At 40.0% G+C, this 128,218-nt stretch overlaps 2 protein-coding genes and 1 long non-coding RNA gene across 7 annotated transcripts in view; 1 reads left to right on the plus strand and 2 right to left on the minus strand.

The window, feature by feature from the left end:
* Positions 1-15,572: 15,572 nt before the first annotated feature.
* Positions 15,573-65,149, minus strand: LOC125327529. Of its 3 annotated transcripts, none has more exons than XR_007204302.1 (4): positions 61,723-65,149; positions 29,920-30,087; positions 29,325-29,452; positions 15,573-17,691 (listed from the first exon to the last, which is right to left on the minus strand). It is a non-coding gene; the product is annotated as an uncharacterized LOC125327529 (long non-coding RNA). The 3 variants fall into 3 exon arrangements; XR_007204301.1 differs by lacking the exon at positions 61,723-65,149 and adding an exon at positions 40,194-40,385 and having other exon boundaries at positions 29,334-29,452; XR_007204300.1 differs by lacking the exon at positions 61,723-65,149 and adding an exon at positions 40,194-40,385.
* A 3,597-nt stretch (positions 65,150-68,746) lies between these two features.
* USP47 (ubiquitin specific peptidase 47) lies at positions 68,747-120,394 on the plus strand. Of its 3 annotated transcripts, none has more exons than XM_048307111.1 (29): positions 68,747-68,948; positions 83,861-83,920; positions 86,994-87,197; positions 88,056-88,172; positions 89,296-89,434; positions 90,533-90,629; positions 91,122-91,267; positions 92,061-92,140; positions 92,953-93,102; positions 99,197-99,292; positions 99,383-99,535; positions 100,903-101,070; positions 102,818-102,949; positions 103,664-103,740; positions 104,057-104,112; positions 104,637-104,749; positions 105,635-105,739; positions 106,745-106,952; positions 107,360-107,475; positions 108,518-108,637; positions 109,858-110,641; positions 112,325-112,500; positions 112,660-112,740; positions 113,767-113,882; positions 114,592-114,710; positions 116,246-116,376; positions 117,716-117,763; positions 117,855-117,985; positions 118,966-120,394. In XM_048307111.1, exons 1-29 carry the CDS (start codon positions 68,910-68,912, stop codon positions 119,138-119,140), a joined length of 4,137 nt encoding a protein of 1,378 aa, XP_048163068.1. In that variant the 5' UTR covers positions 68,747-68,909; the 3' UTR covers positions 119,141-120,394. The 3 variants fall into 3 exon arrangements, with proteins under 3 accessions (XP_048163068.1, XP_048163069.1, XP_048163070.1); XM_048307112.1 differs by having other exon boundaries at positions 88,059-88,172; XM_048307113.1 differs by lacking the exon at positions 83,861-83,920 and having other exon boundaries at positions 68,748-68,948.
* A 1,544-nt stretch (positions 120,395-121,938) lies between these two features.
* Positions 121,939-128,218, minus strand: part of DKK3 (dickkopf WNT signaling pathway inhibitor 3) — a 23,245-nt gene continuing 16,965 nt past the window's right edge. Inside the window, exons 4-7 of the mRNA XM_048307114.1 lie at positions 127,387-127,479; positions 125,871-126,015; positions 123,632-123,788; positions 121,939-122,462 (exon numbers count right to left, since the gene is read on the minus strand). Coding sequence (XP_048163071.1) covers positions 122,222-122,462; positions 123,632-123,788; positions 125,871-126,015; positions 127,387-127,479 — 636 coding nt within the window. The 3' untranslated portion in view covers positions 121,939-122,221. The remainder of the gene's footprint in view (positions 122,463-123,631; positions 123,789-125,870; positions 126,016-127,386; positions 127,480-128,218) is intronic.

Genomic DNA, 128,218 nt, shown 5'->3' on the forward strand with positions numbered 1-128,218 from the left:
ATTTTTCTAGCTCAGAGCTTTGGCCATGTGCTTAGTGCACTCTCAATTATTTTAAGTCATTCAGCCACAGCAATGAAAATTTCTCCTCATTAATAAGAACTAGATGTTTATTTGCCAGTTTAGAGCGTTAGGAAGGACAGAATATCTCCAGTTTCTGACAGAAGAAAAACCTGGAATTGGGCCTTTACTCCTGCTCTGATCAAGATGATCTCATCAATACCCAGAGCTATGAGACTGAGACTTCCTCCAGTGCCTGGTGACCATCACTGTCGGCAGCACTAACACAGATGGTGAGCAGTTTACTAAGAACCTGGGCAAAAGCAGGAACCTCTCACAGGGCATCCTGGAATTTTGGTCATGCTTGGTGTTTTGTACCAGTGTTGGGTGGCTAAAAATCTGTAGATATCTGCATACTGCAGACCTTCCTGCTTCTTTCAACTCTGCAATTTTCTGCAATCTCTGTCTCTCTGTTTTGTGCCAGATTTCAAGTGACCAAATGCCAGTGGCAGCATGGGATTCCTTCTCTTCAAGTTTGGGCGCAACTTATTTGGCCAGTGGTTGTATAGCATCATAGAACAATTACGGCTGAAAAAGACCTCAAAGCTGATCAGGTCCAAATGTTAATCCAGCAGCACTGCCCATGTTTACCAGGTGCACATCCACATGTTTTTTGAGCACTTCCAGGGATGGTGATTCCACCACTTCCCCGGACAGCCCATTGCATTGCCTGACAACCCTTTTCTTGAAGAGATTTTCCCTAATATCCAATCTGAACTTTCCCTGGCACAACTTGAGGCCATTTCCTCTCATCCTGTCACTTGTCATGTGGGGGAAGAGACCAACCCCACGCGGCTACATCCTCCTGTAGAGCGTGATAAGGTCTCCCCTGAGCCTCCTTTCCTCCAGATTAAACAACCCCAGCTCCCTCAGCTGCTCCTCTGAATTGTAAAGCAGAGGGATACAAAATTAGCCACCTTCCAGAGAGGCTCTTAGGCTATTCCTAGGTGCAGTGCTTGCGTCTTGTGCCTCGTGACTTGAAGCCTATTGTCTTCTATTTCACAGGAGTGTTCAGTGATAGAAACATCCCCATCTTTTAAGGGGATGAAGCCAGCAAGGAATGAACAGGCCACAAGGTCTGTTTGCAGATTTCAGTGCTCAAGGAAAGGCAAAGCCAGGCAAGAATTTAAGCAAGAGAAGAATACAGTAACTCCAGGTTCTGAAGATTTACAAAGTTTTATGGTATGACTTAACTAAAACTAAGAACCACAACACTCACTGCATTTTCATAGCTATCATTAGCTGAAATACGTGAGAGGAAGAGTGGGTGCATTCTCCAGAAGGACTCACTAGCTGACACAAAGGTAAAACAAAACTGCAGCTGAAACTTCCACTTGAAAAAATAGCACTGGTTACATAAAACACCCAGGTACCTGTAAGGGTCTCCACTTAAAGAATGCTTGCTCTAATAGTGAATATTTCTATCCATGATGTTCTCCATGCTTTCAGACAACTGCAGTTTCCCTTAATGAATAAAAGCTTCCCTTCACCTCCTGCTAAAAAGATCCCCAAAGATATGTTAATTTTTCTTTAATGTATTATCTTTTCCATCACCCCAGCTGTCTTGTCTGCCTTTTTCTCAAGGACTGATGCAATTGCAAATACTTTCCTGCCTCCCATGATAGATTTTATTAATGACATCAAACGGTTTCATGCTTTGCCTCGTTATGAAGTTCTGTGCTGGTAGTGGATATTGCATTCCTTTGTGTAAGTTCTGTAATTTTTCTGAGTTTTGATTAGGTCATTAATCACAACACAACTATGCTAATCCAGACTATACTGGTGTCCAAACAACACTACAATAACCACTCTTTAATAACCATTCCCCTTTGCCTAACACCTGTACAGATTTTCTCTGCTTAGGTAGTAGTCTTTTCTAAAAATATGGGAGAAGATGAGGACTAAAGGAACATGATTGTGTTTCAGTAAAATTTCTTCAAATAATTTGGATAGGGCTGACCCTATGAGCTTAGCTCATTATGTGGGATTTGACCTCACATCCTTGTGACTTTACTGCTAGTTGAAAACATTCAACATCTGTCAATACTTGGCCTTAAACGATGCAAAGTACTTGAAAATTCATAGTTGAGAAGGAATATAAATAGCACTAAAATCTTTGCTCCTCAGTAGCCTGACACTGAAAACCTTCTGCTGACTGTAAGTATTAGGTCTCCTTGCATTTGCTAACCAAAATCCTGGCTCCTTTCAAAATAGCTGCTGACAGGTCAACACCTAAAGAGATCACCCTGCCAAAGAGCACAATTGAGCAGCATTTGGCAGCCTGCTATCCTCATTTCTCTCAAATTTCTTAGGTATTGCACCGTTCCATTTGGCTACTGAGAAGTATTGAGATGCACACTTCAAAATTATGTTTTATGTGACCCCACAGGGGTTACATACGTGCCTGTGCACATCCAGATGTAAAGCACAGGCACTGTGTTACATACGAATCTCAAAAAATGAGGAATGTAGTATTGGGGGGGAAAGGCACACACTGAATCCATTTCCTTCTTGTGGCCAAGGTTTGCTTCCTTTGTCACACCTACAGCCACCTGCTTTATCTGAGATGCCTGAAGCACAGAGGTTACTTATCCCAGGACAAAGCACACTCAGCACTTCAGAGGATGAAAGTCCAGCAGGTGTTAACTGCAGCACAGTACAAAAAGAACCCCTTGCATTATCCCTGCACACAGCCAGCCCACTGCAGGAGACTGTCTGAGCAGGGCAGAGGAGCTCCTGGGAGTCTGACTCCTTCCCTGAGCCCACTAAGTGTTTAACACACTGGGTCTGAACAAGCCTTTGTTTGACTTAGTACCTGTCCTCTGCAGCAGCCAACAGCAAATAACCCAGAGAGAGCATGTAATGGAGCACACCACAAAGGCATTCTTTCTCCAAAATATTCTTTCAGCCCCCAGAGATTTAGGGTAGGCAGAGTTCCCGAGTCAAAGGTGGTGCTCTGGTGTCCTACAGCCCTGACTGAATTTCCCAGAAATACAGGGAATTGTTAAAACAACCTGGAAGGTAGACAAGCCCCAAACCTTGACAAATGAGCTGAGGAACATACACAGAGTGGTTTTCCTCCTTAGTTCCATTTCTTTCTCCCAACCTTCCACCATTTGATGCCTCTGGCTCCATTAGAGGACAGTCAGAAGGCATCTCTGACTGACCACCTCAGTCACCTCTCTTCCATTTTAGTCTGATTATCCCTTGTTCAGAGAACAAGGTCTAGGGCAGACACACATGGCTGAATGAAGGAACTCCCTACTTCAGGCTGTGCATGCAGCTCTTTTCCTAGAGCTGGCACCTGTCTAACCCAACAAGGAGCCAGCTCAGGAGGGTTCCTGGCAGACAGTTCAGCTCTGAGTTGACCATGCACTGGAGCCAAGGCAGAGGAGAGGGTGAGACTGTTTGGTGATGAGCAGCAACAAAAGCCACAGCAGTGAAAAGCTCAGCTTCTGTGGAACTGTGCAGACGGGACTGCTCTGGAACATGGACACTTCCTCATGTACCTCCCATAAGGAAAACAAGCTCGCCCCATCCGTGGGTGGGTATAAATCACACAGCGATCTCAGGCGCTGCCTTACAAATAAAGCTAATGGTTGACCTTTTGGGGTATGAAAAGGTCTGGGTTTGCAGGTACAGAGTCAGCTATGGCTTTGCAGCAAGACAAGAAGTACCCTCCTCATGTACATCTATCACACAAGCCTGTAACAGTCAAGTGATTTCAGTGCTCTCTTATGGAATATTACAGTTTACTGTGCTTGGAAACAGGCAACATAATTTCCCAAGTTTCAATAAATTCTATTAGTTACCCCACATTTAATTTTTCTTCAAGAAACTTGCTAATACCGGCTCATTTCAGAAGTCTCCAGATAGCCAGCTTTGGTTTTGTGAAGGGGAGGAAGAAAACATGTTTGTTTTGCTTCGTTGTACAACAAAGTTTACTCTTAAGTTGCTTTTTAATTATTAATAGCCTTCCCATATAATGCACCTAGTGTTTAATAGTACAACAGCAGAAACACAGCTCCTTCCCTGGCTCTCTTATGGCTGTGATTCACTTCCCAGGCAGCCCAAAGTACATTAGGTGTGTGACTGGAAACAGGATTAGGTGTTCTGCCCATAAAAGAATAAAAGCATGTCCTTCATGCAGCATTTCACGAAGCTCTCTCTAGTAAAGTGCAAGTAACGCTGCGATAGAATTAAGTTACACTAGGAGTAGGTGATCCAAAAGACAGGAACAGGAGTCACCTGGACTCAGGTGCCAAAGGACCAGATAAAACACACCAGGGAAGAACTCTGATCCAAACATCCCTATTCTTTGTGCGAAACTTCAGTGCAACTATTAGAACGTAAGCCTACATATAATTGGATACAGTAACTGGAAAACAAACTTAAAAGATGGTATGTGCAAATGTCCCAGAAATACAGGAAATTATTACAGTAGCTTGGAATGCAGAGAAGGCCCAGCCCTTGACAACTGCTAGGTTAACCAGAATCAAGACATACCCTGTATTGTTATCCCTCTGGAATGTTAACCTTGCTAAGCCCTCACACATTTTGGAAATCTGCCCATCAGTTATGAAGTTCATGCTTTCATAACAACAACAACATCTAAAAAAAAAAGAAAAAAACCCCCATGCATATTTTTTATTTAGAGCAGTGTGTTACCGATAGCAGAGTACTCTTTCTGGAAGTCAAATCACCAAAAACTCCACCAAACCAAGCAGAGACTACAATCACTGATCCTCCTCTCACTTCCCTTTCAGAATAATAAAATATGTGTTATTTAGAACAATTTCGTAAATTTGAAAAAAGGGAAGGTTAAGAACAGATGTCAGAAACCTTTTCCGTTCTGAGACCCCATCCCCAGGTACCCACGCAACCCATGAATAAATCCAAGAGGATCATGCAGTGCCAGAACATGCAAGTCCTAGAACATACTTTTGTGAAAACGAGCCAAATTTATCTGAGCATAAGCTAGAATTAGAAAAATAGCAGATGGCAAATTGCAGCACCACTGAAATTCCAACAGCTTGTTTTGAAATGTTGAGTTAATTCTTAAAATAAGGCTTTGGAGTTGAAATAAGATTCTCTAGAGATCCAGGAAACTTGGTTCAGACACAGCAACTCAGATTATTTTCAAAAGTTGACTGGATATTATTAGCCAGCTGCAGTTTTGGACATTCTCCTCACATCAGAGGTCTGCTCTAGGTGTTCCTCTGACAGTCATAAGGGAGGACTTTTTTTTTTTTTTTTAAGCTACTCTCACTTTAGACCAGTTACTCCTGCCAGGCTTGAAAGAACTCCTCACACCCTCTTTCCCAGCCCTGAAGTTGGTTGTACTTCAGATGCAGTAACTTCATAACCCTGTTGCCACTCTGCTGTATGGGTCTCTACACTGGGGAGCAAGTTCCCTCACAAAGACTAAGGCATATTATTTTGCCTTTTAGGCCACAGCTACATTAATGAAGAGGAGAAGGACTAAAATCCTTGGGTTTAGTGCCCTTGGCAGGCTGAATGAAGCCAAATCCCCTGCAGGCTTCCTGCTTAGGCTGAACCACTGAGTCACACTGGGCACCGAGAGTTTCTTTGCTTTCTTGGGAGAAACAAACCAGTTTTGGGAGTGAGGGGAGGAACCTCCCCTTCCACACCTTTCTTCTCTCCTAAGCCTGTTCAAGAATTAGAAGTAAACAGGATGGTTCTTTTGTCCTCCAGGAAATGCTTTTTCCCCTGACTCTACCACCGGACAAATTTAGGATACTCCAAAAGCCACCCTGGGCACGCTGCTATTCCCACGTCCTTGTGGAAGGACAAACAACACAGGAAAGCCTTGCTTTGAAGCTGCGAGCCAGGGCTTTTCATCGCTCGGAGGAAATAAAGCACTTGCGTTGTCAATCCCTCCCAAAGCAGCTTGCTTACAGCTCCAGGGAAAAAAAATCCGGGAAATTAAAGGCAGGAGGCGGAGGCAGAAGCGCGGCCGCGGCTCCACCTCGCGGCCCCGGCCCGGTTTGGCAGGAGCACGGAGCCTCCCCCCGCTGCCCCTGCACACGGGACAGTCCCGGCTACAGACACAGGAACAGCATCCGAAAGCAGAACGCTCCCCTCTGGGAATTAGCGCTGATCTCCCCTCCCACATAATTTATCCTCATCACCTACCAGCAACTTCCCCGGGTGGCGCAGCTGCCTTCTCTCCTCTGAAATCAGTGTGGCTCCGTCGTTCTAAGTCAAAAACATCCCTCGAAGCAACACCTGCACCAGGCATCTTTCTCAGCACTACGCTTCCTTTTGGAGCAAAACCAAGAAGCAGCTGAGCGCAGCCTTTCCTCCATCCAGAAGGTTCTGGCCAGGTGGGCTCAGCGCTTGGCCCAGCTGCTGGTGCTCCGTGCACTTAGCTGGATGTCTCCAGTCAGGCACAGAGCCTGCAATTTAACGAGCTGCACGGGAAGGCAAAGCAAAAATAAAGTTGCTTAATAAGGTGGTGCTTTCTCAAGGGCAGCTGCTGAGGCCAGAGCTGTGAGCACCCCACAAGTGGTCGTGTAGAGACCACAGAGTCTGCCTGTATAGACTCAGTGTCAGTAATGTGGTAACATTGCCTCTGACTTCCAGGATCTGGCACAGGAGAGTTTTAAGGTTTTCTTCCTGAAGTTTCTTGCTGTTCTAGTCCCATACCAGACTCTATAAATAATTATTTGTATGTGTATTTTCTTTTTTTGTACATTTCACTGTAGAGGTGGTTTTATCACAGTCAGTATTTCTTAAGGCACAGCCGTTTCAGCAGACAGTGATCAAGCCTAACATTAAAGTCAGGTCACAATTTACATTACAAACATTGATTTCTGGAATCTTACTACCCTTGAATAAAAATGTCCTGCAAGCAGAAATAAAGCTCTGTGGATAAAAAAATTAGAAGAACTAAAAATATTAAAGAACTAAAACAGTGACACCGTTTTGCACCTACTACCACTGGTTTTATGAACTTATTTCTGCTATTCACCAGTCAGCAATCTGACCCTTTAAAAATTCTATTTTCTCTGTGGAAAACAAAGTGGACACATGCAGATGATGTCCAAGTGCCCATTAGAAGGGACTGGCAGCTGCAGCCAAAGCCTCGTGGCCACCAGGACAGGACAGTTTGTACTGCTTAAACAAACATGCTAATGAAGGTTTGCTTTAGAAAAAATGAGAAACATTTGAGCACCCTGAACATTAAATCCTCATTTACTGATGGGAAGTGTTGTATTTCTTTCCAACACCTAGGCACAGTGCCACTACTTCAACAAGCTGCTTAATTTTCTCTCTAATGCCTAAATCTATGTGATGGATATACGGTGCCATATCACCCTCAGCTGGGAATTGCCTGAACTTTGTTTTCTTTCACAGTCTGTATGCTCTTCCAACGTTTCGGTGATTGTGAAAGATCAGTAAAGAAGGACTACTTTGAAACTCTTTGAAAAGGGAAAAAAATCCACAAGGGAACTTCAAGCAACAGTAAACCCGAGACCTGTTGTGCAGCACAAAACATTTAATGAGAAGAAGCAGCCTTTCAACTGTAACAAATAATGAGACATGCCACTGCAGGACCACTGCTGGAAGACATTTAAGAGAGCATCAGAAGAGTGAGTGCTCCACTTTCGGGAAGCATTTTGTTCCCAGGGTCCCATCCTTGTGGATCAATACAGTATTTATTGTTGGCAGTGACTATGAGTTACCACTGATGCTGTTACATGGACATCTCAAAGACATTTTCATCAGTCTTTCCTTCTAAATTAGAATTGGTGTGCAAAGGCTGTCGTCCAAATTCAGCAGGAACATAAGCAGCACAGCACTTTCAACACATTAAAGATGAACAGGGATCTTTGGGGCAGTTTCATCCCATCCTTGAGGCCAGTGCTGGCCTGAGGGGCAGTGCCACTCTGCCTGCAAGACACTTCCATCCCTTCTCTGGTTCTAATATCAACATTTGTCAAGTGACCTGGCAGGAACTTTTTATCTGGTCAAGTTTCACCACAATGCAGTGTAAATGGTAGAAGTAGCTTACAGGAGACAAGGAGGATGGTAAATATTTCAGCTGGAGAATGCAGAAAACTTGAAACTGAATATTCTTGATCCTATTTGCTGATGCATTTTCCTGAGAGACTCAGGTTCTGCCTTCAAATTGGATGGACAAATGAATTAAGAGTGAAACAAGCTTGTGCTCCTCAGTGTTTATTTGGTTCTGCCTTGTGTTTCTGGAGGGCTGTGCCAGTGGGAGAGACAGGAAAATATATAACTTGTAAAACTTGCATCAGCTTTGATTTAGTAAAAGTTCCATGATGTTTAAGCTACAGCAGTTTTTTACACGAACAATGACTGAAAAGTCAGTGGATCCTGACCTTGACTGGGTTGGTAGCAGCTACAGTCTCACAGGAGAAAGCTCTCGTGAACAGCCTCTAAGTGCATGAACCTCTTCTCTCAGCTGCTGAATTTCTTCTGTTCTGTCTCTTGCTGTCCTCAAGGTTATTCAGCTCCTCTTTATCATACTGCTATTCTCTTGCACGGTAACAATGTTTCCCAGCTGTATTCCAACAGGGGGTTTCATTAGCAAACTCTTCATTATTTCAGAGAGGTCATTAATGAAAGCATCACATGTTTGGCCCCAGGCAGATTCCTTGAAGATCTCTAGTAGTCAAACCCCCTCTAGCCTCATAACTCCTCCTAAGGAGGTGCCAGCCTCAACTTACATCCTCAAATCCTGAAGCTTCCTCATAATATCCAGTGTGTGATTTATCTTAATCTGCTGAGCACTGAATTAACAATGCATTGTAACGTTATAATGAGCCAGACTTGCAGAAAGGTGTAGATTTCTTAAAATGCAGCATTTCTATCCTAATGCAAGCAGGAAGAAAATGATGGCCTAGGACAGTAACAACTTACGAGAGGACTAAAAGGAAAAACATTTGTACTATATCAGAAACAGACAAAACAGTATGAACTGACCTGAAATATAGTGGTCCCAGAGAAAGCCACACATAGAATGTGATCCCAGCAATATCAAAGAGGTAGCAAAATGCTCATTATTAATTTATCAGGAAATTGTAAAGAAAGGAAATAGTTGTTTTTTTCAAGAAGCAGAAACCTTTATGTATCACACACTTCTATTAAAATACAACAGTGATGAGCATTAATTAACTAGTAATCGGCATTAATCAAAGAGAAAGTTTCATTATTGTCCAAAATAAAACAAAGGGCCTCTTTAGACTTGAGATGCATGCTAAGTAATTAGCACAGCCACCCACTAACTTGGCCAGCTGAAGAAGAGAATATTCACCAGCCAGACCAACTGATGGAGAGAACATTTTTGGTCCAGTCACCTCCTGGTTCTTGCAGCATGGAAAGGAGTTGTCATAGCAGGGTCAACCACTAACCTGGCTTACCTGGAATGAGTAGGGCATCAGAACACTTAGTGAGTGACAATTATCAAAAGTGTAAGACACACCAATATAATTTTACAGCTCCAGGAGTTAGCAGGGACACTGAGTTCTTGTGCTGCTTCCTGATGCTGTCAGATCAGGATCTTCTTCCCTCCACTTTCTCCTCCACTCTCTCATCTTTGTTCACTCCCCCACAGTTCCCAGTTACAGTGCACAACCTGTTTCTTCTCTCCAGTCAAGAATTCTGTCATATCAAACTTGGCATCAAGCCTTATTTCTTTCTTCTTGTGCCATATGACCTGTTCCCATTCTCTGTTTTGTTTCATTTTTAAACACCTGGCAGATTTTTAAACTCCTTTATTCTACACTATACTTAACATTAGGTTATCTTAATAAAACACAGTCAACTTGTAAGTACAGAATTAGGTCTTCTTTCTAATCTGATATCTAAAAGGTATCTGGAAAGTTTGTTTGGGGCATATGATCCTGAAAAGCACTGTTTATGTTGGATCAAATAATAAGTAACCGAAGCCAAACATTGCTGTATGCAAAAACTACATTGGAAGCTTTAGTTTTTATTTCATTTATTATAAACACACATATGCACCTGAACACAAGAAAAAACATGCAGATTACCATTCAAAGATTTTTAAAAGGTTAAAATATTATGAAGAATACAGTACCATTAAGCTAAGATTTCTTTAATATGTTTATATATTACTTACAAGAACAATTTACAAGGCTATGAAAAATATAGCCAAGAATTAATGAATCAGGAGATACCAGGATTAAAACTGCACATATTCATTATGATCTACAACTTTACTGCATGCACAGGTACTATTTCTTCGATGTGAGCCATGCTTTATTCAGATTTAAGACAGATTGATTGCTCTCTTATTGACCCACTCTCCACTATTTGATTTTGTTCTTACTTGTTCACTGGGCAAAAGCCAGTCCTGTACTCAGCACACACTGTTCCATTACTGCTTTAGAGGAGCAGTATTGGACTTCAGAGGGTGTGAATCTTCCTCCCTGTCCTCCCACACAGAAATGATTTCACAGCAGAGAGGGCACGTCTGTCCCAGGCAATGGAGCAGGGTTAACCCGGCTGGTCAGTAACTCCCCAGCAAACACAGCCCATGCTGCCCCCAGCACAGGATGCTTCAGAGGGTACCAAAAGCAGGTTAGATGGGCACCATGCCTGTGCTAAACCCCTTGGCTCCCAGGACAGCTGATCTGAGCTGACATCCGTGCTGCCTGCAGGGCCAGAGAGGCTGAGAAATGACTGCTGGGCTGCACTGACACAGACAGGGCTGATGGGCTCTGCCTCAGGCCTGCCTATTATAAGGAGGATGAAACCTACAGAAGGTTTTATCCCTGAAACTCTCTGACTGAGTTAATACTGTTGATACCTACAGATAGAAATCTTCCAGAAAAAAAACCCCCAAACCATTATTTAAGGAAGGTATCAAAGTTAGTATGCTTTAATTAAAACGGCTTAGTGCACAAACATTTCTGGTGGAAGTGGTGAGACTTTCCAGGAAAGCTCTAGTACCAGACTGTTTTATTGGTGTAAAGCACATTAAAAATTACTGGGTAGACACTAGACAATAGCTAAGGCCCTTTGTCTGAATCAGGCCTTGAGTGACTGGCCGCAGATACCCTTGACCAGCAATTCCTCTTGATATTACCATCTATGGTATAGTACCAGACTGTTTTACTAGTAAATCTAAGAGATCCTTTTATTCATGCAGTTTCTTAAACCAGGAACTTCTTACTTCTAAATAAAAAAACATGCTTAAATGTCTGAAAGCCATCTTTGGTGACATGTGATGAAAAAATCAAATCAGGTTTTTCTCATCCTTGTCCCATAGCAGTGGTCACACCCCAGGATTTTTACCTCAGTAAGTCATGGAAAATAACTCTGACACTCAGCTCTGTCTTCATTGGCAATGTCTTTATGTCACAAAAGTGTACATACCCATTTGTTAAAATGATAATGATAATAATAATATTAATAATAATAATGTAGTGTTGTGTCCATGTTAAATATATTCATAAGGCCCTAAATAACAATTAGCATGTTTGTAGGTGTTGCACACTCCATTTTCTTCAAAAATCTATTTTTAATTTATAAGATACTGTTTGAAAGCAGGTTCTGTTTGCACAAAAGGCTGTGCTCAGTAGATCCCTGTGTACACTCAGAACTGAGGGTCAGCCTGGAGCATCCAGACGATCCTGTTTACTAATTCATGGAGTGTTTCACAGCGTGCCAGAAGGACACAACTGTAGTATTCTCACTTCTTGGTATTCTGCAGTGGTGGAGAGCTTATTGGATTTTCCTCAGTCCCCTGTCACGCCTTAAGCATTTCTAGATCATTAATGATCAATAGATCCGTTTAGATAAGAATAATAATGCAGACAATTGAAAAACATCCAGGCTTCCTGGAAGAGCTTCTGGTCACAGCCACAAATGAATTTGCTGTTCAGCCCTCCCCTGAGGAATAACTGTGCTGTTGGAAGAGCACATCTTGGAATACCAGAGATGCTAGCTTTGATGATTCCCTAATAACTGCAGTGTCACATCTGGGTTGTTTGTTCAAACACTGCACAATTATGTTGCCTTTAAATTTATCATCTTTACTGAGATTCTGAGCTCTCCTTAGACCCTATGACCACATTGTATATTTAGTTACCCCAGCAGCCTCCACAGTTGCAAAAGTAAAAATGTTCTTTCTTAAAGAGCTTCTTTCCCAGTTTTGGGAAATGTTATTTCTAAGTCCCAAGGAGGAAATACCCAAGATCCAAGAACACAGAGTTCTTACTGTCCATATATGTGAAGTCACCTTCAGTCTCTGCTTCAGGTTCACCATCCCTTTTGCCCATCCCCTGTGCTTCCTGTTACATGTGCAATAACAAAGGTTTGGAAAGAAGCAGGCAAGGGTCTGCACTTTAATATCCTGGGAGGTCGGGTGGACAACTGTGTGTAGGAAGGACAGTCCCACAGCCCCACAAAGGAATTGCTTTCCTTCCTGCATTACACACCCTCCCCACTCCTGCACACGCCACAGGCCTTTCATACACACCCACTTCTGTCTCCAGCCACCCTTCCAGCTGCTTTGCTGCCTCCTGCGTAGGGGACACGTGCACTAAAATTCCTCTGCTGTCTGTCTGTGACCACCCAGCCCTTGCTCACCACAGCAGGTGTGAGTCCCTGGTGTAGTAGCCACAGGCACCTTGGGCCAATTCAAGTGGCTGGTAAACTCAGATTTCTCTTATTTCTCATATTTCTCCAGTTCTGATGGAGATCTTTTTCTCCAACAATTTATCTACATGTTCAGTGATCTTAATCTTCATTGCCAGGTTTATCACCTCTTGAAGGATGCCAGTCAGACTCATGGTCCATCATTTCTAGCATCCTTTCTAGAGCCATTTCTATGGATGGGACAGACTTCAGCAATATTCTTGCTTTTCTCTTGTTGAAATAACTTTTACCTTTTTAAATTTTTTTTTCTTCCTCATCCTGTGCAAGGTGCTCCTCAAACTCTCTCTTAACCCTCCTAATGTCCTGGTTACATTTGGTCTGCCATATGGAGTTTCATGGTCTATTCTGAAGGACAAAATTCCCGTGACAAATGCCAGTCCTTCCTACATGGAAATCACCTTTAATTTTCTATTTAGTCCTGAAGGGCTTTTGCTGGACCACTCTAATTTCTTTTCAAATTTCAGCACAGTTTGTCTTGAATGCTAATACAGGATTTCTCAGAAGTGTCTAGGCTACCTCTACGCTTCTTGCTTTTTAGTCTGCTCCTTCCTTAATCCTTTTCCTTCCTTTTAACCACTTGCCATATTAGTATGCAGTTCCCTTTCTTTAAACTGAACACTTGTGTCCTGGATTTATTTGTTTCGTCTCTCCTGCTGCAGGGTTAAGCCTAATCATCCTGCAATTGCTATTAGATCATCTCTCCCACATGCTTCTTGAGCTGGTCCTGTGCACCACTCAGGACCAAAGCCAGGACAGAGCTTTTCTGGGATTGTAGACTACTTGTTCTGGAAAGCAGCTCCAAAAATTGTACTTCTATATCCTGTCATAGGTGATGAGGCATTTATTCTGTTGGTAGCTGATACATCCCAATATTAATACCTGTCCTGACTTTGCAGGTGCTCTAAACTCTATCCTCTATCTAAATCCTGGCTGAGAGTAGGGGTAATTATACAATCATTACATTTTTATTATTATAGTAGGATACTTCCAACCAGAGGGATTTCAGACTGGTTTTTTTTTTTTCCCAACAACAATAATTTGTTTTGGTTACACTGTATTTTAGACTCCAAAACCGCTGCCAGCCCTCTGCATGCACATCCTGTTCTGTCAATTTGTATAAAGTTGATAGGCTGGGAACATCACATCCACCAATTACTCCCTTCCTGCAAGGTCTCTGAGGTGCCTCTCTCATCGTATGAAGCCAAGCACCCTGGTTCTCCCCATTTCATTTTCCATGCTTCCAGCCCTGGCAAGGTTTGCCCTTGGTCTGTTGCCCCCCTCATTGGGCACATTGTCAGCTGACAGGGGAAGGAGCCTGATGTGCCTTCCCTACTCACTGCACTTGTGGTGCTTTCCTTGCAGCTCTTTAGACATGCCCTGAACATTATCCCTGGGCATTTTGGGGATCACAGCCCTCTGATATCTGTGCTCCTCTACATCTGTCAGCTTCCTCACAGTTTCTTATGTTTTCAGGGCCACCAGCCTGGCTCTCTTCTAGCCAAGGTTTCAACCCTTCCTTCCTGTTCCCCATCTTCTGAAATATTCCCCATTTCCTGATGTATGTCAATCTCTTATGCCAGTATATAAACTAAATAATTTCTAACTGAATATTATGTTAATTTCAGCTCATGAACAGCAACTGATCATCATCTTCTTAAGAACTTCGAATCTATTACAGATTAGACTGCTACCAGAGCACAGAATTTCTAAAATGTTGTTGTTTTATGAAAGGTTATTAACAGGCAGCTGCCAGATTATTAGGAGACATCTTAAGCATTATACTTATCCAGACAAGAACAGCATCAACACTGTAGTGCAATCTTCTCCCAGGCAGTTCTACTTGTTTATTGTCATCATGCCCAGGAGAAATTCCAATAGGGAAAAGGGACGGTAATGAGTTTCATGAAGCCTCATTCATGCCAAGCTGCTACAGATAATGATTCAGAGAGGGAGAAAAGGATAGGGGGCAGCATCCAGAAGCTGGGGATGTTAAACCACCAGTGCCTGTTTGCATAGTTCAGATAAAAAAGCATTCCCTAGCACTTCAGCTTCACCTTGCAGGGCACCAAACTCACTCCAGCACGTGTGTACAGGGGGGAGTTCAGCTCTGCTCTGCACTGGGGTGGCCTCACCTCGACTCCTGGGGGCAGTTTTGGGTGCCACAGTATAGAAAAGACATTAATGTATTAGAGAATGCCCGAAGGAGGCCATGAGGATGGTGAAGGGTCTGGAGGGGAAGTCTTGTGAGGAGAAGCTGAGGTCTCTGAGTTTGTTCAGCCTGGAGAAGAGAAGACTGAGGGGAGACCTCATTGTGGTCTTCAATATCCTCACAAAGGGAAGAGGAGGGACGGACACTGATCTCTTCACCAGTGACAGGACTTGAGGAAATGGTCTGAAGAGAAAAAAAGAGTATCCTATCCCAGAAATGGTTTGTTAAGAGCAGAGCAGATACATTTTAAGCTGATGTGCATGTGCATTCTCATTTGGACCCTAAATTCTGAACTCAGGCACGTTCAGCAGAGGGAAGCCTGTTAAGGTATAGCATCTACACAAAGGCAAGCAGTAATGACTGGTAGCCAGTAGCAAATTGACTTTAAAACAAAAATCCTATCCCTACATGTCTTGAAAGAATTACCCCTCCTATGGTGTACTAGTTTGAAAACAAACCAGTGGGAGGCACCACGTCTGAATAACAATTTAATGGGGAAATCAAAAAAATAAAGGCAGAAAACACTGGGTTAAACTGACAGAGTCAGGATACAACCTGACACCCTGTTAGTCAGGGTGGTGGTGGCAGTCCTCCTGAAGTGATGGATGTGGTTCTGTTGAAGCAGTGATCCTGTAGAAAGGGGTTGCTCTTCCTCAGAAGGTCCAGTGGTGGCTGTGTAGCTCCTGTCCTCTGGAAATCCAGTGAGAAGGTTGTTTCTAGTGTTTGGAATCTCAGATTATATCCAGGGTGGAATGCTTGGTTCCTCCCTCTGGGTGGAGCATCTCACAACGGGATGATGAGTCATTAAGCAAGGCGTTGATGGGCTCATTAACAGAAGATAGTCCGGAGGGAGGAGGCAAGGAAACACTGCCCCACCTGGTTTCAACAGCTCATGAGGATGGTAATAGAATACACTGCAACCCAGGACATATGGCTAGAACAGGCAAATTGTTTTGCCTCCTTTCCTTTTGTTTTGTGGAGTTTTTCACCAAACCATGTACAGTGGCATATTTATGGTGTGAAACATATCTGGCAAAAATCATCTTTTCAACAGAAAGTACCACATTCTAAAATGTCCAGGTACTTCCCAGAGCTGCTGTCACATGGTAACTGCCATGGGCTGGATGAACACTAGGAAAGAATAAATTCATGATCCAGATCTGTAACATTTGTGGTTTTGAGTATGTGTTGCAATATAAAAAGGGTTTTCATAGCAGTCAGAATCAATGAAAACAGGTAAGGCAGAGATGCAGAAAATGTTCTGAAAGAGGGGTCAGAGTTAATGGTCTCAGCTTCACGTCAGAGAAATGTCATAAAGCCTCCACCACACCTGCAGCTGGCACTGCTATAAACTGAGAACCAGAATGGGGAAAGGGTAAACAAAACATGGATTGTACTGTCTGGTGTGACAAGCACAATACTCCTCACAGGATTATGCCACAGATTCTATGACAACAATAAGAACTACGCTATTTATAACTTTGAAAACAAGCCTTTGTCTTAATGCCACAGTTTGCATTCATGGGCCAAGGACAAATTCAGAAAGATTTGCAAGTAGGTACCTCAGGTGTTTAAAGGATTAGGTGTGCTTTGTTTCATGTAGGAGCTGCAATGTGACAATGTCTGTGAAAAGTGGCCTTTTCCAGGATGGGAATGCCAGCAGTGCTGGGTGCACTGAGCAGTGGTGGATGTGAAGCCTGGAGCACAGGAAGAATGATCAGTTTTGAAGTGCTTGTTGTGCAGCAGGGAAACACTTACTGATCCAGAACATTAAAACAGTCATAGCCTGTGCCCCTTCCCTTCAAGCACCACACAAATTTAATAAAGAAGGAGCTTGGTGAGTCTGTCATTTCTCACTTTCTGTATGGCCTGCAGACAGCAGGTGCGCTTTGACATTAGCATCACACCCATCCATCAGAAAGGAAGGATTTCCTTGGATGTACACACATTGATTCAAAGAATGAAATTAATGTCTTAGACTTTAACAAGCTGGAAGTTTCAGTGCCATCTTCAGTCCTTCACAGTATCCATTTTATCCTCAATAAGCAACTCTCACTCTCTCAAAATTATGTCTGTCTACCCAGGTTTAGAGCTCTTGCATATCCCTCAAAATCCAAGCATGGTTTGCAAGCTGTCTGACCTGAAACTGTTAGTGGCATTAAGAACCACTGATATTCACTCCCCTGGGCATTTTCACATATTTCTTCCCGACATCTTTCTTTGCCCAGCCAAACACGATAGTTTTTTATCCACAGTGACACAATTTCCAGCAGCAAGACCCCATCACTTGCCCTTTGCCTTGGTCCCATCACCTTCTCTGTGTAAGCTCCCACATTCCCACAGCTGGGAGGTGAGCTTAAGCCAATTAAACATCCAAATATCTCAACTGATTTTTCAAATTTTTCATTACTCTGCACAGTATACATAGCACATAAGCTGAGGCCAGCACAAGGAAAGCAACAGAAATGAAGTAGTTGAGGCTATACTCTTTCAGCCCAGAGAAATTACAACAAAGACGTGGGACAGTGTGGCCTAAATATTTAATGACAGCAAATAATATATAAATTGAGGTCTTGTGATTGGACAATGTTAAGTTCTCACCTGTAGAAATGGTATCTCCAATAACATCAGGAAAGTAAAAGATCTTTGCTTTAGTAATAGAATAGATGGCAAAAGATGCAGCTCTTCACACACCGTGGTCTTCTGACAGTTTCACTGGTGATGTCTTTGCAAAGGCACAAGAGAATCTGGCAGATTTTTTAAATATAGTAGAATAGGGCTTCTTATGTTTGATATTCAGTGAAAAGGAACAATTATATTATTCACAGTGTACAGAGAGTCAGCTTAGGACAGACAGAGCAGTCGAGTGAAGAGGCAGAACAGAAGAGGGTTTAAAAACAACTCTCTCTAAAGATGCATTTTGATGTAGTGAAATGAGACACATTCAGAATTCATAATCATTGAATCACAGAATACTTTGTGCTGGAAGGGACCTTTAAAGCTCATCCAGCCTGACACCCTTGCAATGAGCAGGGACATCTTCAATTGGATCAGGTTGCTCAGAGCCCCATCCAACCTGGCCTTGAATGTTTCCAGGGATGGGGCATCCACCACCTCTCTGTGCCACCTGTGGCAGTGTTTCACCACCCTCCTTGTTCAAAACTTCCCTTGTTCTGTCACTACAGGCCCTAATTAAAAGTCTGTCCCCATTGTCCTTATAAGCCCCCTTTCAGTACTGAAAGCTGCAATAAGGTCTCCCAAGAGCCTTCTCTTCTCCAGGCTGAACAACCCCAACCCTCTCAGCCTTTCCTCACAGAAGGGGTGCTCCAGCCCTCTGATCATTTTTGTGGCCCTCCTCTGGACCTACTCCAACAGGTCCATGTCTTTCCCGTGCTGAGGAGCTTGTCCAGCTCCCTCTGGATGGCATCCTGTCCCTCAGGTGTTCCAACTTCAGCTTGGTGTTGTCTCCACACCTGCTGAGGGTGCACTGGATCCCACTGGCTGTGTCCTTGGCAAAGATAGCAAACATACTGGTGCCAAAACAGACCCCTATGGACACTTGTTGTCATCTATCTCCCTCTAGATGCACTCATCCAACCAATTCCTCCTCCCCTCAGCAGTCCATCCATCAAATCCCTATCTCTCCAATTGAGAGACAGAAGTCCAGAGGATCAATACTTCAGATATTATGACACAGTACATATTGTTGTATTGTTCACAGCTGGCTACTTTAAGTTAGACAAAATTTTATTTATGTTTTATGTATTTTCAAGAGCACAGGGAATTTAGGCTATCCCTGAGAGAGTTTCTCTAAGTAAGGACAAGACTGAACCGGATCTGAAAGGCAAGCAAGGCTTCTTAACAAGTGTAGCAGTACAAAACATCACTTTATTGCACCCAGACTTGAGTTTTCCTCCTTGAGGTGCTTTTCTTCTCTTCCATCTTCCTCATTCATCAGTGTATACATGCAGAATGCATCTTGAAACACCTAAATTTTTGTCAGAATCTGCTTTCATAATGCAAAGAGCAAACAGGCACCATCCCAGTGTCTTGAATGGCTCCCTAGACAAGGAAACTGCAGCTGCTAAGCTCAGTGCTCCAAGCAGCCTCACGTGCTTTACAACCCACAGTCCTGACACAGCCCAACCTGCCAGGAGGCCTGGAGATGGTCCTGCTTGCCCTCTGCAGTATCACAGCTGCACTGCTGAGAACAGCACTCACCTGAAGATGCAGGTTTGTCTAATGCTGAACACCAGGAGAATGGCACAGGGAAATATTAGGGAAGAGAATTATATGTCAAATGCAAACAAAAGACCAACAACTAAGTCTCTCACTGCAAAACAGGAAAATAATTATGCACATTATGTTCATTTGTTCCCTTCAGTGCTACTGCAGAAGTTACACAAAAGTTCTTACTAATTTTATTTAAATCCTATGTAGGCATGAAAGGATTCATCCTGGCATTATGATAAATGATGAAACATAAAATTAGCATAAACTTACTCGTATGAGAAACCCTGCTGACAGAGTACATGCTTCTTCATTTTATTTTTTCACATTCCCTCTTTCCAAGACACTCAGCCAGTTCTCCCATCAATTACACCCATACAAAAGAAGAATAACTTCAATAAAGCTTGTATAAATTCATCATCCTAACAAAGAGGCAATATGTATTAATAAGCTGATTTTGACAAAACCACTAGCTCAGAATAATAAAATTTAACCCCAAACTTATCTATATTGCCTAAGGAGAAGACTACCAGTCTTCAAACAGATAGCACAGTGTATATGATTCTTTCTACTTCACTGTGCAAAATCACTTGTGTTAACAGAAGGGATCTGGCTGTGGTTGTTCAGTTGAAGACAACAAAAAAGGATCTTTGTTCTGCTGTACCTGGGCAGTCCCCTGTTCGAAACCAAGCTCCAACAAGAACTCTGCTTTCCCACCCTCTTTCTCAGACCCTGGCACTGTTCTGCAGCTCATAACTAAAGGCTGGAACTCTCCTGCATGGTACAGTGAACTCTACCTACAGGATCCAGGTAACCTCACTACTGTCTGGTGTAGGAGGGAAAAAAAGGTCTACCACTGCTTAAACCAATGGTCACATAATAGAGCAACTTATGCACCACAGACAGAAGTCTCAAGACCATTCTGAAAATAATTGCCTTGACACTTTTGTTTCAGAAGTAAGCATGCACTCAAGGGAAGATGAGCAAATCCCAGAGTACAGCTGTCGGACAATTTAAACACTGGTAAAAATACTCTGTGTAGCTCCCCAAAACGTTTGTTTTCTGTTTTCTTTCCTTCTGGTAATTACAGTTTTAAAAGCCTAAGGTGGTCATTTTTTAGAAAAATGTCTTTTACATCTTGAACAATACTGCAGCTATTTTGTTATACAGCAATGTAAAAAAAAAACCAAGTTAAATATTGGATTAGCAAGTGACAGCTCTTCAAAAATATTCTCATTGAAGTTGCTCAGAGCACCAGAATCAGGTTTCATGCTTTAAAAATTAAGTTACAGGGAAAGCTTCCTCCCTCTTACCATATCCTTGAGGACCTTGTGAATGCTGTTGTGGGTGGCAGTGTGTTGGCAAAGCAAATGTCAGCAAACTGCCTCCCTTCACACAAGTGATTGATTTATCAGTTTAATAGAGCTGTAAATCGAGAAAAATGTTCCTCAAGCCTGAACAGTGAACCACAAGGAAATAATAGGCAACAAGCTGTGATGCAGAATTGAAAATATAAGTACTTGTGAAATACAGCATATGTTACATTTTCCTGTCAGCAGCCCATGGAAAATCTGACCACTGTGATTTCCAGCTGCAGTGACACTGCCCTTGGATGCTGGTGGCAGAGCCTTATAGCATTAATGTTGGATGCCCTTGCTGTCATCTGTAAAAACACCCACGTGGGTTTTATTACATTTTGGTCAATTTAAAACAGAAAGAAGCCAGTACAAAGGAGCTAAAAACAGCACTACAATCCACTAAACCAAGCAAGGAACCTCCAGCCATAAACCAAAACCAAAATTCTTTGCAATCACTTAGTGCTTCTATATTTACAAAGTTAAGGAAGTTTCTAATGTCTATAATTGTTTGTAGAAGATGTAAAGTGCTGGCAGTGTGTCTGATTCCCAAAAGATTCCTTAAGTACTTTTCTCACTCCATCTAGGTACAACACTGTCCTACCACCTGCCTTTTTTTTTTTTAATTTGCAAAACACTGTTTCTGGCACATCCTGCCATTTCTCTCTAGAATTTCTCCTTCCTTCTTCCCATTTTTACAAATTTAACAGGATGTTTGCTAGTCACCTCTTCTGTACTGTGAAATGGAGAAAGCAAGCTGTGTTGGGAGAGGAGAGATGTTATCCAGCAGCCTGCAGCAGGATAACTGCCAGCTGCACACAGCCCTGAGCCTGGAAACATCTGTAAGGCAGGAAAGGTTTCCTCACCAGAAATTCAGTTCTCACTCATGATTAATCATATGGTTGTAACACAAAAAGCAGTTTATAAGAAAAACCTCAAAACCTCAGCCATGACTTAAGTATCTGAGATTCTGTTTTTAAGAGGTATTAAAATTGGGTAATTCAAGCATTTTGAAGATAGAAGCTGAGGTGGGAAGAGTTCAATTTTAGACCAGCATTCTCTTCCAATTACCTGAAAACATTAATCTTGGTTTTGATGCATTTTTTTTCCTCCAGGTTTGCTTCAACACTGAGACAAATATGGGTTTTTTATTGCAAATAGCAGTAGGTTTTCATTCAAGAAGGTAGGGGCTGGATTTCAAGACAAAGACTGTTAAAAATAAGAACTTTTTTTTTTTTTTTTTTTGGGTTGAAACTATTTCTGTTGTGTAAAAAGCCTAGTCTTTATTTGAGAACAAAAAGCATTTAGCTGAAAAATCTCCCATTGTTTCTAAGTCTGACACAACTGGAACAGCAGACATCTATTCCATCGTTCACTAAATACTGGCAAATGCAGCCAGCAAAAGGCCAAATACTCTCAGAGATTCAGCAATGTCTCTGTAGGCCCTCAAATCCTTCCCAGGGAGCTGTGCCTTTGCAAACAACTCAGGCATTTCTGCAACCTTCTCTGCAGCCCAGGGGAAATAAAAAGACACCAATCACATGGGACTGGCCTCTAACATTGGTCTTTTGTTCTTCTGCCTGCTTATGTTTTAAAAGCAGTGGTTGTCCTCCCTGTACCTGTTGTGAGCGTCAGAGGCAGTGAGCCTCTGCCCCATCTCCTGCTGCAAGGCAGGACAAGGAGACAAAAAACCCTGGGGGAATGTTGTGAGGGGAAAGTGGCTTCCCCCTGCCAGCACATCCCATCCAACAGCTTGTTTGAATTCCGCAGTGCCTTTTCCATCTTGGCCTTCATTAGCTTTGGCGTGTCCCCTGAACCCCTTGGAGGTCTTTAATACACTCAGCTGTGCCACTCAGCTGTGGCAACCTTTTCACTGGGATTCCAACCCCCTGTCCCTCCTACCACAATCTGCAGATATTTTTAGACGATATTTAATTAGAAGTCTGAGCTCTGTGCTCACCAGAAATACAAGTCAAATAATACTGATCTGCTTCACAGGAACTTCTTTTCACTACTGAACAAAATCAAATGCGAGAGCTTCCCAAGTCCCTGTTACACCCATGGAAGTCAGCAGCCTTCTGTAGTTAAAAGCAATCCAACATATTTCAGGGGCGATAAAGTGCTTCTTTCTTTCTTGTTCTGATAGTCTAGGAGCATATCCATGTGAAATATCTGCCTATTGGATTAAATGTTTAACATGCATTAAATATTACTGAAGGAGCAAACACTGCACTCTGGCACTTGCTGACTTTTCCTCAGTGTTTTTCTTGCCTTGCCTTTCTTTGTTAGAGTTCAATCAGCAGGCTGTACCCCCAGCCTTTCTTTTCTAGAAAATAATCAGCCAAAAATTAGTTTTTACACAGTGGAGATAAACAGGATCAACCTCAGTGAGAAGACTACATCCCATGAAATTAAACTTGCTTCAGGCTTTTAAGGTATTGTAGCAGCAAATTTTTAAGTGCTGGTACAGCAAATGATCTGCCAAGCAGGGAGCTGCTGACACACAGGGCCACTTGGAAGCAGCATCTCAATGCAGCTTGTATTAAATTCCCTAGTTTCTCAGATTTTTGTCTCAGGAGCACATTTTAAAGTAATTAGTTAATGAACTTGAAAGGAAAGAGAAACCAGGTAATTCTAGAATCATATTTACCATTAAATTTAGCATTTCTTCAGAAAAATATACTTTTCCTGAATCGACTTACACCCTGGTTAGCTCATTACAGACTTAGAATCTCATTTTAGCTTGAAAAATCAAACTTACTGAGCCAAGCCAATAAATAATGCTGTTCCATACGGGCAATAAATAACCAATTTAGCTGCTTTCCAAATCCATTTACAAGTAATCATGCAGACATTAAGCAGCTTTATAACTGATACCTAATGGCTACATAATAATATATTTATTAGAGCTAATAATTCCTGTTCTGCTGGTAAATGGACGAGCATGGTTCATCACCATTGCTAATAGGCTCTTTATGAAGTGAGAGGGAGGCTGTCAGGGAGTGACTGGCACACCCCATGAACAAGGCTGCTTTCATGCACTCTGATTCCTGGAGAGTAATGCTCAGACACAGATGGCAGGTGCCTGTCATGTCATGTTGTGACAGATTCATTCTCCCAAGTTTTGTCTGAAGAGTGCAGTGACTGCAGCAGGCTGGAACATGGCGGAAACTGGAAAGCTTTAAAAAAAAAGTACAAAAATAAAGTATTTATCCATCCGTATTATCCATCTTGAAAACCCTTTATGCCACTAGAAATGTGCAAAATTAGCTTTCAGCTGTCAATTAAAGCAATTCAGCTTGCTGTTACTTTTGGCTAAGAAATTGTTTGTGTTCCAGCACTGACACCAAGCAGGAGAAAAGAGATTCTGAAACTCCCTTTGTGTTCCTCAGGCTGTGTTTCCCCCTAGACTCTGCAGAGGCTTAGTTAGCCCCAGCTCATACTTTGCTCCTCAGAACCCCTTTCCAAGCCCTGGGAAACAGCTGTAGCACAGTGCATTCCAGCTACAACCCTTAAACTATTATTTTTCCTACACTACCATATGTTCCTCATGTCAGGGCTAGAATTAGGGCTGGTGTGGGCCATCACATGAGTTATCCTCCTCAGTCTTTGAAAAACAGCCAAGGGCAAAGATACATCTTAAGCTGTTTCCTCTCTCTAAGGTCCCTTTCAAACTGCTAGAGCTGGGGATTTTGCATACAAGTCTTTCTGTTTAATTTCTAGAGAACGTTCCTTGGTATTGATTGTGTCAAGATCTCATTTTCCCCCTACTGCTTCCTAAAACTCCCTAAAAATGCTCAAAAACTGCCCCCACTTAAGCTTCTCTTCATTTATCACAAAGTGAAATAAGCATTTTTAAAACAAAATTCACAGGCTTGTGGGCATTTGACTAATACATTGAATGTAAAGAACAGAGATGGGAAGATGGATTTTTGCCTGCTATCCTCTGCTGTTTCAGCTGTGTGCACTCCAAGCAGAGCCTGTGACAGCCCTCCATGACACCAGTGCAGTACATGACTGATACCCTGGTCTCAGGCTTGCTGAGCCACCAGGCTGAGAGCAAGAAAAATGACTCAGCATCCTCTGATGCCTCATGGAACCACCTCTGGTGACTGTGAAGGGAATGATCACAGTTTCTACTGACAAGGCATAGAGAAGATATGAGAAAGAAACAATCCTGCATCAGTGCCAATAGCAATAGAGATGGCTTGCTTAATCTGCCAGTAGCCTGGGGTAGGGAATGTCACTGGAAGCTCACCTTAATAACATTGCATTTGGAGGCAAAGCCCTGTCATTCAGCAGCCTCATTTATGGTGTCATATCTCTAATCTAACGCTGAAGAAAAGCTTTATTAAAAGTAACTGACAATATCATTCCCCTCCTTGTCACCATCCTAGCCTGAGACCCTGCCTGTTACAAACACGCTGACATCATCTCACTTGGGACACCGTTTCCTAAGGAAGAAAACTGCACCAGTGCTGCCCACACCTCTCCTTCCCCTGACCGTCTCTGAGCAACGACTCATAAGAACAACAGCATCAAGCCAAAATGTAGAATTTAAGTCCTGTTTATCCATTGCTCAAATAACCCCCGGGGAGGGGCTATAGCTCAGGGGTTAGCTCGGCCTCATACCCTCCCTGCACCCAGGCTGGGCTCTCTGGCTGTTGCCCAGATGGATTTTGATATGGAGCTGACCTATGTCCTCCTGTCCTCATTGGCTTAGGGCACAAATCTAAGAAATTCAGTGAAGAAAGATATCCTCGATGTTCCTTCCTGCCTTGGGAAGGCAAGTAGGAGGAAATGTTCCCTGTCCCTTCTTTTTCCCAGATAAAAGAAAAGTAGGATTTTGGCTTCACAGTCTTTACTAGTCAATGCCATTATGGATCAGGAAAGCAGCTTTCCTAGGGCAGGACATGGGTTTGCCCTCACTGCTCAGGCTAACCTGATTTTGAGCTGAGCATGGCACAACTGAGCTGGTTTTGATGGGAGATCTGCCCAAGTGAAGAAGCTGTCTAAGCTAAAGTAGAATGAGGCCTTGGTTTACACATTCAATTTATTTGAAGCTACTTTTTAATTAACAGTGATTAAAAATTAACAGTGATTAAAATATCAGAAGCTTTTAAATAAAAAATACACTTACATTAGCACTAATAAATATAGCTGACAGATGAACAAGGAAGAATATGAGCTGCATGGCAGACAAGGACCTCTCCAAGTCCAAAATTTCTGTGATGTGATAGTAAGATGGTGGTTTGTGACTAGCTTGTATTTTAAATAAAAGACTCCCTTTTTGTTTTAAAGAACAGTGCTTCTTTAAAGGTGATTCCAGAGTCTCTCACCAGAAATGTGTTTCTTACGAGCTGAATTAATTTTTGCTGACCTTAACAAATAGCCATCAGTCACCCAAAACTTGTCCCCCAGAGAATCAAACAGCCAGCAAAACTTCACATAGCTCTAGAATTTATGTGTTTGAAGGATGCATTAAGTATTTCAAACAATTTCTAGGATGTTTTAGACCATAAACTCTGCTTTCAACTATCATAGATCATTGGCTCTGCTTTACAAGAAACATTGTTTTACAGGTTTATAACTTGCCTGTAACAATGTGCTCCAGGCTAAAGCTCAGTAGAAAAAGGTCTCAGCTAAAGGGTAATTTTTTTTCATTACAACTTTTTCCTACTTTGTTTAGCTTTTAAGATTAGAGCTTCCTCCAAAACTCCCCTTTCACTGTAGAATTATCACCAATACTGGGGGTTGATTTATACTCTAAACTGCAGGGAAGGGAAAGGTATTCCAAATTTAGAAAAAACACCACAAAACCATCAGCATATGAACATCCCAAAAATGCTGGAATTATGAGGTTTTACATGGTCAAGGTTTTAGGTTTTTAAGGTAATGTACTGGAACACATTCTTAAAAGAGCTGTGACTTAGTGTGCACATCAGAGCATACAAAAGGATGTAACATAATCAGTGTATTACCATTCCAGACTGTGACATCCATAACAGAGTGCTCCATCAATGCACCTCTGCATTGTTGACAGTTTGCAGTTCCTCAAGACGTGGAAAGCAACCAGCTAAAGCTGTTTGGTCTGTTCATTTCATCCAATGCAAAGTTTCGGGGTCATCCCAGTGAGCGCCGCTTGGGCAAGCTCAGAACTAATTTAACATTCTGAGAAGCAGGAGCCATTGAGCCTAATAATAATCAGTGACCAGGGCAAGCAAAGTTCAGCAACTTGAGCTCAGTTTCATATTCAATTATTTGGCTCATAAAAGCCAAACAGGTGTTAATGCCTAGGGAACTATAGCAATTATTAATATAAAATTATACGAAACTACCATAAAAAGACAGCATTGGGATTTGTTGGGTTTTTTCCCTAGCAACTGCAGAAGGGATATCGTTGGGAAAAGTAGACATAAGCTTTTTCCCCAGTCTTGTACAGAGTGAGTGAAATTGCTGTATTTTTGCTCAGTTTCTGGACAAGATGAAGCACCACTGTTGGTTAGAGGGTACTACAGGGGAAGAACACTCAGTGGAGAACATTTGTGTCAGGGACCCTGGGCAGCCCCAGCTCATACCCTGGTTATAACACCACATCCATATCCATTTACATGAGAGGCCTTTGGGGCTTACTGTTCTTTTACTGCCTGGTTGTTCTAGGCGTACAGGGTAGAGCTGCACTTCCTAGGAACATCAGAGATGTTGCTTCTACATTTAAGACACCCAAAGAAAACAATTCTGTTTCTAATGGTTATATAAATACTTCAAATACTGGAAGTACTTGGGCTTTCTACCCTAAAAGCCTTACAAGGTTATTTTATGCTTCTTTCAGAATCATGTGGTCACAGGTGCTACATGTACAAGCTGCTATTTATATCCCCTACAGTAGTATTTCCCTGATGTTTACTACTGGCCCTGAAAGGCTTGGCAGCCCGTCATACACCACCACCATGAGCTGGGGGTGTTCAGCCTGGAGAAGAACACACTCCAGGGAAACCTTGCAACACCTTCCAGTGCTAAAAGGGGCTACAAGGGAGCTGGAGGGGGACTTCTGAAAAGGGCAGGTAGTGGTAGAACTAGGAGGGATGGCTTCAAACTGAGAGGGCAGGGTTAGTTTGGATATTAGGAAGAAATTCTTCCCTGTGAGGGTGGTGAGGCACTGGCACAGGTTGTCCAGAGAAATTGTGGATGCCCCATTCCTGGAAGTATTCACGGCCAGGTTGGAGGGGGCTCTGAGCAATCTGGTCTAGTGAAAAGTGTCCCTGCCCACAGCAGTGTGTTGGAACTAGATGAGATTTAAGGTCCCTTCCAACCCAAACCATTCCATGAAACAATTCTGTGATCATTTAAGTATTAGCTAGAGATACAGAACAGCAATATGTTCCCATGCATCAGTGACAGAGTACTTATGCCTTGTCGGATCAGCAATATTATGGAGACCATTGTGTACATCTAATTTTGCCCAGTACAGTCCAAAAAACCCACAATCAAAACAGAATATGCCACAAAATCCTGTGGAAAGTGTGCAAATAAAAGACATAACTTTATTTAAAACTTTCTGCAGATCCATATGATATTAACCTGCAAAACAGCACTGGTGATGCTCCTTTTACTTTTTATATAGCCATCAAGCTTTAAGTTAATAATTATTAAAATGAACATATCAACTAAACCAATGTATTTATTGTCTATTAGTTGCTATCCACACATGAAGGGCAACAGTGATGATTTCACAAGCGGCATGTGCCACACCAGGCAGTACCTCAGGATTTACATGAAGAGGTCAACTTTGTCTTGAGGTGGTCAAGAATTATAGAAAAAATATTAGAAGTTGAAGACTACTGAAGTAAGGAAGAAGTTAGGATTTTCAGTGGCAATCCAACTTCACTCAGAAGAGTGAAATTCACTGGTGATTAAGCCTTGTTCTGCTTGGTGAGGAGGACATAATTCTAATCACTGGGATGAAGTCAAGCCAAAACAGCTCAGCCCCACCATGGGTGAGAAGCACTTATTTGATGGTCTGTCAGAGGGAGTTCTACAGAACCACTGCTCCCCCAACTGCAGGGCTGAGAGGATGAAGGTGCCCAGAGTGAAATACACCCTTTGTGCCTAATTCAATTTCTAAATCTCATCAGGAATGGGATACAAGCACAGGCTCTATTCGTACCACCGTGAGCTGAAACAGACGCTAAAAGAAATGACTCATAGCAGAGACTCAAGGACCTGGGAGAGGTTGTAATACCGTATCTAATTTTGGAAACACTTCATGATTTGTATCCTCTTTCAATGCCAATGGAAATAATGAAAGTTAATACCAGATGCACCAGTGAGTCCTGGCAGTTCTGACCTTTAGGAGAGCGAACTTGGATTTACAGATGACAAGATTCATTGCAAGCACATCACACCACACTGAGCTGCTGACTTTCAGGCTTGCTAAGATTTACAGTAATACCCCAGCCCATACACCAATATTTCAGCACCCACAGGAAGGGAAGTTATACTAGCAAATACCCTTGTCTGCAATGTTCACCAGTAATTTCTGAGACCTATCATGTTAACCAACTTGATGTAAACTTGTCATATTTTTCCTCATAGGACTCGTCAGCATTACCCATTGCAAATCTAATACTGAGGCTTTTTCATTGCACACAAACATAGAAGAAATATGAACATAAGGCAAAAGTGGACCACCTGATTATAAAGTCCAGTGCAATTAAAGACTTCTGGAAAGCAAAATTAATTTAAGCACTAATTGAGGAACTTGGTTTTTGGTGCTTCTTTTTGAAGGCACTTACCTAACTCACCTGTCCACATCTCTTGTAATTCTCCTTTCCTCATAAAAGTTAAAAATAAATCCTGGAGGCATCCCATTTGTGAGTTGAGACATCAGCTTTCACCACACACCTAAAGTGTATTTGTGTACCTGCAGGTGTACATAAAGCAAGCCTTCATTTAGGAATTAGTTATTATGTGCACATAGACATAGAGGATTCTGATTGACTTCTGCAATCAATATGAACAATAAATTAGCTCTAGGCTGGATAAGCAATGCAGCACATTGAACTAGACTTCTCTGAGGCAGTTTGAGAACTTTATCTCTCTCCATTCTATTTTAAAAGCTGTTGTTCTAGCTCTCCTAGCTTCATCTCTGGCCTTTCCGGGACCTGGAGATGGAGAGATGCTTCAATTTCTGGGATTTTGTTTTTTTTAGTCCCATAAAATACTGTGTTTTTCTTGACATGTGTGGACATGATGGAAAGAAGATAGATTACAAAAGAGAAATGACCCCTTTCTGCCTGCCCTCAAAACCCCTTTCTGGTTCCTGAAAACAAAACAGTTGGACAATTACACCCAAGTCAATACATTGTGCTGCTGTTCCTCTGTGTTTACCATGTATTTGATGCAGTAAATCCTGGCCACTGGCTCCTGACACCCACAGAGGTTAACTGAGAAGCCTTCCTTGCTTGCCTGTACACAGAATGTTTTTCCAGCATTCGGTATCCAGAGAATCCTTCACTGCCTGTACTCTGATCCAATGGGAAGTTCTTCACACATTTCCTGAGTAGAGAGAAAACCCATTTCAGTAAAAAAAAAAAAAAGACTGTTTAAGTTTCAGTAGTGCAGTGCCACAGCAAAAAGTTTTTCTGCCTTCATAATATATCACTGTAATGTTTTATTTACAACAGAATTTGTTCCAAAGACTACTGACTAAAATACGCTCTAGGCTAAGGTCATAAATTTTCAGATCTCACCCAATGAGTTTTAAGATGTTAAGTACATTAAATTTTTAATTGAAAAGTAACTCAACTGCAATGTCGTAACTTGAAAAGTCCAGAAACCTTATGGAGTCCAGCCTGCATTCATTTACACTAAAAACTGAGCACTACCTGTTTCTATACATGTCTGAATTTGCCTCCAGCTACTCTCACACTTCTCTTTTCTTCCAGTTAGGTAAATTCACTCTCAGATTAAACCTGAAAGAAGTCCCAGAACAGCATGTAGCCTCTGAACTCCCAGGGCCAGGGGCTTCCCACTGCCTTTAATACCCTTTGAATCAGATCCTGGAAGAGCCTGTGTTCACAGATAACTTCATTTGCCAGAGTGGCCCATAGGCCTCTAGAACCAAAGCTCTATTAAACAATCAAACCCCCCACCCCCAACTTAATTGTCACATTTATAAGGGATATATTTTTTCATATATTAAGACCTTTTAAAAATAATTCCTAAGTTTTTTTTTTAAAGCCAATTTATATCACTTCCAATACTAAGTCAATATACATGTAACAATAACATACACTGGCTTTTAATCAACGAAATATTTAATAAGCATGGTCCTAACTTTATCCAAGAAGCCTGAAACTGTTTTAATGAATCAAATCTAGAATTAATCTGAGCCAAACTTTATTCAAGGATTTACAATAATGATAGTGCTATGAACAATCTTTGGGTATATAAGATGCAGAAAAAGTTTTTGTTACCTTTAACTGATATTTGCCTGGTTTTGCACTGTAAAAATATTCTCACAATGCCATGGCCCCTCAGCTCTAGAACAGTGAGGAAACATTCCTGTAACAATACCTCCAGAAGGGAATGAATAATGCTCAGCATTTAATAACTTCCACCATTTAATAAATAATGGATAACACTTAATCCCGATTTGAATGCTTCACAGAAAAATCTCATGGGAGCCCCAGTTTGATTGTGTTCTTTAAGGAGCAGAACCTGCTCCTTGGAGATGAGTTTGTTCCTTGATATGTCTCTCTGACTACAGGTGGCCAGGAATAGTCTCTGTACTAACTGTACTGTGCTGTTTGCACTCAGGTACAAAAATAACACTGCTTAGTCTAGGCCAGCATACAGCTCGTTTGTATTTTACCTCAAATCAAGCCCGTGAAAACAAAAGAATGCTGTTCTCACAATCCACTTCACCTCCTTTTGTCTTGTTCCATGAGATCAGTTGGCAAGTAGAAGTTGCTACAAATATAGGCCACAGCACAACCTTATTTTCTCCCCTTCATAGTAACTTAGAGAAAAAAAAAGCAATGGCCCACAGAGGTCTTATTAATTTCCTTTATTGATTGAAACATAAGATACAAGGCGCCTCACAGAGGCCCCTGAGCCACACAACAAAGATGCAAGAACCAGCAATGAGAAACACTAAGTAATGAAACAAAAGAAATTATGAAAAGTAAACCTAAAGATCAATATGCTGTTTTTCTGAAAGACTGTGCTCAGCTTTAAAAACAGAGTCATTCTTGCTGAATGTTTAATTAGCTATAGATTGCTAAAGAAGGATTCCAGACCATCTGGAGTCTATTCTGTAAGTTGATCTGGAAACCTCTAGCTCAAAAATAGTCCCTGTGGGAAGGCACAAACATACATACCACAACCTCATCAGCAAGTTTCTGGAATATATTTTAGATAAAAATATGCCATCTTTATGTCCTGGGAAACCTGAGACGAAAAATAAAAGAACCCCAATACCAAAGTACTAGAAACAATTGGAGAAGCAAGGTATCATTTCTTAAAGGAGCAACAAGACAGAGGTTAATACCAAAAAGCCTGATGAGCAGCTTTAGGTTCTAAACATTAAAAGATGCAATTATTCAACAATGTTAGATAATCACCCAGATGATAAATATACACCTGCTTACAGGGAACTTAAAAATCTAGCAGAGGAGCAGGAGCCCCCATTGCACTGGGAGGATAGGGAAACTGGAGCATCACACAGAAACTGAACAAAAGTTGTCTTAAAATAGAACTTGGAATGATGCCATAGTTAATAGCTATAAATACAGAACATGCTGATGTTTTAAACATGGTTTTTAAATACAGCTTTAACCAGAATGGAAAGGCAAGCCTTGACAAAGACTTCAGTCACCATCAGCAGTACAAAGAAAACTGAAATAATTCTAGACAGTGCCTAGTGAAAGATTTTTATTTTGCTATTTAAATCAGGTTGGATCAGACCAAAAGGCTTCCTCCCTGTTTCTGTACCAAGAACAGAAAAATTAGCAGGTGTGTCTTGGAATGAGAAACCAGTCTATATACAGTACTTGAATTACAGTCCAATGGTGCAGCATCTCCAAGGGCAAACAGCAAATAATGTTCTGGAGATAGCGGGAGAGGTCCTTACTAAGCAGTTGACAATCAGCCTGCATAACAGATCTTTGCCCCTAAGAATCAGAGCAAACCTTTCCAGAGTGTATTTCCTGGTTTTTAACAAAGATGGTATCCTAGGAATCTAAAGAATGGGACTAGAATCAGAATTTGGTTCATTTTGACATCAGGAAGGGTTTCCACAACGAAAGTTCATGAAAAAGAAAAGCTATACAATATGAACTGCCTGAGTATTTAAAAAACAAGATGCAGTCTGGAAGTCATAAATGTATCTCCAAACTGGCCATGACTGAGCAATACAATCAGGGAGGAATTGCCAGAGGCAGTTCTAGGCAAACTTTCCATCCTCTCTTTCCCATCAAACACAGCCTGTGCTCACAGCATAAGATCCAGGTGTGGGGACATATTTTCCCATTCAGACAGGGACTCCATCTGGCTCTGCACATGGTGGCAAAGAGTATGTCAAGCATGAAAAACATTTCCTGATAACCCCAGGTATGTTGTGAAGTACAAATGTGATATTTGGAGCTCTTCAAGAACTAGGAGAACTGCTTCTAGTGAAACCTCAAAGAAAAATGTCAGGAAAACAAAAAAAAACCTACAAAAAAAAAAGGGTGCCTTAGGTCATTGGCTTCTTGACTCACTTTTGAATCTCGAGAGAAATGGTTTGATGATTTTAGAATTTATGCATCTCTCTATACATATTACCATTTTAGCAAGCTAAATTGATATAATCATATGGCTTAAAGCTAAAGTGGCACTAGCAAAATCTGCTAAGACAGTAAAATAGAAACCCCCAAACATTTATCTCAGAGTGTTCCCAGACATTTTCTCCAGCCATATAATTTTTTTCTCTAAACATTTTTTAATAGATTTCCTGTGCTTACAATGGATCTGCTTTTGAAAAACCTCAGACTCTGCAAATACATGTTCTTTTCCAAAAGAAAGAAAAATAGACACCAAAACTCATCACCCAAGTAACAGAATGTAAAATGTAGATGCAAAAGTATGAGATAAACAATACTATTTCACTTGTTTACCCTCATCTCTCTAGTTTGTTTTTTCATTATACAAATCACAAACAAGCAAAGACACTGTGACAAATTCAGCAACTGGGAACAACTTCCAAACACCCCGTGCTCGGAAACAGTCAATCACTTGACAGAGACCAAGCATAGGATATTTACTTTTTATTCCTACCAGATGAAACTGAGCTTCTACCTAAAACTGTGTCCGTGCTTAGGAAGCTGGGTGAAAATATCCCTGCTTTAAAAAGGTGAATGAAATTTACTGCTGCCACTTGTGAATTCAAACACTTAAAATTGTCCATTAAGGTGTATTTGAGCATACAAAAATGTCCTCAGCCTTCATTAGGTTCTATTAAATTTTATCTGTTTGCAAATGCATCTCTGTGGCTTCTGCAGCTCTGACATGCCCTGGAAGGGGTGGCAACACTCCCATGGTCCAAGCTCACCCTCCCTTTTGCTGTAATAAAAACAATGGACAGGCAGCCACAAAATGCAGATATCATCCTGCCATAGCTTCCAGTGATTTAGAGCACAAGAACAAAGCTCTGGGAGCATCCTTACAGCTCAGAGTATCTCGGTACTTCTGTGATAAACTCTGAGCTACATTGGCAATGCAAAACTGCCAGGGGTTTCAGCTTCCTCTGCAGGACAGGCTGGATGTAACTTCTTACACACCGTGGGAGCCTCAAATAAACCAAGCTGTTTGAATCTGACCATTAAGAAAGAACATACAGGTATTTCTAGGACATGGGCTTTGGAGGGAGAAGTTGCTCCTTTGGAGGGAGTGAGAAGCTGCTCCCTTCAACTGCAAGCATCCTGCAAACTAAGGTGCTTTTATAAAAAATGAAACGACAGTTGTTCTGTGCAATTATGTCCACACATGTCCTCAGCAGATGGCCAAGGCCTCTGTACTGGTTTAAACCTGCTACTGAATCCTCCCAGGTTCCCTTGATGGATGTGCATTCTTCCCTCTCCTTTGGCACGCTAATTTCATCACTCCCAGCAAAGGTTTTACTCAGCACTTACGGACGTGCCACAACTTGACAGCTATACAATTTACTCTCACTAACAGCAAAACAAAAGGCACTTACGTCCCATTATCCTTACCAAAGCCTGTCCTGGCCTAAGATTGTAGGAGCATTGAGATTTCTATTTTGCTGCAGAGGAGCAAACTCAAAACTGACCATTTTTCCTTCTTTTAAAAGGATCTTGGTGCTTGATTTAAGGACCACTTCTCTTTTGTAAGGCAGCTGATGCAAACCAGCATTAATGACTGGTGCAGGGCATTTCCTCACAGACATCTCACACTGGTTTCTGTATGGCAAACAGCCCAAATCCTGAGCGGGGCCTTTACAACTAAACAGAAGCAGCAGAGAAAACCAGACCAAGTTCTTTGCACAACATGATGATGTGGCTCAAAATGTCAGTGGAGCAGCTCTCATTTTCATCAGCAGAAAAGGTAATCCTGTGCTTTTAGCCAGAGGACAGCTACAGGATTGTGTATTCAATGGACTAAATAATCCCAACAGTACTTCTGGTTCATTCTGTACTGAGAAGGACATTTTTGCAGGAGACATCTTCCCAAATATTCTATTCACCTGGATCACTGAGGCAAAGGTGCATTTCCATTTACTGTATAACAGCAGGTAGTGAATAATCCCCCTCTTCACTCACTAGGCTCACTGTATTTTGAAATAAATTAAAATTGAACTGTGAGAACCTATCAGTCTTATAAACAGGCTTTTTCCTGTTTCAATGATAGGTAGATGAAAAGTGCATTTATCCTGGGAAAATTTACTTCTCTCACTTAATCTTAGCAGTCTCTCAATACACTTTTTTTCTTTAAGATATGATCCAAACTCTACTAAACTTAATAGAAGAGGTTTTCATTGACCTCAGCAAGCTTTGAATCAGACCTATAAATTAGAGCCTGACCCCTTTCATAGAATTTATGATCTTTACAGCCTATCCCTGCAAAATTAGGACATTGTGGACTCTGTGCTTTATGCATCTTAAAATAACTGCCAACAGATAGTGCAAACTGTGCAGTTCATTTAAGCATATCCTTGAACCCTGGTTATTTGTCTAATTTTACTCCAACTGACCCCTTGCCTCTGATTAAGCTTCCTTCATCACAGTCATTCTAGGCCACCTGTCTTGCTGTCAGGTTAGGAAGCTCAGGCATGAGAGAAAAGGAGGAACTGTTTGGCCATGTAATCTCATATTAATAATTTAAAATAGAGCTTTAGCAAGTTTTTCTTGTACCATATGAAAGGAAGTTTAAGATGAATGGTTATCAGCAGTCATCCTTGACTATTATAATATGGAGCATAGTTAATATTTAAAGAATATACACATCCATATGCAGAGAGAAAAAATGTTTGAAGTAGAACTGAATTTTTCCCTAACTCACTGCAGTTCATCCATAACCTCAATTTATGCCAGACTCAGTGATTCCATCCTCACTTCAAACTGAAGTGACCAGTCAAACATGACATACCAGCCCCTCAGCTTCACCATTCAAGTACTGGTTAAAGCAAATACCCCAACAGCAACTATTTTCTCAGAGTTAAAGTTCTTGCTTTATCATCAGTTTCCAAAGAACAGAAGTCTAAAGGAAAGAGACAGATCATTAGCCTGGAAGTTCAAACTCTCAGGAGAAGAATGCTGCAATCCCAGGCTAGGTCCACCTTGAGCAGGAGCAGATGGTTCAGTACTCTAACCCTAGAATCCTAGAATATCCTGTGTTGGAAGGGACCCACAAGGATCATCAAATTCCAACTCCTGGCCCTGCACAGGACACCTCAAAAATCACCGTATGTGCATGAGAGCATTGTCCAAAGGCTTCTTGAGCTGTGTCAGGCTGGTGCTGTGACCACTGCCCTGAGGAGCCTGTTCCAGTGCCCAGCCACCCTCGGGGTGAAAAGCTTTTTCCTGATATCCAACCTAAACCTCCCCTAACACAGATTTATGCCCTTCCCTCAGGTCCTGTCACTTGTCACTACAGTGAAAAGATCAATGCCGGCCCCTCCTCTTCCCCTTGTGAGGAAGCTGGAGGCAGCAATGAGGTCTCCCCTCAGTCTCCTCCAGGCTGAACAGAACAAGTGCCTGCAGCTGTTCCTCCTATGGATTCCCCTCCAGACCCTTCACCATCCTCATGACCCTCCTTTGGACACTCTCTAACGGCTTCATGTCTTTTTTTTCTTGTGGCACCCAAAACTGCCCCCAGCACTGGAGGTGAGGCCGCTCCAGCTCAGAGCAGAGCAGGACAATCACTCCCTTGCCTGGACAATGATGCTGTGCCTGATGCCCCCAGGACAGGGGACACCCCTGTGCCCTCACATGACCCTGGCAGCCCTTTAGGGGAAACAAGCTAACAAAACCAAAACAACCCCCCTGTGAATCACCTAGCTCAGCCTTTTCCCCTTTGCAGCTCCCTCTGGCAATAAGCAAATTCCTCTTCCACCTGCACCTCCCAGCTATAGGGTTCAGTGCCAAGAGAAAAGGTGCGTGGCTGAGGAAACATCATGTCCTGTTTACAGACAACCAGTCAGTGCCAGATGTCTGACTCCAAACTAGAAGAGAGAATGTTAAACCACATTCCAGTAACTCACAGGCAACTCTACAATGGAATATCCTTACTGAATAAAAGGATTACAGCCCATTGTCACAGCTGTAAAGACACTCAGAAAGAGGTGTTCTGATTTAGCAGCATTTTAAACACTCTGTATGGAGGCCTAAGTGAATCCACAAACATCGAGGTGGTGAGAAGTCAAAGGCAGCACACTCCTATCAGCATTTCTGCAGTTACAGAGACTGGTGCATTAGCAGGAAGCCTGTGTGGCACTCATACTATATCCTCAGACAGTTTGGTAGCACTGTCATCCAACCAAGCTTTGTACCATTAATATCATGTCATTCTTGGGGGAAAATATGGACAAAATTTTTCAAAAGTCACAGCTACTGAAAGAGACAAAGAATAGTTAAGTATTTCTTATTTAAGAAGCTGTTTGACTGGTATATTTAATCAGTCACCCTATAGGATAAATTTCTATTTGGAAAATAAAATGCTTTACTGGACCCCAGTTGACACAATAAGAGAATTCAGGTTTTATTTATAGTTACTTGCAAATTACTGACAAATCAGGGTGACTTTGTTGTTCTTTGATACTCTGCTTCACCACAACTGCAGAGGTTTTCACTGTTTTGAACCTCAAAGTTTCCAGAGGGTTGCAGAGAGTTTCTGTATTGGAGGCTCCCTTTTGGTGCCTCTAGGTTTTCCACAATGTTTCCTAACAAATAGATCTGATTTTAATTAAGGGAGGTAAAGAAACAGAGCAGATGCTCTATAGTTACACAGGTCCCTGGTCAAATCCTGTGTCAGAGGAAACGCAGTGGCAACAAAACATTGGTTTAACATTGAGCAGCGCACAAGCAGAATTATACAGAGGGGGCGAAACACTCCTGGTTCACAGGGGTTTGTGATGCATTTTGATTCTCCTACATCTCCTTCAGGTAAAAATACACATTTACTAAAACTCAGGGGATACCCTGAATGAATCTTCTTTCAAATATGGTTTATTATGCCTACTCTTTTGTAAGGCTCTAGTTAAGAAAGTCAAAAGTGACCTAGAAGCTGATGCACCTATTTAGCACCTGAATAACTTGTGGTTAATTACAAATATATATATGAATAACACAAGCATTCTGATAAACTGATGTACTGCTGGAATTTACACAAAAATAATTACTTAAAGCTTTCCTAGAAGTAGAACAAGAGCAGGAGAATGATCACATTGAACATAAACGTAGCCAAGTTTTCTAGGCAGTCTTGACAACTGTCTACTAGTGGGGATTTACTGCAATGTATGTATGAAATTAATCCATAATTTAACATTTATGCTAGTTACATCTGTTTACAAGTCCTACTTCCTATTTGATTGAGTAGCACAACCCTTTCCTCACATCAGCTGGGGACATCATTATTAACTGATAACAACCTCAATTTGCAAATTACTTAAATCTAATGGGGCTTTATTTCATTACCATACTGGCTGTAATTCCAGGTCAACATTCATTACTGACATAGTTCCATTTTAATGCAGACAACTATGCATTGCTGAGAAGTTATTTATAATATCCTAAATATTTTACTAGGAAAGACATGTGTCCTTTTGCCTAGGAAAAAAGTAAGAAAAAACCCAACACCATTTTGTATTATGTAAAGAGATGAAAACCTGAATCAGGACTTCCTTGCCTACAATCATGTAGAACATACAATTAAAGAGCTGTGTGTCCAGACAAGGTTCTATACAGCAAGGACGTATTACTTTACTTACATATCTGCTTCCTCAGATTATCAAGAGCATACTTAGCCAAAACCTGTTCTTTTCTTCCCACTTTCAAGCCCTAAAGAGCCAATTACTGCAGCACGTTGTTAATCCGTTCCCAAGCTGTGCCACACAAACATTTGAGTCAGAACTCATTTTTTCCACACTGCCATGGAGTGACCAGGCAAAAGGAGCACAGCACATCCTTCCACAGATCTGTCACAAATTCTGTGATTCACCAAGTCCAAGTGACACAATATCCTGTGTAAGGAGCAGAATGACATACAAATTGTTCCTGCATCTGGAAAGACAGCAGAAAATCCACCAACAATAAACCAAAACTGAACAGCTCCCTGAAGTTCACTACTATTTGCAACTCCAGTGCATTTACAGACTGGATAGCTGCCTTCAGGACAAACTTCTGTATTTCTCTTAGGGATTAAAGTCTGTGCCTTAACCGAGAATCTGAGATGTGTCCAGCTGTTTTCCAAATTGGATTTTTGTCTGTCAGCCTGCTTCCAGCCCTAGAACAGATCAACATTACAGTTCATTGCTTCCATTTTTTTTTTTCTTCCCTTGTATGGACAGCTCCTGTTTTCTACCTTTAATTGCATCTTTGTGGATTAAGGCTCTCCAGCTCAGATCTTGGTTCCTCTCTCCAAAAAGAGAAGCTCAAACCTTATCTGGTTAGTCTCTCCCACCCCAGTTATCTGAAAGCAAGAAGGCAGCAAATATAAATACAATGTGCATAAAAATCTGTTTCTAGCAGGCCCTTTTCCAAAAATTCTTTTAGGTAAGTAAAGCAAGTGGAGTCGCAGAAGTTTTTCTTATATGGGTCACTGCCCATGAACTATTAGGAAGTAACCCTTCCAAATTACTTTGAATGAGCCTTGGCAAACAGTCAGGAACACTCAAAAATCTCACGGAATGCCAGAGGCTCTTCTCCATTTCCTGTATTTGGTACATTTCACACCTTCCAGAGGATGCTTATTTAAGCATAAGACTTCACTTCAAACTGATTTATCAGGAGCCAGCCATTCAGAGACTGAGACTTTAGTCCCAGAATTCTGCAACCAACAAATTATAAGCCAGGAATACTGAACTAAATAATTCACTCAGTAACAGCGTTAACTTCAGCAAATGCACAAACCCACCAGAATCCAGAGAGGAATTGTTTGCAACTCACCATGGTAACAGTGCACCGAGGCCAGTTATCAAAATTCACCCTCCTCCACTAAATGACTTCTCCTGCAGGAATAAACAGAGTATCAACAACCCCTTCCCCAGCCCCCTTTTAATTCTAATACAGATGTCATTACCATACACTTTGGAAACAGTGTGTAGGTTGTTTGTGGTATTTTGTTGGGTTTTTGTTTAGTTGGGTTTGGCTTTTTTTTTTTTGGGGGGGAGGGGGTGTTGTTTGTTTGTTTGTTGGTTTGGTTTTGGTGGGGGGGATTGTTTGTTGGGGTTTTTTGTTTAGTTGGTTGATTGGGTTTTTTTGTTTTTTTTCCTTTTTTTAAAAATTTTTAAATTTTTATTTCTGTACTTAAAATCCTGAAGAGCTCCTTGTACAGCCCCTCTACAGATCATGAACAGGCCAAGCCTTCCCCCATTAATGCCAATAGAAGCCTTGCAATTGACTTTCAGGAGGAAGAGCAGTTTGTTGTTAAGTACAGTAATATTTGTTTCACCTTCACCCATCTTCACCTCTTAAGAGGTTTATATTTATGGGCAACAGTGTCTGCTCCTCTCACAGGGGTTTTGCAAATGCATAGCATTAACCTGTCATTTGATTTTCCACTTGAGCTGGTGTGCACAGTGAGGTAAAGAGCAGCACTGAGGTATGTTGATAATGACTCCCACAGATAAATCCATACATATTTTACATTGGAGTGTGACCCTTACAGGTCTGCCTCTTATTTTCTCACAAATGGTTGTTTGCACCTCGTTGGCTTCCTTCCAGAGGGTGACCAGGAAGTGCAAGGGAGGCTTACACAGGACACCCTCAACATTCTAATGGCCTCAGTATGGCTTCTGGATTTATGGCCAAACCATCCCATTAGTACACAGCTCCATTGTAATACAACTTTAAGTGTAATTATGTGAGACAAAGGCCATCCTTCAGCAAGGACAGCTGCACAGCATTAGCACTTTATTCTTACCTGATTCAGAGTATGATTTTTAGTTCATTTAGTTTGAAATAAGAAGCAAGAAAAGCATCTGTGTCCCATCATAGTATGCACTACACATCTGCTATGCATTTTTCTGATTCTTCTTGCTCTGAATCCTCATGTTATCTCCCAGCTTTACCTTATACTGTGGATGTAGTCATTTATTATAAAAGCATTTCTACACTACCCAATTTCTTTCTAATGTAACATCACAGATAAAAGCAATAAACAGGCTCAAGAATTGAATCCTTTTCTGCATCTCTACAGAGATTGCCACAAGCTGTACGTTCAAAATGTATTGCAGTGATGCAGTTGAAACATGTTTAAAGTAACACATCTATTCATTCTCAGGTATGGGGTTTTGGTACGTAAGTCAAATAATACCACTTCTCTGGTTCGCCAGGGAAATGGCTGAGAAATATCTGACTCCTTCCTGCCCATAATCCATCTCTTCTGATGGCACTGAAGGAAGCAACTTCTGTCTCCCTGTGCTCTCTCTCAGGTGGGCAACAGGTTTTCCACACTGATTTCTGTGTTCTCACACCCCACACCTGTGCACTCCCACAGGACGCAGGAATTTGGTCCCAAGCTTCTGTCAGTGCAGGTGTTAATTTATGCAACTGCTTCATGTATAAGTGGGCTCTTTCCTTTGGCTGCTCATCAGATCCTCAGGTCCTGAGGATCCCTAGTTCCTTTCTTCCCTGCTGGTGCCCACCAATGGATCTGACCCACCTAATAGATATGTGATGTAAGAGTTTTCTCTTGCAAATGCATCCCTGCTCTGAAGTGAGCAGTGTAGACACTGTGTAGCCATATTTCACATGAATATGGCCCCTCTGGGCCACCTCCGTGCTCGCCAGTGACAGCAGTTATCTCCACACTCTGCCATCAGTCACATTTTTAGTTCCCTCCTTATATCTGACAGTCCTTTAGGGAGGAGCTTGCTACTCCTCAGATTCCAGGCATCCCTTTCAACAGCAATTACTCTGACTTAATTACAGAGAAATCATCTGATTACACCTGATCTGCAACATAGGTTCTTCCTGCTCATTTTGTCCTGTGTCCTCAGCCTGGAAACATATCAGTGTTTATGCTTTTAGTGAACAAATCACTAAAGACCCCATTTTACTGAGCACCAGGTTCATATTCACTGGTGGTCAGCTGAGCCTCATCTTCTCACTTAGGTTTTGGAACTGAGACATTTTTGGTGCTGCACCACAGGTTCTCCTCAGCTCCAGGTCACACATGGTGGCTGCAGGAAGCCAGAGCAGCATTAGGATTTCATGTCATGCATGAATAAATCCACCCTTGTGTCCTGTTTCGAGCTGCATGACAGAGCTGGTCTCTCCTGCTCACACTCAGCACACTCCCTGTGTGAGCACAGCTGCACATTAGAAGTTTGTCAGATTATACCATTTATGACTTTTATAAAGAGAATGAAAGCAAAGTATAAAAACAGAAATAGAACTGATGAATGGAGAGCACAAAAAAATCATTGCTTTCCCCCATCTCTGCCTAAATTACACTGCACATGAAGGTAGCAACACTGGCAGAGCTGCTATTGCCCTATCAGTGTTCTGCCACCTCCTATCCAACACACAAATACCACCTTAAACCTCCCAAAGTAACTCTGTACTGACAGATATCATTGACAAATTAATATGACTTCAAGTCATTCATCAACAACCTCACAAACTCTGTTTTAACTAATGAGCCATTCTTATCAATTATGTAATGTTCACTGTCCTTAATGCTCAAACATCTCAATAGGAGCATATTTCAAAAGTAATTAATATTCAAGTAGCTCAAAGCTTTCACATTTGCATATTAATCTAAATCACATGGAAAGGTATTTGAAAGGCTGGGAGTGCTCTGATCTTGTTGAAAAATAAAAGTGTTAGAATTACTCGATTTTCAACACCTTTTGGGCAATGGTTCCAAGATCACAGATCCTCTTTATTTTTTTCCCCCCTGGAAACCCTAAATCATGGAGAGATCGGACTTTAAACAGTTTGATTCTACTACTGGTGCAGTCCTATGAACCAGATTGAGGGTGTACAGCCTACAGTGTTGCATAGCAAAGAAATAGTCTAAAATGATTGAGGTTTTCAAAGCAAAATTTTAAATACATTCAGGGTTAAAGCACAATATTGATTTTGCTGCTTGTGTGACTGTAGCAGAGACATTTCCTAGCAGAATTGGGGTGTAAATGATGGGATGGGACTACCCTGATCACCCTGAAGTCCTAAACTATGTAGTATTTGTTAAATTAAAACAGAAAATCACACCCATGCTATCCACACATACATACAAAGCAGCTGAAATACACTCATAGCCTGTAATGTATATCTTTAGTATAAAGGATAGAAAAACCCTCCAGACATCCCACAGAAATAAAGAGCAAATATATTTAGCAGCACTACAGGTCTCACACTGCCAGGGAACCACAGTGAAGCAGTTGAACTAAGCTCAGCAAGTGAACTTTACTCCATAAAACAGAAGAGCATGGAAAAATAAAGATCCCAACAGCCTCTGCCAGTGTAAACAAGGATGAGAGGGTGGGAGAGAATTCCTTACTCCCCTCAAATCTGGCCACTGCACGCCAGATGGCATTGCCAAGCATGGGTGGAAAACACGAACAGGATCATTAAGATTTCCCATAGGAATAACAGTATGGCATGTTCAGACTCCCATCTTTAGCTCCTAGCAAAGAAAAACAAATAAACAAACAAACCCCACAAAAATTGTAATGATGAAAAAAAAAGAACGCATGACAGAGAGACAGGGGAAAAAAATTCTTCGATCCTTCAGGTAATTAGTGGCAATCCTCAACTAAGATAATTGATTAAAACCAAAACTTTAACAACTCTTCCTAATCCACTTAAAACATGCAAGAACATCCTAGCCAGTCATATAACTCCTTCCGCGAATTTGTCAATATCCATTTTCAAATCCTGTGTTCTTTAGGCTTTTACTCTACTTCAAAGTTAATTTCATAACTTCAGTTGTCCTGTTTACAAATTCAGTAGCAGTGCTGAACTAGCCATGAAAACATTGCATAGAGCACAGAATCCCAGCTCTGTCATCCTTACTAATGGCTTAGTTCAAGAGCATTCAATAGCACAGAATAGTGGAAATCAGTAAACTTCATTATCACTGTTTTTCAAATTAACAGGAGGCATTTCATTACTATCAAAATTTCACACATGGCTTCCAAACACAAGATAACAGGACAAAAAATGTTATCTGGAAAAATGCTCTAAAAAGGGACCTCAGAAAGCACAAAATGTTATATAGGAAATATATGTAAGAGTTAAACAAAACTCCCCCCTTCCTCCTCAAGAACCTCACTGGTCACCTTTTTCAGACCTCAGTCCAACCCAAATAACCCTAAACTTGCTCATCATGTCTTCTTTACCACACCAGCCAGACACATCTATCAGCCTCTTCCCCTGAAGAGGTCAGTTTTATCTTAGTTTTTCATCCCCATTGTTTTATGCTAGCTTTATCCTCAGCTGTAATGTTGCTTCTCATTTCCTGTTCCCTAAATAAAAGAGAAAATTAGGTTCTCAGTGCACATCCCAAGTCCTATCTTCTTTCTTTCCTGCCAAAAATAACTCATTTCAGCGAGCCCGCTGGAATCATCACACTGCTCAGATTTAGCAAGGCTGTTTTTATAGCCTGCTTAAACAATGTATTTGATGGTGTCCCATCTGCAGCTGGTCTGAACCAAACCAGAAATACTCACACAATCTTTGCTAAGCTACTGTCTCCACAGCTAGAAACATAAACTCTGTAATATACAGGGCATTTCCTTCAAAGCACCTCCCTGCTCATTTCAAACACTTAACAAATACCATCCTACTCAACTGCAGTCAGACAACATTTGCAAAAGGCAAGGTTTGCCATGAAGGCAGAATGCAGTCTGCAAAGTCTTTGAAACAAGTTTCAAAGAACTAAGTTGAATTTTTGGTTCTACCACTGCATTTCTGGTTAGTTAGAAGGTGTATTTCTTCACCTGCAAAGGAACACATCAGAACATAGTTCAATGCCATTGAGCAGCATATTTCAGAACTGAACTAAGTAATATGGAAAACACATAGAAACTATCTCCAGAAGTGTTAAATTCTTAAAAAACTCCACTTTATATTCCATATAAATATCAAGTACCTTGTGTCAGGACCCTGCTAGTAACTCTTAACTCAGTATGTCAGCAATAAGACAGAATTTCACATTATTTTATGCAAATACTATTGCAAAAGGTATTGGGGATTTCCTCCAGCAATCACTGAGCTACTACCATCCAAACCTTTCACCACTGCATGTTACTCATGCAAGAGAAATCACAAATGTGTTACAGTCTTCTAATACCAATTCATTTCTTAGCAAGGGACTAGCACGTTACAAAGATGGTTACAAGCCTACATTGTGTCTTGCACCTAATGCTCTGCAGCAACGTCTCAGAACTGTGAAGTCAGTTTGTAAATGAGAGGTATCTGCTTACCCTGTGCTATTACACTGGAAGTTATTTCAGGTACTGGATGGTTTGGGGAGTTTTTAGTCTATCAGAAAAACACAGTTAAAGGCTTTAGGCTCACAGCAGCTGTTAGTGCTTGTTTTTAAAACACAGTCAAGGTTTCTGTTTCCCAGTTGATTGTTCTTCCAATCTTACCTCAAATATTCTCCACAAAACCTGCTGCCTTCTAACTTTTGCTGCTGGCAGTGCCATCAATACACATCGCTTGTACACGTCTCCCTTCCCCTCTGAGACTGGAATTACAAAAGCTCTTCCTGCATATGTAGCACAGCTCTGTGTCTTGCAGAGAAGTTTTCTGAGCCTACACCTCGTTTTAGTTTCAATAACTTTGAATAACATCTGACCACATAAGCTTGCTGTTGATAATGGTGGAAGCTAACACAGCCTTCCACACTCAGTGCAGGACACAAACATCCTTTTCTCTTCTGGCTGCTCCTTCTACTGCAAACACTCCAAGTCAGTTCTGCTTTTCAGTGCACAGGGCTTTGAAAAGGAAACAAAGAAACAACTGCCCCCAGAAGATTGTAATGCACATTCTTTTTTTAGCCTACTTACATGAAGTGTTAGGATACTGTCAGGTGTTTTATCTCAATTTTGTTACCTGTGAGAAAATTCATTGTAAGTATCTTTCCCTGACAGGTATATTTATAATCTTGGATTTCTGTAACAGGCCAGCTATAAACAACGAAACCATTGCATTCAAAAGTGCAGCTCCTATTCCTGCTCCGAGCCTGCTGAGAACCCTCCTGCAATTCCTTACTGTGTGGTTTGCACAGAGGCCTGCACACAATGGAACAAAATAATCTGCTCTTCCCCAGGACTGTATGGAGTCCTAAACAGCCTGTATGGATTAGGGGATGTTAAGACTTCTCCCAGTTAAGTTTACATTTTAAAGACTGAAAGCTTCTTAAATATCCAATCACATATTTTCATATATTCTGTCCGCTCCTTCCATTACTTGGGATTCATGCAGATTCTTCCCTTCACTCAGCCTTTCTCCTGGTTTCATTTTTATCTGCAAATCCTTTACAACTTTTAATTTACCTTCCTTTTTATTCTAAGACCCACCAGCTTCTTCTCCAATACCTCCCAATTTACTGTAATTCATAATCTTTTATTTTCTTCCCTACATCTTCTTCAACCATGCAGCTGAATGCGTGCACCTACAACCTTTCACCCGTCAAGCATGATGAACTCTAAATAAATATTTAATATATAATTTTGCATAAAATACATCACTTGTAACCCTAAATGATGTCTGTTCTTACAGCTCTGATACAGCAAGGCATGTCCCATAAAGAAGTTGGTCTGTTAGCAAGGCTTAGAGCTGCTGTATCAACTAACAGCTCACATTTCCTGAGAAGCTCTTCCACAGCCTACAAACCTCTGTTTTGCTTAATTTGTTATGAATTATTCCTGAATAAGCACCCCAAAGATCTGAGGACTTACAAAGAGAATTAACTTACATATTCTTCTCCATTAACAGCTGAGCATTTTACCTTAACACCCCTGCTTTTGGGCTTTATTTAATTCTCCCCCATCTGCAAAATGGTAGAATATTACCAAATTTCTTCTTTGCAGTACTGTGTAAAGAATGAAATTTATTTACTCTACTACTTTCCAGGCAATATAATAGACAATGCTTAGGACTCAGTAATATGTATTGTAGTTACCACATATATTACCACTTAAAAATTCACATACAGCAAATGGAACAGACACTAATCTCAAACATGCCAGTAGAAAATCTTTGCAAACAATAGGTTGTGTTTTTCTGGTATTTTTCAGCTTTACATTTATTCCACATCTGTTATAGCAGAAAGTGGAATCTGGCCCAAGGACTACTTCTAATAAAACCTTTGCTTTATTAGCACAAACAATGTTATTCACAATACAACATATGTTCCTCTAACTACATTTTTGAGCAAAAGTATTAATGACATTTTGACCATATGTCTACTTACCCTTCTCAGAGTAAGCCTGGGGTCTTTTTGACACATTTGCATTATATAATGGTCAGAAACTTTTAATGAAAGTTGGGGATTTCAATATCTCTTATTTGCAGTAAAACAGGAGCCAAATGCAGACCCATCCAACAATTTTGACCAGTACTCAGCTACTCAAAAGCATTTTAATGAACATTCCAACATTATGTATGCTTTTGAAGAATCTATTTTCCAATGGTGCACCTTTATCAGGATATGAACCAAATATGAAATTTAAATGTTCATCTCTGTCTGTCCTTGTAATGCCAATATAAATCCTTAAAGCATGGAGAAGTAAAATGGGATGGGAATTTGAAACAGAACATTTCATTGTTTCTGAGGGAGAAGTAAATTCTGTAATCTGGTCATTTTCAACAGTGTCTTTGCAAATTCTTTCATGACTGAAGGGAAGTATTGAAAAAGGAAATGTTCCCAATTATTTCTATGTTTCTTCTAATAATTTCTAGTCAATTATATGGTTTCAAGAGTCAAACAACTACCACGATATTCAATGGAAACTGCACACATGGATCATAATATGACCTTGGATTAGTATTATTCTAGCAATGAAAATAAATAGGCCATACTAAAAACAAGTATAAAGCCAAAATTCAGCATTTCCTTAAACCACCTGAGATCTGTATCATCCTTGCTACCTACTTTCCTATTCCATTCTCTGAGTAATCAGAGAGAGTAATGTTACGTCTCTTCTTTCTTTTAGTGCTTTGTATTTAGAATGTGAAGGTGCTGACTTTCGAGTCCTTAAAAATGAAATCTGTTTGTGGGTCAGGTAGGCACAAATGTTTCTGGAATTAACACATGTGATAAAAGCTGCATCATGAAAGTTTTGCTTTTGTCTTACAAGTGCTACTGTAATGGTTAGAAGTACCTCATTCCCCTCTGTCTTTCAAGTGTGCTTCCAACCAGCCCTGAAAAACACAGTAAAAGCCAAACCCATTTTAAATGCTTTCTGAAAAAATGCATGGCTTAAACATGAACATTAAACACTTCTAGATTAAAGGACCACGAATAGGATCACTGCTGATTAAACCAGTGAGACCCACTTATAACCAGACTTCTCATGCACTAGGAAGAGAAGAAATTAATTTCATGCAGCCTAGTAAAAAAAATAGCTTCTGACTTTTAACAGTGTGGGTTGGATTTGAATGTGATCAATAGCACATTTCATCACAAATAACCTCAATTATTCCATTTCCTTGAACAATCTCTCAATTTTCTGCTAGAGGCTAGCCCTTGAATTATCCTCCTCTTTAAAGCAGAATGCTTTTCAATTTTCTTTGAAAGCCAGACTTATCCTACTGGCAGGATGAGTGAGGGAAGAGGCTCATGGAGAATATCACAGGCTTTGTGTGACCAGGAGGTTATATTTGTGCTCTCTCTCTTTTTTAACCAAAGAGAGGTGGAATGATGGAGGTGTGCTGACCTGCAGCAGCCAAAACAACCTGCAGCGTTTGAACCTGCCTTTCTGAAGCTCTCACACACTGCTGTCTGTGTGTTCCAGTTCAGTTCTTACAACATCTCAGAATATATGTGGAAGTGGAGGCACCAGGCTCTACAAATGAAGATATCAGGTACATTTCTTCTGTTTCCTTAGAATCTACGCTGGATAGGAAGGCAAGAGCAGAATTCAGCAATCATTATCACCCAAGGACCTGACTTCATTCTCCCAATATCATTTATATCCATGGCTTTCTTCCTTCAGCAATTTTAGAAAATGTGTACAAAGCCACAAAAGTAAACAATGCAAATGTAAGTTTGTGTTTGGGAGGCTGTACTATGAATTGCTGAAGATGAGAACGGCACCAATAAAAATCCCTAGGTTACATTAAAGAAGAAATTAAATACTCAGTTCATGCATTCCAGTTTGGTAAAGTTTAAATATAAGAATTTTGAAATCTCTGAACATTAAGTCCCACACCTTGAGCTGTTAGTAGAAAGTTATGCTTGCAGACTAAACCTGCCTTAATCCTAGAAGTGCAAAAAGAGTGACCACTTGTCAGTAAAACCATATCTTAAGCATGTTGGATTTTGAAAAACTGAAAGAAAAAGAATTTTTTTTGTGCTCAGCATAAAAGTTTTCAAGAAAATGAAAATACAAGACTTTAAATATTTTCATGTTAAAATATTATTGCACACCAGCCAATAATTCCATTAAACAATAACAGCTGCTACCCAGGATAGCAAAGTACATCTCCTTCATTACTGTAAGTATAAAAGAGATATTTCTCCAGGCAGTCATGAAAAATGCTTTTCTGATTTAAAAATGAAAATGGTCATATTAGTGGAATATCTGAAGAAAGTTATAAAACAACCATATGAATTAGAAAGTATTATTCTTCAGCTCACAACTCATGCTGTAAAATCAAAATCACAGGCAAAATGGTAATAAAACAAAAAAAAATATGTGTCTATATTCTTGGGAAGCTCAACTTCATCCAACAACCACAGTGAGGATTCCATTATTTCCAAGCTTTTTATTCCTAATGGGTAAGGCCAAATTGGTAAGACCTGTTTTTAGAATCAGAAATAAACTTGATGTAATTCCTTTAGAAGTTGGTCAGTGCTGCCCTAAAATAAAATAAAGGTGTTGCCCAGAATTAACTGAAGGTTGATGCTTCCAATGGTTCAAACAGCAGCTCTTTCATCATTCCTGATTATTTATATAGGGGGCAAAAGACATTAAAAGCCCCATTAAAACCCCCACTTTAATGACCTTTCTTTTCTGCTGTTTCTATCTCCTTACAGGACTTACCCTAAAATTCTGACTCAGCCATTAACTTCAGGGAGAGTGGGATCAAGCCTTGAATGAATAAAAACACTCACTGGACATGGAGGGAAATGTGTGAATCTGAAATTAAATTTCTGTACGGTATTTCTGCTTAGTGCATTTGGAACAACCCGATGCTGCTGCTGAAATCTCAGGAATGCAACTACAGTATTAACTAGAGTCACAATAATAATGACACCATTTCAGTACAATTCACAATTTCAATACAATTCATCATTTTCATCGTAAACATAGAAGCAATTGAATGAAACCCGTCCAGTCCCGTGCCTGATGCTGATATGTAAATTCAGATAACACGAATGAGCACAGCTATCAGAGTTTCTTTCACATACTGGATAAAATGGAAATACTCAAATGTCCAAGGCCTCCTGACTGGTGCAGGTGGTGTTATTCCCTGAAGTGATGCTGCCATCTTGTGAGAGAAAGGCTTAAATCCACGTTTTCATTCCAGAGATGTATCCACAGTGACGGAAGGTCTATGGGACACCCAGGTCAGGAACTGCCAGGGATGGGAGCTGGACATTTGCTCTCCCTCCACAGACCCAGCCCTTTGGACACAGAGTGGAGAGGATAAGCAATACTGCCCAGGAACTAAGAATTCTTCAAAGCAAGCTCACCTTGGGTGCCAGGAGAACACTCACAGTGCAGTAGTAAATTCAAAACTAAGGGAACTTGCATTTCAGGTGGAAATTAAAGCAAAGGATCCACAGGCAGTTCATGCTAAAAGTTGATGATCCACTTTCTTTCTTTTAAATTCCAGTATGCAGCTGGTGCTTTGTGCTGCTAGATTGGAAAACCCAAGCAATTTTTAAAAAAATGTATTTTCCACAGATATTACATCCATCCATCAGTCCTTGACATTAGGGATCAAGGGACAGAGTACAGCTAAAGGGAACAAAGTAATTTCTTGAGTTGTTGACCAAATAACAGACCATTGTCATTCTAATATCTTACATTTTTCTAAATCTCTATATTCTAACTCTCCGTACTCTCATTCTAATGCACACACACCAGATTTCAAGACAAGAACTAGGACCACCTACAGTTGGATTGAATTTAATACCATGAGCTAAAGAAACACTGACTGCTATTAAACCTAGAGTGAAATTTTCCAACAGTGCTTTTACAGCTGAAAGTGCCACTTCAAGTGTTGCAGACGCTCAGCAGGAATCTATTTGGTAAAAGAAATAGAGTAGCTTTAATATGATCAAAATATTCTGACTTCATATTTGTGAATGGAATAGTTAAGTCTTCTATTTACATATTTATAATAGATAATGCAGAAAATACAATATTACAATGTTTCATTTTTGAAAGTAACACAAAAATCTCTAGTATTTTAATGACCATACACCACAGAGTCTATATGCACATTCAGTTTTCACATGGGGATACTGAGAAATGTCCTAAAATTAATTTTATTATCATGCCTAAAGATTTCCTATTGCTAGAAAAAAAAATTTAAAAATCATCTGCTCCTCCTGGCTGCAAAATCCATGTCTTCCTGCAAGCTCTTTACATCAGAAACAGCTTTACACCACTTAGGTTTAGAGTTGTAGCTATAAACAGACCTCTCTGCTCTCTGAATAGGCAAATTTGTTATGTTACAAGAGGTTATTTTAATAATCACTCACAGGTGTTACTGAAATGAATCTGTTACTTTGCAGCTGAAGCAGCTGGTGAGGAGACAGTGTTGACCATTGCTGCATACTGCTAGATTTTATTCTTGCTCTGTTGCAGTCTGTTACAGCTCTGGCTCTTCATTTATTCCTTTGGAAAAAAAGAGTATAAACCACCATCGTGCTCTGTCTTTGAATAACACAGCTATTTACACAAAAATAAAATGTTTTGGTATTTCTGAAGGAAAGGACTGCAGCCTCAATTATCAGACATTTTGGCACTTGCTAGTTGCAAACTGTGTGCAATGTAAGTATTAGCTTGCATCACCACTGCAGCATGCGTTGCGTGAGCCAAGAACACCTTTTCCTCTTTCCCTGCTCCTTCAAAAGGACTGGTAAAAGAGGGGAAGTTCTACCCTAGGCTTTCCAAAGCACAGTTCTTCACTGGGAAACTGTAAACCAGACAATCTGGCCCTATATAATTATAAAATGTTTTTGTTGTTTGAATTACCAGCAAGATCTGCCCTTTGTAATTGCTTGGAAGTCCACTGAATCAACAGATACATTTTACCCCCGTCTCTGCAAAACACATTGCCTTCTATTCACTACAACAATGGCCTTCAAATTTATTTTTAATTCAATAAACTTAGGGAGCCTGGAATCTCTAAACTCTATATTCAGTTATTTAATCTGAAACCACAGCCCAAAATAAACTGTGTTTAAGCAGAGATCAGAATATGTTGTACTTCTCCTCCAGCTGCAAAGCTGCTGTGGATTTGTGGGCAACAGCCTCTGAATCCTTTGATGCTCCACATCCCCATGTTAATTCCTGTAAATATGAATGTTTCTGGCCTAAGAGAGGAGCAGGTAAGGGGAAGGGAAAAGGATGACATGACCCACATTTACAGGCAAAACCCACTCGTTGTATTTCCCGGTACTGGCTACCCAGCTGACAAATTGAGCTTTGTAATTTGCTGAAGTCTGAGAACTCTTTAAAAAATGGACTCGGGAGATGTACCTACTTCATTTGGAAAGCAACCTTACATTGCCAGCATTCAAATGCCCCTTCAAAGTTAAGGGGCTTTGGTTTTAATGGGATTTATCTCTATATCTCACCTCAGAACATCAATCTGCCCTCAGGTATTTTGCCTCTCCTACACACCTGAGCTTACTTTGCTGTCTTGAACCTCTTAAAAAAAAATGCATTAGAACTGCGGAATACAGAGGACATGTTTGCAAGGATGGTGTGTGCACACTGTTCTTCCTTCAAAACATGAAAAGCCATAAAACCCATCCAACTGACCAAGTAAGAACATCCCCCAAGTCAGAAAATGCCCAGTGGGGGACTCAGAGTCTGGGGGTCACTGTGTCCCCACACCACCTCCGCAGCCCTGGGTTCCTGGTCAGCCACACCCAGCAGCCTCCTACAAGGGCCAGGAACAGCTCTGACAATCTGGACAACCCAAATTCTGCTCCAAACAATTCCAGAAGTCTGGGCACCAGAACAAGAACCAAGAGGTCTGAATTGCTGAGCTTCTCTGAGCTTCCTACAAGAATTCCCATGTCAGAACAACATTTTCTTGGCAAGCAGTGAACATTCACAACTCTATTTGAAGTGCAAAGGGGCTGAAAAGACAGAGCTACTTCCAGAGTTACAAAATTCTACTTCAAATTTTTTTTTCTTCAAAGCCTTTTCTTCCTTTCTTCTTTTGAAGGAGTGTCAGTCATGGCTACATGTTCATAGAGAAGATCTACAAAAGTATCTACAGACTGAGTTGAGCCAAGTATCCAACACACCTGCAGGGAGATGATCATTATCAGCATCTGAACCCATCATGAATATTCAGATTTTAACGGCCTGGGTCATATTCTAACTGGACTTCTTTATGCAAAAGTTCTGTCAGCAAAATGAAAGATCACTTTCTGAAACTGGAGGAGTTCTTACCAAAGAAATGTTTGGAATGAGAATATTTCTAAGCATTTTGTAATGCAATCAGCAACTTAAAATATCCATGTAACTTAAGATATAGCTCCCTGCTCAACCAAACCATGACTAAATATGAGACATCTTGTTCCATCTGATTCACAGAGTACATCTTGAGAATACAGTGATAAAAACTTTCTATACATCTATTATCTGATGTATTATACATGCTGAAACTATTTTTAGCTGTTTATACAAGTATGGTAAAGCATGCAGAATTCAAAGAATCTCCATGACAGATTCTGGAAAAAAAATTATTTCCTGAATCAACAGCTAGGATTCTGACCTATTCAGGGTACAGTTGGCCTCCCTCAAAAAATTAATTTAAAATACTAAGTGCTTCACCTTGCAGGTAGAGTTTAATGTATTGCAAACATCAATTAAAGAATGACTACTTACCTACACTGAGGTTTTAAAAGAGCTGTTTTCTTTGATAATGTCCACAATTGTCAATGCTACACACAACCAAAATCACTGCTTAAAAGAACATTATTGTCCAAAATGAGATTTAAGAAAAGCAAGACATTAAAGAAAACAAAATACAAAGAGAAAAAAAGACAATTTTTTTAACCATTAGGCTGTTCAAACCAATAATTTCTAGAATAAATGACCTTCACTTGAACTATTCATCATACTTAAGCTTGCACTGAATATTAAACTACTTTCTCTTTATTAATTTCTTCTTTGGTTACCATTCCTGGCTGCAGTAATTATTTCTGCACAATAAGTAAACACAACAATACACATGGTGAAATAACCACAGAGGAGCCAAAAGTTAATGAAACCTTTCACCAGAGAAGTAACGGAAAAAAGAACCCCATATTACTTGGAATTTTGGGGACTGCAGGGTATCACTTGCAGAACTTCTCTATAACAGCAGGAAACCTTCAGAAAGTGCAACCCATCCAGCAGGTCTGGAGACCAAACCATTGGTGCTGAGGTCTTTGCATCCACTGATTATATGGATTTGAAGAGACAGCTTGAGAAAGTGACAAGCAACAGTAAATAGTAATAACAACGAGATTTGCTCCAAAAGCACATTCCTGAGCTAAACAAAAACCTTGCATACTAAACATGCACCTTGCATATTTTTAAAATTTAGAAACCAGGTTGCAGGAATAGATGATTGAAGAAAATGTCTTTATAACACCCTTGTTCAGTGCCTTTATGTAACTGCTCTGTTGTTTATAATCCTGTGGTTCAGTCCCACCAGAACCAGGCTGTGAAAACACTTTGTGCACACTACACATAAATCAGCCCAAGAAACAGGTGACTTGCCTCAGTGCTGTGAGTCGAACAGGCACACAAATCTGACTGAGCCCACAAAACCAGAGCTGTGGAACTGCACTCCCCATCAATCCTTCCTCTGGAACCCCACGCTGCCATCCCATCTATTCTCCCCATTGGAAAGCACACGCTCTCCCTTTCCCAGCACGTTGGATCTGACAGATCCATAGAAACAGGAATATGAAACCACTGCATTTCACACAAATGCATTTCACACAAAGTGCATTCAATATCTTATTTCTTGAATATTCACTTGCACTTTCAACAGCACTAGAAGTCAATAAGGCACTTGTGTTTTCTAGAATATCTGAATAACCAGTTCTTCAGCGGGAAGCAAAGCACTCTGAGTGTTTCACTAAGACCTAGAAAAGAGAGGGCAAAGTTAAGAGAAGAGCAGCCTACCACTTCTGTTGGAGCTATGCCTTAAATATTTAAGAAGGTTACATCTGAAGGTTTAAAAAAGAATATATGGGTGGTACAGATTGCTAGATGAAGGAGAAGGATCATGTTCCCTGCATACAAATGAAATACTGAATTTTAAATTAATATAGGGCTTTCTAGAAAATATACAAGTAGCACTAAAGAATTTCATTTAAGTAACTGCATTATTTAAATCAAAACCTAGTAGGAATTCTTTTGATGAAAAAGAAACGAATTTTCTATAAAAGATTAAAAAGACAAGTAAAATATTTTCATAACACTTATGTTATTTTTGGACTAGTGTTATTTTTTTTAATAGCCAGAACACACAGCATTTCTTTGAGATACTCTAAACTCCTTTCAATTTAATAGACCCAAATCCAACATTCAGTTCAACCTTCTGCCTCTCTTTTTCTCCTTTCCCAACACAACCAACTGCACTAAAAGATTTGCTAGGTGTTCCTTAAAAATAAATACATTTTTAAAACAGTCTAAATATAACCTACAGTAAGTTGTTGTAGGACTTCAAAGATGCCCAAGATGAATACATGTCATGGTACCAAGGACAATTCCTACAGTATCAGGAAAGAACAGCACAAAGGTTTTTCTGTAATGCTGACAAAATCCTTCCCTATTTAGCTGACTGACCTCTCTTTCCAATTACAGAACCTAACATTAACATTGAAACATGGTTGTTGAGCTTGAGTTATGCAGCTAGAACCTAATTAAACTATTCCCAGCTCAGAAATTAGAAAAAAGTATATTCTTATAAGACATCTTAACTGGCTGATGTTGTACAATTGAGCACAGAGGTCTCTGGATGTTACTGCACACGAGGCTTAGGGAGAATACAGACCTCAGTAAGATAAATCAAGCATTCCTTATCTCTGCTAGAGGTGTAATAATTTCAATATAAGGGCACACTTCTTTAAAATGTGCTCACTACATTCTACTATACTGAAATAAATCAGCCTTAACAATTGCCAGTGAATCCATGTAAATACATTCATTTTGGTTTGCTCAGCAGTGGAACAACAAGGATGTTTTAGTCTTACTAAATTCCTGGTGGGTTTGGTTTTTTTTCCACCCTGTTTTCTGGCACTGGATTCATGTCTGGTGTTGTGGAAAACTCACTATCTGAATCACTTTTGACTGTAAAGAAACAAGATTAATGAAGCAGTATCTGATCATGGTTTACCTCATTAAGTACTTGTGACTTGGTAAAATCACGATTTTCCCCTTCCTGTGAAAATAGTACACTGGCAGGAAGATGTTTAGTTGATCCAAGTATTTACATATGCTTAGAAAATACGTGAAAATGTCACCAGTAGCTTTGAGTGAGGAAAGCACTCATTATCATCACTTCTTCTAATGCTGCAAGGCAAACTGAGGTCTGGTCACTGAGTCAGTCTGCAGATACTCCCCTGCTTAATGAAGAGGTGGCTGAGGCTGAAGAGCTGTGAATGGTCTCTGTTTGCATTGCTCACTCTCTTGCTAGGAATTTCTCTTCCCCATCTCACTGTCATGCTGCAGTGAGAAACCTGACTCTTCACCACAGCTTTCTCTGTTCAAAGAATCTTTAAGAAAAATGTAAAATACCTCTACATCATAGGGGAAGGGAGAGGTAAGGACAGGGGGCAAAGGTTTCAACTTCTATGTGTGTCTGTTAAAGTTTGTTTCCTGAGCAATACTGGCAAAAACAACTTCTGGATTTAAAAAGCTCTGGTGTCTGATCAAAACTACCACATATTACCCAGTTTCCACGGTCTATGACAAGCTCCCTTATCCCATAGGCTTCCCTCGCTGAATTCAAGGCCCGAGCTCCAAGTTTCCATTCCCAGTCCTGTCAGGCTGGATGACAAAAGGGACACTGTACTGCTGCACAGCTGTTTATTCCAGTGGCACTGGCTCCCAGTAAACAACCAACAGAGCTGTCCTTATGCAATTTCCTGTTCTCCTCAAACCTCTAATTCTACCACCAGAACAGCTCCCAGCAGAGCCACAAAGCTCCTGGCTGCAAGGTGGCTCACACCTAGAGCTGCCTCTGTGATTCCATGCATTCGGCTCAGTTTTCTCAGCAACAAGACTGTTGTGGGAAAGAAAGAAGGCAGAGATGGATTGGTTCATTTAATATTAATTTTTTTGTGTTTTTATAAAAGATTTTTTAAATCAAACTTTCTCAATTATCACTGTACTGCAGTACCAGGAAGTAGCTTTATTGCTTTTGCCTTCTGTCCTATAAAAGCACCTGGGGAAATGTTTTGGTTCTTCCCAGAATGTCTTTGGGTGCAGAAACAAAAAAAAAGCAGCCAGACAGTGTCATGCTTGTTCTTTTAAAGGTCTTTATTCCTTCTATGAGCAGCATCATGGTTATCCATGCATTTTCCCAGGCACACAGATTTTATTTGTAGAGATTACATTTCATTTTCTCTTTTTCTCACTTTGTCTCTCATTATTTTCCAAACTTTTTGAATCTTTCACCTTGCCATGTCCTTTTCTGAGAAGTTCTTTATCATCATGCTAACCTTCAAATTTACATAACTTAAGCAAGTTTAGTTCCTTCTTCCAGGTTTAACTGGGAGAGCTTAGGAGAAGAGAGGAGTCTTGAAATTATGGTGAAAAAAATTTAGTATATACAGTAATTTGCAAAATTTGAAGTGTCACAAATTGCATCATGCATGGTAAAGACTGATGTTCACATGCATCTATGTCATGCTGTTCCCACACTTCCCACACTTGAAATTTCCATATTCTTTTCACGTGCTTTCTGACTATATGATCACTGAGCACAAAGAAACATTGCTAATATGCTGCTAGAGCATACTATAAAAGTAGTCTCTCTGCAGACCCTAAGAGATGTGAATCTGTTCACATCAACCCTCTTAGCACAGTGATAGAGGAAGGTCTAATTGTACTCTCAAGAAAACTTTAAGTTACTGGGTTTTTTAAGTTAAATTGAGGCATGTTATAAATTTGAAGAAGAAAGAACATCAAGCTGCAGTTAATATTTCACAAAAGGATTCTTGTATCTAACTTCTTCTAATGTACAGATACATCCAGTTTACAGTAGAAGACACTGCCTGGGTTTTGAAAACCACAAATTTCCATCTCTGGGTTCAAAATAGCAGCACTCAACAATACTCTAATTATCTCAGGATTTGCATACTTGATTCAAAACTAAGCTCAACTATTTCATCTGTGACAGTGTAGACTTAGATGTTTGCTAAGTAGAAGTAAATGCAAATAAGTAAATGCAAATAAGTAAAGGCACTTCCCTTTTAGAAATGTAAGAAAATGCAAAATTGCTAATGAAATGTAAGTGGAGAGTTCTAAATCCTAAACCTCAGGTACTTCCAAGTTCAAAGTTGCAGCAACACTCAGATACACTGAACACTTCATGCATCTAAGCAATAAAATACAGACTGCTCGGATGTACTGAAGCAAATGGTCAAGAGAACAACAGGACCAAACATAACCATGCATTCAAAATCAAACTTTTCACACCTCAAGACTTCAGACAGATGAGGTGAGTACTGCAGAAGAAAGTGCCTTGGGTTTGTACTTCATATCTACCTCTTCAGTTCTGCCTGTGAATGTCCCCCAGGTAAGACGGTTTTAACCACATTTCTTCACACTGCTTATTAGCACCAAACTAACTCTGTGCTTGAAACAACACCTCACCCAACTACTGTTTTACAGCACAACACTGCCCAGAAAAAAGGCATTATGCAGTCCAAGTGCACTGAGTGGTACCATTCTCAGTCACATGATGGATTTAAATAGCCAGTGCAGCACTAGTAACTACTCTGAAATCTCCATAAATAATCACTTTCATTGGAGCTTTTAAAAAATTGCATGTCCACTTTATTTCTTAGTGCTTTCAGTTTTTTCCCCTTCCTCAATTAAAAAGAAAAAAAATCAGCTAGTCACTTCATCCTGAGGTAGTGCCATGGTTTAAGCAGCCAAAGGACCAGAATCAGACTAGCAGTGAGGCTTTGAGAATTGTTTCTTATGCCACGAATTTATTTCCAAAAATTAAATCACAAAGGCATCTTCAAAACACCTTTGCATGAACATTATTTTTATTCATTCCAACATAGGAATTCTTGGTTTCATTACTTGTTTACTAAAAGCTGCCCTTTCAGTTTTCAAGAGGCATTATAAAAGTGCTGTTACAGCCAAGGAACATACAAAAGGACTCCCCTAAAGAACTGGTTAAATCTACTTTGGCTGTATAGAAATGTGGCAATCAAAGAGGATAAAACTCCTTGTATGTGGCTGCAGGCAAGAACTACCATCCCAAGGCTGCCAAGAACATGGATGTTATTGTGAGGCAGTCAGTTAAAGCTTCATTAACCTCTTCATGCCTGAAACATGTATACTACATTAGCGCCATCCTGGGTAAATTCAAATACATGAAAATAAAGAGTATGGGAATACAAAAAGCAGATTAACAAAAGACAAACTACAGTTTCAGCCTGTCTCTGAAGGAAGAGGCTGAGGGAATAGCATAAAATAAGGAAGAACAGACTGAGGAATGGTCAGGATAACAGCAGAAAATCTGCAGTTAGAAAAGTCTGTTATCATCATACTTTCAGTTTTCCTAGAATTCAGAGGTCAGAACAGACAAAAACCCTAAAAGTCAAATACAACTGCTTTGATCATCTTTGTTTATAACTTCTTAGGCAGTATGGACAATAAGCCTCTGATGATCTGAGGCTTGCATTTTCTCCATTTGAGAAACCCTCCTAGATTTAAAAAGGAGAAATCTGCCATACAGCCCGGATCTGGGATGCAGAGCAGGACGGGAGCTTAATTGTATATGCAAGTTTTCTTGTAGGTAGAAACAAACCTAGAACATCAACAAGTTTATGGGTGGCTCTTATCCTAGTAGAGCACATTGCCATCAGCAACTCTGGAATTTGGTTTCCTGTAATTATTTCCATTGCTGGTGGTATCAAAAGCACAACTCTATGTGCCTGTAAGAATTTAAAATTGGTCTGGGCTGCTTAATATAAATCTTTTGTTCCCATAAGGAACACAAACCCAGCATCTATGCAAAGGTACACATTTCCAGCACAAGGAAGGGCAGAGATTAATTCCATATGTAAAACACTGTGGTAAATCCTACAGTACCCAGCCTATGATTAGATCTCTGAGCCTGGCACTGAGATCCTTCTAATTCATGCACTCCTGCATTTCATGGATGCACCCCACATTAGTAACCAGCCAACCCCAAACACCCCAAAGAGCCCTCTTACTTTAACAACTGTATACAAAAGAATGCTCTGCTGAAGAGTTAAGCCTCAGGAAAGGATTTGGATTCAGTCCAAATGATCTGGAATTTGTCTCTACCTATCTGGACATCTCTGGTAGATGTGCTTACATCTAACAGGCCCAATGAACAAGCCTGGTTTACATCACAGGTGAGACGTAAATGGGCATGCATCTAACTTAAAACAGCTGGTACAATTCATTGCAAAAAGTAACAGTATTAAAAGAAATCTACTTCCCATACTAACAGCAAATAGAAGATTCAAATTAGCACAAATGTCTGCAGCCAAGCCCTCTAATCCAAATGCTGAAGAAACAAATGCTCTCCAGACACATTTATTCACAAAGGCAATGATGACAAGCAAGGACAGTAGTTACAATTTTTTTTTATTTTTTATCCCATGTTAATTCAGTTCAATCAACAGATAAATTCCAAACACTTAAAAGAAAAAGTCCATTAAAAAGAATTAAAATTGAGACACATGTGACCAAAATTATTGCTTTTAAAAACTACATTCTCTCAACACTCTTGAGTAGTGCTTTGCTCTACTCTTTCACTCGGAAGAGAGACTCCCAACACCACAGGATTACTTTATCAGTGTGTCCCCCACACTCTGACAACTACTTACAGTCGGGTCTGAATACAAACCACAACAGCCAGGAGCCAGCAGCATTTCCTTATATATGACCCAAGCAACACAGGTGCCAGCTTGCTGAGATTTCAAAGGGCATTTTACCAACGTCAGGATACTCTGTACACAAGTCCCTGCCCTGACTGACTGGCGCTGTGTCCACACTGACATGTCCTGTGACAATATTCCCCCTGCCAGAGCTCCAGTGCTGGCAGCTGCTCTAGACTGGCAGCTGACATTTTAAATGCTATGTAAGACCTCTGGCAGCTCCCTTTGCTGCTGCCAAAAGTAAAGCTACATTAATTAATGCAAGAAAGAGCTCAGCAATCCCCACAGCAGAGTAGCCCTTAAAGCCCCAGGAGGCTGCAGATGTTCAGGACACAGCACATTGCAAAACAAGGACAAGGTTGAGCTCGGAGAATCATGGAGCCAGCAGCTGGTTTTAGACCAAGCCTCCCACCAGCTCTGCACAGACTGCCTAAAAGCTGCTTTAGAAAGGTCTCAGCACAGCCTGCTCTGAGCCCTGGCACGAGGAATGACGGCAGATGAAGAGCAACTCCCCTCCCCTCAGCGATCCTGAACCAGCTATAAAATAACCAGGTCCAGCCCAGTACTCCTCAAAATATGAAGTTTCTCCCATCACCAGTGGAAGAAAATTATCTGAGAGCACAGAGCAAAGCAGAGAGTGGTGTCAAGCACCGAGAGTAAGCACCATTCAAGCAGAAATGAGGAGATGGTGCCAGCCCCCTCCTGCTTTCTAGCCTTGCCCAGTGAAGAGGCTGGCAGGTCTCCACTGCTGGGCACTGCAGAGGCCAAAGGCAGATCACATCACAGATCCTGCTGCAGCTACTGCCCTGGTACTCCATGCCATGAGACTTGAGACATTCAAAAGATGCCTTTTCTTCCCTCCTCTCAGTGAGGGGATGGGGTGGAGCCCAGGCAGCTGCGACCTACCTCTTTACACTGATTATCATGACACCTTACAAAGAAAAGGTGAAGAAAACATACTTAATCCAGAGGAAGGCCACCTAGGAAGTTAAATCTGGGAGGATGGAATGTTCTCTATGTGTTAGGGCATGCTGAGGATGGGAAACCACTTCCTGCTTGCCCAAAGAGCTGCAAGCAGCATAATTAGCACTCACTCAGAATACTGAACGTCACCAGGTGTAACCTGAAGGGTCACTGGGAACCCCTAATGCAAACCTGAACTATTAAACTCCCCAGGACCCAAGGGCAGCTATAAAAACCTTGACTGTCCATCTGAGAGCTCCTGAATACTGAGGGCATACTGAATGCAGGCTACTCTTGCACATTACAGACTTGTTTACTGCTGCCTTTGTGCTCCCAGGCTGACTATGCAACAGCAATTCCTCACATGCAGGAAGTGTTAATTCAGTGTTTTTAAATACACGGGCTATGTCACTGCGAGCTCTTTTGAAACTCTAAAGTAACTGAACCATGTTGGTGACTTAATGACTGTCATGGTACGCATTCAAGGCAACTCTGCTTCCTTCTTGCTTTCCCACAGGCAAGCCTTTCCTGTGTTGCTTTGCAAAGAGATTCCTTGCACCCCTGCCACCTCCCAGCCTTAGAGGGTTGGTTAACATGGGAGCCCACACGCCAGAAAGGATGCACACACTCCACCAGTTGCACATTTAAAAGGACAGCAGATTTCCAAGCTGCTGCACACATTTTAGATCCATCAGTGACAGCCTGGCCACATGACCAAGCCAGCAAACTCCACGTGAGATTTGCTTGGAACTCACAAACTCTACAGGATACCAGCCCACATCTCTTTCCAACTCTCACCACACAAAGTGGAAGTTGGCCTGCTACCACACGTGTTACTCGCAGTGACACCAGGAAGGTTTTGACAAGTGCATCAAGAGGTCAAACACCCTGGAACTGCGTTTTGTTTAGGCTGCTAATGCCAGAAACTGCTCTGTAGTTGCAAGCACACAAAGCTGAAAATTGTAAGTCAAGCTGGTAAAAGAATTCAGTGTTAATAAAGGAATCCATGGTCCGGCAAAACTCTCTGCAGTATTTCTACTTCTCTTTAAAACTGTAACTTGAGCTCCAAACTCTTTTGGGAATTTATACATAAGATTAATGCTCTCATGGAAAAGAAAACTAACTTCCTAAGCTAGTATTTGAACACTCGGCATCTTGAAACTAGAGTAATAAGATAATCTTTAACAAAAATGTTAATGAATCTTGGCTGCTGATTTATAATTAATTAAAATAATCCCCTACTGGTTTTGATTAAAAAGATCTTGTCATGAAACACCATATCAGAGGAGAGAAAAGCACTTGCCTGTTCATAAAGATTATGGCAGAAAACACTGCTTAACTGCAGAACACAATGCTTTGCACTAAACCTAAGTAATTTTTTCCTTAATCTCATTTAGTTTATCTTCAGAGGGCTGCTTACCTAGCTGTTACAACCACAAGACCTGCTACATTGGCCCCTCTAAAACAAAAGAATATGTTTTCTATACTGTACCTCCCATTTAATGTTTCAATTTTCCACACCATTCGCAACTCTTTGAAATTAATTTTTTTACTTTCTAAAACTCTGCTTCGAAATACACTTCTTTAGAGAAGAAAGTCTATATGGGGGTTTTAAAATACATATAATAGAAAATAATTTAAAAATTTCTTATTTTTAAATTAGTATCTTGATTCCAGTGCTTAACACATTCAAGAAACAGTCTAAAATAATAAAATATAAAAGCCTCTTAACAGGTGTAGAAGACTTCAAAATAATCAGCGTTCTTTTTTTAAAGATCTTAATTTGCTCTTTAGCCTTTTATTGATTTGTTTCATACTTAAGGAGCTAAGATCAAAGATATTATCTAGAAAAAAGGACATTTAAAGATGCAGAGTTCTGTAATTTTCTCCTTTTTACTTTTACTAAATCTATTTGTTCTTCCTTTTAGTTCTCCCCTCTTCTTCCCTCCATCCATATAAGGGCTGAATTTACAGATTTTTTTTTTTTTTAACTTTCCTTGTTGAAAGTCTGGATGGTGCAGGTAGATTTTCAGAGAAAGGCTTCAAAACTTGCTGTGCCATTGGGGAAAAGTTACTTGAGGCTCAAACAGCAAAGTAACCAGCAGTGCAATGAACTGCTGGACTGTGATATCCTGAACTTTCACACATCTCCTTCAATCAGTAGATGTGGAATTGCCAAAGACTGAAAAGGGAAGAGGCCTTGAGCTGTGTCTTAAAGTGCTGACGAGCTCTGAATGAACACTGCATCAGCACTGGCTACATTGCCCCTGCTGGCAAACACAGAATGCCTGGGATATTTTCATGATCTGTCAGCAACTTGTTGCCAAGGACTGCAAAATTCATGTTTAGGGGGTTTTGAGGGTTTGGTTTTGGGGATTTTTTGGGGTTTTTTTTAGTTGGTTGGTAGGAGGGGATTTTTTTGTGGTTTTGTTTGGTTGGGTGTTTTTAACAGGACAATACAGAAAAAAACTAGCACTGCAATGTTGGCTCTACCTCTGAAAACAGGACATGGATCTCCCACCAACAGCCTAATTGAAAAATCAAAAGTTTCAGAGAAGACATCCCAAATCAATGGCATTAGTCTACACAATCCTCTTTCCACAGGCCTTGCATTTCAAACAGGTAGGATAATACTACTTTGGGAAAGACATCAGTTTATATGAAAGAGCTAGATGGCAGCACTCCATTTCATTCTTAGAACTTTTTTCAAAACTTGTAAAATTATTTGTGAAATCTTGGGACAAGATTCAGTGACTTCTTACAGAGAAGGAGGAATGATTAGAGCACAACCTTTAAAGAGGTAACCCATTTCTACAGACTAATTTACAAGTACATCATCCTTTAAAATAGAGATCTGCTATTTACTTCAGCACACTGTCATTGCATAACAATACTTCCATTAACCCAATGCATACATCAGTGTGACAAGCACTGTACTGACTGAAAACTGACACACTGCAGCTCTGGTGGCTCTTCTTCAGGTGGAAACTCTGAGCAGGTTTGACAATTAACAGCCTAACAAATTTACCTGTACCTGCAAATCCACCATCAATTGTAGTCTGAGATATGAATTTTTCTCCTTCACACTAATAACAAGTTACACCTGTGCTATGTTAAATCAGCCTTTAAATAAGGCCAGGATTCCCTTTATCAAAGTCGAATACTGAATATTCCTCTTTAAGAAGGCTCACATAAAGAGATTAAATACTGTAGCATCCACAGATTACAAAAGCTCCTGAAGATTTAATTATTAACTAGAGATTATTACTTCATTAAAGATGTTTCATGCACACATGCTACACTGGATGTTTGCACAGTTTTAAAGGTTGGCAGGAGGATCTAACGAAGTATTTCTTTAAAAAACAAACTCCTGATTCTTATCTAGTAGGTACATATTTGTGGTAGCTACCTCCTTATTCTAACAGAACAATATATTTCAAATAAAGTCATTGAGTTCTGTAACTTTTTCCCTTGTTAAGCACAAATGGCAGCAAAAAATAACCTGTAAGAACATAACATTTTAGAGAGCCAAAAGAACTTTCCGAAGTAACATCTCTGAAAGCTTCTTATCTGCGAATTCTGGATTCCTTTCAACACAGAGGAAGAAACCTCCAAGTCTGAGAGGTTATGTGGGGTGTGTCCCCAAACTGTGGGGGTGAGGGGAAGTTACAGCAGACCAGTCAGTCACATACCGACATGCTTTGATGGTTGGATCCCCTATATTGGAAGCTTGGCTCTGTTCTGGCTCTTCAACTCAAGCACTTGCTCGCTAATCTCATGCATCTTTGGACACCACTGGACAACTGGAGATCACCAGGCAGCTGTGGTCCTCCAAATATCTACAAATGTTGACATCATTTTTCACTTCTTCTGCAATTATACCTTTTCTCACACCTAGATGCTTACAGAAGTCCCCCTCAAAAAAAAAAAAAAAACCCCAACTAAATCCCAAACCTTTTAATGCAAAACACAGACGATAAGCATTAGTAAAACACCTCTTTTCAGAAAGCCACAAGTTCATTAATTTCATACTGCCTTTCCTATTAAAAACCCCACTATTTTAGGTATTTTTTTTTCCTCTGGTAGAGGGGTAGCTCTACACAACCCCATGCTTAACATAAAGTAAAGTTAACAGCAAGGGACTTGCAGGTTCCTGTCTCCATACTTGGTTTTATCATATTAAAGCTCAAAGGTCTAAGATGAGGGGCTTTCAGGTGCAACATATTTTAAACATCCAGGGCAAGAGCTCCTGTCCCAAAGAACCCTCTGACCTTTGCGAGATAAAAAACTTGAACCCAGTAGGTTATATAATGGAAAACAGGTTAGAAATATCCTTAAAAACTGCTTCAAGTTTTTCAGTGAGAGGATTTCTGTGCTTAATTCAATGAGTAAAAATTTTTTTTAAACCCTCAAAAATAAACAAACCACAACAAAAAACCCAAGCCAGAAACAGCATTTACCATAGCATATTTGAAGGATGAAAATAAACCACTGATGTTGTTTACAGAAATGACCATTTTGAAGCATTTTTTTAAAGCATTAATACACTATACTAATAGAAACACTAATAACATATCCTGATTGCAAAAGCTTCCACTTATCTCTGAGAAAGCAGGTAAGAACCTGAGAAGTTACATACTTTAAACGTGAAAAGGGAGAAGAGATCATTCAATTTTATCAAATCTTCAATAGCCTCTAGTACAATGGGTTTCAAAAATTATCCCCAAACACAAAACTTCATGGACACAAAGCCAAAACCTATCCTCAGTACTTCATTTTTCCACAAGAGGACACTAAAATAGTAACAAAAATAGTTGTGCAGGAACCTACAGCTACCATACAGCGTCGTTCATTAGCCGAGTAGAATGTTTTTCACTTACAAACTACTTTGCAGTGAAGTAGATATTAACTACTTTTCTTCTAATGTGCATTTTAGTCATTCTAGTGATTTGGCTTTTAGTGAGGCACAAAAACTAGATATATTTTAGCCTGTTGTGGGCAAAAATCAACAATTAAGCAATGCCACAGAAATAGCCTTGCACTCCGCTTGAAAATGAACTATTAACCTCGGATTTACAGCGAGCACACCCTAAACTTCATCGCATGACTTCAAGGAACAACTTCTGGGCACCCAAAAGGGCTCACATGGCAGCGAGACCGGGCTGTGCTTACGCACCCGCTCCAGCCTGGCACCAACAACGCAAAAGAGCGAGTGAAACACACGAAATAGCCTCCCGTGTCCCTGCAGCCCGGGCCTCCGGAAGGGCCTCCCGGGGAGCGGTGCGAGGGGACGGAGCCCGTGTGGCGGGCCTGGCGCTCCGAAGCGCCGCTCCGAGCACGCCCACGGCCGGGCCGGCTCCGGGGCCGCGCTGCCCAACAGCCGCGGCCGCTCCTACCGAGCTCCGAGCCGCACCTGCGGCGGTAACCCGGCCGCGCTCCCTGCCCGCTCGCCTCCTGCCGCTCCACTCCCATGGCCTCAATTAGCTTAGAAAACACCCCTGAGATCATCCACTCCACCCCATGACCGAACACCAGCGCGGCACGTCCAGTCTTTCCCTAAACGCCTCCGCAGACGGTGGCTCCACCGCCTCCCTGGGCAGCCCGTTCCATTTATTCACTCCCTGCTCCCTCGCGCCCGCCGCAGGCCCGGGCGCCCCACGCTGTTCCCCGGGGCAGGATAACGTGAGCGGGGAGCGGCGGCGGCCCAGCGCCACGGGCGGCTCCGTGCGCGGGGCGGCTCTGGCCCTGCCGCGGGCAGAGGTTCCGCGCTGCGCCTCCGACACCGCCCCTCGTGCTCGGTCAACACCGCGCGGCTCGGCCGGGCCGGGCAGCGGCACCGGGCCCGGGTCGGGCTCCAGGACGCGCCGCGGCCGCGCCGACAGCGATGAGAGCGGCGGGCTGCGGCGGGCCGGGGGTGGGGCGGCTCTCGCGAGAACCGCGCCGGCGGCCATTTTGCCATGGATTGGCGGCGGGGCGGGGCCGCGGCGCTGCCCGCGGGAGCGGAGGAGGTGGAAGAGGAGGAAGAGGAGGAGGAGGACGAAGAAGAAGAGGAGGAGAAGGAGGAGGAAAAGAAGAAGGGGGAGGATGAGCCGCGGGCGTCCCCCCGCCTCCCGCTGCTGCTGACGACGGCTCTCGGTTCAGCCTGCTGCGGGCTCCGCGCCGCGCCACCGGCCATGGTGCCCAGCGAGGAGAACCAGCTCGTCCCCAAAGAGGTGAGGCGGGAGGCGGAGGCGGCGGCCCCCGCGGCGGGCGGGAGGCCCGGGACGCCGGCGCCGACCGAGGAGGGGGTGGAGGAGGAGGCCCGGCCTGGCCTGGCTCGGCTCTGCTCCGCTCCCTCCCTGCGCGGCCCGGCGGGCGGGGGCCCGTCTTTGTGCGGGGCTGGGGGTGATGATGGTGCGCGGGGGAAGGGGCTGGCCGGGGGAGGAGGAGGAGGCCGGGGCCGAGCCCGGGCTGCGCAGGGCCCCGGGCTGCCCGAAGGCTGCACCTGTCCGTGCCGCGGCATGCGGGGAGCCGGCCTGCGCGGCGGCGGGGCCGGGCCGGGCCGCTCTGGTGTCACGGGGCTGGAGGCAGCGCGGCCGCTCCCGCTGGCCAGCGGGGACTGCGGGCGAGGGGCAGATTAGGCAGCCGGCCCCGGCGGCCAGGCGGGTCTCGGCCGAGGGGCAGCGGCCGGGGCCGGGTGCGGGGCGGCTCCGCGCCTCCCGGAGCGCCGCAGAACGGGCGGCAGTGCTCGCGGTGGGTGCCTGAGGGAACGGGTTGAGCAGCGGGTTGTTTCCTTTATTCTGGGCCCCTCGTCTCTCCCCTGCTGTAGTGAGAAGGGGGAAGGCTTGGTTTTGGCCATAGGCTAGAGATAAGTGCCCGAGTGAAGGAGGAAGGCGAAGCCTCTGTCCTGCAGCGATAGGCGAATGACACGTGTCAACTTGGAGCGATACCGTGCAGGGGAAGGAGTTCGAGTGATGGCATGAAATGTTTGGGAACAGCTACTGGTAGAGTAGTATCAGCAGAAACTTTGTTTCCTGAGCAGGTACACTGCATATTTTGCCAACTTTTCTGATAGTTTTGTTCTGATAAATTACTCAAACCCTTCCCGTTGTTTTTCGTCAAACGTCAGTGTTTGTTACGTTTACCTGTTCTGTTTGCGTATTCTTACGGGAAGCTTTGTCAGACAAGGGCTTCATTTTTGTGGAGCTTAGCGAAATGAGATGCTGATCCTTAAATGGTATTCTTGAGTAGATCTTGAAAGCAAATAACAACACTGAATATTAGAAACAATTTTTTGTGCAGGCAGTTGTACGTATAAGCACAGGATATATGTAGGACAACGGTAACTTTACCTTTTCTTTCCTTTCTTAAAATACTAAGGTTTAAAGGACTACATCTCATCTTTTTACAGGAAACTGAAATCTCCAGAAACTTTAAAAAGAGATAGAGTGTAGTAGCTAGTATGCTTAAATATCAGCTGTGAACCAAAATCTTCAAAAATATAAAATCAGAGACGGAAGATAGAGTAGCCGATACACTTAAATATTTCATTTTAAAACCAAAGAAATATATAGATAAGGGAGAGTGGCAGGAGAAACATTGTGGCAGTAGCTGTGGTTAAGTGGAGTAGACAAGGTGGTTAATAAAAGCAGCTAGCCAAGGCCGTGATTTTAGTTATATGTATTAATAGTATCCCCCTTGGCTTTAGAGTTGTATTCAGAATATACTTATGATTCAGATGTGTATTTTTAACTGACTCATTGGACAAGGATTTTGAATGCACTTTCATCTGTGGGGGGGGGGAGAAGTATGGGCAGAGGAAGATGAATATATGTGATTATAGATATGGATATCTTAAACAAACAGTGTGAAATCTATAAACTTTGTACATTGATAATGCTAGCAGGAGTTGCTTTTTCTCAGCAAGTTTTTTCAGGTTCTTTATTGTGTCTCTATGCATTTTTAAAGTAAATGAAACTGAACAGAATATTAGTGAAATCAAATAGAGAAAGAAAACAGATGAACTATTTGTGTTAAGCCATCTGGTTATATCTATATATGTATATATGTGTGTGTTATAACAGAAGTTTATCTTCAACTTTTCCAGTGTTTTTCAGTATATCCTCATTTTTATTTTAGTGATTGGGAGTTTTAATGAAACACTGCAGCATTCCCATTAAGTCCTTTTGAGATTCATTAGTAGTCCCATTGCAGAGAGCACTGAGTTATGGGTAAACAGAATTCTCCAGGTCTCTGAGTTCTCAACAGCCTGCTCCTAAATATTCCTATTATGCCCCTAACAGCAGTTGGAGGCAAAGCAGATCGTTTGGAGTTTCAGCTCTGCCCTTTAGGGATGGATAAAGGATCACAGTTCATGGGTTTTGGCCCTTCCCGGTGGGCTGGGTGGTATCACTTGTACAGCTCACTGTCTAGTGCTGCTTCAGAGATTTAACCTGGGCTGTGAACCAGTATCTGCTGAGATGACTGCGCAACCAGATTTTCCTTGGCATTCCAGTGTAAAAGAGCAAGAAGAAATGTAACGTTGTTTGCTTTAGGCTGGTTTAGGGAATGACTAATCATCCAAAGGAGTGGATGGGAAAAGGATTTTGGTTCTTGTCTACATGATGCCTTGGTAGATAAGTGGTAGGAGGTGTCTATAACACTATCAGCCTGTGTGTGCTGGAGTGGAAAGATGGGTATTAAGTTGATTATGAGTCTTCAGTTTGTGTTTGTCTCCATATTTTTGTATATGCTAACAGGAGCTCAGATTGCTGTTTCCGAAGTTAAATTGCATGGATTTTTTTGGAAGGAGTAAGATCATGTTTTCATGGATACAAAGTGGATACAAAGTTTCACTGCTGCACTTCAAATATCTTTTATTAGTCTCTTGTGAAAAGTTTTCTTTTGTTCATTCCATAGCTTCAGCTGCATTTCTGAAGTCCAGGTAATCAGTGCCTTGTTATTTTTCTCTTGCTCATAACTTCGGGATAAAGTTATTTTTCCTCTGGAAGAGATGTATTAAAGCAGTTTCTAATAAACCGGTGTAGGGATTTTGTTTTGCATAAAGATTTTTGCCTGGGCTATTCAGGCATTTACTAAGTTCATTCTTGCATCCCTACTGCTGCCTAATGCTTTCCCAACTGTTCCTGTAAGAGTGTAACCAATAATTCCTTATGGGGGGGGGGGGGGGGGGGGCAGTGAGAGACCCTGTTCACTGGATCTGGGGTTCAGTGTGAACTGGTCCCTGTATCTTTTCCTTCCAAACCTCAATTACTTTGCTTTCTTCATTTAAAAGATGAAAAGATTCAATTTAGTTTTCTTTTATAGCCATTAAACAGAAGGCATTGAGTAAAATAGAGCTCATTGCTGCACCCTGATAGCAAAATTTGAGCATATTCTTTAAAAATTGCTGTATTAGTAAGTGTAGATTTTTACCTCATTAGTCTAGTAAAGCAGTAACCCTGGGAAGGGAGGGTGAATAGTATGAGCAAGATAATTATGGAAATTAGAAGAAAATTATGCTATCAGAAGGGAAAACCTTTTTATGACTTTCAGTTTTTCTTACAGGAAAAGTTGACTTAAAACTTATTTTGGGAAAATCTACCTCAAACAGAAAATAATGAAATATTCTTTTCAACACAGTTGATGAGGGAGATGCTGGTGTGTGTTTATAAGTTTATAAGTGTTTAATATAAGTGAACTTTACAAAGACTTACCTTGAAAATCAAGATGTATCAGAACTTAGTGAGTATTGGTCAGAATATGAGAAGTATGTTCTGCTCTGAGATTTTTGAAGTGTTTGTGCTACTGATCAAGTAAATACTGTGCAGATCCTTTTTCAACATGTTTCAGCATGAACTATCCAAAGTACACCTGTCAGAATATATATATATACACACACATATATACTTTGTACTTGCTGCTATTAAATCAAGCAAGGCGGTGTGAGTTCCCTCTCAGCTCACTAATGTGAGTCTTTTCATCCCTACACTAATGAATCCATTTTAATCTTCTGCACTGAACAAATCAAATGTGTCTCTTGATGGATATCATTCTGACTTCCTCATTAGAAGAGCGGGAATCTGATTAAGATATTTTGCAATTCTGTTAAGTAAAGGGATGCTGTTCTTTTCTATGCTGATGACATCCTTGTTTTTTTTCCTTCCCATGTATTAAAAGATTCTACAAGTGGTTACAGCTTGCATAATTTATCAGTTTTTCCTGCTTTCCTTCTCATGTGTTCCATTAGAAAACATAGAGGTATGATTGTGACAACTAGAGAAACTGACTAATTCATTGACAGAGAGAGTATTTTGGAAATCAAATTTAGGAAACAAACAGAAAATCCACATGGAATTCCACCAAGTAATTTGTTCCTTGCAGACAGACACTTTCTGAATGATGTTCACGTGGTTACTGAGTTTGGTGAATAAGGCTTAGGAGTAGAATTCAAGAGCTTTTCCTGCATTTTCCCAGCCATTGGGCTTTCCAGTCACCATTTACTTTCCCTTGCTATCATCTGGGTATTTAATCTGCAGCGTAGAAAGATGATCAGAGTAAGGAACTATCAGCACCTCCAGATCATCTGATGAAATGTTTTTGCCTGAGAGGTACCAGCTGCCTGATGGGCAGTACTTGGTACTGGAGCCTCAGGCTGTAAATGCTGCTTGCTGAAGTTACTACTCAGTAGAATAATCTGACACCCAAATAACGAAATACTCTTTTTTTTTCCTGCAGTAATACATCTTGAACATCACCACAAACAAGAAATGCCATTTTCTCTACTGTTTTGTGCGTCACTGGTGATTAAAATTTCGGAATCAAAAACATCAGTAGTAAAATTATAATCCTTGATTAATTTTTTTTGTGCAGCTGCACACTCTTTTCTCAGACCAGTAATGAACTTTTTCGTAAACTGTGAAGCAGTTACCAGGAGGCAGAGATTTGTCAGTGTTACATTCTGCACTCTTTTGAGCTCAGAGTATCAGTATACAACAAAAAAGTTTTCAGTGCTTTGTTTGTTGCCATTATGAAATAAAACCCACAAATATTATTTTCTGTTCTTTTTAAAACTGATTGTGGTTATAATCAATGCAGCCTTGCATCATAGTTTTAAAATGTTAGTTGTCCAACCACAAATACTGATGAAAATTACTATTGTGCAGCTTCTTTTTGCTGATAGAATGTATTGATATCAATATAACATTAAAACTTGTGGTGATTTACTGAAATAAACCAGTACCTTGAATTTGTGTTACCTTTGAATTACATGTTTTAGTCTTGTCAGAATTAAATGGGAGTGGGGCGGGGTATTATTTTAAACCTTTCCCCTCCTGTGCATTACAGTTGGTACTGTAATACACTGTATGATGTACAAATGTTCATATATCCAGTCACAGCTTCACTCTTTTTGTTGTGTTTGAAAATATGTTAGGTTTTATGTAAGAAAATAAGGGTGAAAGTTATGTCTGAAGAAAATGGAGAGATTGAGTTACATGTACATATTCAGCCTTTTTATTCAGTTTGAAGAAGTTTTTCATTCCTTTGTGAACACTTAAAGCTGCTATTTTACAATTTGCCCTTTGAGATTTAATGTGGTGTACCTTCGGGCGAGCTGCCTATTTAGCATTTTGTTTTTTGTTTTTGTTTCATTTCTTCTCTTGAATGAAGTATTCTCAAAAGAATGCCACTAGTTACTGAAGAACTGATAATTGTGAATACTAGTAAGTCACAGAATTTTTTTGTGAAGTTCTGATAAAATAACAATGAACTTGACCACAGTTTCAGGCACTATGAAATGCCAGGTTTTTTATTTTCTTTGGTTTTTGCAATGTTTGGCATGTAGTCAGCTTGCAGTGAGCAAACGCTCTTGCACAGCATTGGCAGATGAAATAATTTCTAAAAAGGATGTTGTGCATGTTCTAAAAATACTAAGGGGTGAAATTGGTACAGATCACTTGATTCAATATAATTGTTGAGATTGTGATCACAAGGATGCTTTAGGTGCTTCTGAAAAATGGCAACAGATTATTTTTAGATTGGCATTTCTGTGAATAGCTTAGAGCTGGTTATCCTGCTGCAGTTCAGGTGTAGCTTCTCAATAAGCACATGTGATGAAAGCTGCCTCAGTAACATGAGCAAGTGTGCTTGAATTCCTGAGGATTGGTGAATGCTCTAGTTTTGAAGCTGTATGAGAAATATATTTGATATAGTGTGAAAGTTTTCAAGTAAATAATGTCTGAATGTGTAAATAGCATTTTCTGAAGAAGTTTGGCAGCATACTACAGGAGCTAAAGGAATGGAAGGCAGCCATGCTCACTGATTTGTGTAGGTATTGGGTTGAGACCAGTAACAGTGAAGGAAAAGAAAAAATAGCAGATACAGAAACTCTTAAGTAGTACCTGGTGTTTGTAAATAAAATGCTTTCATCAGTTCATATATGGAAAAATTGTCTAGATCCTTTCTCACATACACATTGTCATCCTTTTTTCCTTCCGTGGAGACATTGCTCCAGAGTTCCATGTTCTCCCCTTTGTGGCAGTGGCAGCAGGCAGAGTTTCTGCCCTGGTGCTTCCATTCTGAACTGTACCCTTCATCCTGTGCAGAATTGCTAGAGAGTTGCACAAAGAATCCCTGCTAACATGCCTCACTATTCAGCTTCTGTTTTTCCTTCCCCAGCAGCAGCTGGACAGCTTAAAATTTGAAAGTTGTTAAAGAACTAAAAACTATGCCTGTGGTCATGTTTTAATGTCTAAACTGTACAGGATTTTAATTTTTTAGCATACATGTCTGTTGGCGATTTCGTAGTGAAGCAAACCTTCATTTCAGAATTGTCCATGAAGAGAAGACTCTTCTGAGTACTGGTTTTGCTCAGACTCTTAATTTGTTTTTATGCTAATGTTGTATTTGTAATTGAATCCAGCAGAAAGTCCTTTAGAATAGGAGCAGCATAGGAAAATGTTACCCTAAAATTCGTACTTGAAGAAATGGAGGGCAGGTCCATCCACTACTCCTGTGATTCTCCATAGGAAACAAATGTTGCAAGTATTGATTAACGTATGAAAGTGTAGTAAGTGTCTCGTGGTGTTCTCATTTCCCCCTTTTTCGGCTTTTTTGGGTTTGTTTTTTTTTTTTTTTTCTGAAGGAAAAACAAGGAGCATGCTGATTAGGAAGGTAGAGACAAATTACAAGCAGGGAAAGCTGTATAAAGATGAGGCTGTTTCAGATCTGAATGTGAAGGTTATACTGTAATGAGTGTAGAGAGTCTGGCAGACAGTTTGCAAATGTAGAGAGCTTCATTGACATTTAATTCTCACAATTAGTGTAGTTACAAAACCTTTTGCAAGCTCAACAACTTTGGGTCAGAGGAGGAAAGGAAATAGGATCAGCTGAAATTATAACCTTTAAGAGAGTGAAATACTCAAGATGTCCAGTGGTTAAGAGAAAACTACAGGTTTTTAAACTAGTCTTTGTTACCCCTTAAGGAAACTTCGTTAGAGTTCTTGTGTGATCTGCAGGCATGACCAGGAAATATTTGCACTCTTTTGTTATTGATGGCTGCTTTGTTTGACTTTTTTTAAGGGAAGTAATTAATCTTGAATCACCTTAATTTACCATATTTAAAAGGCCATGAGGAGATAAGTGTAAGAAGACTGGTTCTTCAGGATGTCCTTAGTAAGGCATATTTAAAGTCTCTTAAAAGAAGAAAAATACCTTCTGTAAAACTGAAAAGTGGATATTTTGGTCTCTAGTTCAGCTCTCCCCAGACATGTATCCCCTCACACTATATCTTTTTCTATAGTCTTTGGAACAACTTCCAGGCTTGAACTTATTTCTGGCCCCACCCCAGCTTTTTTTGCCTTTCCTATTCTTTTGTGTTTTTTTACAAATGACCCAGTAATACACAACAGTAGGAACAAACTCTCAAAAGTAAACACTAGCCTCATAACACACTCTTTATTTCTGAGGCATAGGGTTATTTTTGGAGACATTTAGAAAGTTAGAAGTATTAGACTTTGAAGTGTCTATGTATTATAAAAATAATTTGTCCCTATGCATTTTCTAGGAGTGACAGTTGACAGCTGGCATGCAGCTGGTTCAGTGAGGTGGCACTTTGGATTCTTTTTAACTAAATTTTGTTACTAAGGAAGCATTGCTGAGAAGGTGCCTTTGAAAATAAGAATAATCTACACGAGGCAGAGAAGAGAGTAAAACATACACCCCATTTTCTGAAGAGAACAAGATCACAGGGGCTCTGCTGCAGGACTGATTTTGTATCTCCTCTCTGAATCGGGTTATCCCCTGTAGGAAAGCATTTGTAGGGTTCACTTGGGCAGGGCCATGAGTGTCAGTATGGCTCACCTGCCTTTTGGGATCTGCAGCAGTTATCCTGTACCTATAGCGGCTGTCAAGCACAGGGAGAGTGGCATGAGGGTGGAAGCAGTGGCATTGCCACAGCAGTGACACTTTTTGCTCTTCTAGGCCTTTCAGAATAGAAGGGGGAGTTACTCCTCTTGTCCTGTGAGCAGCACTGCCATTTACAGACTCACACCCTACCTAAGGATGGAGGGTCTCATTTCAGTCTCTTAGGATACCACAGAAAGTTGCAGTTATGTCCAGGTGGTGTTGGTATTTAGTGAGGTAAGCACTACTACATATAATACATGCATTTAAAATACTCCTACTCCTCCTCTGCTGGTCCTGTTAACTCTCCTGAAAACCCCCCAACAAACCAGGGAGGGGGCAAAGGTTCAATAATTAGGAAAATGGTCAGAGTCAGGATATCTATTCCTGAATTTTGATGATATTTTATGCTTGTTATGAAGCAATTTTCTTCCTTACTTGTAAAGGGACAGAAGAACTCTAGTTTCACTGGCTTTAAAACGTTGTTGGATTTTGCCTGAAGTCTCCCCAGGTATAATGAAGAATTTGAAGGGTGGGGATAAAGTGTGTTATTGAGGTACTCAAAAACCCAATACTTTAAAGTCAGATTTAAAATTAAATGATTGTGTCTAAAGGTTGTTAAGAATTTTTTTTGCTTCAGGAAACATTCCAACACAAGATATATCAAGTTAACAGCTGAAAATTACTCTGTTTAAGACCTCCTGGGATCTGTGTTTAAAAAAAGTGTATTCAGTTTGCTACAAGTGTGCTATAAAATACATCTTTGTAAGTGTGTTTTGGTTCAGGCATTTGTAACAGGATTCTAAGTGCACTGTTCTGTCAATTAACTCAGACTAGGCTGCAGCAAAGCACCTGTGTTGAGTAACACCTAAGTGCTCTGACAGGATTCGTTTAGTAAACTGTATTTTAAAAAGAAGTTGCTTCTTTCCTCTAAAATAAAGCCATATGTTAGTCTGAGACCACCTGCTCAATGCTTCCCTCATTCTGAATCACCCTGTAATCACCCTGTGTTTACTTCCTGGGGAGTGACCCTGCTCACCTGGCTGTACCAGGGAAGTTTGCCTCTAAAAAGGCCTTTGTTGGGCTTTAAAAAAACATGGAGCATGAGTAGCTCTGGTGAGGGTAGGAGGGGGTCGTGGGTTGTAAGGACTCTCTGAGTTCATGGTTAAAAATCACAGGGTAAAAAGAGGGGAAATGGTGGGAACAGGTAGAAATGGTATCCCGGTGCTCACTGGCTGTTCTCCCCTTGTTTGCTGTCTATTGGAAAGATCTCTGACCTTCACATTTTCTGCAGAAAGCAGTGCTGTCAACATGTATCCAGTGTGGTGGTTAATGGATTGGACCTCTTGGAAGAGGTGAAAGAATTCCTAAATTATGATTGTGGGTTCTCAAGGAGCTGATTTGTCATTCCCGAGAGAGAACGTTGAAATAGGCTTCTGTTCAGTTGAACTGATGTTAATGTCTGAATGTTTCTATGTGATTATGTTTTAGAAGTGAAAGGTGCAGACCACTTTTGTGTCATTGAAGCTCCCAGATTTCACTCATCCTTGTAATTGCTGGAAACATGCATCCAGTCAGTTACACAGACCTGGAATGTGCATCCCAGAGTTTGCCCAGTAGTGACATGACAGGCAGTAGTCACTTGTGGGCACTTCATATGGGAGTCTTAAGTTGCTGAAGCTACATTAGATTTGAGAATTGCTGTCTTAGGCTTAATGATCCAAGTAATTCTGTGAGTATAAGCTTGATGTCTGCCGTTGCTGCTTGCTACTGATCTCCTTGTCTTTCATCTCTATTGCAGTGATTGGTGAGAATTATTTACAGGGTGTGGACATGTAGAATCTTCTCTAGTGGTGGTCCTTTTAAGTCTCAATAGGCTGTTAACTTTACTTGGCAGTCAAACTTCACACAGCTGTTGGTTCAACTCTTGACCTGAAACTTGTGATTTTTACTTACTGTCTATTTTTAACTGTTGGAAATATTGGGATTTGGAAATATTGGGTAGAATCTGTATGAAGTTTGACCTTAGCTTTAGGTTTCACTTTCCATCTCTGAAAATAATTCTATAAAAATTAAGCAGGAGTTAAAATAGTGAATTGCTGCTATAGAATTTTAATTAACTCAGTGATTCAAGGCTGAAAAATAGCAAGCCACATCTAAATGCGGTGTTAAAACCACTGCAGTTCTACATTTGAATACTGTTGTGACAGATCTAGTAACACTCTACTTTTTTTGTTTCTGTACTTTCAACAAATACAGAACCTATATGGTCAAAGCAAATGTCTGTCTTGCAGATGGCACTAATAACAATGCTGCCTTTGTTGGTATGTACAGAAATACAGCTTGAATTGCTTCAGTGCAACAACATGCTTTGTGCTCTGCAACTTGCAGGTGCAGATCTTTAATGGAAGAAAGATGAAATATTTTTTAGAAAGGTACATGGGGTGTAAATGCTTGTGTAGCACAGCCCTCTAGAAAGTCCACCCAGGTCAGACTTGTGTGTTGATTGCATGTTTGTATTGTAAAGTCTTTGGTAAGTCTGCTCTGATAGTCAGAAATCTTCTACATGCAGGTTTAACATCATCACCTTTCTAGAAATGGAAAAATGTCAAGGGCCATAGGATGGTTCGGGTTGGAAGGGACCTTAAAGATCATCTAGTTCCACCCCCCTGCTGTGGGTAGGGACACCTTCCACTAGATCAGTTGCTCAGAGCCCCATGCAGCCTGGCCGTGAATACTTCCAGGGATGGGGCATTCCACAACTTCCCTGCACAACATGTGCCAGTGCTTCAGCACCCTCACGATGAAGAATCTCTTCCATATATCTAATCTAAGTTTCCCCTTTCAGAGTGAACCCATTACTCCTTGTCTTATCACTACAGTTCCTGATGAGCAGTTGCTCTCTGGCTTCCTTGTAGGCCCTTCAGATACTGCTGCTATGAGGTTTCTCTTCTCTGGGCTGAACAGCCCCAAATCTGTCAGCCTGTCTTTGTAGGGCAGGTACCCCAGTCCGCCTATCAGCTTCATGTGCCTGCTCTGGACTTGCTCCAACAGTTCCATGTCCCCCTTGTGCTGTGGGCTCCAGAAATGTACCCAGCACTTGGGGTGGGAACTCACAAGGGCAGAGTAGAGGAGCAGAATCCCTGCCCCTGACCTGCTGGTCACACTCTGCTTGATGCACCCCAGGATACATTTGGCTTTCTGGGCTGCCAGCTCATGCTGCGGGCTCACATTAAGTTTTTCATCAACCATCACCCCCAAGTCCTTCTCCTCAGGCCTGCTCTCAATCACTTTCCTGCCCAGCCTGTAGGTGTTTGGCATTGTCCCAACTCAGGTGTAGAACCTTGCACTTCGCTTTGTTGAACTTCATGGAGGTCACACAGCCCCACCTCTCAAGCTGTCAGTGTCCCTCGGGATGGCATCTCTTCCATCCAGCATGTTGGCACCACCACACAGCTTACTGTCATCAGCAAACTTGCTGAGGGTGCTCTCCATCCTGCTGGATTCCCACCCTCAGCCAGATAGAGTGACTTGGGATGAAAGTGTCAGTGTTTTCAATATTTTTTAAAATTGCAGGTAACAGTTGAAATTACAATTTCAACTGTTGACCAAAATATTAGCCTGAGAAAACTTCTATGCTAAAATAATCATAGGATGATTCTGTTAATTGTAGCCTTAAGCAGCAGTCTGCATTTGCCTTTTCGGTGCTGATGCAGTTGGGGGTCTGCAACTTGTTTTCCTAAGCCACTGGTGTACTGTGTCACACTTTGGCAAAGTAGCAGCATGGAGCTTTGAGGACTTCTCCTGAGTACTGGATACATTGCTTGCTAGCTGAGTAGTTGCTCTTATTTCTTCTGAGGAAAAGGCAGTAAGGTATTTTTGCATTTGCCTGTGAGTACAGTGTGTATGTTAATTTGAAATCCTTGAACTGTGTAGTTAATATGCTTATTGATTTTGTGAGGTGTAATAAATAATCGACTTGGTGCATTCCAGAATAACTTTTATCAGGGTAAAATTAAGCAACTTTATAGAATGACCTTTGGTCTTGTAATTGTACTTTAAAGACATTTCCATGCTGAGAGAAGATTTTTGTAAAATGCAGAATTGCACTAGTGGTTATTATAAAGTTTATTCAGTGTTGGAGTGAGTGCTTTAATTGACAAGTAGAGAATGCTGCATTTCAGAGATGGACACATCCGTGTGATTTCAACAAGGCCAGGTGCTGTATCCTGCACTTGGGTCACAACAACCCCATGTATTGCTACAGGCTTTGGGACCAGTGGCTGGAAAGCTGTCCAGTGGAAAAGGACCTGGGGGTGCTGACTGACAGCAGCTGTAAGTGGCCAAGAAGGCCCGTGACGTCCTGGTCTGGATCAGGAATAGTGTGGCCAGCAGGAGCAGGGCAGTGACTGTCCCCCTCTACTGGACACTGGTGAGGCCACACCTCGAGTGCTGTGTCCAGTTCTGGGCCCCTCAGTTCAGGAAGGACATTGAGGGGCTGGAGAAGGGCAATGGAGCTGGGAGGGTCTAGAGGGTACATCCTATGAGGAGCAGCTGAGGGAGCTTGGGGTGTTTAGCCTGGAGAAAAGGAGGCTGTGTATTGCAACTTAATTGACACTGTAACACTGCTCCTATGATAATTTAAATATTAAAATGGACTATGCTTTCTTAAGTTATTCTGTGAATGGTGTTTCCAAACTCAGTAATAATATTTTTTTATACTGTAAAGGTGACTTTATATAAAATAAAAGTAATTTTACAACTTTCAATTATGACTTGTTAATTTTGTTTTCATATACTTTATCCCTCTCCACAACTGCCTGAAAGAGGGTGTAGCCAGGTGGGGATCGGCCTCTTCTTGCAGGAAACAGGACAAGGGGATACAGCCTGAAGCTGCAATGGGGGAAGTTCAGGTTAGATATCAGGAGGAATTTCTTCACAGAAAGGATTGTTAATCATTGGAAGGGGCTGCTCAGGGAGGTGGTGGAGTCCCCATCCCTGGAGGTGTTCAGGAAACAACTGGATGTGGCACTTAATGCCATGGTCTGGTTGACATGGTAATCATCAGTTAAAGGTTGGACTCGATGATCTAGGAGGTCTTTTCTAACCTAAATGGTTTCGTGATTCTGTGGCTTGTGATTTGTCTTGTCAGAGCAGCTGAAAGCTCTCTGTTACTTCTAAAATTTCTGAACATCATATAAACAGTATAATTTGTAAATCTGATTTGTTTGATTTGTTATGTGGAATTTGTTTAGTGAAGTAGCTCTTGAAAATCTTCCAGCAGTCCTTAACTGAAAAAACAAGAGCTGAGAAGCCAGCACAAGAACATTTTTATAAAAGAAGCAACCTGTAGATAGTTCTATGCAGGTGATACCTGGAGCCTGTCCTCCCCTTCCACCCTCCACTGTGTGCACCAAGTCAAATAGCACACTACAGAATTACACATGCCCCTTGTGTACCAGACTTGGCTTGCCTGTCTGTGGAGAGAAGGAATTCAGGCTGAAGTCAAGGTTCTTTGGAGTCCTTGATTAGGAGGAAAACTGGAAGTCTTAATTAAATTTTTGACACAGGGCAATGTATTTGATAATGATAATATTACAAATCAGCAGTTTCAGATTTGTGGTTCTGGGACTCCATTAACCTTTGGGTCATTTTAACAAAATGTACGTGACTTTCAATTGAGAGCAGGTAAAACCAGTAAGCAGCAAAAGATTTAAATTGTGTGATTTAAATCTGAAATCTCTCAAATCTGAAATTACAAACTGGTATGTAAAGGAAACTGCTAGACAGTCTTGACATACTAAAACTTCCAAACAGGATCTTCAGTTCTCAGTATGTGAAGAAAAAAGTCTTGCCTTATGTGTCATTCTGCTGAGAAGTTAAATGCAGTAGTCTAATTTGGGCTATTTTTATAGGTCCTTTGGTGGGGCAAATAGGGCACGTCAGTAAAGATAATGTCAGTGGTTTTGGTTTTTATAATCTTCACTGAGGGCACAGTTGAAGAAATTTGGAAAAGAGCAGTGATATGAGCATCTTCATTCCCACTTCCTGTTTTTCCTTTCTGGAAAAATACACAGTGCACCACTTGAGAGTCAGAAACTGGTTAATTTGATGTTTAGTCAGAAAACAATTTTGTGCAGTTAATATTTGTTGTTGAATTTTTGATGGTAGGTAAGCGATACCAAGGCAGGCTTTACTTTAAGAGTGTTAGGAATAAAGCCAGTAACTTCATCTCTTTACTGCCTTCATACTTCAAAATGGGCTCATATTAATAAAACTTCCCTACAGGAAATAATTCAGGCATGAAAGAACAGTTTCATATGAAACTGGACAGCTTCATAATTTATAAATATAATAATAAAGTGAATTACAGGGTTGCATGCTAATCCTACCTTTGAACCATTTGAGGTAAAACATTTACTTATGTCTGTGGTGTGTTTTAAAGATAATCAAGGGAAGTGTTAGTATGAATTTATATCTTGAATTATTGTTTACATTTTCTTATCCATTCACTTCTTTATGAAATGTATTCTGTGTATTACAACTTAACTGACACTGTAACACTGCTCCTATGATAATTTAAATATTAAAATGGACTATTCTTTCTTAAGTTATTCTGTGAATGGTGTTTTCAAACTCGGTAATAATATTTTTTTATGCTGTAAAGGTGACTTTATATAAAATAAAAGTAATTTTACAACTTTCAATTATGACTTGTTAATTTTGTTTTCATGTACTATAGGATATGTTTTGGAGTTGCAGACAGAGTATCTTTGCTGAAATGAAGAAGAAATTTTCACAGGTAGACAGATGAAATCAACTTTATAAAATGATAACCAAGAAACACAATAACAGCATGATGCTGTAGCTTCTGTTTATTTTAACATGAGCATGAGCTATTGACATTAAACTCTCTGTGCATGTTCTTGAATACAAAGATGATGTCCAATTAAATTCAGTCTTAATGGTAGCTTCAAATTGGAGTATGTGCTTATATGATTTTACACTGGCGTGTGAGGCTTTGGCGCTCTCTCTGCATTAAAAAAAAGGAAATGTTTTGCTCTCAAAATGTATCAGATTATGTAATGGTTAAAGTGAATTTTTGTGTTTCTGTTGTGGACTTGGTTTGATAACAGCCTGTCAGAATAGCTGAGGGATCTATCTCTGGCCAGTATTGCTTTTCACACTATTTTTGTAGTAAAGTCTCAAAACAAGGTGTTGCATTGTTGTCTCCTAGTTCAGCTGGTATGTGTGAATGCTCTCCATGCATAGAGTTGGGCTGAGGTTATTTTTGCTCTATCTATTTACTGCTAACAACTTGAAGCGGGTGGCAGTGTGAATGAATGACGGCTTAATACCCTTTGCTATACTAACCCTGAGTTAAACCAGTTCAGTCTGTCAGAATTACATCTGTGAACAAGGAAGAGAGGATTTGTGTGACGTGCAACTTCCACCAACCCAGCCAGCAAATCTTCTGTAATCTTCTGTAATTTGTTCCCTTAGTGTTATTTCCATCCCTCAGATACTTTGTGTCTAATTATTTTCAGTAGCAACTCTAATGCAGGTCGCAACTGATTCACCATCCAAGGCAGCAGGGAAAGTGGGAGTGGGAGGAGGGCAGTTACAGAGGTGGTTATGTAAGGGCAGTAGCACAAGGAATGAAGTCTCCAGTGGAGAACTGCTCATGATATGATCATATGCAGTGGCCCATCAAGTTATAGGATCAATACGAAATCAGTGTGGGGACAATTAAATCCAAATTAACTTCTATTTTCCAAGATGAATCTGTATGGATAGTAGCAAGTGCCTCTTAACCTCCCTGCGCTGTTCTAGAGAGGAGGGCGAGCTTCCACCCAGAGCAAGCCTTTACCATTGCTGAGGGACCTGCATGTAGGTATAGGCTGATCTTACAAGTTTGTTGGGTCTTAGCTGCTGCTCATCTTCTTAAAAAAAAATCAAGAAAGACCACTGAACAAGCTTTACCTTCTCTTTCCTGACCACACAGTGAAAGAGGGAAATTGCTTCTTCAGCAAAAAAGGAAAAAAAAAGATAAAAACAAAAAAAAAGATGCTGTGCTGGGAAGTTTCAAGGAAAGAGCCCAGGAGAAGTAATCACTGGTGAAATTTAATTTTAGTCTACTTAAGTACAGCCCTGTGCGTCTCTGTGGGTGCTGTAGATGAAAGTGAGGATATAATACGTCAAAATTACTTTGACTTCCAAATTGTGTTTTCTTCTTAATGTGTGGTTAATGTTTCAAAAATAGTTTTGCATGTCTTCTTGGAAAGTAGTTGATAAATGTAAAATTCTCCCATAAAGATGAAATGTATGAAGATGAAGTGTTATGGATTTGCTGCAAATAGTGCCTTGAATCTTTTTGAGCATGCAGTTAATGAAGGCTTCCACACAGGATGTTACATTTGATAAACCTAAAGAAACTGGACTCCAAAGTCTTAAGAAAAATCATAGTCGAAAGCAAATTACCATCATACAGATTGGGTTGAGGGTGGTTTTGTTTGCCTTTCTCTAACAACTTTTTTGTGACAATGATAGGAATAGATGCTGCAGTCAGCTAACATTTTATTCTATCCTTGCATGAACACTGCCAGCAGATCTTGGAATACTGTGTAATAAAGGCATGCAGCATCAGCTGCAATGTCCATGGTCCTTTTCAAAGGGTTTGGTGGTGTAAGAGCTCTCAAAAAGGACCATACCACTCTGATGGTGCTGATATGTGTTGTGAGGCTGGTTGTGTAGAACTACAAGGGATTCTGAAGTTGTTCAGATCTTCTTTATAGTTCTGTATTCTCTAGAAGATGCTTGTGATGTGGCTGAGAGCTTTAGCAGGAACATAATTATTGCCATTTATTGTTCTTATCCACTGAGAATCATGATAGCACTGCATGTGGTTTTTTGCCTTTTTAGATGCCGTGGCCGTTAGCCATGGACTGAGATTTGGGCTCCCTGACAACACATTACTAATGCTTTCTGTGTGTTACAACTTGAAAAGGCTGAGTCCCTGGAGGACTAATTCCTTTTACTTACCTGATCCTTTCTTATGAGATGTGTATTTAAGTATCATTTATTCCTTGCTGTTCTACAATTTTGGATAATCAAGATAATTAATTGATTTTTGCTTAGATCTTTTGCTGGGTTTTCAGTGTTGGAAAGATGCCATTTTTCTTGGCTTACCTGGGTCCAGAAAATTTTATTATTATTCCATTGCCACTTTCATTCAAGATCATTATTGTTCTGATTTTAGGTACATTGAAGTTTCTGTTTAAACTCTTTTTACTTTGTCCAGTAGCCATTTGTCAATGCTAATTTTCTTGCTTTGTTCAGGCAGAAGAATATCTCCTGCAACTCAGACAGCAGTGGAGTTAGTAGGAAGTTGGTGGCTTCATTATAAAACCTTGTTTAGTGGTCAGCTTCTAAGGTTACTTGGAAGCTTGCAAATTTTCTGGGTTGCATTTCTGAAAGTCACAAAAGGTATATTCTGCCTCAGCAGGATTTATGATTGTGTCAAAGCAAGATATGAGCTGGAAGTGATGACTTGGAAGTCTGTTCCTGATTTTGAAGCAGTCTTCTATCTGCTTGCTGTCTGAAATTCTGTGCAGAACCTGAGCGGTTTCTCTGTCCCCACACCTGTACAAATTCCTTCTTGTTCTATAAAAATGGAGCTTGTTTTTATATGTTTTTCAAAACTGGAAGGTTCTTAATTTTCTAATGCTTACTTTGAAAAATAAAGTTGAGTTCCTAGGAACCTTAGGTTTTAAAAGTATACTTCATTTTACTGGTGAAGTTGTGTTTTGATTTTTCAATTAAATTCCAAAGTATTCTTAATTTTCCTCATGAATTGTTGTCTGCTGTCATTCCAGGCAGAGAGTGCTGCTGAGGAGCCCAGGGTGCTGTGTATAATACAGGACACCACGAATTCCAAGACAGTGAATGAGCGTATTACCTTGAACCTGCCGGCTTCCACCCCACTTAAACGGCTCTTTGAAGACGTGGCTTCCAAAGTGGGCTACGTGAATGGATCTTTTGATTTGATGTGGGGCAATGGAGATAACGTCACTGACACGGTATGGCAGGGGTGCTTTTTGTTTCCTCTTGGTAGCAAACGCTTCAGTCTTCAGAATTGAAAACCTCCTCTGTGTTGCACAGTGCTCATTTCATTCCTGTAACATTTTGTGGTGGGTGTGCCACAGCAGACTGACACCACTGTGTTGATTTGGCTGAATTTTAGTCTCCCAAATATGCTCTTTAATGATAGATCTGTTTAATGATTAAACAAAAACTAATATGATCATTCAGATGTAATATTAGTTTTCGTTATCAGTATGTATTTTTAATAATAATACCCATGATAAATAATCTCAGTTTCCTGTGGTCTTGTTTGAGAAATGTTTTCTTAGCAGCAGCAGCAGCGTGTTGTGTAGTGACTCCCCATGTTTCTTAGACCTCTTTAAATGTGTTATCACTCCTATGCTTTATTGTAAATCAGCGTTGGTTTTAGTTAATATGATTTCTTTAGATGCACCTAGAAAATTTTATAAGATTTGTTAAGAAATAGAAATCAGTTTATTTCAGCTCATGTTTAAGCCTGCTGAAAGTAACTGTTTTTTTCTTTTAAAGAAAAAAGTGTCTGTATGCTGTAGAGGACACTGGGTAATGTGATGTTCACTAGAAACTTACAGACCAGTGTCTGACTCCTCAATAAATTAACCAACATCTAAGCATTATACTGTAATGTTTCCTAAACTGTTCCCAAGTTATTTCAGTACTAATGATGTGTGTTTTGTTTACTGGATAATTATTTATTTTCTTGTGGTCTTACTGTGTCAGCAACCATGTCAAGCAATGTACTTGGATGGAATGTGTTAATTGCATATGGATCTGTAATAAAAAAGTGATGTTTCTGTTGTTTTACTCATCTTTAGCAGACTCCAATAGATCAGAACAGTGACAAAACCATTCTTGATGCTGGTTTTGAGCCAGGGAAGAAGAACTTTCTGCATTTGACAGACAAGGATGGTGAGCAGCCTCATGTAATGCCGGTGAGTAAAATCTTCACTCAGCTACATAAGCCATAGTGTTGGGGGAGAGAGGTGTGTGTTCTTTGTAGTGCTTGTGTAAGGTCAGAAAATGAAATAAAACTGGGCTGAGTATTTCATAATAAGCTTCTCTGGGGACCTTCTCAACAGACTTTATTTACATCTATATTTACATTTCTTCTGAGTGGGACCAATTTCATTAGTAATGATTTGCTGTCACTCTCTTCATGCTTGTCAAATATTTGTGATATTTGCTGCAAGTAATTTTCTAAGGTATATGATTAATTAATCTTTGATACATTCAGAGGTAAGTCTTAACAATACTTATTTAATCATATATCCAATCCCTTTCCTCTGGGTGTTTGAAAGCAACTTAGGACCTTCTGGCAGAATTCTCAGAAACAGCAGCACTGCATCAACAGCAGCTACCGGCTTTCACATTTACATTTACGGAAAAATAAATGTATCTGTGTATAGATACATCTAAAAGAAGAGTTGGCAGTGTTGCTAGAAGCTGCTGTTTGCCATAATAAATTTTTTGCCATTTTCTATTTCTCAACTATATGATACACACAGCTGCAATGTATTTAAATCAATGATTGGATAGACTAGTGATGTATTAAGATTTATTACTCAGCTCTTGTATCAGTGTAATGCTGGCCTACTTAGCCTTTGTTGTGGAGTTTAATTATCTGAAAAAGGGAAGAAACCCCACTTGTAAATATTTGTGCTCAAGATCAGAATTTAAGGATGATTCTGAAAGAGTAATGGACTGAAATTTAGGTGTCTGGAAAAAATCTTATTCTGTATTTCAGTGCAGAAAACTGAGACATAGGAGATGCTAAATTGCAAACTTGCTTGTTGTGTGGATTGTAATACTGTGTTTGGTTATGCCATATTCCAAAGGACCTTTCCTTCTGCCAGTGCTAAGAACAATGTGTCAAGGGGTTGAGAATTTGGAGGACAAAACTGAAGTTACACTTTGAATCTGCAGTTTTGAAAAAATTGTGTGGTGTGCCTAGCAAAATTGATTTCTTAGCCATGAGAGAAGGGTAAAACTCATAGGTACTTCAGTAAAAATGTATTGTCTAACTTTTGCACGAAATGGGTGTGTTTGTGTTTTCAGGAGGAGTCAGGTACAACAGATGACAGTGCACAGGAGAGATTCATAGGCCCCCTTCCAAGAGAAGGCTCTATTGGATGTACCAACGACTATGTCAGTCAAAGCTACTCTTATTCTTCAGTCCTGAGCAAATCAGAGACAGGTATCGTGTTCTCTCTTGTAAAGGCAATGCTTATTTGTAATTATTTTAGCACATTTTCAAATAGTGGCACCTCAGGATTTTTTTTTTTTTTTAAATAAATTGCAATTTATTTTAAAAATAACCACATCACTGCTACATTTTTTATCATGTTTTTTATGATATTATCACATCACTTTAGAAATGGAAGAACTGTATTCCATCCTTTCCTTACTTGGGACCTTTTTTTCTATTTAATCTAACTGTGAAGATGATTTACACAGTTTAAATAATAAATAAGGTACAAATGTTCTGACTCAGTCTCTTCACAGAAGAGTGTGGAGTACCTGCCTTTTCATTATTAGTATGGTACTGAGATTATGGTTTTTTTCAATAGCTTTCAGAGTATAAATAGGCATATTTAATTTCTTTATTATATTATGCTTTAGTATATGCTCCTTGCTTATCAGTTGTTGCTAATATTACATATTTTGGAGAAAATCTTAAAATTTCAGCTTAGATTAATAAAAACAAATAATTTCATTTTCAGCTAGTAAAAATGACACAGAGTTATAGTAGTTTAATTAGTTTCTTTAATTAGTTATTTAAGGGGGAAGGGTTTAGAATAGTAGTATTGTATGGGCACTTGAGATTTATTTTATTTCTAATTCTAAGACAATAGTAAAACCAGTGCAGATACAAATTATATTAACATTATTACTGGGATACTTTTAGCTGACATCAGGCAATAAGTAAGCTGATACACAATTGTTCCCTAGAAAATTCTAGTTTATTCTGTAAAATATTTAAATCTGCTATTAAAATATTTATAGTTACCTATATCCCCATTGGTGTAGTATTCAGCATTAAATATTACGTGTTACTGTCATCAAAAAACCAGCTTCGTATCATTCAGGAGAATTATTTCTGTTATGTAAACTATTATTCTCTATTGCTCTCAGAAATTGTAACATTCCCTCCATTTTTAAAGTGTAAATAACAACAGATGAATGCAATTCTTAAACACTGTCACAGAATTGTTTTCTTGTCAAATGTTTTAACTCTTGAAGTGCGTTGCCATTTTTTTGCATTATTTCCATTTCATTATTCTCTTATTTTTAGGTTATGTGGGGCTGGTAAATCAAGCAATGACTTGCTACTTGAACAGCCTTCTGCAAACACTTTTCATGACTCCTGAATTTAGAAATGCATTGTATAAGTGAGTATACAGAATCAAAAGCTTCTTAAATTGTGCTAGTACATATTGGTAGGAGACCCTTTGGAATTTCTCCTGTCAAAATTTCCTTGTTTGGATACTAGAAAGCATAATTGAAGTCAAGCTGGACAGACTTAAAAATGATATCTGCTTAAAAGCGTCAGATTTTCAGTAAAATATAAATTACTGGTTGTGGCATGGATGAGCTTTTTAAAGAATCTTGAAAACATCAAACTTAAATTTGATGCTACGTGCAGTTCATGTCTGTGCAGTGAATGGCTTCAAAATTTTCCTTTGTTTTTATGTTTCTACATTTAAAGAGTATCATTGCCCTTTACTGCAGAAATGGAAAGCAACTGCATTTGAGTTCACTCAAGAAACAGAGCTGCAGTGACAGGGCAGATGACCTGAAATGTAGTAAATATTGATTTAATGCCCTCTTCAGTAATGTTTTCAAAGCATTTTTAATTGTCAAAAATCCTGTGTTGCAAATAGGTGGGAATTTGAAGAATCTGAAGAGGATCCTGAGAGGAGTATCCCCTACCAGCTTCAAAGGCTGTTTGTTTTACTGCAGACCAGCAAAAAAAGGGCAATTGAAACAACAGATGTCACACGGAGTTTTGGATGGGATAGTAGTGAAGGTAATGTGCAGCTATTAAACTGGCCTGATTTGCTTCAGCTGCTGCCTGCTAGGGGCTAAACCACTGTTCATGGGGGGAAATATCAGAATAATTATAAGTAATTAGTGAATCAACTTTTTCAATCAAAACAAAATAGCCTACATGGATACTTTGTTGTGGGGTGTGTCTGATCTTTCAAGAAGTGGCGTCTATGAGTTTTAGGCTGTTGAAGTAAAAAGTGTTAAATTTTTGTAATTAAATTGTCATTACACATGTTAATTGTTTCTAAAAAAGTAATTGTTTATAGGAAATTTGCTTCTGTTTTGAATCACAAATGTCAAGTTGTTGTATTTATGGAATTGCCCATATTATTGTCAACTACAAATTAAACACTGTATATGTCTTTTTTACACGTGTGGTAATTTTGCCCCATAACCTGTTGATTTTTCCATTACCATGTGATGATAAGGAGTTGGAAGTTGGGTTTTGGAGAATCAGCACGAAGTGGGACAGAAATCAGCAGCAGTTTATTTGATAACAGTGTACATTAGCAGTTCTGTATTTTTCACATATTCTTGCTTACGTACACAGTTCTTGTTTATACATAAACATTGTGAGCAAGCTGGCTGCTTATTTTTTTGACTTACGTTGAGAGGCAGCTGCCTGTGGAATTGAACACTGGCCCAGTAGTGAATAATGTAGGTATAGACTTAAACAAATGAGTAGTTTTTCAGGAAGCATTCTCAGGCTACAGTCAGTATTGGGACTAATAACATCTCTTGTTTTAATTAATAATAATTTCAATTTCTAACAGCATGGCAGCAGCATGATGTACAGGAGCTTTGTAGAGTCATGTTTGATGCTTTGGAGCAGAAATGGAAGCAAACGGAGCAGGTAATGCTGGAAAAACTGTCTTCTTTCAGTGGTGTAGTATTGTGGGGGTTTGTTGGTTTTTCTAAAGATGATTATGAAAATAATTTACTAAATTTTAAATACCAGCTTATTGAAAATCTGTGGTAGTTTTCTTATTTGATGCAATAGTTAAGCTAATCACACTGTGGTGTATAACTTTCAAGAGCGTGTTGGATCTGTTTTTCTCCCCCAATTAAAAGTGGAATATTCTGTACTCTGGATACTCAGTCTTTATCTGAAGCACAGAAAGGGATTGTATAACTCCCACAATAACTTCTTTGCTGTCTGTATTTATTAGGCTTTGTTGTGGCCTCTTGAAGCTCAAGCTCTCCCTTCTTAATGCGGGAGAAAGTCAGGAATATATTCATGGCACATGATACGTTCTGATAAATGGCCACCTTGCAGGCTAGTTTTGAGGTTTGTAGTTTGGTAAATAGGAGGAATTGGTAAATTGTCTCTGGAGACACAGGAAAGGACTTGCAGGGTCAGTCTGTTAACAATGTCTGCAAGATCAGCCTTGTTTCAATTTGGTGCTTTTGTAGTCACTCTTAAGATGTGACTGTAAAGAACACTGAAGCTTATGTAATGTGATTTGAGAAGCTCGTTTGATACACGTGTTGGGCAGGGGAAAATTAGAAATCAGGAGGTGGATGTCCTGCTGGGGAATGGTATTTTAAACATGTAGCCATGCAATTTAGACTTAATTAACAAAAAGGTATTTTCTAATAAAACTAAAGAAATATGGTGTTGGTCATTTTTTTTAAAATCTGTGTTGCTGAATCTGTTTCTTTCAGGCTGATCTTATAAATCAACTGTATCAAGGCAAACTGAAGGACTATGTGAGATGTCTAGAGTGTGGCTATGAAGGCTGGAGAATCGACACTTACCTGGATATCCCTTTGGTCATCCGGCCCTATGGCTCCAGCCAGGCGTTTGCTAGCGTGGTGTGTACTATTATGCTGCCTAATAGTGCATCCATACACACATAGAATACATAATGGCACAGTGGTTTAATTGGTTCCGTGGTAAGTATCATCCTAGATACTCCATCTTGGGGTGTTCGTCTTTGTGCAGTGAACCAGCTAGCAAGTTCTAGAAGATTTTTCTTTTTTTTTGGCTTTTTGTTTTATTTTTTGTTTTGGTTTTTTTTTTCTTTTGCCCTTCAATGAGTCCTACTGGTGCATGTATAAGGGGAGGGGAAATGCAACTTTATTGCCTTAGGGCTGCAGTAATCAATTATTTTCTTCCTGATAAAATCTTCAGCATTTACTTGAGGGATTTTTATGAGATCACAAAGTTTTATTTGGGTTGTTCTTTTTATTGGCACATCTGCTAAATTTTCATAGCGTTGTTGACAGTCTTAGTGAAAGAACAGAACATTGACATAAAATTTTTACTTTAATTGCCATGTTGTTGCTGTGCTTTTTAAAGTTCACTTCTTAAATACCATATCCTTTTAATAAGCAATTTGATGATGATTCAAAAATTCTGTTACACATCCATGTTCATGGTCACTTTTGCTCCAGCTTTATTGCTGCTGGCAACCGTATCTATTGCTTAGTAAAGCTGTGGAAGTTCTTTTGTTTTATTTTTTCCACCCTCCCGAAAAAAAAAATATTAAAAACTCTGAAATTCCACAGTTGTGGCTTAGGATGCCTGTACTGTGGATGGAATTGTAAGAAAAAATAAGATTAAATCAAACAACTCTTTCAGTAAAGGTTGTTCTAAACAAGCACTTGTGTAATTGGCTTATTATATATTAAGTATTTTTCCTTCTATATTTACTGTGCTGGCAATATTTTTAAAGCACTAATAGTCCATAATTCTTAACAGTAATTCTGTTAAGCATTGTTAGAATTAATTTAAACTGCAGTGTAGCTTCAAAGTACTTCATACTTTGAAACTTTAAATACCAATCTTGAGAAGTAGTAAAGGTGAGGGACATTGATCTTGGAAAAAGGATCCAAGTTAGTAAAGTCCTTTGAATTCTTTCTAAGATTGCATTGAAATTTTCTGAAACTATCCAGCTAATTGAAGCTGTCTTAATACAGATTGATATTTTATACAGATGGCTTCCCTTTTCACTTTTTAACGCTAATTTCTAGCAGTATTCCCTGAACCAAATTTTATTTGTTGGAATTTTTAGTCAGTAATTAGATTTTTATGATCTGTTAAAAGTAATGAAAACTATTCAGTTCATGTAGTTTAATTCTGCATTTAACAATGCATTTTACATGTGTCTCAAATTGAAGATTTTTTTTCTTTAGTGGGCAAGTCTGTAGCAACGCTAAAAAAAGACTTTGTCTATTTGTAAAAACAGAAAACTTGAACAAATAAGGACTTAAATATCAGATTACTTTCAATAGTATTTGATATTTTTCCTTTCAGTCAGCATTTACGGGGTTAACTACATTGAGGAAAATAGTTTTAAGATTTTTGTTACACAAACTTACATGGTTGCAACTTGTATTGATGCTTCAATTTTTGAGCTTTTTCAATTCATACTCTGATTACATTCAGTTGATTCTCCTCCCTGCATTTGTATGATCGATAGCAGATGTAATTTTTAGTTTTGTAGTCTTCAGCAGTGGGGAGATATGGAGGATACTTGCTTTTGGAGAAGGGAAAAATCGCCTGTTTCTAAATGGAATTCTCTGAAGGTAGTATCCTCCATTGATCCATAGATGATGGTGATTTAGTAGGTGTAGGTAAAGGGGTCTGAGTGAGAGATCAAAAACTTCACACATGCGCTAATAGGGCTTATAGAAGGGAATGTAAAACTTTTTAGACCTTGCTAGTCAGCTCCTGAGGGAACTTGCAGCAGGCGACACAACCCAAGATAGGGGATCTAAGGAGGATACTACCTTCAAAGAACTCTAGTTAGAGGTAAGTGATTTTCCATTACTTTCTAATGAGAGAGAATGAATGGATGAGCCTTAAGTAAGGTTAATCTGTAGAATGCCATTTAAAGAGTATTATCCCACTGTTCGACATTGTGTACTACCAAAGAAATGTAGATACTTGAAATGTTGCATTAATATATATGTGTCCTACTTCTCAATACATGGGGACATTGAAGAACCGGGAAGGATAATGTCATGCTTGCTTTATTTCCTAATATGAGCTAATTATGAAATTCTTCAGTGTGGTCTTAAGGTTTGCAGTTGGAATTTTTCTTTCTGATTCCCCACTCTATCCCCCAACTTCGTGTAGTAAGACAGCTTAGCTACAACCTCTGGGGCAATGATATGTTGTCAGTGTGTAACTCAAGATGTTTTCTGAAAAAGTACTTATGCAATCTGCATTGTTCAAGGGTATGGTGTCAAAAAACCCCTGAATCAGGCTTTTCTTGAGGTCAGTAGAAATCTGGACGTAGAAGCATCTAGCTTATTTCAGGGAGGTAAACAGGAGCAACAATTCACATTCTGATTTTTGTAGGTACTAGTGACTTTTGTAGAGATACCTGAATTTAACAGCATTAGGCATAAGCTGAAGTGTTTTGCAGTAAAAACCAATATTTTGCAGGATGAACAGCTGAGAGAAAGGTAGATGCAACTAGGAACTCATAGGGATGCTGAAATTATATTACTAGAAAACAGGGAGAGTTGATTTGTAATACCAGAAAACTAGTAATGATACAAGTATTCCGGAGGTGTAGCAAATGCAGTTGTGTTTTAAGTGTTGTTAGTTTTCAAGATCTTTTGTACTATAGCTTTTCTTTTGGGAGTGTAAGTATGTGTACAAGTAGTTCTTTTTTAGGGCAGAAATTAGTTTGGACTGTATGTGAACTTTGTGGTGTCCTTGCCAAACCGTTGAAGGCAGAATATGGATGATGTGATAATTCCTTTTTTCTTCAAGCTAGATTAGTAACAACGAGGTCTTGTATTTTTCATTGAACGTACTCTTTGAACACAGGGAAACTGATGAGCTCTGAAAATCTGAGATGGCAGTTAGTTTCCAGTTTTTTCCAAGAGCAGTTTTGCCTAAATGCCATTTGTTGTGTAAGTTTTCATAAAGGTTCTACTGCTCCTACTTACATGTTCTACAAATTTACACATTTACGAATGCTTGCAGTAAGGTACCTGTCAAGCTACTGACTAGATCATAATGCATTTTTATGGAGGGAAAGTTGTCTGAAGTGCCTCTCTTGAGCCAGACAATAATTAGGTTTAATTGTTTCAGCATTTTAGTGTGCTAAGTGATAGAAATCTCAGAATATTAAGAACTGGATACACTCAGAACTTGGCTGGACAAGGCTCTGAGCAATGTGCTGAAAGTTGGACCTGATTTGAGCAAGGGATTAGGATCAGATGATCTCCAGAAATTTCTTTCAGCCTGTATTGTTCTTTTGATTCTTTGAACTAGAAAGAAGTTTAAATAGCTTTTGTCATCCTGATCTGTAGCTTGATAATTTATGGTTTATTTTGAAGTGTGTGTGTAGGGAGTGCTGGAAGTGCTTAGTAACTCCAAGGCTAGATAACAGTTGCCACTTTGAAGGTAACTTCTAAGGTAAGGCTGGCTTCTGGTGGTGCTGCAGGGCAGGGGGTGTGTGGTGTGATAGGTTGTGCAGCTTAGCAGCTTTGTCACTGGTTTTGCTGAGTAAACTGTCAGGGTAGAGAGTAGTGAACTGCACTAGAATAGGAATTGTGTTAAGAAACATCCTAATCAGCAGAACTAGCCTGGGTATAAAGGTTGTATAAGAGGCAAAAGAGTAAGCCTGGGGAACAGCAATGGTCATTGTCCAAGGATTGAAAAATACGTGGCTATTTATATAGCTCAAAAGTAATGGAGGTCCCAGGAGTTTTAATCAGGCCTTTCAAAGCACAGCTCACTATGTGTGGTAAGCAGTGAAACCTCAAGAATGATGTAATAATACTTCATTACCTTCTCTGGGGTCTAAAGCATCATCACTTCTTGCCTTATGTAAAAATTTATAGGGTGTTTCCTTGTTAAATTGCACATCACATGAGGCTCCATAAGCATTACACAATCATTTATTTATGTCCCATCCTTCATATATTCCCATTTATATTCATGTTGATACATGAGCTGCAACTTGTTTCTTACACTTGAAATACATTTTTGTTGCCTTAACTGCCATTTGGCTCATAAGAGAGAGCTCTATCACTGTGATTATTATGTCATTATGTGATGTTTTCTGATTCATGTTTTCTGTGTTGGCCATTAACTTTTTGCTTTCACTGAAATAGTTCTGAATAGTAGTCAAAATACAGTAATGCATTTTTTCTGCTTTGTTTTAAAGCAGGTTCTAACTTGTTTAGTCTTTTTTCTTATATTTTAGAATGAGATTCCGCACATCTCAGTACATAATCTTACAAAACATTAGCTGTTTGTGGCCCTGGAGTAAAAAGCAACTCAGCCTCTGTAGCATTTAGGAAATAAAGACTTAGCAGTTCGATTCAGACTCTGAAAGGTTTTCACACATGTAGAGAGTCTTTGCCCACGAGCTGTGATTTCAGGGCTGTTCAAAGGCCTTTCTGGCTGGGTCAAAAAATGGGAAATTGAGATGACTGCCTTCATTGTACAGTTGTTCTATGGAGGTTGGCAGGCTTTTTGTTTGTGAAAAGTTGTCACCTGGAATAGGGTCCTTTCTTAAAAGTCCTTTCTCCTAGAGCAGCAACAGAGCTTTTGTAAAATATTTGCTTTGTAGTTCTTGCTGCTTGCCTCCGTTCTTGAAAAGAAAGAAGGGAAAGGGGAAGAACTGGGGGCTTTTGTGAAGAACTTGGCAAATCCTTCATTTGTTCCCAAAGTGGGACTTGCCAAACAACATGATTTAGATACCAGTCTTAAGTTCTTTGCCAGCCATGTTATGACTGGTGAGTTTACTCTGCCTTGTTAGGCCCCTTCCTACTTAGGGGAGCAGCCACAGCCCTTCATTAAGAGACCATGATTTTAAAAATATTGTTTCTGTGCAAGTTGTGTTTGTTTTCACCTCCTTGGGTGAACAGAGAACTTTGGCTTCCCGTTGGAGTTCAGAAACCCAGAGCCTGTTGGAGTGCAAGCTGACTGGGTTATAGGTTTTAACTTTCAAAATCTCTGGGTAAAATTCTTCAGTGAACCCGTCTCAATATTCTTAGTGAATTCTGTTTGAACAAGTTTGTTCTCAAGTATTTACACCTTAATGTGCAGTGTCATTGCAGCAATTTGTGTTAGGGAGAGAAGTAATGAGCAATTTGGTTGTAGTTTGAATATTGTTTGCTGTAGTGAGGAGCAAAGTAGAAATCATTGAAGTCCTGGATATAAGCATTAACGACAGAACTTCTGGGGTTTTTTGAACTACTCCAAACTAGGTAGCTGTCAGAAGACAAAATTCCAGTTATTGCTTAGTTGCCTCATAAGGTTTAGCGAGGAAACTACTTTTGTCTTTATAGGAGATGGCCATATCTGATTCTCACTCCTTTGGGAGCAAAACTCAAGTACTCTTCCCTCCGCCCTTTCCCCAGTTTTCACTTAAAAATAGGATCTTCAAATGTAGTTTCCTAAGACCCTTTGTAAAATAGGACTAAGGATGTCTTCATGCCTTCATTGAGGAACTGAGCAACTTTTTTTTTTCTGCCACTTCCTCTTTACCCATGTAAATATTGGATTGGCTCTCTTAGAAGAACTCCTTTAGGAATGCAGAAGAACTATCGCAAAACTCTGGGAGAGCAGGGCCGAAGCAGTGTTAAAAAATAAGCTCATTTTCACAACAGATGACTCTACAGACACGACAAAATGTGATGTGCAAGATAACAGGGGTAAATGTAATTTAAATTAAAAACAAAGACAATTGGTACTCATCAAATACTGAACGAGATACAGTTAACAGTAATTGTGGTTTTACTGTTTACCTTGGGCTGGGTAGAAAGCTTGATTTCTGGTCATGTTTATGTGAATATTGTGTCTGTACAAAAGTTTGTCCATCAAATTTTGGTGGTAGATTTAACTGAAGTATTTGTATGTGTCTGCAATCTCATTGTAAATTTATACCTGCATAGTAAACACTCTAAAAATGGGGTAACATGTTTATATTCTTAGGAAGAAGCACTGCATGCTTTTATTCAGCCTGAGATCCTTGATGGCCCAAATCAGTACTTTTGTGAGCGATGTAAGAAGAAATGTGATGCAAGGAAGGTAAAGACTGGTCAAATGATTTGCAAAAATTACTTCTAATAAATACCACTCCTGATAACAGGAGCATAATCTTATCCTTGTTTCATTTAGGGTCTGCGGTTCTTGCATTTTCCATACCTGCTGACATTACAGCTGAAGAGATTTGACTTTGATTATACCACTATGCACAGAATTAAACTCAATGATCGCATGACTTTTCCAGAGGAGCTGGACATGAGTGTCTTTATTGATGTTGAAGATGAGGTAAAGTGTTTGGTTTCAGAGAAAAGCATTTAACTTCCTTGAAGTTTCTCATTAAGAAAATCAAAATTCAGTCTTACAAACCCATTTTAACAACTTTATTTGTCTACATGAAATGTTCTTTAGCCATGTTACTGTTAAAATTTGAGGATTTTTAAGTCTGTCCATGTGGGTTTCTTTTTTTTTTTGATATTGCAAAGGAAGCATGTTCTCTCTACTTGGGGTTCCTGCTTCCATAAAGAAGCTGTTTCAGATTTCTTACATCTTCACTCGACTGATTTAAAGACATGAGTTTCAGGGCTTCTACATATATACTTAGCAATTCCAGAATGGAAGATTCTTCTGAAACTTGTGTCTGAATCTGTGTTGGTCATAAGAGGTGATGTAAAGTTTCAAAACTCTGAATACTGGAGTTAGTCCAGAAATCATTAGTGATGAATTCCTCCCTTCTGAATCAACATGTAGTGTATACTGTAGTAATAAGATATTTAAATTTTTATTTTTTCCCATCCATCTTCCACCTTTCTACTTTTCTGGTTTTGACCAAAATTGATGTTGTGCAGTTACATTCACCAAGAAGTGTTTACTGTGCATTTTGCATTGAAGACCAAAGTTATTCCTCTAATTTCATTCTTGAAAACATTTGTTGGCTTGCACTAGTATAAGAGAAATACAGCCTGGATGTGCATATGGAGAGGCTTTTCTGGCTCTGTACAAACCTTTGTCTTAGGAAGGATGCCATGTAGACAACTTGATACCTCTCAAAGTGTCACTGAGTGAGTGGGATAAATGACAATGAAGATTGATCTGGCAGAATAGAACTCAGATAAAATTAACAACTGTCAGAAAATCAAAACAATTATCCAGAGGCAAGAGAATCAGGTAAGAGATGAATATACTGAGTGAGCTGCATTCATAGTAATCAGTCTTACTGTAGTACCTTGGCTCGGTCCAGTGAGTTGAAATGGAAAAGAAGGAATCTTTGATTGTGATTGAAAATATTTTCAGTCAGTTCTGATTAACAGGGCCATGTTACAACAGGTTTGTTATTTGATGTTAGACTTCCAGGGACTGAATTGAGTTAACTAGTGCATGGAATAGGTTAGTAATAAATACAACCTTGCCAAGTCTGAAAGCTGCTAATTACCATTCAGTTGTACCCAAAACCCAGGGATACTAGTTGAAGAGGTGGACTGAAGACACCAACAGAAGCAAGTCTGTTCTTGTTGCTGAATTGCAGAGGTCTCTAGTTTTTTGAGGAATTTAATTGTTTCATAGAGTGAATTTTTTCATTTCACAAACACAGTTATTTCTTACTCCATGTAACTTTCAATGTTGTATAATGTTAGTATGTATGTCTTATTTTGAAGAAGTCTCCTCAGACTGAGAGTTGCACTGATAGTGGAGCTGAAAATGAAGGCAGTTGTCACAGTGACCAGATGAGCAATGATTTTTCTAATGATGATGGAGTTGATGAAGGAATCTGCCTTGAAAGCAACAGTGCAGCAGAGAGGATCTCTAAAGCTGGCAGTGAAAAGGTGTGTTTAACACTGGGGTGTTAAAGGGGTGGCAAGAGGCTGGGAGGAGGGACATAGCTGGCGAGGCTGACCTGGATTCACCAGAAGGATATTCCCTGCTGGGCAGCATCATGCTCAGCAGTAAAAACTGGGGGCTTTCCAAAGTAGCTGTTGCTCAGAGACTGGCTGGGCATTGGGGTGCTGAGTGATGCCGTTGCATCACTGCACTATTAATGTTTTTGTGTGTGTTTCCTTTATTTATTGAACTGTCATTGTCTCTAACCACAAGTGTTCCCACTTTTGCTCTTCTGATTTTCTCCACCATCCCACTTGAGGGGGGTAGTGATTGACTGGCTGGAGGGGTGCTTTGTTCTTGGCCAGGGTCAACCCACCACAAATGTAAATGATAAAAGTATAATTAATTCTGACATTGGAGGTGGGGTTAGAGGTTGGGAGTGTGTGAGTTTATTTAAATTTTCAAAAATTAACACTACAACAAAGGAAAGAATTCAACTGGTTTGGAGGTCACCTGAGAGTAAAGGTCTTCCCAGCTTGTCAGAGAATTTCCAGATAACGTGTTTTGGCAGCAGACCCTCCAATTGAAGACCTGTTTTGTCTTGTGAGCAGTGTTTTTACTTTGTGGCTAGCTATCAAAGGCCCACCAGATTTAGCTGCAAAAGCATCTTGCAGCTTAGTAAGAGAATATTGGAAAGTTTTTATCAGTGGTATAGATGAGACCAAGGGTCTAAATATTAAATATTCCTTCAGTCATCTTAAAATAGAGGAATTAACAGAAAGTCAGTCCAGGATAGCAGTCATCCTGCTGTGGGACATAAAGGTTGGTAGAGATCGCTGATAAACTTGGTTGAGTTTTCTGGACAGTATAAAATTCATCAAAAATCTTGACTTTTATGGTGATGTCTACAATATGTACTTCATGTACTGTTCAGTGAACTCATCTGAAATTAGGCCAATAGCCTTTATTCAGCCTTGTTAGGAAGCTGTTTGTCTTCAGCTGGTACTTTCGTAAAGTAAGAGTTTTAAAGGCTGACTTACATGTTAATCTCCACATCTGGCCCTGTTTCTATTTATCTTGAACCATCTGAGAGGGTTTTTTTGGTGTATGTTCTGAATACTGTCAGTCTTAGTTGGAAGTCACGAAAAAATTAATTCCAGTCACTTGACTGGAACAAGACCAGAATATTTTAATGTGTCTGTAGTGCAAGTGGGATGTCCAAGTATTGACAGTAGCTTTGGCCAATTATTTCATACTACTTGTTCTCAAGGCAAATAAGCTGTCAAGCCAAGCTTTTTGGTTTGGATATCTTAATAAGGGATGTAGGATATGCTGAGAATATAAAGTGTTTCTCCTACGTAGTCTAAAAATATCCTTGTAACACTTGTGAGTCAGTATGGTTCAGTTTTATTTTTTAATTTATATGCAACACTGAAGGCATGTCCTTAGTGCCCTGTGTTTCCATCCATTTATCTATGAAGCAAAAGTGTATGACAGCAAGTGTGGAGAAGGGTGATTGCAAATAGGCCTAAGCTTTGCAGCTACAAATTCCTGTATAAAGTTTAGCATATCAGAGCTCTAGTTTTGTTCAGTGCCTATTACGTTAATTAATTTCTATTACACAGATCTACTCTTTGCATCCAACTATTTACATATCTGGATTTGTGTCCTTGTTTTAAAACTTTTTAAAATGACCATTTGCTTAGCTTTTCTTTACTGGATACATACCACAACGTTTTCTTCTCTCCACAGAGTTCTTTACTGTATGAGCTCTTTTCTGTCATGGTTCATTCTGGAAGTGCTGCTGGTGGCCATTATTATGCCTGTATAAAATCTTTTAGTGATGATCAGTGGTACAGCTTTAATGATCAGCATGTTAGCAAGGTAAAAATAGTATTTTTAGTTATCTTTTCTACTCACAAATGAGGCAGTAAGTTTCTGTTTTGTGGTTTTCCACTTAGCTGCACATAAAACCAGCTTCATTATATGTATTTCAAGTATTTACTTGATTTCATCCTCTCATCCTAATCTCCTGCCATATACATATGTTTCACTCATTAGCTTAACTGATTTCTAGGGGGTTGGAGTTTTTTTATTGTTTATTTATGTATTTTTGGGTGGTGGGGGAAGGAGTGTTTCTCCTTGGCAATGAAGGTGGGATGGTTCCTAAAGAAGCCTTTATTCATGAATGGGCCAGGCTGGATTTAGAATTTTGCCTTCTGTACATGTGAAGAACATTTTTTGCTTAGAGAAGGGTATTTGTAGATCTGTTACAGCTCAGACTGTGCTACTGAACCTGTCCAGCTGATGCAGGTGTTCCAGGTGTCATCCATAGATGTTATTGCAATCAAGAGCCTGTATATTTTTCTCTAAGAAGATCCTACTCTAAAAAACAAAAAAGTATGTTTGCATTCATTGTAAAATGGAGAAGCAGATCACTTTGAAGTTGTTTTTGGAAGTTAGCAAATAAGCAGAAATATTTTAAAAATTGGAATTATTAATAGAGTGTGTTGTGTAATGCCATGTTTCCTAGTGAGAATAAATGCATCTCGATTACTGCAAGTTTCTCAAATAATCATTACATTGATTTTCTGTTAGATAACTCAGGAAGATATTAAGAAAACATATGGAGGATCTTCTGGAAGCAGAGGCTATTATTCCAGTGCTTTTGCTAGGTTAGTAGTACTGTAATGTTACTTTTCTTTCTGGTACTGTTCTAGTGTCATCAAATGAATGGCTGAGGTGCATGTGCTTAATATGTTACCTTGAAATTAATACCAGGTGCTTCAGATGGTTGTAAGAACTACCCTGACTGCTGTTTCAGATCATTAAAATAATGTGATAATTTTTTTTTAGAATCGTTCTTGGTTAGTGTATTAGTAAGATAGATATGACATAGCTCCTTACTGAAAGATAAAAACACCAAAGCAGCTTCTGAAGCCAGTATTGCCTCCTGAGTGATAAATTCAGCTGTCTATTCTCTTCCCCCAGCTCCACAAATGCTTACATGCTGATATATAGACTGAAAGATCCAACAAGAAATGCAAGTAAGTTGGACAGCTGTATTTGCAAAAGTTGGGTTTTTTTAAACTTAAGTGTTGCATGTTATGATTTTATTTCTTGTTACAAAACAATGTCATGAAGAATGCTAATCTCCATGAGGTGCAATATTTATTTTACCACAATATAGATGATATCTTGAGACTTTTGTTATCAACTAATTCTCTTTCTAGAGGAGTATTTACATTTATTGTAAAAACAGGATCAAGTGCAGTCATCAGTCTTAGTGTATTTCTTTACAACATCAAAGCTTTCCGTACTGGTACTGGAATCTTTTGCTACTATCACTTTCTTGTGTTGCTGATAACATAAGTAAGGGGAATAAGAGGCAGAGTTCCATTTAATTTAAATAATGAAAAAGAGAACAGGGTGTAGTATAGTGGGAAATTCGTGTGGAAAAAAGAAAGGTGTGAAAAGCCAAGATAATTCAAATATAGGTATGATGCCTAAGGTGTTGCCTGCTGTGGGAAAACTGTATTTTTTTAAACTATTGCTTTGTTTTTACTGGCAGAGTTTCTTGAGGCACATGAATATCCAGAGCACATTAAACAATTGGTACAGAAAGAAAGAGAATTAGAAGAACAAGAAAAGAGGCAACGTGAAATTGAACGCAACACGTGCAAGGTTAGAATTTCTGCTGGACTGAGTAACAATACATTGCTAGTGGGAAATATTTCTACAGTAAACAATGGTTTTTACTACAATACAGGGACTTCTTTATGATAAATGTTTGTACTAACAATTCTTTTAAATGAATTGCACACCTGTTGTAAACCTGTATGTAGAGCAGGCGTCTGCTAGAGATATTCACCAGACATTTTTGTTGAGTTCGTGTATTGCATGTGGATTTGAATTGGTATCAAAACCAAAACAAAACTAGTTAATCTGGCATCACTTATTTTCAGCAAAATTACTTCCAAAGAATGTGTCATGCTGCATGCTGGGTGTGTTAAATCTTTTCATATTGCGCCCCTTGACTTTGTGCAATGGTGCTTCTTAAACTAATTTTGAATAGTTACTTAGCAGAAAGAGCAGAATGTTTCCCAAGCCTAGATTCAGTAGGAGCAAACAAAATAGGTCCTCAGTGACTTACAAGCATGGCAGTCAGCTGGTCTATCTATGAATCAAGTGATTGTTTTATGAGGAAGTTCTCTCACTGCAAAATGTGTAACTCTATGTGAAAAAGGAATTTCACATTAATTGTTCATGTGCATTTTGCTTTGGAGCATTTGCTCACTGCCTGTGGCTACATCATGTTCTGGTTATAGAAGCTGTATCCTGGCTTGGAGAAAGATTCAGGTATACACATACACCTCCTGTGCCTTTGACATTTTCTATCTGCAGTTGTATAACCAGCTGAAAGGTAGCCATCCCATAGCTGAAGTAGAGCTAAAGGTGTATTTCATATTAGATTGTTTGAATTTGGGGTTTTCAACTTAAATATACTCTAATAGGAAAGACATTTGAAAATGCCTTTGTGGTCATTTTTCTTCCTCCTGTATTTCATAGATTAAATTATTCTGCATGCATCCTACAAAGCAAATAATGATGGAGAACAAATTGGAAGTCCATAAGGACAGAACACTGAAGGAAGCTGTGGAAATAGCTTACAAGGTATGCTGTGCATAATAGGGTAGTTTAATTGTTAGATGTATTTTTTTCTGCTGTGTCTTCAGATTTTAAATTCTAATGTTGAGGGAGTGTTGGAGAGTTTGCTGTGGTTTTTTTTGGAGGGTTGGTTTTGGGCGCTGGATCTTGGGAAGTTCTGTATGATGGGGTTGTTTTGTTTTGGTTTTTTTTTAAAGGTGTTCTAGTTGGCCATTATTGACCAAGTTTTCTGCCAGTAGCCATCAGCTGATTGCTGATTGGAATGATACAGCCTGCCCTTTAAAAAGGCAGTATGATCTTCCATACCCTTATTTTAAAATCTGACAGTGAGAGCAGCTGTTAGACTCACCATGACCTCAGCAAGTTGAAAGAATTGTGAACACTTTTATTTGTATTGCAGTCAAAATGTTGTATTAGATAGTTAATAACAGAGTTCTTGAGAATCTTCCTAGGTAGCTAGTTCAATACCATGAGTGAATACCAAGGCATCTGTTGATCTCTGCCTTCCACAAACAGCTAGAAGTTCAAGACATCAATTCTTGCTCACCTACTTGTACTCTTTGGTTCTTGCCATATATGTTTTTGGCTGTGAGAGTACCAGCAAGGCAGATTCAGATTAGGGATGTGTTAACATCTTGAGATGCACCGAGGATAATTAGTGGCTATGACTTCCTCAGGCCTCTAAGATGCCATTTGGTATAAGTGATAGGCAAAGTAGCCCTCTGAATATACTTCTGGGACCTGTCTTCCTGTGCTTGTGTACATACTTTTCGAAAGTCCCTCTTTTCTGCATTTTGATTTAGGCTTGTATTTGCATTTGGAAACATCTATATTTATTGCATGTCTATATAATATCTATGATGTGTTTTCTAAAACCAAATTGACTGTTGTGAATTCAAGGGATTCCTGGATGTATACACAGTGAGATATTTCTAGCTTGCAAGTTAAAAACTAAACTCACAAATGAGCTGTTACTAAGTGTTTGGGGGGTTTTGTGTGTGCATGTTGTAGTTAATGGATTTGGAAGAGGCTGTTCCCTTGGACTGCTGTCGCCTTGTCAAATACGATGAGTTTCACGACTACTTGGAGCGCTCCTACGAAGGAGAGGAGGATACTCCAATGGGTTTGTTACTTGGAGGGGTCAAGTCAACGTACATGTTTGATTTACTGTTGGAAACAAGAAGGCCTGACCAAATTTTCCAGTGCTATAAGCCTGGTGGTAAGACATGTAATTACATATATGATTTTAGTCTATCCTTGTCTATATTGTGTGATGGCACAAGCCCAAAGCTGTAAAACAGCTTCAGTATGAGGTGTTGGAAGAAGAAAAACTAAATTTTACGAAGTCGCTATTCAGAACTACATAGTGTGCTGTGCTGCTCACTTGTTTCTAGTTGAAGTAGATCTAAGGTATATTAAAATTTGTCATATTGGAAGGCTTTTTCTTTTTTGGCTTGAAATTTGATGGGAAAATGTAATTCTGAAATTGGACTGCTTTTCAAGTTCTTACTGTTTGTATTTAATGCAAACCCTTAATCATTACATCAGACAAGCATATATGTGTTTTCTTTGCCTGTTGAATTCTCTCTGTGTGTGACTTTGTTTTCTTTTTTCTTCTGCCTGCAGAGGTCATGGTAAAGGTTCATGTAGTCGACCTGAAGACTGAATCTGTTGCTTCTCCAATAAGTGTGCGAGCTTATTTGAATCAAACAGTTTCAGAGTTTAAACAGCTAATTTCAAAGGTAATATACAGTCCTCAAGGACTTGTAGTAAAGAGTTTTCATTCATCGTCACTGTGAAAATACGTCATCATTTACATACCTAAAATGAGAGCCTGCACCTTTTGCAGGTCATGCTGCGAGTTCTGTCCAGCAGGGTTCAGTTAGATGTTAGAGTTGAGCATGTCCATCTGCTCATGCCTGCTGAAAGCAGCAGTCTGCTTCTTGCTTCCATCCAGAGTTCTATCCCAGCTTCTGCACAAGCTTAGCCACTCTCTGGCCATATTACTTATTAGCTTACTGAACAAAAACTTCTATGGGAAAGCTGAAGAGTCAAAATAATGTTCTTTTTGCCTCATAGCTTGAACAACCTTACTGAGAGTCCAGCTGGTGACAGAGCTAGTGAACTGTTACCACACAACTGAACCAAAGTGTAACTTCCCCCACTGACTTCAGTATTTGAAACCTAACATCCAAAACTGTCCACATTCTTTGTGCAATCTCTCCTTTCCATCCCAGCAGCCACTTGTTACTAAGATGCAAGTTGATTTTTACATGGTTTTAAACCAAGGGACGCTACTGCTTCCATTGCATTGGAAGACAGAGATTGCATTTGCTCATTTCTGGGTAAAATAATTCAGTGGTTGGTGTAATTTCATAATATTTGTTATAAAATATGATTACAGCAATTTGAGTTTAGTCTAATTAAGAATTAAGTGAACACTGCGCAAAACCCGTTGCTTGAGAATATTTTTTTATTTTCATTTGATTCCTTCATTAAAGATAAGACCATTGTCATTAACAATTTTCCAGTTCTCTGCAAAACCAGGCCATTTTGTGCATCTGACCTTTTGGAAAAATTGACACTTGCTACATATCAAATGGTGGAGGAAAGGCACTGGGACTGAACAGGTTTGGGAGGTTTCCCCCTATGTTGTCTTTTGCAATTTCAAAGTTGACAAACCAACCTCCTTTCCCTGTGAATAATCTCAGAAGTGAAGTACATGTTTCAGTATTTGAAGGTATGTATAATGCACGTTATCTTCCTGTCCATGTCTTGTTTTAGGCCACGCACCTGCCTGCTGAAACCATGCGGGTCGTGTTGGAACGGTGCTACAATGACCTGCGTCTTCTGAACGTCTCCAGCAAAACGCTGAAAGCTGAAGGCTTTTTTAGAAGCAACAAGGTACATGCTCTGGTTTTTAAATTGTTCACTCATTGTATTTGTAGACTTACCCGTTGTGTTGTAAAAGGCATATCTATGTGTATAGAATTGATAATGGATAAGTGTCACGTATTTTGCTGTAGTGTGTGGGGTTTATGTGCCCAGTATGGTGGTGCTGATGAATACTCCAGGCTGTATATGAAACCAAGCATACGTAAGAGAGAGTGGGTTGAGAATCAGACATCTGGCTGTTACTGGTACAAATGATGCTGAGGTTAACAGCCTTATGATAAAGACTGTTAAAAGTCAAGCATTCTCAGGAAACAAAGATAGATGTATTGCTATGGAGCCTGCCTGGGTGTGTTTCCTAACCCACCTGAACAACTGTACCTGCTCTCAGTATTAAACTTCTTAAAAAACAAGCGTCAAAACTAAAAGCAAGTTTTCGTTTCCATCTTAAATTCAGTAGTTTTCACTATGAAGGTTCCCCTTGGACAATTTATATTATTTTTTCAGGAAAGACTTCTAATAAGTATTTCCAGTAATAATTGTGTAATGCAGTCAGAAAAAGAGTAACTTAGTACTCAAATAATTTTAACATTTTAAATGTATACATTGGCCTTTTTTACTAGAGTAGAAATAGCACATCTTTTAGCACATTTTGCACATCCTCTATCTCTGAAGTTTAAGCTCAATGTTAAATCTTCTTGATGAAGAAAGATTAGGGAAGGTTTTGATGGCTCATAGCTGAGCAAAACAACGGCATTGAGTTGTTATTCAGTTCCTTAGAGCCCTTTGACAAAGGGAAGAGAGACGTTTAAATTGCACTACTGCTCGCACATGTATACATTTAAAACTTTCTTATGATACTGTACTAGAAAATAAAGATACAGTCTGCTGCAGTGGTGGGGCTCATTGCTACCCATAACTGGTGCTATGCACAGCTGAAGGGTGCACGTGGAGTGATTTATGAGTCCACTTCTGAACATAAGTGTTTACTGCAGCTGGTCAGTCTGCTTACAGTTCACTCCTATGAAAACAAGGAAAAGTGAAATCATTATCTGTAGTCTGTATACTACAGACTCCTTGGTCTATCTTTTTCTCAGCATGTATTTTAACATTTTGATAAAAGGTGGTGTTTCTTGATGGCATTATTTCTAATGTGTGCTCAATCCTGTGTTTGCTGTTGTTGCATTTATTTAAAATAACGCCACATGATACAACACGTATTTTCTGTTCAGGTATTTATTGAAAGCTCTGAGTCTTTAGACCGTCACGTGACATACACAGACTCTCAGTTGTGGAAGCTTTTGGATCGCCATGCAAACACAATCAGAGTGTATGTTTCATTGCCAGAGCAAGCTCCTGCATCTCAGCTTAGACGAGCGCTTTATCAGAAGTCTAGTGGAGGTGCAGGCAACTTGGATGAACCTTGTGAGAGAGTAAAAGGACCTGTAGGTAATATGAAATCTGTAGAGGCAATTTTGGAAGAAAGCACTGAAAAACTTAAAAGCTTGTCCCTGCAGCAACAGCAGCAGCAGGAGGGAGATAATGGAGACAGCAGCAAAAGCACAGAAGCCAGTGATTTTGAAAACATTGAGTCACCTTTAAATGAAATAGACTCTTCAGCATCGGCAGAAAACAGAGAACTTGAAAACCAAATTCAGATTTCTGATCCAGAAAATCTGCAGTCCGAGGAGCGGTCAGACTCAGATGTCAATAACGACAGGAGTACGAGCTCAGTGGACAGTGACATCCTCAGCTCCAGCCACAGCAGTGACACTCTGTGCAACGTGGACAATGCCCCCCTCCCCCTGGCTAATGGACTTGACTCTCACAGCATCACAAGTAGTAGGAGATCAAAAGCCAATCAGGGGAAGAAGGAAACCTGGGACACAGCAGAAGAAGATTCTGGAACAGACAGTGAATATGATGAGAGTGGCAAGAGCAGAGGAGAAGCACAGTATATGTACTTTAAATCAGAACCCTACACTGCAGAGGAGGGTTCAGGAGAAGGGCAAAAATGTATGTATTCTTTTTTAAGTGCCGTAAAAGAAATTCTGTGTGTTTTATTACTTAATTCATATGCTGTGTTAAAAAAGTCTTAATGACAGTATTGAAAACCTTGTTTATAATGTCAAATTAAAACTAATGAAAGTGCAAAGACAGGATGTGATGCTCAGCAAAATCTAGCCTAATTTTGATCTTGTAATAAGTGATTACGTATTTGAAAAGTGTCTTGCTTTTTTGTTTTAAAGAAAATGAATATCTATTTACATGTATTAATAGTGTTCCCTAGAGAGCAAGCTGAGTTGTCTTCCAGTGAAAGGAACATAGTTGCATCTGCTGCTGCTGATGCACCTGTTTCACAATGCACTTATTTAATGTGGTTAAAACAGCATATTTCTGTTACTATTTAGACTAACAAACCTGAAAAGCCCTGGTCATTTGACTGTAAAGAAAATTCAAATATACTTGATATTGACAGTTTAATTCACCAGCTGAAATACAGTGGGTACAGTGAGACATACGGCTGACATGAAAATGTCCGAACAATTTCAGTATAAGAGCCTAAGTGGTATAAAATTGTCATAAAAATAAGTAATTTCAACAATGCTTTGTACCCTCCTGTGCTTTATAGCTAACAGAATAATAATTAAAGAATAGCAGGATGTAAGATAAATATTTTGAAAGGCAAAGGTTTTCATGTCAATCCAGAAACTCTGATTGTAATAGTAATAGATAAAGAATTTATTACAGAGAAACTGATTTGCATCTGCTAAAGTTTTGATAAAATTACTCCTTTAGCTTGGAATAGTCTTTCTTTGGGGCTAGTTTTGAACTACTTTCATTTTTCCCTGGTTTGTTTTGGTAGGTCTAGTTGGATTCAGGAATGATTTGTTTGCAGTAATTTTGATGTTATCATAGTACGCTGCATAAACAATTATCCTGAGGGGAAAGCTTTTATGTATTTTTAGTATAATTCAGATAATTTATTTGTTCAGTTAAATATTCTGAATAATTTTTTCTAGAGTGTCATGACATTATATAATCACGGCAAACTGAACCCGCTACAGTAGTGCAGTACAAATTGCATGTATTAAGAAATACAATTTCTAAAGATAAACTATTCACTTCGCTTTGCAGAATTTCATATTACTGCATCTTTTCCTTAATTACAACATTATTCCATGAAAACGTCCCTTAGTCTGGACTTGAGCTTGCCTTGTGATATCCTGTGGCCTTCCAGAACACAGAATTAACCTAACTTTTTAATGCTGAAAGCCAGGAAGGAAAATGAAAGGGATTGGGTGGCCTGTGCCTGGCCAGTCCCAACACCAGAGCGGTTCCCTCTCCCTTGAAGCAGGGCAGAGCTGTAGGAGGATTATCTGCAGTTGCTCCATGGGATTCTATTTGTTGTCTTTCTGCTCCACTATGTCACTGAAGGCAAACCAGGGCGGTTTGGCACTGTTGTGTCCCCCCCCCCCGAAATATCTGCCCATAAACACTTAAAATGCAGCAAAGCTGTTAAAGGTTATAATAACATCATTAGATAAAATGTCCATGTAGCCATGAACCATAATTCAGGCTTTTCAGTACTGTTTTGCTGCAAGTGGTAACTTCGAATATATAGAAATTGTGTGTGAGAACGCTTTTTGTTTTGGTAGCAAGGTGTTTCATACCATTTTTATCTTTGTTTTTGCTTAGGGCTGATGGTGCATGTTGATAAAAGAATTACACTGTCTGCCTTCAAGCAACACTTGGAGCCTTTTGTTGGAGTTCCATCTTCTCACTTCAAAGTCTTTAGAGTCTATGCCAGCAATCAAGAGTTTGAGAGCGTTCGGCTGAATGAGACCCTTTCGTCATTTTCTGATGACAATAAGGTTATTCAGAAGTTATTTTCCATCATTAAAAATATATTGGTACAATACAGATAAACTTAATTTACAACAAGTGAAATAATTATTGTGGTCTTCATAGCGTGTTACAAAATGTAATTCTGATTTTGATACTAGTTCTAACATATTCCTTTTGCCTTCTAGATAACTATTAGACTTGGAAGAGCCCTTAAGAAGGGTGAATACAGAGTCAAAGTCTATCAGCTTTTGGTAAATGAGCCTGAGGTAAGGCACTGAATGTTTCAAGACTGATTCATGAAAATATTAGTATGTGGCCTGGCCAAGGTTTTGCTTTGAAATCTTGGGAAAAAATGAAACTCCTTCTTTTCTTTACATTTCCCTGCAAGTTTTTCTGGACTTAGAAAGGGAGTTTGAGATGATTTCTGTTCCAAGTAAGCAACTGGAATGTGATTTACAGTGTCTCTAAAGTGTCTTTATTTCTATGGTGTAAATGGAGGACAAGTGAATTGTTTCTTTGTTTCCCTTAAATGCATGACAGTCATGTAGCATTCTCTCCAAAGAAGAAAGTGTGTTTGCTCGTGGTTGTGGTTTTCAGTGATGTTGAACTGATCTAATTCATTGCATTCATGTGCTGCAGACAGTGCTTATCAGGGTGGTTTTCTGGGTAATGGCCCTCTGCATAAGGCAAGCCTGAAGCCAAAGTGCCTCTCTTGCAATAGTGCAGCTCATAAGCTTGTTACATCTTTTGGGGCATGAAGAATATAGAGGTGATGTCACTATATAGATTGCAGTCTTTAGAAGCTGACTTTGTATGCACTTTATTTTTTGGACAAAACTGCAGGATATGTATTAATTATGAGGAAAGACTAACTGAACTGCTAAAGCAGGGAATAATAAAAGTTTTAAAGTAACTCCCATGGAGTCATGGAGTTCTGTCTGATCCATGAAAGGCAAGAAAGTGGCATTTTTATTATCATGTGGCTTATTTAATATGAAAGCTCCTTTCCCAGTGTTTGGAATGTGAATGTAATGGTAGCAGTTAGCAGCACAGCACGGGCAGTATTTCTGCACAGGCATTCAGAGGGTTTGAGTGCTCTGCCGAAGGGCAGCTGCAACACAAATTAGTTACACCCCATTTTAATGAATTCATTGCCTACCTTGTTAATGAGAAGCCTTTACTGGTCTTTTTGCCAGGTGGATGGGACTGGTCATAAGGTATAAACAGAGGTAAATTACAGTTCTGTGTTCAAAAGAACTCTGTCTTTAATGTCTTTCTGTTTATGTTGACAGCCATGCAAGTTTCTTCTAGATGCAGTTTTTGCTAAAGGAATGACTGTCCGACAGTCCAAAGAGGAGCTGCTTCCTCAGCTTCGAGAACAATGTGGCCTAGACTTGACAATTGACAGGTAAACCTGATTAAATATCACTCTAAAATGTGTTTGGGGATTTCTTTCCTCTTGTGGAGAAGGAAAATCATGAAAGAAGCAGAAATAAATTGCTGCGGTCTTTGAATCAGTTTGTGAATACAAACACTAATTCAGCAATTCTTCGCTTTCATCTCATGCAGAATGACTTCTATAGGGGATAATATTTACCTAGAATTGCCTGTGTGCAACATGTCTGCAGCTTTAAATCTCTCTAATGATGGTTTCCTTCAGAAAGGGGAACATTAAGTAAATCAATTCATAAAAGAGCCACCTGCTCTCTACATGCAGGCCTAGCGTAGATCACTGCAGCAAATTACTTGTGCAGCATCATCATGTGTATGTACAGCACTGATTTGTGCTGTCTTCCCTTTACCATAATTGGGTAATCCCTAATTAGGAAACTGTTTTCTTCCCTTAAATCCCTGCATATTTCTTGCATTGAACAAATGGAACACAGACTTGTTTTCCTTGTGTTTATGAATGATTCAACACTAAGCCAGTAGTGGCACCCTGCTGTCAGGACTGTTTCAGAACATTAAACTTGCTCCTGCTAAACCTCACCAAACCTTGCATTAATGAGCTGTAGTATTTCAGTTTTGTCAGAAAATACTCAGTTTTTATCTCTGGCAGTGCTAAGTGTTCATGAGCAGATAGAAGCTCACTGGGGTTTTTGGTGATGTATTTATAGGTTTCGCCTACGAAAGAAAACATGGAAGAATCCAGGCACTGTGTTTCTGGATTATCATATCTATGAAGAAGATATCAATATTTCCAGCAATTGGGAGGTCTTCTTAGAAATACTTGATGGTAATGATTTATTTTTGAATTGGTCCTGGTGATGACTAGTTAGCTGAAATATATGTGTGCATATACATAATACATTTGTATCGTTTGTTTTAAGTCAGCACAGCAGTTCAGGCATTTAGTAGTTTTCAGACAGGATTGCAAAACCACTTCTGTCATGAAGAGCTAATTTTGGAACAGAACTTTTGTTCATCAAAACAATTTTGGAATCAAATATTAGAGAGCAGATTGTTTCTGAAATTCTGCTTAAATATCATTTAAAATATGCCATTTCTTAAGCAATCCTTGGCATATACACTTAAAATTTTGATTCTGAATGCAAAAGCATAATTTAAGGGTAAGAAAAGAAGGCCATGCTGTTTGTCCTCCAGATTAACAGATGCTGCTGTTAATGTATAGATGAAGAATGTGAATTCCATTCACTCAGGAATTTTCTTCCCAAGCATACCTGATTTAAGAAGTCTCATATAGCAGTTAGTCACAGCTGTGTTCAATTCTGGTATTTTCAGTTCTAACAGAATTGTGCCAATGCAAGTATCCAAATATGAAATGAACCTGGGAGGTTCAGGAGGCCCGCAGATTCCTATGGACATACATGTCAGCTCACACTGCAGTTAAAACTTTACAGTTTAAATTCTTTGTTATTAGATTTAGATAATTACTGTAGTGTTTCTGTAGTGAGTTGGTCTTGGAGATACAGCTTTAGACACTGCAGCCCACCAAACTCACAGAGAGATTACAGAACGCTCGAAAGCCCTGTAATCTATAATGGGTTCATGCAAAACAAGCATGTAATATTTGCCATAAAACTCTAAGCCACATGTTCTGCATGTGCTAGATTATAAAATTATAGACTAATTAAAAGTAAAAATAAAATCAACCATTGGAGATTTCACTTATGCTTCTCTCATTGTAATATAAACAATATTGCTCCGTCAGCCAGAGACTGCTCTGGAACCTGAAACAAGATATAAAAAGGCTGGAGGCAGCACATACTAAAGCTCTTGAAGGTGGTGGGTGGAAAGAAGATTTCAATAACAAGTGTGGAGTTGGTGAGGGAGATCTAGAAGTTGAATGGGGAAATCTAGAGATCTAGAAGTTAAATGGGGAAAGCTTATTTTGGTAAAGGAAGTGAAGCACATGATAGGAAGGCCTCATGCAAATGCCAGATCTGGAGTCAGGTTCTGGTTAGGTGGAGAGATACTGTGTGGATAACTGAGCTGGGTGTTATGGAAAACTGTGCCCTAAAGAACAAAAAATGGCATGGCTTTAAGGAGATCCTTCCCATGAAAAATTCCTTTAAAGGAGCTGATAACACTAGCTGATAACTTCAGCTAAGTCCTATTCCTTTCCTCTTCCCCGTTTTTATAAGTGAACTGCTTGCAGCACACTGGGTTACTTAATTTGTGTATGTATCTGTAGGACAGTCTTCCATATTAGAGTGTGGTTAAACTATGGACAAGCCCTAATTTAAAATAGTATTTTTTGTGATATTAATACAATAATACAATTAATAAAATAATCTATTTCTTTGCTAGGAGTAGAAAAGATGAAATCCATGTCACAACTTGCTGTTTTATCGAGACGATGGAGGCCGTCAGAAATGAAATTAGATTCTTTCCAGGAAGTAGTACTAGAAAGCAGCAGTGTCGAAGAATTAAAAGAGAAGGTAAAATGTGTAACATGATGCAAGTTTCTTGTGATGACCAAGAGCCTTATTGATGTTCTGTGCTGGGAAGCACAAAGATGTCATAGCTCCAAAAATCTTGTTGCATGGTGATAATTTTTCTCCATAATTTTTCTCCTATCCCATCCCATTACCAAAGCCACATGAATTACCAACTTTACTTCTTAGTTTCACATAATGGTCTGGTATGAAAGTATTCAGGTGAATACATGCTAAAAAAGTCACATCTTGATGTTTAAGCAGCTTAATAGTACCTGTTTCCCTTATCCTCAAAAAACACACATGAAAGAAAAGCTAAGCCATTGCCACTTTGTGTTTTTCAAGCTAATGTTTTGTTATTCCAAAATACCAAACCTTTCAGCCTCCTCATACTTGAATTTGAGAGCTGTTGGTGAGGGGTGGTGTTGCTGTATCAAGTAGGTTGAACTCTGTTTTGGTTGGAAAGTATGGCTGTGGTATGGTTTGGTTTTGCTTAAGGCCAGGACCCTCTAACAGCTAAGCAGACCGGTGTCATCCCAGCAGAAATCTGGAGCCAGGAGTGTCTCCTACTGAGACTGTTTCCTTAATCCAGTGTATCACAGGGTTCCACTCTTGGAGGAATGTTTATTTATGTGTGGCAATGCCCAGTTGTTAGGAGGCCACCTTGGATGTTGAGGCCAGCAAAACTGCTGGTGTCAGTGACCCCGAGAATTGTTAAATTAGGGGGGTTAGTTCACAGGCTGGGTTTGTGCTTTACACGGATTAAGCTATGGGCTGCTTTCTTGTATTCTTCAGATAGAAATGAAGTTGTGGCTACAGGTACTTGCATGCAGTCAAGAATTCCTCCTCACTTGTATCTGAAGAAAAGAGTTGGCTGCCCTTGTTTTCTTAAGAACTGATATGCAGGGAGCAATTTTAAAGTGCTGGTAGGAAGTGCAGGTGTGTGGAGGTGGGTCTTAGTCATGCATATTTTACAGCTGTGCCTGCTCCCAGGCTGAGTGGATAACAGCTTCCTGTCACACAAGGAAACTGCTGAGGGTTTAACATGAGGCAGTCAGTCTCTCTGTATCCTGGAACTTGCATGTTACTAATTGTTTCTATGAACGTTTGTATCTCCCCTTCAGTATTAAGAGAAGTGTGATGAAATACTGTCACAGCAAGGGTCACTTGTGACACACACTGGTAACTTGAGAAATGTTAAGAATGTATACTTGTCACTGTTGTTTTGTACATTGGAGGACTTGCAGATAATTCACTTCTAGATTTGGCAACTATTGACTTTATGTAGACATTGTGTAATGGTGCTTTGGAATAGTATTAAATCCACCATTTCTCTTCACAGCTAAGTGAAATAAGTGGAATACCCTTGGAAAACATAGAATTTGCAAAGGTAAGTAAGATTTTGTGTATTTTTAGGTTTTAATGGCACAGATGTGTGAATGTGAGTTTTATTGTATTAACTAAGTAATTGGTTTTTTCAGGGTAGAGGAACCTTTCCATGTGACATTTCCATACTAGAGATTCATCAAGACTTGGACTGGAATCCAAAAGTATCTACATTGAATGTCTGGCCTCTGTACATTTGTGATGATGGTGCAGTAATATTTTATAGGTACGTCTTTCATTACAGTATCATAAACCATGCAAAAAAAGAGCTGTAGTTAACATTTAAGGGGTGATGTAATGGACAGGAACATAAAATACTCTTCTGTTAGCTTAAAGAAAAGAAGGTTTAAAATATTCAGCTGAAATATTTGTGCTCCTCAGCTTCCTAAAAGTCTGAATATTAATTAAGTTTAAGAAAACAAGCACTGCACCCTTTTACTCAATCCTCCCTTCCAAACCACTGAAATTAAAGCTAATGCTTGAGTGTGTATCTGGATTTAATTTCTTAAAATTAAAATAGAACCATATCCCACGTGGAGTTTGTGAGTGTCTTGCTGTAGGTTTTGGAGAGCAAGGATTTTATTTCCTGAGTTTATTCCTTTGAGAAATTAGCATGGCTTCTTTCTAAAAAGCCTGTTACGATAAAAATTCTATTAATATGAAAAATGTTAATCAGCTGGTGGCAGGAACCTGGGGCAGGAGTTGAGGACTGAGAGCTGGAATATTTTCATTTCTCCTGAACTCGGTGGGTGAGGCAACCTCATGGACTCATTGTTTCTGTGGTATTTTTCATAATTGCATGCGAGCTGGGGAGAAACAGCTGGTTAATAATGTGCTGGTCTTGATGAAAATTACTTGTGAGAACATCTGGCAGGGACTGGCTGACACACTGCTTCCAGCTGTTGGCACTGTGACCAAAAGAGCAGAGCAGAGCTGTAGCTGTCTATACAGAATAGGAGTAAGAGAGGTGGAGGAGTATGGGCTTGTTTCTTCCCCTGGTCTGTAGTCAGTCAGAATGCTGGGTGTTCCTGCTGGAAAAGCAGGTTTAGACACATTGCCTGTTTCTGCAGAACAGAGCAATCTCTGAGAAGTATTGTGCTTAGTTGTGGTTTCTACTAAGTTGCTTCAAGTGAAAAAAAAAAAAAAGCAGAAATCTACTTATGGTTACTGTATTGATCTGAATTTGAACATATGTTTACGTTTTAGGGATAAAACTGAAGAATTAATGGAATTAACAGATGAGCAAAGAAATGAACTGATGAAAAAAGAAAGCAGCAGACTCCAGAAAACTGGACACCGGGTAACCTACTCTCCCCGTAAAGAAAAAGCACTAAAAATTTATCTGGATGGAGCACCAAATAAAGATTTGACTCAAGACTGATACTTGCTATAGCATTTTCCCTGGGGAATTTTTTTTGTTTCCAATCAAAAGGTTCACTACTACTGTGTAGTGCCATTACGGCAGGACATTCATTAGGTGTAAAGCGCTGACACCAGCACCGGCCGGGCGGGGGCCGGCCCAGCGCGGGGCCCCGCTGGGCACTGTTTGACTTGGAATCATGTTGTGCACTATAGTCAAATGTACTGTAAAGCTAAAAGGGATGTGCAAATAAAAGATTAGAACTCAAAAGTGGGCGGGGAGGGAAATGAGTGGAAATTGTTGAGGACAGTGTGCACATAGTAGCTAGTGAAACTAGCCTCCAACAGGATACTCATAGCTTAATAATAAAAGCTGTGCAAAGGCCATGAAAGAATCCTTTTCTCTGTTTGTTTCACTGATACACGCATTACCTCATCAGAGAGTCTGGAGTAAATGTTAACACATTGGTTCTAGGAAAGCAGCGGGAAAGGGCCGGACATGGGAGTGCTGCCAGTGTCAGGTTTTAGAATATTCTTCCATAAAACAGGGGTCTGAGAGGTGTCTGCAGGAAGCTGCCAGCAGGCGTTGTTTGTTTGCAGAAGTGCTGTTGTAAGGTAAAGTGGTTTTCTAATAGGTTACTGAAGCCAGTGAGCGGCTCTAGTATATTGCGTTCGATGTGTAAATAAAATCTGCCCTATCCATTTACCAGAACTGCAGTTCAGCTATTTACCATGGTATTTCTTTACACATATCAACATTCATTGTGTACATTTGGAAGTATAGTTGCCTATTTAAATTTGTATTCATTTTATGTTTGATGATGCTGGGTAATTTAGGGTTGTTCTTCCCCTTGTTGCTAAGTTTTTGTTCTGTTCCGCTACTTTTTGTACATTTTGTTTTTAAGACTATTACAACTTTGCATCTTCTCCACCCGCTGAAAGTCAATTTATTTTTCCCAGAGTTGATTCCATAGCTATATGTAGTCAAGTATTGGGGCAACCTCTTAACACCTCAACGTACAAACTTGGTAGTTCAGGCTGTGGTGCAAAGACTGATGCAGTCAACATGATTTCATTGCAAAGCCTAGGAACAGCAATTTTTTGCTTTGGTCCATAAAGATCAATAGAGAACAATTCTCCATAGTTTTTGGAAAAACCACCTAATTTATAACAATCAAAAGATTTTGGTAAACTTTTTCATGCCAGATGCTGTTTACAACAATGAACATGCCAATAAAACATTTGTTCATTCTGTTGTGTTATTTTAATCATTAAATGCTGTGTTTTTTATTTAAAAAATTATGGGAGTGTTTCATGGAAATACAGACTTTCCCAAGGCAGTGCTGGAATTGCAAGGCTGTGTGTTTGTGTGTATGTGCACACCCCCTCCATGTACAGAGTGTTACAGGAACTGCTTTAAAGCCTGGCTGCTGCTCCTCTTTACATTCACACCAAATTTTTCTTCAACTGTGAGTTTCCTTTCCCAGAACTGAATTTCTCACCAGTGAAACTTCCAAGTATAATTGGCAGCTAAATTCCGCTCCAGAGGGAAAGGGGTGTTCAATAACAGAACCTTCAGCTCTTCCTTGCGTGCTGGCCCACAACAAAAATGCTGAGGAATCTGTCAGCTAGAGAACCAGGCATTGCACAGAGGCATTCCCTCATTATTCCTCTTCTGACTGCCCTGTGCTGCCTCTTGGCCAACATAGGGGAGGTGGAAGTGGGGGCAAAGGAGCAGAGAGGGAGTACCATCCCCTAGGTAGGCTACTTCATTAAACTACCATTTACCATAGATAGAGACTGCTAAAAGCATCCTTAAGAGCTTTTGGAAGAGAGAAAAAAACTACTTATCAAATGTATTGTGAATTTTCTTCAAACTCAGACATTGGGGAAGGCAAAAATGTAGAGATGAAATTCAGAGACTGCAGCATCAAGAACTTGAAGGGAGAACACTGTCATTAAGAGGGCAATATTTACAGACTGTTACCACTCTCATGGATATTTTTTACACGGGAAAATTGCAGTAACATTTAATTCCTTCTCTTTGTATAGATGGGGCTGTCTCTAAAGCACAGTAATTTTATTAGGGGTAAAAAAGGTAAGTTCAGTGAACTCTCAGAGCCGGTGTCTGTGTGTGTGTATTGGTGTGAGAATTGGCTGTAGAGTCCTTAAACCAAAAGTCAAGACAGTTTTGATGAGATATCCTCCCTGTGTATAATAATGATGATGGTACCCTAGGAGTTTGTTGAAAAGCCTTCATGCACCAGAAATGGTGCAAGATGTGCAGATTGGTAGCACAGTCATACACCTGTTCCAGTTATTGGTGCTCTGCTGTTCCAAACTAGACGTGAGCAGTAGGGATGTTCTGGGAAGAAGTGCCATGAAAAGTTACTTGGCTGGAACCTCTTGTCGTGTTTTACCACGTGCAACAACAGATGGTGAAATCTATACCCCAGAAAACCATCAATAGTGGAGGAGCCATGGTAGCAAACTGGTGAGACGGCTGGGAGCTGGGGAGTTTGGTGGGTCGGATTTTACTCTTGGCTTGCTGTTGGTTTTTTAAATCCATGACCTTTTAAGGTGGTAAAAATAATCACATCGTGTAACATGCACAGATTTATGCCTATGAGGTGTATTAAAAGCATAAACCAATTCTAAAGAAAAAATAAAAAATTCCTTTAAATATTCCTTAAAATCAATGGCTGCAACAGTGTCAAAGTAGATGGTTCATACCCTAGAGAAATAAAACAATTCTAAACATCCATATTCAGAAGTCACTTCTACAGTTGCTAGCAACTTAAAATTATTTATGCTTGTGTGTATTTTTTAATGAGTACAAGTACTAAGAAGTTTATTTCTGACATACAAGGGGAAAGTACAAATCCAGAACACTCATATGGTTCCCATTTGACAGAAAGTTTGGTCCAGGGATTGAATGAATTCTGCAGTAGCTGGGACATGCAGGTTTGGTGCACAGAGAAGGATGCTCGTTGAAGACCTCATTTATTGCACTTCTATCCAGCAGTGTGTGTTTAGGGGTCATACAGGCAAGACACTAGACAAAAAAAATCTAGAAATAACTAATTAAACTGGTGCTTGGGCTTTAGATTTCATCTCCCAAAACCAGGTCCTGAGCTGAGTCAGGCTCAGGCTTGAAACCTCCTTGGTCCTGCAGACTTTCTAATTCTCTCCGCACTTCCTGAATGACGCTGCTTTCCTCATAATCAGAGAGAAGATCCTGGGGGATCAAGCTGAGAAAGGGCATCTCATCCACGACTAAGGGATCTTTTTCAGTGTTCTGGGTTTCATTGGCAGACAGCTGACACACAGATGTAGACCTGTGGCTGTTGGAAAAAGGCACATCTGGTCATACAGTACATCATTTTGTGTTCTTCTTCTAGTTCATGGAATTCTCCATTCCCTCCTCACATAAAAACATGTTAAATGCACAACGGATGTACCCCAGCTGACTTCACAAGCATCTGATTCTTACATGCTTGACAGCTGGAGAGTTATAAATGTGATTTCCACATACAGAGATCCTAACAGCACAAAATGTTTGATCCTGGCACACAAGATGTCGGTGGCTCTCAAAAAAAACAGGTAACAAAAAAATGTTACTTGAATCTTTAAATTCGGATAGAAAATTCTGGACAGTTCAGCTATATTCACACCCTAATTAATTTCTGTGTTTCTACATCCTCATCTGAAACATTGTTCTGACTAGACCTGACATTTGCTGACAGATCTTCCCTGAGGTTAATGGTGCATTAACAAAAATTTTGGTGATGAAAGGATGGGATCAGCTCTGCTTGCTTCCTTTGATGACATTTATGAAACAAAATGTTACCCAATTCCTTTTCAAGCATGAAAAAATGTAGAAAGAGTTGGACACAGAAGAGAGAAATAATAATCTACATCTCTATCCCAGCTATGATGTCTTGTTGGAAATTAATATGATGCTGGTAGCATAGGAGCAAACTTGGAGAGTTTATTTCATAGAAAATGTAGGTTTTCTAAAAATGCTTTTAGCAAAACTGAAATGATCTCACTTTCTGCCAGTGAAACTGCTGACAATGCAAAGAACTCATTTTAAAGAAATATTAAAAGCATGAGCTATGAAAAGTTTGTGTTAAAATACCTTTAACATGTCTCACATTGTAAAGCAAGCAAAACATCTGACAGAAGCCCAGTCTCACACAGAAAGTTGGTGGACAGGGACTGCGTGCAGAGGGTTGGAATGATGCATCTCAACAGCTGTTAGTACTGCCTGATTAAAAAGCAGTACCAGCCCCATCAAATCACACACTTAATTCACACCGGATTCATGTGTTGCCAAACTTAGTTGGGCACATTTGTGTGGGACAAAGCAGAAGGTTTCAGTGGTACAGACGAGAGAAGTTGTCAAAACCTTTTCTAGTGAGGAAGAATCTGTGTGTTCTCTACCTATTTACCACAGAAATAGACCCCTCAAAAATTTCAAGCAGCTTGTTTGCCCAGCTTTGGTCCTTACCTGTGGGGCTGGCAGCTCAAGCCACTTGCACAGGGGCAGTGCTCCAGCACTCCATCGGGCTCCAGGTCCCAGGTGATCAGGTTGAGAAGCCTGTTTGAAGGATCATGGCAGGGTTCACCTTCCTCAGGTAAGGGCGTGCACACAGGAAACAGCAGCTCTGCAGGCCAGAGTAAAGTCATTTTAGGAGAGGTTGTTATCTGTCTGCTAAACTGGGATGACCCCATGTTCAATTCTTTATGCAAGATATAAAAAGACAGGCTTGATCTCTTTTTAAGTCCACTTACATGTTAGGGAGCTATAACCATGTTTTTTCCACTAGGTGGGAGTAAGACATTTGAAGTTCATCCTTAATGAGCACGATCAGCTTGACTCAGAGACCAATGTCAAGACAGTACAGCACAACTCCAGCCCTTGGAGATTCCAAACTCTTCTAATCCCAAGAAAACTAACATTACAGTGAATCCTTTGCAATGAGTAGCATAAATAGTTCAAAATCTGAATAGAAAAATACCTCTCTCCTTTAGAACTCTGTTATTTTGCAGAGGCTGCAAATACAGAGCAATTGTTCAGAGACTAAATAATGAAGTTACAAGAACTGCAACTCAGACATTTAATTTATTTTAGTAATTCTGCTGTAGGCAAAGCTGTCTGATGGCATTTGGGACTTGGCACCTTTGTTCTACACAGGGCTGAATTTCAGCCTGTGTAAGAAATTATTTTAAAAGGCTGTGTCCTTTGGGTTTCCTCATGTCAGTAACTCACTGTCTCAGTCTAGAATTCAGCTCTTCCAGATGTTCCTATAAAACCTCCCTTCCTCCTCTTGTCTTCAGTCACCTCATATGGCAGGATAAAATATGAGAAGAATTCAAAATCTGAAGTTTTTAAACCAGCCTTGGTCAAAAGACACATACATGTGTGTGTGTGCACAGACACATGTGCTTCAATGTATCTGACCTATCAGTTCCCAGTTTCAAAACATTATATACTGAGCAGCGAATACTCCACAGTTTACTGAAGTTTTACATGAAAAATATGCATTGTTATTAGGACAATCTTTTGCAATACTCTAGTGATGAAGAAAGGCCTTGAGGCTGGGCCTAACCTGAAAAACCCTATAGCCCTGCTAAAGCAGACAGCCATAGAGAATAAAAATTCATTGCTACTAATCAATAGAAAAATTTAAGTTCTAATAAGAGTATTCTATCAATGTTCATCAATGTTCTTACCTATTGATTTATTTTTATATATATATATATATAATTTTCTCAATAACTATATATCTCTTGTTCCTTCCTAACCAAACTTAATACTGAAGGTCCACTATGTAATGCTCCACATTAACATGGGAAAGCTGAGCAGATCCTCTTTACTTTTAAATGGTGTTGGAGCTTTCTCCTTTGTTTTCCTGGAATGCCCTGGTGGCCTGATCCACCAGCAGGCTGAGAGTGGGACAGGCCCAACCATCAGTACGAGGCCTCCTCTGGCTCATAGCAAGGAAAAAAGCTAGGGAAATATCTACCTGCTGTAGGGAGATGGCTGGAATTGTGTCCTGTCACTACTAAAATAAGGTGAGCTGTGATAAATGCAGTGAGGAACTGGTGTGTATAAACCACCAGAAGAAACTGGACCCCAACCAGACAGGACTGGGGATTGATTTCAGGCCCGAGACCTTCTGCTCTCCCTTCTGTAAATCAAGTTTCACATTCCCATGTGGACTGACAACATAACCTGGGATGTCATTCCTCTGTCTCTCTTGGCTGCCTGGTGTGATGCCCTGGAAGGCTCACATAAAACTTGGAGTATGAAATGTATCTGCACTGTAATTCTGATGCTCTGCTTGCTGAGAGGAAGGAGAAGCCACTTTCACACAGCTCATTAATTTCTTCTGCACGTTTTTAATTCTCTTATTTTTGCTTTATTGTGTGTAAATTTGACATAGAGCTCTGCTGCTTTTAAATGCCTAAGACTCCCCTTTAGAAATGTAAATTTTTGTGCTTCTGCTGCTGGTCTCACCTCTAGTGTGCAACGGGCTTTGCTTTCACCAGTGCGCACCCCATCAGGCTGTTTCTCACTCCTAATTCTATCGAAGTTTTATAATGGAGTTAACACAGTGCATTCCACAGGCCAAGGGAGAACAACCTGTTGATTCTGTAGAGATTTAACCATTTTCCCTGGGCTGAAAAGAGCCAAATATCAACGCCCCTGCATGATGAGATGAACAGGATTAACCCCTGAGTACCTTTCTGGAAAGCACAGCACGTTCCAGGGTTGCAGTCGTGCTGGTTCTCACAAATGGTGCCGTTCTCCCCTTTGGCAGTGGCTCTCGTGCACTCGCCCCACACGCAGAGCTGCTCTCCACAGCACTCCACATCCCGTGAGCAGGGCTGCCAAAGGCAAAAGCTCCTGAGAAAACCGGCACTGTAGCACTCATTGCATGTATCACACACAGCTACACACAGAATTAAACCCTGAGCCTGAAGACAACAGTATGTACTTTAAATATACATATGTCATGTTCCCGCTGCTCAATAGAACTGCGTCATTTCTCAGGTTGAGCACACATAGAATTATTGCCAGACAGGAACCTCCACAGCAGAGCAGCAGCACTTCATCCAACCTGGCCTTGGACACTTCCAGGGATGGGGCAGCCACAGCTTCTCTGGGCAACCTGAGCCAGGGCCTCCCCACCCTCACAGGGAAGAATTTCTTTCCAATATCTAATCTAACCTGCTCTCAGTATGACGCCATTCCCTCTTGTCCTGTCACTACATGCACTTGCAAAATGTCCCTCTCCAGCTCTCCTGTAGCCCCTTTAGGTACTGAAATGCTGCTCTAAGTTCTCCCGGGAGCCCTCTTTCTGCAATCAAGGGAAACTAAAATTAATAAATGAACCATCATCAATGGAGAACATTACTGGTTTTTTCCATTGTTAGATGCAGTCAGGAATTTACAGTTTGTTCAGAAGAATTGTTTTCAAAGAGCAAAGCAAAAAAAAAAGTCTTACTAAAATCCTTATTTTAGTTGTAATAAGAACCAGACTTCATTGGTAACTAAGAATCTTTGAAAAAATCTGTCTGAAAAAAATCTCTTTGCAAAACAGAAATGCAAATCTCTAGCTAGAGGTACCTTTGTATGACAAGTGCCCCAGTGTTTCAACTACACACACTTAAGAAATCAACCTAATAAAAACCATGTGAGTCACTTTGTTTCCTTTTTTAGGTAGTCTGATTAACAATCTTAAGGAGTCATAGCAGGTCAGTGTTTCAGCAGCTTTTTCCTGTCTGTGTAAAGCCCTGTCTGGGCAGCCATAAAAAAATCTGTATTTCTTCTCCAGTGGATCCCACAGGCAGTGCTTAACAGAGGGCAAGGTGTAGGACTACACTGGCACTATGAAGACCTGCTAATTAAGTTAAAAAATGCTCTGTAATTGTGGAGGTTCCAGGTTGGGGAATTGATCCCACCTCCTTCAGCCTGAGTTCACTTTACAACAGAAGTGTAGCTAGGATCCAGTTTTTACTTTCTTTATCCTACAAGTGTTCTAGTGAGAACTGCAAAGAAAAGGTGGGGAGAGGGGTAGATGTTGGGTCATCCCAATCTTGTGTTTTAATTACTCCATGTTAACATAAAAACTTTTTTACCCTCATGCAGAAAGCTTTGCAGCTTCTTTTCCGTCAATTTTGACTTGCTGACATTAGCAACAATAACTTACTGAGTTTCTAAAAATCACATTAAATCCCATCTCATTCGGGACTTACTGTGTGCTGGGGCTTGCAGAGCTGACATTTGTATTCAAAGGTGGAGAACTGGCAATACTTCCCTGTTTCACAGTCTTCGTCGATGATACACTCCTGAAGGAAAGGATAAAAGCGTGATTTGCCAAAAATTCATGCCTCTCCTTGAAATACCAGAAACTCTTCACTAATTTCATTTCTTACTTGGGGCTCCTTGTACAACCATGGTTCTGTAACAGACCAGTGCCCTCTCCCTGGCTTATCTGAATCCTCTGGCCTCAAATTGCTGGGTGGCTTCACTTCTTGAGTGCGTGGCAGTGCGGAGAACACAGGGAGCAAGTGGATATATTTGTGTCTGGTTCATGGGGGGGGGGGCTGTTTTCCCATCTAATGGTTACCTCTTAAAAATTGTGTGATTAACCCTCTTCTCTAAAATGTCCTTTTTTTTTTTCCCTCCAGGCTGGAAACAATGTAGTCAACACCATTCTGAGTCCCCTGTACTCCAGCATTGGTTTGGACCATTGTTAGTGGGAAGGGAAAGGAAAAAGCAAAAGGAATTACACAAAAATCCTTGAATTTTCTGAAGTAAGCACTTGGCTGCTCTTCAGCAGACACTAATCTCACTTGCTGGAGCAGATCATCTGTGCAACCTCTATTGAAAGTTTCCACTAAGCATCTCATTTTCTTCAGATCTTCTCCAGATTCAGCCTTTTGGAGGGTTCTTGCCATGTGTGAGGCAAGGCTGCTCTGCCTGAATCAGCCCTGTCTGAATTACCCACTTTGGCCACCTCAGATGTTTCCAAGCAGTTTGATTACCCAGAACACAGAACACAAGCTAAACACGGTCTAGGGCCTG

Source organism: Corvus hawaiiensis, chromosome 6, assembly GCF_020740725.1.
Source record: "Corvus hawaiiensis isolate bCorHaw1 chromosome 6, bCorHaw1.pri.cur, whole genome shotgun sequence".
NCBI lineage: Eukaryota > Metazoa > Chordata > Aves > Passeriformes > Corvidae > Corvus > Corvus hawaiiensis.

Coding starts and splice junctions, on each gene's coding strand:
- USP47 (XM_048307111.1), top strand. CDS start 68,910: ATGGTGCCCAGCGAGGAGAACCAGCTCGTCCCCAAAGAG. Junction 92,141..92,952: donor AATGGAAGCAAACGGAGCAG/GTAATGCTGGAA, acceptor TGTTTCTTTCAG/GCTGATCTTATAAATCAACT. Junction 112,741..113,766: donor TTTTGGTAAATGAGCCTGAG/GTAAGGCACTGA, acceptor TTATGTTGACAG/CCATGCAAGTTTCTTCTAGA.